This window comes from Hyaena hyaena, unplaced genomic scaffold (genome assembly GCF_003009895.1).
Source record: "Hyaena hyaena isolate Hyena2069 unplaced genomic scaffold, ASM300989v1 scaffold_550, whole genome shotgun sequence".
Classification (NCBI taxonomy): Eukaryota; Metazoa; Chordata; class Mammalia; order Carnivora; family Hyaenidae; genus Hyaena; species Hyaena hyaena.
The window spans coordinates 624273-767799 of NW_024081182.1; the positions used below are offsets into that span (position 1 = coordinate 624273).

Genomic DNA, 143527 nt, shown 5'->3' on the forward strand with positions numbered 1-143527 from the left:
GAGTGAGGACAGAGTGAACTTTTGGTTACTGAAAATTGCATGATACTAGTTATTAGCCAGGAAAGCTCATTGGTCTCACCGGTACTAAAGTACCCCATGTTAATGCTAACTTTGGGGAGCAGCAAGAAAATGATCTGGCAAAGGGACAAATAAACAGAAATGTGTAAACTACGGCAGCGTGCTTTGCTCTTCAAAGCAAGGAGTCCATCAGTTTTGAGTAATGGCGCTGGGGGTGGGGGTGGGAATCAGGCTTTCCCTAACAGGTACCCAGCTTTAAACTCCAGGCTACTCCCTAGGAAAGGTTTAGAGCCAGTGAAGGGAAGGAAAACAACAGAACAAAGGCTCCAATGGTCTGTTACAAAACTCAGTACTTTGAAAAAGATTCTGAAGATAATTAAGACACAAACTGATTATGTGAAACAATAATTTAGGCTTATATTAAAAGGTTCAGAGCTAACAATTCCATGTAAGTTTATGATGAGGTATTTACTGTATATGTTTTTTGCTGTAATGGAAATCTTAAGCGATACTCTGCCTATCTTGTAAAATAAAAGTTAAAATTTTAGGCACAAGAAAACAAGAGCCCGTAACATATGGATATGGGCATTGTAGACGCCAGCATTCAGTGTACTTGGGGTCACCCGCACAGGCTAGGCTCTACAACCTGTGATCCTCAAATCATGCACACAAACCATCGAGCCCCGTGCTCCGTGCACATACTCTACTGCCCTTTCCAGCCCGGCTCTGAAAGTGAGGTGTCCATGAGAAATGGGGACCCCAGTGCAGGAAGGGAAATGGCGTTTGGAAGACTTCAAAGACAAAATGTGCCTCTTAATTTTGATGACCTAGGGCCCTCTGCTAAGTCTCAGAACTCAGGACCAGAAGGGAACTGAAGACCTGTGGATACCCAGCACCTTAGAGACGGCTCCCCTCCCCCACCCCCCAAGTAATAGGGTGACAGCAAAATGCCCAGGAACTAAGAGGTCAAGGCCCCCAATCCACAGCAATCCCCTCCTCCTGAAGCTTAATCTTATTCACACGACAGGAATGGCTGTTCTCTCTTATATTACTACCAGGTAGCTGGACTTACATAGTCCCCTCTCTCCATGTTTCCACCATCCGTTCCCAACATCCCGATTCAAGGGTTTCTCTTCATGAGAAAAAAAAATATCAGGCCTTATTTTTAAGTCATCTACAGAACCATTTAAAAGGGTTCCTACTTCATAAGGAACACTTCTCAGTCTAAACCTCCAGGACCTGGCTCAAAAGAACGAGCCCAGGCTCATGAATGGATGACCTCTACAGTTAACTGTAAAAGCCAACACAAATAAGCTTTGAAAAATATATAAGGGCCCTCCTCCTCAATTTTTGTTCCATCAGCCTAAACGGCTAAGTAAGTTAGTTTTGGGGGGAGAGTCACCAAGCTGCTGGTCTACAGGCAAACCAGGCCTGAGCCTGGTCTTTCTGTCACCAAAGCCCTACTGAGGGGCTGGGGGACATCAGGGGTGGGTTACGGCCACCGCAGCTGCATAATATGGAGCTACTTTCAGGAAAAACCTCAACTCCAGAAAGATATATTTTAAAATCTCTGCTCCAAACCCAGGTGGATTCGGTAGGCTCAGCAGGTCCCCTTCTGAGCGACACGCAGCAGGATCCTCACTGCCAGTCTAGACGGTTCTTCATATCCCTCTGGGCTTCTGTTAGTTTCTGGATTAGATAACGCTTGTCACGACTTTCCTAAAGACGAAGATGGGTACAAGAGCTTATTCAATATATTTGGAAACATCTATCATCTTTTCAACCTAATAAATTACCTGTCAGACTCTCGGTTAAGGATCCTAACCCCTGGATGGTTGTAATGGCCTCCAAACTGGTCTGCCTTTGGCACTCCTGCCCCTCCACGGCCCCTTGTCCACAAAGTAGCCAACAATCTTGTAAAAATGTACATCAGGGGGCGCCAGGACGGCTCTGTTGGTTAAGCACCGACTTCGGCTCAGGTCACAATCTTGCGGTTTGTGGGTTCAAGCCCCACTTCAGGCTCTGTGCTGACAGCTGAAAACCTGGAGCCTGCTTCGGATTCTGTCTCCCTCTCTCTCTCTGCCCCACCTTCGTTCACATGCTCTCTCTCTCTCAAAAATAAACAAACATGAAAAAAAAATGTACTGCTACTGAACACACTTCACAGGTTTCCCATCACACTCAGAATTAAACCCAAATTTCTTAACAGAGCCGTCAGACTATGCTGTGACTCCAGCTGGGAATCCACCATCGTCCAGCCCCAGGGGTGCCCTCGCTGTCGCCTCTGCCTGCTACTCTCATCCCCAAGACCTCCCATAGCTTTCACGTCTCAGCTCCAATGTTACCGCCTCAAAGTGGGCTTGGTGGTCACCATCGACAGCAGCAGATGGCCACTCATCTTGTCTGTGTTCTCTTTATAGCAGCTACTGCTACTGGAACTTAGCATTTTCCTGTAACTATTCAGCAATATTGTCTCCCTTGGTCACCACAGTATCCCAGCACAGTGTGAGGAACAGGGAGTGATCAACAGACATGTTAAAGGACTGGATGAGCCCATGAATGAATGAAGCCAGAGAAGGCCTGGCCTGAACGCAGAGTTTGGGGAAGTGGTGGCGAGTGGGGCCACAGCATTCCACCCTCTCCCTGGGAAAAGTGCCACTTTCTGTTAGGTGTCCTGGGTAAAGGTCCCCAGCCATGACCTGCTCTTCCTTACCAGGGACAGCTGCTCTCGGAGCTGGACAACCACCCGCTTGTGTGCTCCGGCGAGGGCGATGAAATAAAACATAATGAGGCTGCAACACAAGGTGGAGAGGTCAGGAGGGAGCTTGTACCATTTGAAGCTCACTAGAAAAACAACCTGATCCATTTTTCCCAGAAAAGTTTTACTGTTGTTAGGAAAAGAAAGAAAAAAAAAAGAGGGAGGGAGGGAGGACTGAAAGGAAGAAGGAAGGAAGGAAGATGGAAGGAAGGACGGGAGAGAGGGGAAAAGAAAAGAGAAGAAATGAAATGAAAATCCTCATTTATCCTAAGCAGAGGGCAATCAGAAATGGCCCCTGAGGGGTTCTGCACTGGCAGCAGTAGCAAAGACTGATTCGTGCCATGCTTTTTAAGCTAATATTAAAATTTGTTGCTGCTCCCTCGGTACCTGCAGTATGATAGGGAGAGAGAGGGAAATGGTCCAGAAAGTCAGCTCTGTACAGAATGCACTGGCTATAGATAATCACTGTGGAACTTCCCTGGCCTCAGTTTCCTCATTTGTAAAATGGAGATAATATAGTAAAACCCAGGGACAAACAGCCTAGGATAATACTTTTTTTTTTTTTTTTTTTACAAATAGTTTATTGTCAAATTGGTTTCCATTAGGATAATACATTTTTGAATAAAAGCAATTGGCAATTGACTCCTATCTTCCATGTAGTCCCAGATCTCAAAGTGGTGGTTGAAATGATTGTCTTTGGGGTGAGGGGCAAGCGGAGTGGAGAGCGAGCCCCCAGGAAAAGAGTAGGCAACCTCATTCCATTCCATGAAGGGGAGGCGGTTTCCTGTCCAATCTCTCCGGATATGGCTCAGGAAATAAGGGCCGCTGGAATCACCTATATCAATGAAACTCTTCTAGGAGATACCACAGCCACAGGACAAGAATGGCCAGATCAGGTAACCACCATCAGATGGCATTAGCCAAACGACAGCTGGAGTAAACGCACTAGGCAGGAGTCGCTGGGATCCTCAGATTCAAAGCTGGTTGCGCAGCTCCCCCAAGCCATGCTGTTAATTTCATCAAAAGTACCATGCCTTTAACAAATACATTTTTGGAGCTCACTTCTTGCATTGGGTGGCGTTTTACTGTAAGAATATCTCATTCATGGGGTAACTGTGACGATTTCATTATAGTTAATACATGCCAGGTACAATGAGTTCTAGTTATTTGTGCTAGTTCTATAAAGCTTCCAGGAACACTGATTAGTGAATGCTGAGCCAATGGCCCTAGGGGAAATACAGGGCGAGGTTCCTTGAGTCACTGGTCACAACACTTGTCAACTGATCAATACCTTGTTTATGTTTCTTATTCCTTGAGAAAGTAAGTTATCAATACATAATCTTGCTTTTATTTAAAGATACTGTATTTGTCTTTATTGTTGATTCCTTAACTCTGAACTTAGTGTCAACAGCACCACAGCCCATGCCTGAATGAAGCTTATCTGACATACAGATTTTCTTTGTAAGGCACATCTCAGCCTCCTTGCACTTAGGAATACGAGAAGCACTTTGGCCATTTTATACAGGGAAATGAGCCACCAAAAGCACAAAATGCAAGGAACATGACACTAAATAGATCACAAAAGACATTTATAGTATGAAAGCTGAAACAAGATGGCAGGCTTATTGCCTTGTCTGACCTCAGCTGGTTACATGCATGCTATGGTCTGAATGTTTCTTTGCCCACAAAATCCATACACTGAGATCCTAATCCCAAGGTGATGGCATTAGAAGGTGGGGCTTCTGGGAGGTGATTAGGTCCCTCACAAATGGCATTAGTGCCCTGATAAAAGGGACCCCAGAGAGCTAGCTCAGCCCTTCTGCTATGTGAGGACACCAGAAGTCTGCAAGCCAGAAGAGAAAGGGCTCTCCCCTCACCATGCTGATCTGGGACTCACAGCCTCCAGAACCGTAAGAAAGAAATCTCTGTTGTTTATAAGCCACCTAGTGTATGATATTTTGTTATAGCAGCCCAGACAGACTAAGACAATGCCTTTTGGGGGACTCCAATTTTTTGCTATTCTGTGCAAGTCCACAAATGACCACGAGATTGATTGCCTCATGTACTGATTTTTGGGACTGTAAAATATTTTAGCAAGTAGGCATACTCACGATACAGAAAAAAAAAAAAAAAAACCTGAAACCTGGGAATAATGAGGGGAGACTGTAAGACTGTAATTAGAACAACAGCCACCACACAGTAAGCCCTCAATGTACATTTGTGATTAAAATTACCGTAACACACAAAATCATTCACTATGCAGCAAAGACTCTTGTCACCCTGACATATATCACCTGTCATTTACTGAGCCTTTACTAAGGGCCAGGTCCTCTGCTAAGCATTTTACATTTTTTAAAAAGTCTTTTAAAGTTTGTTTATTTTTGAGAGAGAGAGAGAGAGCGAGTGAGTGGGCAAGGGGCAGCAGAGGGAGACACAGACTCCCAAACAGGCTCCAGGCTCTGAGCTGTCAGCACAGAGCCCAAGGACATAGGGCTCGAACTCACGAACCATGAGATTATGACATGAGCTGAAGTCAGTTAACTGACTAAGCCACCCAGGCGCACCAGCATTTTACATCATTAACCACATTTCCTTCATGTCACAACCTTACAAAGTAAGTGCCATTCTCACCCCCATTTTCCAGGTGAGGAAATGGAGGCACAGAAAGAACACAGACTACTTATAAGTAGTAGAGCCAGGGTTCAAGTGCATGTGCCTAACCTGGTGCTCTTCTCTCTGCCCAGTAATGACTTCCTTTATCAAAGAGCCAGCAATTTTGTGAATAATCGGTAATATTAATAGACAATATTTATTGGGTTTTTATGTCAGGCATAGTGCTTCACCTACAGGATCCTACTGAACCCACTCAATGACCCTCGTAAAGAATCACCATTATTATGCCCATTTTAGAGATGGGAAAGTGAGGCTCCCCGAGGTTTAGTAACTTCCCAAGTGTAGCAGGTGAGCTCCCACTTCCCAGCGGACAAGGGTCCACCTGTCTCAATGGAGGGTCGTCACAAGGGTCTAAGCGGCTCTTACTCACCAGATGATCATGAAGAAAGGCACTGCAAAGGCTTCCGACGTGACTCCATGGACCAGGGACTGCAGTGAGCTGGGAAAGGTGCTCACTGTCTTGGGGACCACCTCCCAGGTGGTGTTGAAGTTGGTGAATGGCCCACAGGCTTTTGAGGAAGGGATGCTGCCGGGACAAAGACCAAGGAGCTTAGGGTGTGGCAGGCAGCACAGGCTGAGGTCGCTCCTCCACCTGGCCATGGGCTTTTGTTCCTGTGAGGAACAGCTTGATCTTATGGGCCTTCTGGAATATTCTGATCAAAAATGCTGATGCTGAAATTCCATCTAATCTGTAGACTGACTCCCAGTTTACAGGAAATTTAGCACAGAAGAGCGAGTTAAATGACACTGTAAGACAGCAATCAAATGGATCCAGAAGGTGGTGGTGATTTTGTTCACCAATCTCTTAGGTTGCAGATGAGGAAACAACTCTTCAAAGAATTAAAGATTAAAGGAGAATAAGGGGACATGGCAATGAAAAACAATGGGTAAAACTCAAAAGATACTCATGGTTTTTTTTTTTTAATTTCTTTTTTACTTTATTTTAGAGAGACAGCATGTGAGCCGGGGAGAAGGGCTGGCGGTGGGGGGAGAAAGAGAGAGAGAGAGAGAGAGAGAGAGAGAGAGAGAGAATCCTAAGCAGGCTCCACGCTCAGTGTGGAGACTCAAGTGGAGCTCTATCTCATTACCTGAGCTGAAATCAAGAGTCAGACACTCAACCAACTGAGCCACCCAGGCGCCCTAGATAAGATCCTCATTTTAAAAATAAGGCTGTAGGTGGGGCGCCTGGGTGGCTTAGTCGGTTAAGCGTCCGGCTTTCGCTTGGGTCATGACCTCGTGGTTTGTGGGTTCGAGCCCCGCGTCGGGCTCTGTGCTGACTGCCGGCTCAGAGCCTGGAGCCTGTTTCGGTCTGTGACTCCCTCTCTCTCTGACCCTCCCCTGCTCACTCTCTCTCTCTCTCTCTCCTAGAAATAAATAAAAAAACATTAAAAAAAAAAATAAGGCTGTAGGGGCACCTGGGTGGCTCAGTCAGCCGGTCATCCAGCTTCAGTTCAGGTTATGATTTTGCAGTTCATGGGTTCGACAGCTCAGAGCCTGGAGCCTGCTTCAAATTCTGTGTCTCTCTTTCTCTTTCTGCTCCTCCCCCACTCATGCTTTGTCTCTCTCTCTCTCTCAAATATAAACAAATATTTTAAAAACTTTTAAATAAAAAATAGGGACGCCTGGATGGCTCAGTCGGTTAGGCATCCAACTTCGGCTCAGGTCATGATCTCACAGTTCATGGGTTCGAGCCTCGCATCAGGCTCTGTGCTGACAGCTAACTCAGAGCCTGAAGCCTGTTTCGGACTCTGTCTCCCTCTCTCTCTGACCCTCCCCTGCTCACGCTCTCTCTCTATCTCAGAAATAAGTAAAACAGGGGCGCCTGGGTGGCTTAGTCGGTTAAGCGTCCGACTTTCGCTTAGGTCATGATCTCGCGGTTTGTGGGTTGGAGCCCCGCGTCGGGCTCTGTGCTGACTGCCAGCTCAGAGCCTGGAGCCTGTTTCAGTCTCTGTGTCTCCCTCTCTCTCTGACCCTCCCCTGCTCACGCTGTCTCTCTCTCTCTCTCCTAGAAATAAATTAAAAAAAAAAAAAACATTAAAAAAAGAAATAAATAAAACATTTTTTAAAACTTAAAAATGAATGAATGAATAAATAAATAAATAAATAAATAAATAAGGCTGGAGGACTATTTGGGGACAAATGGATAAGTCTGAAAATGGCAAGAGGAGGACAGTATTCCTTTTCTTACATGTGACGTTACTGCAGATGCATGGGAAGGAGAATGCCTTTATTTCTGGGGGCTGCACACTCAAGTATTTAGCCCGTAACTTCTGTGCACCCACAGATCTCAAAATGGGAGTGTCTGAGGTTACTATTTATGTGTGTCATGGCGCCTCTAACAATTTCAAATGGGTCATCACACCCATAAAAACGTATGCAGAGAGAGAGATAAAACAAATGTAGCAAAATGTTAACAACTGGGACATCCAGTTGATGGGTATATGAATCTCCATTATTGGTATTTTTTTTTTTTAACTCTTCTATACACTTGAAATTTTTCAAAATAAAAATTGGGGAAAAACTAAATAAAATTCAATGGAAAAAAGTCTGTAATTAAGGCCTAAAATAATAAGTTCTATGTATGAGGTTTTCCACTGCATTCCTATTTTTATGGATAAAAAAGCATGCTTGGAAGCAACCCAACTATTGTTTAAGGCAATGGATGAATAATTTATGATCCATTCATAAAAGATAATACTATTAAAAAAAACCACTGAAAGAGACATAAGGATGTGAAATGACCAGCTCCCAGACAGAAAATAGTTGGGAAACACGATTAAAAAATTGTTTCCATCATATATTCTTATGTTTTTTTTAATTTTGTGGCATATAAACAGATTACATATGTTTACATACATACATATAGAATTTTATATTTTATATATTTTATGTTATGTAAAATATATATTTATTTATTATATTAAAGATCAAAACTAAAAAACATTTTAAAAGACCGAGAGTTCTGTATGAGCTGGTATGGAAAACGGCACATCATAAAATTAAGCGAAAAAAATAAGCTGCCAAAGAGGACTAAAGCATTATTCTATATGTTGTTTTTAAAAATAAATAGTGTTCGGGGCGCCTGGGTGGCTTAGTCGGTTAAGCATCCGACTTTCGCTTAGGTCATGATCTCGCGGTTCGTGGGTTCGAGCCCCATGTCGGGCTCTGTGCTGACTGCCAGCCTAGAGCCTGGAGCCTGTTTCAGTCTGTGACTCCCTCTCTCTCTGACCCTCCCCTGCTCACGCTGTCTCTCTCTCTCCTAGAAATAAAAAAAAAAAAAAAAAATTAAAAAAAATTATAAAAAAATAAAAAAATAAAAATAAATAGTGTTCATATGAATTTCTGGAAGTATTCATAAAATGTTAATGGTGGTTACCCTGGCAGAGTGGGACTAAGAAGGGAGGATAATGGGAAATCTGTTTCTCTTTTATTTATACCCGTGTATTGTTTTTTTTTTACACATAACCTATATTACTAAAACAAAAAACAGTAAAAATATACAGTCAAATTGGTTAAAAAATAATATCTGACAGAAAATCTCAAGGATTTTAATTTAAAGATGAAGAAATGGGATTCCATGAGAATCTAAGTCAGAGAGATTGGTAAACTATAGCCCTCGGGCTAAATCTGGCCCACCATCTGTTTTCTATAAGTAAAGTTTTATTGGAATAAGTCATGACCATTAGTCTGTATATTGTCTACAGCTGTCTTCATGATGCCACAGGAAGGTTGAACAGTTGCTACCGACTCCATATGGCTCACAAAGCCTAAATATTTAGCATTCCTCTTTACCAAAAATGTTTGTTGGCCTTTGGTATAAATGGTTATGCTCTTAGGGAATATGGTCACTGGGATCTGGATCCTCAACTTCTGATCTCTAGTCTTAAGCACTTCTGCTCCTACCAAATTCTACACTTAGACTCTACATTCTTTGTGCCATGTCCGAATCATCTCCATACTTCTAGCACCGAGCCAGGTGTTTGTCACAGTGAAGGAATTCCAAAATCTTCTATGATGAAGATGTATTATTTTTGTAATAAGAAACAAAGAAATGATCCAAAAGAAGAACAGCAGAGAGGTCCTAGGAAAAGGGAGTTGGGGAGGCACCCTCTTAAAACACTGGCAACACAAGTTCTGGAAGTGGACCAAGACATTCCGGCATCCAGAGAGAGATTCCAAAACAAAGGTGGGCCTGGCTAAGCTAGGAGTGACTTACTGACTTCCGTAAGTGGAACACCATGAGTTTGGAAAGCCAATAAAGAACACAGTGGGTGCTTTAATACAAAAAAGGGACATGTCAAGAAGCAAGGAAACATTCTAGAAAACAAAGTCATATTTACCGTGCCATGCTGATCGTCAGAGGTATTATTGCCAGACACAGCCCTATCAGCAACACCAACAGGAAGAAGAAATTAGAATTGGATGCTCTGAACTGCCTTGGGGAGGGCCGGCAGGTGTAAAGAAGACTCGTCTAAGGGGAGAGAAATAAAGAGAAAAGTAAGGGTATAGCTTCCTGGAAAGTAAATGAGCACATTCATGCATTCCGGTGGGAATGAAAACTGGTACAACTTTTCTGGAGAGTAGTCAGCAATACAGATGAAAATGAAACATGTTGAGGGGCACCTGGGTGGCTTAGTCGGTTAAGCGTCCGACTTTCGCTTAGGTCACGATCTCGCAGTTCGTGGGTTCGAGCCCCGCGTCGGGCTCTGTGCTGACTGCCAGCTCAGAGCCTGGAGCCTGTTTCGGTCTGTGACTCCCTCTCTCTCTGACCCTCCCCTGCTCACGCTGTCTCTCTCTCTCTCTCCCCTAGAAATAAATAAAACATTAAAAAAAAAAAAGAAAGAAAATGAAACATGTTGAATCCAGACCTCAGCTTTGGGGAATTCATCTTGATGAGAAAATAGAATAAATGGGCCAATGTTCATGTATATGGGTATTTACTGCTATCGTTGCTGATAACAGAGAGTAATTAATTGGAAGCAACGAAGGAGCTATCAACAGGGGCCGCTTAAAGGTTAAAGCGCATCTGCACAATGCAACACTTCGAGCCGGTAGAAAGGATACAGACTTTGCATCCTGCCCAGATAGCACTGTGAAATGACAAGGGCCGATTTCAGAACTCTTTGCTGTATGATCTCATTTAAGTTTTTTAAAGACTTTATAGGACTTTAAATGTGTATTAAATGGATCCATGTTAACATACAATTCATAACATGGATTTTTCATAAGCATTTATTTTTCCTGTATATTAACAAATATTTCCATTGGGGCAAAAAAGACTTGTGGAAATATCAAGTGGAAAGGGGGTGAAAGGTATAGTCATAGGCATAAAATTTTTCCTTAATATTTTTAAAAAATACATTACGTGGAGGGAGCATCAAGTCGTTCTGACTTTAGCAGTAGCCAGAAAATCTTCTGAGTCTGACAGCAATGAGTGAGTGACACGGACCCGGTGTCCTGTTTAGGGGTGCCTGGCTGATCAAGCCTGGTGTCAGAACTCAGCCCGGTGCCCCTGACCTATTCTATTACTCCCACATATCTTTACTGGGCTACACACCAGGAAAGCACGGAGTAACCAATATTTTCTGAAAAGGGAATAAATTCCTATATGTTTTCTCACATCCATGTCTCCTTCTGTGACTTCAACCAACTGAAGTTTCCAAATGAAAGCATCAGAACATTCTTCACAGGCCAAAACATCTGGGTTGGCTCAATTTGAGGCTCTGCTTATCTAAGGATTAAATAGCTTGGGTTCTGGAGTGAAGTAAATCTGGAGTCACTTATAAGCTGTGTGACCTTGGACCAGTTACTTAACCTCTCTGAACTTCAGCTCCTGATTTATAAAATTTGATTAATGTCAGCACCTACTTCAAAAGATGTGTGGAAACATTACACGATAGCCTATGTAAAGTGTTCAGCAGGGGAGGGCACATGGTATTCTTATCATTATCATTATCATTACTGTCATTATGAATAGTAGTTGTGGTAGTAGTAGTAGTAGAGGGCACCTCTGGAGGAAGGGATGGAAGATATGCATACATATCTACATTGTTTAAATGTTTAATATTGAGCATCTATTGCTTCTATAATTAATAATAATAATAATAATAATAATAATAATAATAATAAAACAAGCTCAGTTATAAAGCCCAGATCAGTTCGTCATCTGCGGGGCAACTCTACCCATTCAGCACTTAATTCAAGCACAATGCTTACAGCCTGTGAGCCCTTCAAGGAGCTACTCAAATAACTGAGACCTGAAAATAAATGCAATACCTCCAACATCCAAACAGAAAATTATAAAACTTAAATTAATAGATGTCTTGTTAAACGTCACCAGATGTGTCACTGCCAACTGATGGATCAATTGCAACTCAACTTTTAGACGGTTACCTACAAAAAAAACGTTTAAATTACAGGAGAAGAAAAAAATCATCAGAGAGACAGAATCCAAAGCAGGATCCAGGCTCTGAGCTGTCAGCACAGAGCCCAACATGGGGTTCAAACTCATGAAATGCGAGATCATGACCTGAGCCAAAGTTGGATGCTCAACCAACTGAGCCACCCAGGTGCCCAGAGTGAAAAAAATATCTTAAGAAAACTCTCAAAATTATAAAAATGTGAAAATCCATTCAAAGTCTTTTTTTCCAGAATAAAAACATGTGTCAAATAAGGGATGTAATTTTGATATATCTGATGGGACGTGGGTGGGGCTCCAGACACACAACTGCCAAATGCCTTGCAAGGTCAAGAAACGACTGCCGAGGGGCGCCTGGGTGACTCAGTCGGTTAAGTGTCCGACTTCGGCTCAGGTCATGATCTCGTGGTTCGTGGGTTCGGGCCCCGCGTCGGGCTCTGTGCTGACTGCCAGCTCAGAGCCTGGAGCCTGTTTCAGTCTGTGACTCCCTCTCTCTCTGACCCTCCCCTGCTCACGCTGTCTCTCTCTCTCTCCTAGAAATAAATAAAACATTAAAAAAAAAAAAAAAAGAAATGATTGCCGAATGACTAGCAAGGTCAAGAATGGTCCAGAATATCAGCCCCCCATCCAACCTTTTCCTTACCTCTTTCACATAAAAGATGATAATGAATTTCAAGGTTGCAATTGCAGGGAGAAGAGGGGAGAAAAAGGCTCCAATCCAGCAAATGGTCTGCCCATAAACAATCCCCAGAACGTTATCGGGAATGGCAAATTCCTGCTGTCCCCAGCACTGAATCAGCTTCCAAGAGGAACAATAGGTCACCAGAAGCCTGGAAACAAACGGGACAGTTTCTCACCTGGATTGCTGGTACCTGCCAAGGCCACAGGACCACGTCCACCACATCAGGGCTATTTCCACACACATTTCTCAGGGAAACTGGTTAGTCATACGTCCAGAAGTTGCACAAGACCGTGAACTCTGGAATCATTAAGACCAGAGTCTGAGGCTCAGATCTACAGTTTACCAGCCGAGTAAGTTTAGATGAGGTTCATTTCCTCATGTGGAATGTAGAGGAACTGTAACACAACTTACTGCACCAGGTGGTGGTGACCATTAATGACATGGGCAGTCTGCGTGTTCTGGCTTGCCACCTGGCTCGAAAAGTAACATGTATCCACACAGAAATGGCTTATGAGAATCCTACTACCCGGCGTAACCACTACCTGAAGCTTCCCACAGAAACTTCAGGACCAGGGGCCTGTGACTAACACGTACAGCTGTTCACTGTAGATTGCCATGTGTCAGCAAAGATACTGGAAACAGGGGCACCTGGGTGGCTCAGTCAGTTAAGCCCGAACCTCAGCTCAGGTCATGATCTTTCAGTTCATGAGTTCGAGCCCTGTGTCAGGCTCTGTGCTGACAGCTCGAGCCTGGAGCCTGTTTCGGACTCTGTGTCTTCCTCTCTCTCTCTGCCCCTCCCCAACTTTGTCTCTCCCTTTCTCTCTCTCAAAAATACAATAAACATTGTTGCGCCTAGGTGGCTCAGTTGGTTGAGCATCCGACTTCAGCTCAGGTCACAATCTCACGGTTCGTCGGTTCGAGACCCCCATCGGGCTCTGTGCTGACAACTCAGAGCCTGGAGCTGCTTCGGATTCTGTGTCTCCCTCTCTCTCTGATCCTCCCATGCTCATGCTTCCTCTCTCTCTCTCTCTCTCAGAAATAAAAAACATTAAAAAAATACAATAAACATTAAAAACATTTTTTTAAATACTGGAAACAACCTAAATGCCCATCAGTAGGGGCAACATTGATAAACTATAAGCCACAGGCACAGTGGAATATTATACAGTCCTTAAAATGAACGATGAAAATTCATGTGTCCTGACTGGAAAGTTATTCATGATATTTGTGCAAGGGAGGAAAAAAAGGTAAGCTACAGACCAATGCAGATGTACTGTGATCCCTTTTAACGGGGGGAAAAGAACACTTCTAGGAAGACTGTGTGTTTACTTACAGATGTAACTATGTAAATGTGTTTTTATTTTTATTTATTTATTTTTTTTTTTTGAGAGAGAGAGAGAATGCACATGCGTGGGATGGGGCAGAGGGAGAGGGAGACAGAGAATCCCCAGAAGTCTCCATGCTATCAGCACGACACAGGGGCAATCTCACAAACAGGGGTTGATCTCACGGACCATGAGATCATGACCTGAGCCAAAATCAAGAGTTGGATGCTTAACTCACTGAGCCACCCGGGTGCCCCAGGACTCCTGGATCTGCCCCAATGGTCACCTCTGAGAAATAAGGTGGGCCTGGGGAGTTAGGGGGACAGTAACAAAAGAGAAGTCTCACTATTCTCTGGACTTCTGTATTTATTTAAATACTAAATATTTAATATTTTTAATAAGCACACATTCATGTCATATTCATTTAGGTTTTTTTTTTAGGTTTAGTTGATTTTGAAGGGCTTACTAGACTTCTGACATGCCTGAATAATTTGTACATGTGCATAAAAAAAGTAGCTAAGTAAACAGTTTTGCTTAAGGCTCAAGGAGATGCCAATAATAATATGATGATTAAAACATAATAATGGCGATCATGTGGGGCATCTGGGTGGTTCAGTCGGTTGAGCATCCGACTTTTGAGTCAGGTCATGATCTCACAGTTCATGAGTTCAAGTCCCACATCAGGCTCTGTGCTGACGGCTCAGAGCCTGGAGGCTGCTTCAGATTCTGTGGCTCCCTCTCTCTGCCCCTCCCCTGCTCATGTCTGTCTGTCTCTCTCTCAAATAAACATTAATTTTTTTTTTAATTTTTTTAAACAATGGTGATCATGTGCTAGTTAATATTTTGTTGACTGCTCAGTACTTATCTCTGCATTTTCTCATGTAATCCTCACAACAGTGCTATGAAGTGGCCAATACTACTATCCCCATTCTGCAGGTGGGAAAAGAGGTACAGAGCTTAAATAACTTGCCCAAGGTCACACGACCAGCAAGTGGCAGTGCCAGGGTGTGAACCTGGAGGGTCTCCCTTCATAGTGGCTGTGCTAATGGCCGGAAGTCCGCTCCGAGGAAGACTCCTGGAAACCAGCACCATTTCTGTTCATGCTGCCTTTCAAGGGGGCACCTGATGGGCCTGGAGGTCAATGGCCTGGAGCCAGTTAAAAGTCACTCTGTGGTTGTTGGTAATTTCTGTCCGCACTGGACTGGGGTCGGAGGGGTAGGGGGAAATAAGAGGGGTATCCCTCACACTTACTTTCTAGGAAAATCCACAAAAAGTGTCACAGCCAAGATGATGATGAGGTCGAAGATCATGAGCTTGTACATTTCCTGCCCAACTTGGGTCTCCCAACACTGGAACCAAAGAGATAAAGAGAAAATGAGGGCCCTGGAGCTCGGTTGGTAGGGCATGCACTCTGGACCTCGGGGTTGTGGGTTCGAGCCCCATATTGGGTGGAGAGGTTACTTAAAAATAAAATCGGAAAAAAAAAAAAAAGAAAGAAAGAAAGAGAAATAAAAGAGAGAGAGAGAGAGAAAAGAGGCCCAACTTGGGGCAGAGAAAGCGAGGTTCTCAGACTCCTTTCAAAGCCCTTTTCGCCCCCAGACCCTACCAGACGCCCAGCAGACGCCCCTCTGAGCTCCAGCACAGACTTTGGTTTTCAAGCCTATAGACGTGTCTGCAGCGTCAGGCTCTGCTATACAGCAGGAAAGCGGATCGACGGGGATTCAAACCCAGAGCTGAGGGCTGTTCTCTCGACCTTGAGCCTGTCACCTGAGGATGACTCACCCTGAGGACACTCCCCTCCCTGCAGCCTCACCGGGTAGAGTTTCTGGTTGTAGCCACAGAGCTCACAGGAGTAGTTCCCACAGGATGTAATCTTGGAGCCCAGGGTGAAGACCAGCACACAGATGGTGGCCAGCCGCATGAACACACACCTGCAGGGAAAGAGAGGGGCGGGGGGACGGGATGAGGAGGCCTCGGGTAGGCTGGCTCCTTGGAACTGAAGCTACGAGCGAGCGAAAAAGCTTCAAAGCAAGGGAGTTTCTTTAGAGAGTTTCTGTTCGGGATTATGAGAACGTTCTGGAAATGGATGGTAGTGCTGGTGGCACAACACTGGGAATGTACTTACTGCCACTGGATTGTACACTTAAAAATATCTCAAGGGGGAAATTTCATGCTATATATAGAACTTGCCACAATTTTTTAAATGGCAGGGGGAAATAGATAAAAAAAAGCTGGGAATTCCTGCATCCATGATGACGTGGCCACACTACAGAACATTACGCACTCCTGAAGGGGACTAATTGTATCTCCTAAGTATAAGCTTTGAGAGATGTGTGATATATTGGGAAGTGGAAACATCATGTTACAGAGCGTCACTTAAATAGGATCCTATTTCTAGGGAACAGGAGTCAGAACAGGAGTGCGGGGGCCCCTAGGCGGCTCAGTCGGCTCAGCGTCCGACTCTTGATTTCACAGCGTTTGTGAGTTCAAGCCCTGTGTCAAGCTCTGCGCTGACAGTGCGGAGCCTGCTTGGGATTCTCTGTCTCCCTCTCTCTCTGCCCCTCTCATGCACTCTCTCTTTCTCTAAAAAATAAAGACAGGAGGACAGAGTGGGCTAACTCTTTTTTTAAGTTAATGCTTTTCTATTGTTTGCTTGTAAAAAAAAAATAGAAATATGAAAAAGTTGGTGGGGAGCGAAGCCACACATCTGCTCACTCTTCTGGATACGTAGCCTGCCACCTAACATTATGTCTGTCCTGGTGAAATGTGAGGACCCAGCACCACTGGGGAAGGGCCCATAACTAAAAATGGAACCTAATGGAAAAGTCAGAATTGACACAGTTTATAGCGACTGTAGGCAACAGGATGATACAATACACCACGAAGAAACAATGAACTAAATCCACACTAGGGGATATTCTACGGGACAAATGCCCGGTGTCTCTCCCAAATCAATGGCATAAAGAAGAAAAAGGGGAATTCTTACAAGAATAAAGGAAGCTTAAGAGATAACTAAATGTAGCATATGGATCCTAGTTGGATCCTGGTTTGAAGAAAACAATCCTAGAAGGCCATTTGCAACTTCATCAGGGAACTGGCTTGATTTTATGAGGTATGATGAGAGTATGTTAAGGGAAGAAAAAAAAAGGTGAAGTAAGATTTTGGTAGAATTATCCAGTAAAAGTTGGGCAGGGGGACAGATGAAACAAGATTGGCAATATGTTGGGAATGCTTGAAACTGCGTGAGGGGCATATGGGGGGTTCATTATACCTTCTGTTTGAAATTTTCCAAAATAAAAAGTTTTGGGGGTACCCGGGTGGCTTAGTCGGTCGGGCATCTGACTTTGGTTCAGGTCATGATCTCCTGGTTCATGAGTCCAAGCCCCACGTTGGGCTCTGTGCTGACAGCTCAGAGCCTGGAGCCTGCTTCAGATTCTGTGTCTCCCCCTCTCTGCCCCTCCCCCACTCATGCACTGTCTCTCTTTCAAAAATGAATAAACATTTTTTTTAAAAAGTTTTGTTTTGGGGCACCTGGGTGGCTTAGTCAGTTAAGCATCCGACTTTTGCTTAGGTCATGATCTCGCGGTTCGTGGGTTTGAGCCCCGCGTCGGGCTCTGTGCTGACTGCCAGCTCAGAGCCTGGAGCTTATTTCAGAGTCTGTGACTCCCTCTCTCTCTGACCCTCCCCTGCTCACGCTATCTCTCTCTCTCTCCTAGAAATAAATAAAACGTTAAAAAAAATTTTTTTTAAATAAAATAAAATAAAAAGTTTTGTTTTGTTTTGTTTTTAACATGCAAATACCCTCTGAGGCATGAAACACTCTATTTTACACAGTCCCCAACTGGTCCTCTTCAGCTCATTTGCGTTAGCTCCCCAGACCCTGTGTTACAGCTGCCGTTTCTTTCTTTCTTCTAAGAAACTATTTATTAAGAATGAAGAGAGATATTTACAACAAGTTATAAGAAATCAGCTGTAGCGCATCTAGTCGGTGACTTACACTCACTGACTCACTGTACCTGGTACTCACTACACCGGAAGATGCCTTGGGCAGGTTCGTGTCCTAACCCCTGGTGACTCTCCTCCCCTCTCCTCACGAGGCCCATGCATCGGGGTAGGAGGTGGGAGCGTGGCGGAGTTAAGGCCTCTGGGAGCCAGCCATCTTTAGGAAGTCCAGGATGAACACCTTGTTGGATGGGAACTCTTCAGAGCTTTCCTACCCAACTCCTAGCTGTCCAGTAGGACTGAGCCCCAGCGGCCAACATCTCCAATAAGATACGCTTTATCCTTTCTCTCTCTCTCTCATTCCCTCTCCCCCCTGCTGGTCAACACTTGTCATTTCTAACATCTTCCGAGCAACACCGCCTCCCAGGGCTCCCACCGTATGCCCTCAGCTGTCGATATCCTAACACATGATCACAAAACATAGTACCGCTGAGTACATGCTTGAGTCAAAGAGACTTCACCGCATGGGCACACACTGATTCATTCACAGGAGCTGTCTGAAGGCTTTAGAGGATTCTTGGCTCATCAGAAGAAGGTGCCACAATTAGTCAGCAATGGGCAAGAAAGGGGGCAGGTGGTGATCTGCTTGGCATGTCTAGGCATTACCTAAGAATTGTCAGCCGGATCTCAAAGCCTGGGGAGTAATCCTCATAGTGGATGATCTTGGCAAAGATCATTGGGGTGATAAAATTGGCCAACGTGATCACAATAGAAGGCAGGTACAGTATCAGAAGGTTCTCTCCAAACACCATCTTGTCAATTTCCTGTGAAGATAACAAAGGGAAGTCATATCACAAATGAATCAACCTTGAAGGGACTGAACTGTAAGTATGTCAAGTCATCATGCTGAGCGCCATATATGCTATATGTCAGCCATATCGCAATAAAACTGGAAGAAACAAACAAACAAAAAGAACTCAACTATACATATTTAGAAAACAAGCAGAAAAAAACATATATGTCATTCAACGTGGTCCATAAACATAAGCCACTTCATTCCTTGGGTGTTCAAATAGAGGAACTGGGCTCTAGTACCACAGGAAGAAAAATTAAGTCTATTGTATTAATTAGGGTCAAGTATTGAAAAAAAATCCATGGATGGGGCGGGTACCTGGGTGGCTCAGTCAGTTAAGCATCTGATTCTTGATTTCGGCTCAGGTCATGATCTCATGGTCATGAGATCAAGCCCTGAATCAGGTTGCATGCTGAGTGTGATGCCTGCTTGGGATTCTCTCTCTCCCTCTCTCTCTAACCTTCCCCCACTCATGCTCGCTCTCTCTCTCTCTCCCTCTCTCTCTCCCCCTGTCCACCCCCCAAAATAAATAAACATTTAAAAAAAGAAAGAAAATCTGTGGAGTCTGTATTAATGGGCAATTTAAAGTATTTTCAAGGCCATAGTCATAACTGATTTGGACTAGTCAGTCCCTCCTTTCAGAATAATAGACTACTTGGTCACATAATGGCTATCTGGGATAAAACTATATTTCCTGGCCTCCCTTATAGCTAGATACAGCCATCAGGGATGTGAGTGGAAGTTTCAAGTGCAAGCACCAGGTCTTGCCCTTGAAGGAAAGGGTATGCCTTCCCTGACCCCTTCACTTCCTTCCCACTGGCTAGAATGTGGACGTGTTCAACTATCTTGTACCGTATAGAAGAGAACGCACCCTAAAGATGGCAAGGCCACAAGAGGAATGAACCTGGGCCCTCAAAGACTGATTTCATGAAGCAGAGCCAGCAGACTAACTTGGATTTTTAAAACTGCTGCTATTAAATTTTTTTTTTGTTGTTTTATTTATTTTTGAGAAAGAGACAGAGTACGAGCTGGGGAGGGGCAGAGAGAGAGAGGGAGACACAGAATGTGAAGCAGCCTCCAGGCTCTAAGCTGTCAGCACAGAGCCTGATGTGGGGCTCGAACTCACAAACTGTGAGATCATAACCTGAGCTGAGGGGCGCCTGGGTGGCTCAGTCGGATAAGTGTCTGGCTTCAGCTCAGGTCATGATCTCACGGTTTGTGGGTTCGAGCTCCATGTCAGGCTCTGTGCTGATAACTAGCTCAGAGCCTGGAGCCTGTCTTCGGATTCTGTGTTTCCCTCTCTTTCTGTCCCTCTCCTGTTTCTCTCTCTCTCTTTCAAAAATAAATAAAACATTTTTTTAAATTAAAAAAAAAATAACCTGAGCTGAAATCAGACGATTAACTGACTGAGCCACCCAGGTGGCCCTAAAAGCACTGCTATTTTAGGTAAACTGGGGCCCTACCTAGTAAGTAGTGGAACTGGCAATTAAATGTAGACAGCCAAGCCTGAATTTTGAATCATGTGGATTCCAGGAGGAATTCCAAACACTCTTTTTGGATATTTTTGTATTTTTATTAAAAGTGGAAATTGTGGGCTCCTGGGTAGCTCAGTCAGTTAAGCTTAGTCCAACTTTTTATCTCAGCTCAGATCTTGATCTCAGGGTTGTGAGTTCAAGCGCTATGTTGGGCTTCCCACTGGGCATGTAGCCTACTTTAAAAATAGATAGATAGATAGATAGATAGATAGATAGATAGATAGATAGATAGATATAGATAAATAGATAGATAGATAAAACAAAATAAAAGTGGAAATTGGTCACCTCTGATTTTCAGTTCTCTGTTATATCAGCCAAACTTATATCCACCTCAGATAATGCACTTGGCCTACAACATGTCCAGCCAGAGTAAAAATTAAAATGATTTTCACAGAGTACTCACTTTTTTCATGTGCTCTTGTGAGAATATCGTTGCTCTATAAATTGCATAAAAGCACGCGGCTAAAACGGCCAGAACAATGCAGTTCAAAAACAGTCTCAAAGAGTAAATCCGTATCGTTTCTTCTGAGGTCCTTTCTGCTATTTTCTGCCGTATTCTTTCTTCCTCCAGATCTGCCTGAGGGCCAAAGGAAACTCATCTGTGAGCACGGGGTGAAGAGATATTCAGGGGCTGAACCCGTGATTCATCGCCATACCGTATCCAGCCATCTAGAAGACCTTCTTTAAGCATTCATCTCCCCCCAGATATCTTCCCAGACCAAGCCCAACTAGTTTTCATGTCTGCTAAAGACCTATGTCAAGGTAAAGCCTCCTATTTAAGGCTACAGTTAGATATCATAATAAATGTGAAAACAGAAGCATAACCTATTCATGACATTACTTTTTTTTTTTTTTACAAATAGTTTATCGTCAAATTAGTTTCCACATAACACTCAGTGCTCATCCCCACCAAGTGTATGACATTACTTATATGTACTGTGTGCCATTCCTTTAATTTTTAAAATGTTTTATTTATTTTTTGAGAGACACAGAGAGAGGGTACATGAGTGGGGCAGAGGGAGAGAGAGAAGGACTGAGGTTCCGAAGCAGGCTCTGTGCTGACAGGCTAACAGCAAAAAGCCCAATACGGGACTTGAACTTGGGAACCGTGAGATCACGACCTCAGCTGAAGTCAGACTCTTAATCCGCTGAGCCAGCCAGATGCCTCTGTGTCATTCCTTTAAACAGATAATACATTTGATTTGATTCCTTCCATCTTACTTTATTATCCTTTTGGTATAATTATCCCTTCCTCCTTTTTTTTTTTTTTTTTTAACGTTTATTCATTTTTGAGAGAGAGACAGAGCAGTAGCAGGGGAGAGGCAGAGAGAGAGGGAGACACAGAATCCCAAGCAGGCTCTAGGCTCCAAGCCGTCAGCACAGAGCCCGACTTGGGGCTCAAACTCATGAACCATGAGATCATGACCTGAGCTGAAGTTGGAAACTTAACCCACTGAGCCACTCAGCCGCCCCTTCCTCCTTTTTTTGGTGGGTTTGGTCAAAATACTATCTGTTCCTCTTCTCCCCTTATGAATCTGGAAATTCGCTTGTACCTTTTTGTATTCTCACCACTCCACCTTATCATCACGGCATCCTGTCTTAGTTGTTTCTCCTGGTATAAGTGATGATGACAGGTTCTCATCAGGTGGAAAAACAGCAGCATGAGGTGGTGAGGGAACGAGGGAAGACACCCTCCCCTCCCACCTACCCTAGTGCCTCTTATCTCCTCCAATCCCCAGTCCATCAGCCCCACGCTTAGGAGAAGGTGGTCTCTGCAGAAAGCTCTTTTTTTTTTTTTTTTTTAAGTTTATTAATTTTGGGAGAGAGCACAAGTGGGAAAGGGGCAGAGAGAGAATCCCAAGCAGGCTCTGCACCAAAGTTGGATGCTTAACCAAGTGAGCCCCCTAGGCACCCCCTCTGTGGAAAGCTCTTGACACCGACACTGGGGAAACTTGCTGAGCATTGGAGACAGCCTGGCCCCGACCCAGCTCCTCTGCAAGCTGCACCGCCACCCCCCTCCCCACTACTTTCCAAGGCACGACTTTGGCGGTGAGGGCACACTCACCCGGAGCTCATACCGCAGGCTGCTGTGCCTGAGGTCCGCCATGCTGCGGCTGGTGATGCAGAAGTCCCAGCCGGCAAAGATCTTGTTGCAGTAACTCTGGAAGTGCTCCTCGCTCCGGATCAGGTTGATTTTGAATCCTTCCACTGACCTGACCCCAAAACACAATTCCCCCTCTTAGAAGAACAACAACATACAGGCCAGAGATTGGCTTAGTTTACAATAAAAAAAAAGGGGGGGGACACATGGCTGCACTCTCCACTCACTGTGACATTGACACATTTTGGACCCTTCTATACATGCATGGCAGCTAACCAGGTGGCTTGTTGAAAATCATTTCATCTGCCCAGTGGCTTCTCTGACAGCTGGAATCCAATCTAAACTCGTTAACACAGCCTAGAGATCCTGCACCGGGCCTTTCCGCCCGTATGGCCATTCTGCTCTAACGACCAGTGCTTTGTTTCCTTTCCAGAAACACAAAAACTTCTCCGGCCCCAGGGCCTTTGTACTTACAGACCCTCTACCCACTCCTGGGGCAGTTCTTCCCCTGCCTCCATGGCTGCTCCTTTCGCATCATTCAGGTTTCAGCTCCAATATCCCTTCCAAAGGTTCCTCGCCGCCCCATCTAAAGTTGTGACCCCCACTTCACATTAGTGTATTTTCTTCACAGCAATGACCCTAATCTGCAATCATCTTGCAGCCCCTTAACCTGACTCAATTAAAAAACATTTTAATGTTTATTTTTTTAATGTTTTTTTTAATTTTTATTTCTTTTTTTAAAAATATTTTTTATTTATTTCTAGGAGAGAGAGAGAGAGAGAGAGACAGCGTGAGCAGGGGAGGGTCAGAGAGAGAGGGAGACACAGACTCTGAAACAGGCTCCAGGCTCTGAGCTGGCAGTCAGCACAGAGCCCGACGCGGGGCTCGAACCCACGAACCGCGAGACCATGACCTAAGCGAAAGTTGGACGCTTAACCGACTAAGCCACCCAGGCGCCCCTTTAATTTTTATTTCTGAGAGAGAGAGACAGCCTGAGCAGGGGAGGGTCAGAGAGAGAGGGAGTTAACAGAATCTGAAGCAGGCTCCAGGCTCTGAGCTAGCTGTCAGCACAGAGCCCGATGCGGGGCTCGAACCCATGAACTGAGAGAACCTGAGCCGAAATCAGCACTTAACCGACTGAGCCACGCAGGCACCCCTTAATGTTTATTTTTTGAGAGAGGGAGAGAAAGAGAGTGTGAGTGAGGGAGGGGCAGAGAGAGAGGGAGACAGAGGATCTGAAGTGAGCTCTGTGCTGACAGCAGAGAGCCCAATGTGGGGCTTGAACTCACAAACTGTGAGATGGTGACCTAAGCCAAAGTCGGATGTTTAACCAAATGTGACGCCCAGGTCCCCTAACCTGACTAAATTTTAAATTCCTTGAGGGCAAGTACCCTGGCTGTTTGGTCATTTTTATATCTGGAATATAAATGGACCATAATATGACCACTATCCAATTGATAGATAAATGAACATATAAGTGACTTAAATGGTAAAATAGCCAAATATTTAGTGAGCATCTGTTTAGGTCAGATGCCACTCGGTTGCACACTTCATAATTCTAATTCATTCAAATGCCTTCCTGGAAAAAATATACCCCAGCCTTTGATGATACAAAAACATCAAATGCCACACACTGTGTAGACGAAACGGGATATTTTTAGGATTTGGTAGTGCATTGTGAATACAGCAGGAGTGTAAGAAAATTACAGTGATCAGTCATTCTGTCAAAAGGTCACAGCAAAAATTTTATATCAGAACCACTTGGGGTGCTCTTCCAAAATGTTGACTCCCAGGAAGCTTCATACCCTGAAATTTCTAATTCAGTAGATCCCACGTGGGGCCCAGAAATATGTTATTTCAGAAAGGTCCATGGGGATTCTAAGCTCCTATCCCAGTTGAAAACCTCTGATTTAGACCAAAACTACATTTGACAGATGAGAAAGCAGACACAGAGATGGGAAAAATTATTTCCCTAGATCCAGAGAGTTAGGGTAAGAACAGGGGCTAATTTGATGGTGACGACGATGGTAATTTTAATTCACTAAGTGTCTGGAAGGTGCCAGGCCCAGTACTAAGCCCTTTACCTGCCTTGTTTCAGTTAATCTTCCCACAACCATTCCGGGCCTGCACATTTCACAGGTGAAGAAAATGAGGCTCACAGATGTGAAGTGGCGTTTGAACCTTGGTCTCTGGACCCCAAAGTCCATGCTCTTTGCTGCTAATAGCACTTCCTCCTCCCGGGATAGGCTTTCCCTGTGACATTACACCCAGACCTCCCTTCAGTCTTCCCCAGGAAGTAATCAGAGCCCTGAGGTGAGGAGCAGGAGCAAGGTCTGGAGGCGGAGTCGTCACTATTTGGCTAATGAAGCTTTTTTCTTCTCCCAGGGCCTTGGAAGGAGCCAAGCACCTCCAGCAATGTGTTCATATGGTCCTTTTGTTTTTATTTTTTCAAGCTTTACACAAGACATTTTTGTGTTCTTCATCTTGCAGAGGGCCCCTCCAAACTGTCTAAACTGCGGGCCCCTAAAACTTGGATCTGTCCCTGCCATAATCAGAGAGTCCAATCAACTCACATTTTTTTTTACCATGCATCTCTCTGCTCTTGAAATGAGCCACTGCTTTTTTGTATCCGTAGGCTGCCCATTTGAGTGGGTGATGGACACACAGCACTTGATTTTCATTTCATGGGTACCAACTCAGGATGTGAGGGCCCAGCTAGGCTCTGGGGCTTTTTCCTAGTCTCCATGGAGAGCACACTCAGTACTCAACACCCCAGTCCCTTCTAGGCCTGTGATAAGGCGCCTCATAGCCCCATGGCTTACAGCACCTATGCTCTCATATAGACAGTGCAGAGGGTAAGAGAGGCACCCACCCATGACCCTGCCTGCCAACCAACATCGTTGGGGCAGAGAGAGCAAGCTGTCCATCAAAAACTTGTAGTTCCCCTATAGGATAATGTTAGTGCTAGAAAGCAGCTGCCAGCCAGGAACATTTCCCAGCCTCCCCTGCAGTTAGCTATGGTCTATGACTAATGGAATGTGAGCGATGTGCATCACCTTCAGGCTTAGCCCATAAACACCTCCCATGTGATATTCCTGCATGTTTGTTTTCCCTTCCTGCCCTTCCAACCAAATGCTGAAAATGGCTGAACTTTGGTAAACCTGAGTCCCAGAATGACTGAGGAGTCTAACCACAGTAACCTGTGTCCTTATTCAGAACTTCATGTAAGAAAGATACACAACTTCTATTGTTTGGGCTGTTGGTACTTTTTAGGACAGTTGTTTGTTAGTAATTAAAGTAATTAATATTCCTTGCTATTCATGTCTTGGGAATTGGCATCTCCCACCGAACCACTTGTCTACCAGAAAAAATGCGAGGTTCTCCTATGACCTTGACCTGTTGGCCTTAGTTGAAGGGTCGGTCAGGTTTGGGTACCTGAATGAAGCAGAGCCAATAAGTCTCTTCGAAAGGATTTCTGAACCTGTGACTTTGAGAGTCCATGTAAGGAAGCTGCCACCAGGAGAATCCGAGACGAAGGAGCCCTTGCTTTCGGTTGTTTGGAAGACATATCTATATTCTTCCCCTTCCCCTCCCTTCCTTGTTTCTCTGAGCCCATCAGTTCCCCTTTACCCCAGTTAGTCAGAGTAGGATTTCTAACACTTGCAACCCAATAAAGACCTGATTACCATCCACACCAGATCAAAGGTAAGGTTACATTATGGCGCTGGCCAATGTGTCTAATAATGATTGACTGCGGAACCCCAGGCTGCTGCTCCAGCTCCCAAAGTTTGCTTCCATTTCCTCCAGGTCTCCCCAACCTACAAGAGACTCAACGACCTTTCTTCCCAAATCCTTCTCCTGGACTCTGCTCATCCTTTGGGAAATGGCTCCCAGAGTCCATAGACCTCCAATGAACCCCAGCCATCAAGGGTAATGCAAAAACAACACAATGAAGAGATAAATTTTACCTTTTCACTATCCAAAGAAGGCTCAGGGACAGGTAGACAATTGTGCTTAACAAATAAGCTAGAGGCAGATCATAGGTGAAGTTCTGAAATTTCACCCCATCAATGGTGTAATGTCCATAAAAGAGGCAGGTGTCCTCCAAAAAACCCTGAAACAAAGCCAAGGGCATGAGGTCAGACTGGTGAATTCACTGCAGGAAACAGGAGACCAGTCTCTGCCTCAAGAAATTCACATTCCAGTGTCATTGTTCATTCCTGAATTCCCAGACACCAGAACAATCCCAGAATCATAAGGCATGTTGGGTTAGTGTTTGAGGAACAAAGCACAGATAAAACCTGAGCATTAAAAATACAGCACTGTATTATCCGAAATGAAATTAAGAAAACAATTCCATGTGCAAAAAGAATAACATACTTAGGAAGAGATTTAACAAAATAAAGAGCAAATCATACATTCTTAAGACTACAAAACATTGTTTAAGAAAATTAAAGAAGATCTAAGTAAATAGAAAACATTCCATGTTCATGGATCAAGAGATCCATAGCAATCTCCAAACTGATCTATAGTTTCAACATATCTGTATCAGAATGCCTGGTGGCTTCTTTGTAGTAATTTACCAACTAATCCCAGATTATTATATATATATATATATATATATATATATATATATATATATAGCCAAAACAATCTTGAAAAAGAATAATAAAATAGAGAGGCCCACACATATTTCAAAACATACTATAAAACAAGATTAATCAAGACACTGTCCTACTAATTTAAAAACAGACATATAGATCAATGGAATAGAATTGAGGCAAATATATCTATGGTCAATTGATATTTGATAAAGGGAAAGAACAGGTTTTTTTTCAGGAAATGGTGCTGAGACAGCTGGATGGCAAATGCAAAACAAACAAACAAACAAAAACCCAGAAGAAAGAAGGAAAGAAAGAAAGAAAGAAAGAAAGAAAGAGAAAGAAGTTGAACCCCTACCTTACCCATATATAAAAATTAACTTATGTATCAAAGACTTCCATGCAAGAGCCCAAACTAGAAAACTCTTAGAAGAAAATAGAGGAATAAAGTCTCCATGACCTTGAAATTGTTCATGAATTCTTAAGCATAACACCAAAAACCCAAGCAATTAAAGAAAAAATAAACTGGACTTCATCAAAATTAGAAACTTTTGTGCTTCAAAGGATACTATCAAGAAAGTGAAAAGACAACCCAGAGAATAGAAGCAAATACTTGTAAATCAAGTATCTGACAAGGCCCTTGTATCTAGAATACATAAAGAACTCCTGGGGTTCCTGGCTGGTTCAGTTGATGGAGCATGAGACTCTTGATCTTGGGGTTGTAAGTTCAAGTTCCACACTGGGTATAAAGATTACTTAAAAAGAAAATCTTTTTTTAAAAAAACTATTTTTTTACTTAAAAAAATTTTTTTAATGTTTATTTACTTTTGGGAGATAGAGTGCAAGCAGGGGAGGGTCAGAGAGAGAGGGAAACACGGAATCTGAAGCAGCTCCCAGGCTCTGAGCTGTCAGCACAGCGCCTAACGTGGGGCTCGAACTCACAATGTGTGGGATCATGACCTGGGCTGAAGTAGCTTAACCAACTGAGCCACCCAGGCAACCCTCCCCCCACTTTTTTTAAAATTTTTTAAAAAAAGAACTCTTTTTTTTTTAATGTTTTTATTTTATTTTATTTTATTTATTTCTAGGAGAGAGAGAGAGAGAGAGAGAGACAGCGTGAGCAGGGGAGGGTCAGAGAGAGAGGGAGTCACAGACTGAAACAGGCTCCAGGCTCTGAGCTGGCAGTCAGCACAGAGCCCGACGCGGGGCTCGAACCCACGAACTGTGAGATCATGACCCAAGCGAAAGTCGGACGCTTAACCGACCAAGCCACCCAGGCGCCCCTAAAAAAAGAACTCTTATAACTCAACAATAAAAAGAATCCAATTAAAAATGGAAGGAAGATCCAAATAGACATTTATTCAAAGAGGATACACAACGGTCAATAAGCACATGAAAAGATGCTCAACATCATTAGTCATTAGAGAAATGCAAATCAAAACCACAAAGAGATTCCACTTTCACACAAACTGGGGGGGCTATAATCAAAAAGTCAGGCAAACAGCAAGTGTTGACAAGAATGTGAAGCCATCAGAATCCTCAAACCCTGCTTTGGAAAAGTCTGGCAGTTCCTCAACAAGTTAAACACAGGGTTACCATCTGACCTAGTGATTTTACTCAGAGCGGAATCACTAGCTGTAAACAATCCAAGTGTCCATTGTGAATAGATAAACAATAAGTGGTATATCTACACAATGGAATCTTATTAATGGAATCTACACAATTGGAATCTTGTTCCAATGGAACAAAGAATGAGACTGATAGATGCCACAACATAGGTGTTTTTAAACACTCTAAGTGAAAGAAGCCCGAGACAAAAGGCCATGTATTATATGACTTCACGTATATGAAATGTCAGGAATGAGCATTTTTGTAGACAAAGTAGATTAACGGTTGCTTAAGGCTGGTTAAGATTGGTAGGTGATACTTAAAGGGTACAGCATTTCTTTTTGAGGTGATGAAAGTATTCTAAGGCTGACTGGTGATGACAGCACACTAAAAAAACATGGAATTGGACATTTTAAATCAGTGAACTGTATGATACATGAACTATCTCTCAATAAAGCTCTTACCAAAACCAAACCAAATCAAACAAACAAAAAACCCAAAGGTGCCCTATGAGAAAATACAGCACAGAAAAGTCCCAGACTACTTAGGGTAGGAATAACCAAACACCTCACTCTTCTCCTTCGACAGCAGGAAAATTGAAGGAGAGTGGGAAGGAAATATATAAAGAAGGCAGAAATAGTATACAAGGTACACAGATGTTCGTAAAGGAGGAATATGGAAGCAGTAGGGGACTGTCTAGACCATGAAAAATCCATGTTATAAAATACAAAGTAAGACCATATGAAGTAAGGTCGAGAGAAAAGTCAAGAAAGCTATGAGCCAGAAGGTCATGAGAAAGTTTGAGAAGGCTGCGAACCACCGTTAAAGGTTAGGTGGCCTCTGGAGAGAGGTGCTTTCACTTTTACTTTATAAATTCTGTATTTTTTATGATAACCATATATTCTTATATTGACTATTTCAATGCATTTTTAAATGTATTTATTTATTTTGAGAGAGTGAGCAAGTGAAGGACAGAGACAATCCAAATGGGTCTGCTTCGAGCCAAAATCAAGAGTCAGATGCTGAAGTGACTGAGCCACCCAGGTGCCCCTTAAGTAAATTTTTTATAAGAAATAAAAAATGTAGAAGCAGAAGGCTCTATCTTTAATTCTTTAATTCTTCTGAAGGCTGGGCACACAGGCCATAAAAACCTGCCCAACTACACGAAACCTGGTTTTTTGTTGCCCCAGGTTGATATCAGGGCTGTAATTCCTTCAAAATAATGTAACATTATAGGGCCAAGATCCAGTGGGACTGGAAAATGATTTCTCTGATTTGATCGTGAGCTCAACTGCTTTCAGCAAAGACAAGTCTATGTTCAATATCTCTGGCCATCTCTCCTTTTATCATATCATATCATTTTGTATGCTAAGCATTTATGATCAAGTGCATCTAAGTCTCCTATACTTTTCCTATAAGGAAAAAGATTATGGTGTGTGGAGATCTATGAAAAGAAATTTCTCTTGTGGGGTGTAATTTACAGAAATGGGGCAACAACAGTTCTGAGAACTGGAGCGACCTTGGTTATCATTAGCGACCTTGGGTTAGTCAATGAATTTCTCTCTCCCTTGCATGTTTTATATCGCTTCCATTTCTTCTTTTGCATAGTGGACATTTTAACACGCAGCTGATAACTCCTCTCAATTGCTCTGAGAAACACATAAGCACAGAGATGTAAAAACCACTTTTCAAAATCAAGTGCAATGGACAAATTCAAAGCTTTGTACACTTGGTAAAGTAGAATGTCAATGACATTGCATTTTAAGACGAGTAACTTTCAGGGGCACCTTGGTGGCTCAGTTGGTCAAGTGTCCAACTCTTGATCTCAGCCCAAGTCTTGATCTCAGGGTTGTGAGTTCAAGCCCTGAGTTGGGTTCCATGCTGGGCATGGAGCATACTTAAAAAAATAAAATAAAATGAAGACCATAACTTTCAGAGATTTTTTTATATATTTGTATTTTTTAAGCATCTAAAGGAATGGGTTTTTTGGTTTTGTTTTGTTTTAAGTAAGTTCCATGCCCCACATGGGGCTGGAACTCACGACCATGAGATCAAGAGTCACAGGCTCTATTTTGTTTCGGTTTTTTTTGTTTTTTTTTTAAATGTTTTATTTATTTCTAGGAGAGAGAGAGAGAGACAGCGTGAGCAGGGGAGGGTCAGAGAGAGAGGGAGTCACAGACTGAAACAGGCTCCAGGCTCTGAGCTGGCAGTCAGCACAGAGCCCGACGCGGGGCCCGAACCCACGAACCGCGAGATCATGACCTAAGCGAAAGTCGGACGCTTAACCGACTAAGCCACCCAGGAGCCTCTCACAGGCTCTATTTTGAACCAGCCAGGCGCCCCTCTAAAGGAGTGGTTCCTAACCAGAGGCAATTTATCCCCAGGAAGCATCTGGCAATGTCTGGAAACATTTTTGATTGTCACAACTTAGCTGCTACTGGTGTCTAGTACAGAGAGGCCAGGGACACTGCTACACTTCCTACAGTGCACAGGAAGGCCCCACAACAAAGAAGGATTGGCTCTCAAATATCATTCATGCTGAGGTTGAGAAATCCTGGTCTAGGAAGCAGAGATGGCCATTTTTCATAGCTGCAATCTTATTTCCTGAAAAAAGTAGGATAAACAAATGGAAGTGCACAAAAAAATCATTTTTTAAGAAGAAAGAAGATTTAAAAACCTTTTGGAACTACTATAGCAAGGATGAGATTGGTTTCACTTTAGAGTAGCGGGTTAACCTGGGATTAACAGACTCTGGATTTCAGGGAATGTACAAATGCGTGTGACACTCATGTCTTTGTGTGTAATTTCTGAGAGGAAGAACCATGGCTTTCATCCAGGCGGTCAAAGGCCCCAAAATGTAAGGTTTTACAATGTCTGAGAAATTAAATATATTCTATCTGGGTTTATTTTCACTGAAACTTCTCAGCATTTTGCTGTAGATCAGTACCAAGGTGACAGGGATTAAGGAAAGGCCAATGGCTACTAGTGACAAAGCCTATTTCCTGTATAATCCAGCAGCAGGTGGGTGAACATTATCCTTGCCAATGTGGTCAACTCCTGTGTTTGGCTCACCACAGACATTCAGGAACCTGAGCTTTACATTAACCTAATTTTTGGGACATCTGGGTGGCTCAGTCACTTAAGTGTCTGACTTCAGCTCAGGCCATGATCTCACAGTCTGTGGGTTTGGGCCCCACATCAGGCTCTGTGCTGACAGCTCAGAGCCTGGAGCTTGCTTCTGATTCTGTGTCTCCCTTCCTCTCTGCCCCTTCCCCGCTCATACTCTGTCTCTCTCTGTCTCAAAAATAAATAAACATTAAAAGAAATTTAAATTAACCTAGTTTCAGTATATTGAGGATCCAAATACAAAATTATGTGAAATACTTACAGTGCCAGAGAGCAAGTCTATGATATAACTATAAAAGTAAATGAGTCCAGAACTACTTATTGGATACACTGTGCACTGAACATCTGTGAAAAAACAAAAACATCAGTGGAAATAGTTTTACAGTCTCTACAACTTGTCCATCATAATTTGTGTACCTATGCATGCATATGTATATATATTTAGACATGTCGCATATAATTATGTGTGGACGTGTTTGCCAATCCGTGGGTTTCTGTCTGCAATCCAAACCTCAGTGCACCAAGTACAACACCATTTTCACCTCTCACTATTCTCCCTACACATCGGTGGCTGTGTGTCTTTTTCTATACATGTTGTATGTGGGTCTACATACATCACGTGTTTTGTCGGTATTGGTATTTTGTGCTTTGGGGTTCATGTTTGCACATGTTTTGGAACATGTGATTGACATAACTGTTATTCCATTGTAAGCACATTCAATTTTAAAAGATCTCTCCATGTGTATAAATAAACATGCAGCTTCATTAAAACAACCTATATTTACATATGTGCAAATAACCAAGAAACTACTTGAATACTAATTTGAGAGACACTACCTTATCCTTGAACAGCTAATTCACTTTCCCTGTATCAGTGAGCTTTGCTGTTGTACAAATAACTTTAAAGTCTCAGGGACTGAACATACTAAACATGTATTTTCTCATTCGTGGAGCTACAGTTTGAGCTCATTTCGCTGATTTAGGCTGAGCCAGGATGGACTCCAGTCTTATAGCTGGGCTCAGCTCTACGCCATATGACTGCATTCTGGGGCCCAGGCTGAGGCAATGGTTACCTAGGTGATGCTCTCCCCATGACTCTTCTCATAGACAAGTCAACCACATAAACCATTTCAAGCCAATATTCCTCTGGACAAAACAAGTCACATGGCCAACTGCAACACCAATGGGACAGAAAGTATTCTCTGCCCCCAGTGGGGGGCCCTACAAAGTCATAATCACAGAGGAGTGACAAATTGAGGAAAAGAGCCCAATCTACCACCCCTTCTCTGAACGTCAGTTTCCCCTTTGTTAAAAGAAGAGAGTTGACAGTCTCTTGATCTCAGCTCAGGTCTGGAACTCATGGTGGTGAGTTAAGGCCCTGCATTGGGCTCCACACTGGGTATGAAGCCTACTAAAAAAAAAGAAAAAAGAAAAAGGAGTTGAACCAGTTTCTCCAAAGCTAATTCCAGTTCTGCCATTTTACAGTTCTAACGTAAGTTAGGCACTGACTCAGCTCGCCCGACTTCTGGCACGTAGCACAGAGCAAGAGAGGAATCGATAAATGTCTGTGGAATGACAGAAACCCTCCACATTAGAATAAACAGAATGCCCAAATGATGTGACTTCAATTAAGCATTCAGTAAGGAAACACGGGTCCGGCACTTGCCATAACGTCTGGCACGTGACTGGCGGAAACTGAGTGTCACCATTATCAGAGATAAAAGTCTCAAAATACAGTTACTAAAGTACGTTGTATCATGCTTGCTAATTATTCCACTCTCCTAGCCCACAGTGCTCCTCCCAGATGCCTTGCTGAAATCAAGAGTGGCCAAGTGACTTGCTTTGGATAATGAAATGTGGCGGAAGTCACAGGAGTCATGTCCGGGCAGACGCTTTAGAAGCCAGCACGTTTGCCATGGCTCTCTTTCCCTTGGACAAAGTGACCGTCAGGGGTCCACACAGAGGCTGCTCCATCAGCCTGGGCTCCAGAGTGAAGACAACACGGAGTGAAACCACCGCCAAACAGTGATGGACACGTACTGTGAGTGAGAAAGAACCTTTGTGGTTACCAGGTGCTGAGAGTCATAGAATCATTTGTTTCTGAAGCATAGCCTAGCTCCGCCTAATACAGGCACCCACAACTTAGAATATAAAGATTCCCAGAAAAGGAAGCATGGTAGATAGGTAAAGTGTGACAAGGACATTCTCACAGCAAACTAGGTCTTAGACTCACCTGTGTCTTTGGACGGAATAAGCACAAATGTGCTATTGGTGATGTTGTATTTGGTGAGCAAGACTGGAAGCAAAACCAGCATAAAGATGATCAGAAAGATCACCAAGTTCAGCAACACCAGAAACCGCAAGAAGGAGAAATAGGACTGAATCCCAGTGCCAAACTTCCCTGGAACAAAGAAATCCAGACATCACCAATCAGGAGCACCAACCACACGCACTACCTGCGGTAGATCCAATCAGCCAGAAAGCTGGTTAGAGGAGTCTTGGTGGGGGAGGGAGGAAGAAACATTTGGTTTTTCTGCTGTTGGCTTTAAGGCTTTCCTTCTTTCACCTGTAAATCTACACTCCATCTTGACAATGGTGTGTGGTAGGATTCAATGTCTTTCCTAATTGACTCAGCACCACTTACTAAAAAGGCTACCCTTTCCCCAGTGAATTGCAGTAGGTGCTTTTGTAACTGACCGTGACTGTATGAATTCATTTCTGGATTCTCACAAACCCCTTTCTGAATGAAAACTTCCAGAAAGGCCACCACTAAATCAGAAAGGAAGCTGGGCATGGAAGCTTGACCGCCTGGATCGAATCCTTCAAATCCTGGGTCTCCCTCATCCTAGCTGAATGAAGTCGGCCAAGTATTTTAACCCATTTGAGTCATGTAAATGATAAATACCTATATGAAAGGTTCTTGTGAGGATTAACTAAGCTAATATGAATGAAATGTTTAACACAATGCCTAGTGGATGATAAAGGCTCAGTTGGGATTAGCTTTTATTATTTTGCTCCAAACATGGTTATGCTTGGATCTCAGAAAAAGTACAGCCAGATGGTTAAGTTTGCTTGTTTTTAATGTTTGTTTATTTTTGAAGGAGAGAGAGGGGAGGAGCAGACAGAGAGGAGACACAGAGTTGGAAGCAGGCTCTAGGCTCTGAGTTGTCAGCACAGGGTCCAATGTGGGACTTGAACCCGTGAGCCATGAGATCATGACCTGAGCCGAAGTCAGACTCAACCAACTGAGCCACTCAGGCACCCTTTCGATGGTTAAGTTTTAAGTGAGCCTATGAAGTCCCTTGTGATTCCACTTACCTTCTCCCAATAAAACAATTTAAAAAGGCACTTTATTGAATAAATTACCAACAGTATATTTTATAGGCCTTAAAATAGTAAAAATGACCGCATTTCTTCCACTCATTCCCTACAGACTTGACAAAATTCCCAATTTAGCAGATTTGAGGAGTTGTCTGTAAATCAACTTTCTGCTTTATGGTTATGTAACCCTAAGAGGTATTTTCTCCCTGGCTCTGCTATGTCACCCAAATGTTGAAATGTTCTTTCCTAATTTTATATTTTGGCACAATTTGCAAAAATTGCAGTTTTTTGTATACTTGCTATGGACTGAATCGTGTCTCCCTCCTACCCCCAAATTCATATGTTGAATCCCTAAGCCCTGATATGATGGTATTTCAAGGTGGAGTCTTTGGGAGATGATTAGGTTTAGATGAAGTCCAGGAGTGGGGCTCAATGATGGGATTGGTGCCCTTCCAAGAAGAGGCATCATAACTGAAGCGTGCGCGCACTCTCTCTCTCTCTCTTTCTCTCTGTCCCTTAAGAGGGCACGAAGATGAGGTCATGTAAAGACACAGTGAGAAGGCAGCCTGGTCTTGAATTTCCAGTCTCCAGACTATAAGAAAATAAATCCTGTCGCTCAGGCCACCCTGTCTATGGTATCTTGTTAGAACAACCAGAGGTGACTGCTGGAATCCTGCAGCCCAACTCTCCCCCATATGGGGAAGGAGGGATCCTCGGTATTTTCAGGGCCAGGGGCAGCTTTGGCAGTCCGGTGAAACCTAACAAACCCTATCTCAGAATAGTATTTTAAATGCTCCTAATACAAATAGACCTATGGTTATAATATTAAAAACCAAATGTGTGCTAGAATAATATAGGAGCATCTTTATTAGCACATTAAATAACAGGATCTAGTGGCAGCCTTGCAGGTTAACTGCTATGAATTCAAAGTAGTGACGAGCACAAACGGTGTTCCAAGACACGTACAGCCGGAAGGGATAGGAAAATAAATATCTGATTTTCCTGGTGACGAAGACACAGGTTCTGCTAATTCTCACTGGTCTGTAGCTCCCACTCCTCACAGAACTAAGTGCTAAATTTCTTCTACAGGTTAGAGAAACGAAGCTGTACTTTCTGGCCCTCCCCCCCCCCCCCCCCCCGGACGGGAGACTTCCACCCCCGCGAAGTCCCCGAGGGGCGCATGTGCAGAGTGTGGGGCGTGGTACCTTCTATGCTGCGAATGTCCTTCCGCCACAGCTCCAGGTGGGTTGCCATCTCGCGAGCCTTCCCTATGAACCTCTTCCAAGACTTGCTGCTATACCGTTTCCACTGGTCCCACTCAGATAAATACTTCATCTGGGTCTCCTGAATGTTCCTGCATTAAAAAAAATAGTCATGATGGGGGTGCCTGGATGGCTTAGTCTGTTAACCGTCTAACTCTTCACTTTGGCTCAGGTCATGATCTCATGGTTTGTGTGATCGAGCACTGCCTCAGTCTTAGCACTGAAGGCATGGAGCCTGCTTGGGATTCTCTCTCCCTCTCTCTGCCCCTCCCTGTGCACTCCTGCACATTCTCTCTCTCTCTCTCTCTCTCTGAATAAGTAAGTAAATGAAAGTCATGACAATGTCATCAAGCCTCAGCATCAAATAAAACTCCAGTTGACAGGATGTGGAAACCCCAGAGCCCTCATACACAGTTGGTGGAAATGTAAAATGGTGTGGCCGCTACTGAAAACAGACTGGATATTCCTCAAAATGTTAAACACAGAGTTCTGATATGACTCAGCAATTCCACTCCTAGGTGGAGGTCCCAAAAGAACGGACAACAGGGTCTCAAAGAAAAACTTGGAAATAAATGTTCATAGCAGCACTATTCACAAGAGCCAAAAGGTGGAAACAACCCAAATGTCCACCAACGGATGAATGCACAAACAAAATGAGACATATCCATACAATGAAGTAACATTCAACCATAGAAAGGAATGGCACACTGTGGCGCCTGGTGGCTCAGTTGCTTAAGCGTCTGACTCTTGGTTTCAGCGCAGGTCATAATCTTTCAGTTTGTGAGCTAGAGCCCTGCATCTGGCTCTGCATTGACTATGGTGCCTGCTTAGGAGTTTCTCTCTCCTTGTGTCTCTGTCCCTACCCTGCTAGTGCGCGCGCTCTCTCTCTCAAAAGAAATAAATATTAAAAAACTTTTTTAAAAAGGGGAGTGCCCGGGTGGCTCCGTTGGTTAAGCATCTGACTTTAGCTCGGGTGGTTCTGATCTCATGGCTTGGCTCCTAAGTCCAAGCCCCGCATCTGGCTCTCTGCTGTCCGCGCAGAGCCTGCTTCAGATCCTCTGTCCCCTGCTATCTCTACTGCTCCCCTTCTCATTCTCTCTCTCAAAAAGAAGTAAACATTTTTGAAAAAACCTAGTCTTATAAATAAAAAAATAAGGACTGGAATACTGGGGCACCTGGGTGGCTCAATTGGTTAAGCATCTGCCTCTCGATTTCAGATCAGGTCATGATCTCACAGTTGGTGAGATTAAGCCTTGCATGACAGTGCAGAGACTGATTGGGATTCTCTCTCTCCCTCTTTCTCTGCCCCTCTCCCAGGCTCATGAGCACGCATGCATGCTCGCTCTCTCTCCCTCAAAATAAACAAATAAACTTAAAAAAATAAATAAAAGGAATGGCATACTGAGACACACCACAACTTGGATCAACCTTGAAAACATGACGCTAAGTGAAAGCAGCCAGGTATTGTATGATTCCATTTATATGACATGTCCAGAATGGCAAATCTAAAGACACAGTAGATCAGTGGTTGGCAAGGGCTCGGGGGAGTGGAAACAGGGAGGAGTAACTACAGACAATGAGGCCTCAGGGGTTTGCAGAGCCACAAGAGGGAGGGAGCATGGGTCCCCGAATGACTACAAAGTTCCCCCTTGATCTGAACCCAGGACTTTTATGTGAACAAGAAATAAACTTCTAGGGGCACCTGGATGGCTCAGTCAGTTGAGCGTCCGACTTCAGCTCAGCAGCTCAGGTCATGACCTCACCGTCTGTGAGTTCGAGCCCCGCATCGGGCTCGCTGCTGTCAGTGTAGAGCCTGTTTTTGATCCTCTGTCCTCATGCCCACGCGCCTCCCCGCCACCCCCCCCCCACGCTTCTGGTGCTCTCTCAAAAATAAATAAAACATTTTTCTAAAGGAAATAAATTTCTAATACATGTGCTATTACATGTTTTGGGTAACTTTGTCCCTGCAGTGTGGCTTACCTTAAGTAATACATTTCTACTCACATGAACTCTTCAGGAAATGCATTCCATGCATCCAGCACACCCCTGCCCAAAACATGCATCAAATGCCTTCCGCATGGCTACTGAACGAACCTTAGCCTCCGCTTCTCAGAGATGTTCAGTGCATACTTCCGAATCGATTGGCTATTGAGGTTTTCGGCGATTCCTCCCTGCAGCTGGGAGCTGTGAGAGTCTGTCGGCTTCAGCAAAGTGCCACTTTGTTTTTCTCGGTTAGGAACGGTCGTCCTCTTGCGTGCAATGGACCGATAGCTTGGCAATTCTTGAAGGAAGTTCACAGGTGGAGAGGAAAAGCAACTGGAATCCAAAGAGAGGTTCTCTGAGCAAGAAAAAAGAGAATCATCATTGACTCCACTGAGCCTGGGAGCCAAAAACACAGACCTTGAGAGGAGAGTCTCAGGGGCCATACCCAAACCTAGCAGATGGTCACTAGCCTGTGCCACACACAAAACACATTTGTATCTTAATTATTCTGTTTACTAGGATGGTCCTCGGGAGGATGACACCATCATCAGCCAATGGGTTCACTTTCAGCAGATGTGTGTGCAAATATGCGGTAGCTTTTGTGGTATCGGAGTTCTAGAGTTTGGCTGCAGCCACCAGCTAAATGTGTGATCTGAGGTAGTTTTCTGAACCCTTCCACATTTGCCGAATGGGGCTGGTATAATTTGCCCCAACTATCTTCACGCGGGGTAAGCTATAATGATGCATTGGACAAAACTTTGAAAAGCATAAAGCGCTATGCAAGTGCAATGCATGGTGATAACATCAGTAGCATCGGCAATAATAATCGCATTCACAGAGCATTTCCTGTGCGCCAGGCACCGTGTGGAGAGCTTCACATGCACTCATGAATGTGGGCTGGCCTTGTGATCTGCTCAGGCCAAGAGAAGGCAGTGGAAGCGATGCTGTGCCATTCTCTAAGCCCTGCTGGCTTCTGCTGCTCTCTGGCCCCCAGCTGCTGCCTTGTGAACAAGTGCACATTAACCCGCTAGAGGATGAGACCATTGCAGTGGGGGATGATCAGCCCAGCTGAGACATCCCAGACGAGCTACACCCCACTGTCACCCAGCTGGCCACAGCTGCTCACACATCTGAGGGAGGTGCTATTACCATTCCCATTTTACAGATGAGAAAATAAAGTTGACAGGTTCCTCAACCACACGCCCAGGCCCCTCAAAGCCCTGCCTGGTTGGATCCTGCTTGTGTCTCCAGTTCCTCAGGCTCTGTGCCCTCCGACCACACATTTTTAAGGATCTTTCAGACGCTAAGATGGGCCTTGCTCCCTCCTCCTCAGAACCTTTGCATATGCTGTTCCTTCTGCCTGGAATGAACTTACCACAACTATTTATCCTATTAGCTCCTACTCAAATGTCACTTAATCAGGGAACTGCTCCTGCCCCCTGCACTATTACAGATGCCATTCCACCCCCCTCCACACACACACACACTCACACACACACTAAGTCCCTCATAGCACTGATCAGAATTTGAAAATACATACATAATATTTGCAAATAAATTTATTTGTGTGATTGGGGCGCCTGGGTGGCTTAGTCGGTTAAGCGTCCGACTTCGGCTCAGGTCATGATCTCGTGGTTCGTGGGTTCGAGCCCCGCGANATTATATGTTAACTTTACTGTTAAGGGTTTACTAAGTTTTAAATAAATAAGGACATAGATCACAACTTCCAATTAAAAAACAAAACGAGGGGCGCCTGGGTGGCTTAGTCGGTTAAGCGTCCGACTTTCGCTTAGGTCGTGATCTCGCGGTTCGTGGGTTCGAGCCCCGCGACAGGCTCTGTGCTGACTGCCAGCTCAGAGCCTGGAGCCTGTTTCAGAGTCTGTGTCTCCCTCCCTCTCTGACCCTCCCCTGCTCACGCTGTCTCTCTCTCTCTCTCCTAGAAATAAATAAAAATATTTAAAAAAAAAATTTATTTGTGTGACTATGTGAGTACATCTATCCCTTCCAGTGGACTGGAAGTTCTCAGAGGGCAGGAGCTGTGATGATGTCTTCACCACTGCACCCCAGAACCTAGCACTGTCCCTGACTCAGAGAGAAATTCAATAAATACTCATTGGATGGATGGGTGGATGAATGGATGGATGACATTCTTAATTTACCCATGCTTAGCCTAATGAGGGGGGGCACTGGAAATGGAACCAGGTCTGCCTGACTCAAAAATCTATTATTTGCTGGCACAGAAACAGACACTCAGATCAATAGAACAGAATAGAGAACCCAGAAATGGACCCACAAACATATGGCCAACTAATCTTTGACAAAACAGGAAAGAATATCCAATGGGATAAAGACAGTGTCTTTAGCAAGTGGTGCTGGGAAAACTGGACAGCGACATGCAGAAAAATGAAACTGGACCACTTTCTTATACCGTACACAAAAATAAACTCAAAATGGATGAAAGAGGGGCACCTGGGTGGCTCAGTCGGTTATGTGTCCAACTTTGGCTCAGGTCATGATCTCGTGGTTTGTAAGTTCGAGCCCTGTGTCAGGCTCTGGGCTGACAGCTAGCTCAGAACCTGAAGCCTGCTTTGGATCTGTGTCTCCCTCTCTCTCTCTGCCCCTCCTCGGCTCACATTCTGTCTCTCTCTCAAAAATAAATCGAGATTAAAATTTTTTTAAAAAAAATGGATGAAAGACCTAAATATAAGACAGGGAGCCATCAAAATCCTAGAGGAGAAAGCAGGCAAAAACCCTGTGACCTCAGCTGCAGAAACTTCTTACTCAACAGGTCTCCAGAGGCAACGTAACAAAAGCAAAAGTGAACTACTGGGACCTCATCAAAATAAAAGGCTTCTGCACAGTGAAGGAAACAATTGGCAAAACTAAAAGGCAACCGATGGAATGGAAAAAGGTATTTGCAAAAGACATATCAGATAAAGGGTTAGTATCCCAAATCTAGAAAGAACTTATCAAACTCAACACCCAAAAAACAAATAATTCAGTGAAGAAATGGGCAAAAGACATGAATAGACACTTCTCCAAAGAAAACATCCAGATGGCCAACCAACACATGAAAAAATGCTCAACATCACTCATCCTCAGCGAAATACAAATCAAAACCACACCTCACACTGGTCAGAATGGCTAACATTAACAACTCAGGTAACAACAGATGTTGGCGAGGATGCAGAGAAAGAGATCTCTTTTGCACTGCTGGTGGGAATACAAACTGGTGAAGCCACTCTGGAAAACAGTCTGGAGGTTCTTCAAAAAATTAAAAATAGAACTACCCTATGACCCAGCAATCACACTACTAGCTATTTATCCGAGGGACACAGGTATGCTGTTTTCAAGGGGCGCATGCACCCCAATGTTTATAGCAGCACTATCAACAATAGCCAAAGTATAGAAAGGGCCCAAATGTCCATCTATGAATGAATGGATAGAGAAGATGTGGTATTCAAAAAAGAATGAAATCTTGCCATTTGCAGCTACACGGATATGACTTCACTCATATGAGGACTTTAGGATACAAAACAGATGAACATAAGGGGAGGGAAGCAAATATAATATAAAAACAGGGAGGGGGACAAAACATAAGAGACTCTTAAATATGGAGAACAAACAGAGGGTTGTTGGAGGCGTTGTAGGAGGGAGGATGCGCTAAATAACTTGGATGTAAATTTAAAAAATAAATTTAAAAAAAGGAAATACAAACTTCTAGTTCTAAAGTATGTAAATCATGGAGATGAAGAGAACAACCTAGGGAATCTAGTCAATAATATTGTATTAACATTGTATGGTGACAGATGGTATAACTACATTTATATGAGCACCGTGTAATCTATCGAATTATCCACTCACTCTGGTTTTTTTTTTAATATTTTTATTTATTTCTAGGAGAGAGAGAGAGAGACAGTGTGAGCAGGGGAGGGTCAGAGAGAGGGAGATACAGACTCCGAAATAGGCTCCAGGCTCTGAGCTGGCAGTCAACACAGAGCCCGACGCGGGGCTCAAACCCACGAACCGCGATATCATGACCTAAGCGAAAGTCGGACGCTTAACCGACCAAGCCACCCAGGCGCCCCTCCGCTCACTATGTTTTAAAACGAATATAACCTTGGAGCGCCTGGGTGGCTCAGTCGGTTAAGCATCCGACTTCGGCTCAGGTCATGATCTTACAGTTCATGAGTTCCAACCTGACGTCGGGCTCTGTGCTGACAGCTCAGAGACTGGAGCCTGTCTTCGGATTCTGTATCTCCTTCTCTCTCTGACCCTCCCATTCTAACTCACACTATTTCTCTCTCTCTCTCAAAAACAAAGCAAACAAACAAAAAAACCACACAAAACAAAACACATTAAAAAATAAAAAATAAAATGTTAAAAAAATAAAATGAATATAACTTTGTATGTCAACTATACCTCAATATGAAAAAAAGTTGTTAAGATGGAGAAATTAAATTTAGAATTACACACGCACATACAAAAATCTATTATTCACTCTACCACATTAGGCTACAGCTGGAGGCCAAGTTTTGCTGTGCCCAGGCAACAGTCTAAGAAGGGAGGGCCTTCTGTCGAAGGTGAGATACCACCTTCAAGATGGGTTTTATGCCTGATGCAATTTTAGTTGTGTGAAGACCACCTTGAGAAGAGACAGGAAACAGGGAGAGGAAATAGGAAACAGCCATAATAACCTAAGCAATTACCCCTATTGGCAGCAAAACTTCTAAGGCTTAATGTTAGATGCCAAACTGCCTGGGTTTGACTCCTAGCTCTGTTGAATATTAGTGTGTGTGTCATTGGGAATAGTACTTAACCTCTCTGAACTTTACTCTCATCTCAAATTTTCATTCACCAAATATAGCTACCATGTGTCAGATCTAGAGCCAGTGATACTGCCATGAACAAAGCAAATGTCCTACTCACACGGCACTTATATTCTGAGAGGAGGACAGGGGAAGATTAGACAGTAAGTAAGTGATAAATATTCCAGGAGGTGAAAAGTACAAAAACGGAACCAGAGTGGGCTAAGGAGACAGGTGATATGCAGAAGGAAGGCACTGTTTCCCATAAGGCAGGTAGGGTATGATCTCCGCATTAAACTAGCATTGAAGCTGAGGCTGAATAGGCAGCCTGAGCCCTGTATATATTTGGGGAAGGGAATCCAAGGGCAGGGAAACAGCAAATGCAAAGGCCCCGAGGCAGGAGGCAGGGGTGTGTACCGCACGCTTGAGGAGCAGCACAGAAGCAGAAGCTGGTGTGGCTGGAGAAGAGTGAACAAACAGGCACTGAAAGGTTCTGTAGTTCTGACCTCTGATGAACCACACCAGCCCCTCTGTGGTCCCCTCCCCTTGAATCAGGACTGGATCTGTGACTTGCTTTAACCAAAGGTCACAACACAAGTGTTTCTCTGCCAGTTGCAGCCCCAATCCTTGAAGGGCCTAGAAGCTTCCACCTGGGTGCTCTTGGGACGCCGAGGCTGTCGTGTAGGAAGTTGGGATGTGCGGCTGGCACAGTCACATGGAAGGGAAGAGGCCCCAGGTGTCCGAGGAAGAGAAACGAGGAACCAGTGGACAGTGAGTACCAGAGACCCTAGCTCTGACCCCAGCTGCTGCGGCCGACCCCCAGCCCTTGGGTCACCCTCGCTTTTAGCACTGCCAGGGGCAGGAAGGAGCTATCTGGATGCTCCAGACCCAACAGACATGACACGCGGCCGAGCAAACCATCTCTTCCATGCCCTGCTGATTTCCTGATGCACAGAATCAGCAGAAACCAGAAAACGGCCTAAGCCGTCACGTTCAGAGTAGTCTGTTCGCAACAATAGGTAACTGGGACGGGGAGCATGGAAAAGTGGAGGTCAAAGACGTGGCTGGGGCCACACCGAGTCAGACTCCATGGGCCGGGTATGCCCCTCGGAGGTAACAGAAGGGAAGCCACTGAGGGCTCAGAGCTGAAGGGTGTCTCGATGTGACCACATTTTAGAGGATCACTCTGGAGGCTGCGGAGCTAAGGATGGGACCCACCGCAGAGGCCGGCTTCAGCGCATTAAAGGCGATTGCTAGGGAGAGACACTCGGCTTGGCGCCTGGCCACAGTGGGCTCCATAAAATGTACTTACAGCTATTAAGAGAAAGGAGTGCTGGGGAGGGGGAAACCAGCCAAGGCCTGGTTGTCTGAATTGGAGTCTGACGGTTCAGATTTGTAATGTTTGCCTCTCTGACGAGCACATTCAGACACAACGGCACAGCTGTCCCACTGCCGATGACACACAGACACGCGCCTGGAGCCCTGCCTGTTGCCAAGTGCAAGCCTGCAAATCTCACTCAACCTTGCATTTCCTTGCTCCAGCACACCCTGAGGAAATGACACACTTCTATTAGTAACAGCGGCTCCTAAAGCAAATGTGGGGGGTGTGGCGGGTGGTGGGGGAGGGGGCCAGGAGGCTAAAGGGTCCAAGCCCTGGCTGAAGGCCACTCCTTCTGGCCACCAACAAAGAGCTCTTAGTAATCACAAACAAAGGTCTCAGAATATGAAGCAGTACCAACCAACTGAATATTCAGCAACTGTGGGGTCAGGGACCACGGGCTGGAGCTAGAGCCTGGGTTGGCTTGTCACCCACCAGCCAGGGCACCCCAGGCAAGACAATGACTGTCTCTGAGTCACATGTTTCTCTTCTCAGGAGTCGGGTATGTAATACTACAGACCTCAGTGTGATCATGAGGATGAGGTTACAAACAACACAAGTGATATTAGCTAGGATTTGCGGAGCACTTACCTTGTGCCAGGCTATTTGAGGTACTCAGCATGCATCAACACGTTAAATACTCTGAACTACTCTTTGAATAGAATCATCCCCTTTTACAGACAAAGAAACTGAGGTTTGGAGAGGTTAAGTGCCTTGCCCACTCACACAGTAAGTTTTGGAATTAGGAATCTATCATAGGCTTGCCAAATGCTAAAGCTGTAGGCTTCATCATGAAACGATTCAATGGGCCATCGATTTGAAAGTGTTCCATGGGGCACCTGGGTGGCTCAGTCGGTTAAGCGTCTGACTTCAGTTCGGGTCTTGATCTCGCAGTTTGCGAGTGTGAGCCCAGCATCAGGCTCTCTCCTGACAGCTCGGTGCCTGGAGCCTGCTTTGGATTCTGAGTCTCCCCCTCTCTCTGTCCCTCCCCCGCTCATGCTCTGTCTCTCTCTCTGTCTCTGTGTCTCTCTCTCAAAAATAAACATTAAAAAAATTTTTAAGAAAGTGCTTCAGAAACACTAAAATATAACTTATTTAATTGTTCTTCCACGTACTCAGATTCATATTTCATAACAACAGTCCCTGGTGGAAAACTCTATTTTCAAATGGCCATTATGGAAGAGGAAAGACTTTTCAGACATTCTTGGGACGTGCTTCATCTTCAAATCAAGAAAACAAAAAATCACAAGTAACTCTTTGAACACAGGCCTCATTATGTTCAGCACTATGATCCACCTCCTCCCATTTTCATTCGACCACACGTTTGTCAGAGCATGACATCACCTGGTTTCTCACGCCAACCTGCAGCGGTAGGCGAGGGAGAAGGCGTCACTGCCCTGGCTTTTCAACAAGGGAACGGCGGCTTGCCCAAGCCGTTGCTGTCGAGACAGACTCCTGGTTTTACCTTCTTAGAAAGACAGGCTGCATCATCTCCCTTGCTTTTCTCATCCTTAGAGAGTAAGAACGTCTCATACTTATTGTCCGATGGTCTCCTGAACTGGTCCAGCTGACAATTATTGTCAGCACAGCCAATTAATTCCTGTGGTCAGTGTGTGGGCTGCCTGTTGGACACTTATTTGCATGGGAGGCAGGAGCATAGTTGAGACACTGGGGTGCCTCCATCTAGAAATGTCTAGAAACTTTTGCCCATTAGAGCTGGATTTCGACATTTAAGAGATTATTATTTAGGTGGGAGGATGACTGGGTAATTATAGAGAATGTGGAGGCAGGGACAGCCATTCAGTACTTTCTCTGTTATCTGGTATTCTTCCAGGTTAAGGGCAAAGCTAGTCTCTCTGAGACTTAGGGCAGTGTTTTGCTGAGCGACAGCCCTCCATCTGAAGGACAGACGGAATGAATGAACACGCAGAGGCAAGCACACCTGGACAGCATCCTTCGGCCCTAAGTTTCTCAGCAGCCCCTTCCACAGGCCATGAAATCCTACCCATCGGCATGAACACTGTCAGGAAGTGGGCACAGGCCAACCATGATTAAATGGCACTCAAACCACCACCGGTCTCCTTCTCATGCTTGCCAAGAATCCAGCCCAACCTTATTTGGTGCTGGGTTCACTTCAGGGTTTTTCTACCCACTCACAGAATCGTGGAAACTCCAGCCAAGAAGGGACTTTCTGGGTCATCTGGTCCAGGCCTCTCGCCAGCTGCAGGGGGAATGACTTCTGTTTGACTAACTGCATGGAGACCCTCTCCGCACGAGACTCTGAGGCAGGGACTCTGGAGGGGGGGAAGGTTTGCAGAGTGGCTACCTGCCTCACTCCTCCAACCGTATCTCCTAAGTGCCCACCCCATTGTACTCATCCCTAATTCTTTTTTAAATTATTTTAAAGTTTATTTATTTATTTTGAGAGAAAGAGTGTGCATGAGTAGGGGAGGGGCAGAAAGAGAGGTAGAGAGGGAATTTGCAGAAGGCTCCAGGCTCTGAGCTGTCAGCACAGAGCCTGACGTGGGGTTTGAACTCAAGAACCCTGAGATCATGATCTGAGCCAAGTCAGATGCTTAACTGACTGAGCCATCTAGGCACCCCTCACCCCTAACTCTATCCCCTTCACTGTTTAGTTGCACCTAGTCTCTGACTGCCTGTCTGTCCTGACTGTCTCTGACTGTCCCCCAGTAAGACTATATAACCTCCATAAAGTCAGGGACCCCATCTCTCTCCTCCATGGCCGAGTCCCCAGGGTCTAGCACAGAACCTGACACATGGTGGACGCTCAATAAACACCTGCTGATTGACTGAATGAATGAATAAAAGAATGAATGAATAAATTTGATGTTTCAGATACAGGCAATGTTGGCTCACCAACCAGACAGGCCAAAGCATGTTTTAGAACACCAGCAAAGCAGGAACACTAAAGAGTAAGGAAAAGATTTAAGAAATTTAAGCACTGAACATTATTCTTTTTTTAATGTTTTTTATTTCTGAGAGAGAGAGAGATAAAGAGAGACATAGCATGAGAAGGGGAGGGTCAGAGAGAAAGGAAGATACAGAATCTGAAGCAGGCTCCAGGCTCTGAGCTAGCTGTCAGCAAAGAGCCCGATGCAGGGCTTGAACCATGAGATCATGACCTGAACCGAAGTCAGGCGCTTGACCAACTGAGCCACTCAGGTGCCCCAAACATTATTCTTTTCTATATGGATATTTTTTTTCCACACATGAAAAAAAAAATTTTAAGGAGAAAAAATAAGCTGGCAGAAAATAATGATTGAAATGTTCACCAAATATTATATTATTCCTATTTAAAGCACTTCACACAAATGAGCCCTATTGGAAGCATGCTTTTCTATCATTTATCAAGAAATGACCAAATGGCTTGTGTACATCTGGTTTGATATTACCAATAAGGCAAGATAGACACTGATGGCAGAAATTCGAGGGCCTCCTCAACTAACGTTCTTTGACAAGGTTTTTATTTTGAATGTTAACAGGAAGTGGGACACCCAGGTAATTTATTCTCACAGTTAACCCTGACCCTCACCCTGACTCTGAACCTAAACCCAACCCTGACCCTGACCCTGACCCTTACCCAAACCCAAACCCTAACCCTAGCCTAAGGGCTCACAGTCCAGGGGACCTAGTGGAAGCTGCTATGACATCACCAAGTGCTCCAAGGCCAGGGTCTCATCACTGTCCTACTCCTGGAAAGGCCACCCACCTGCCCATCCATCCATCATTCATTCATTCCCTCAGTCATTCAAACACATTTACTGAGCAACTGCTATATGCCAGCCATAGCTGTCTCAGCACTGTTCTAAGACTGGGACATAGGCTTGAATATGACACACAAATCCCCTTCCCTTTATGGGGCTTACATTCTAGCCAGAGGAGACCAACAGTAAGCAAGTTAAGAACAATATATTTCAAGGGCAACTGGGTAGCTCACTCGGTTAAGTGTCCAACTTCGGCTCAGGTTATGAAAAAAAGAGGGGTATTTTTCAGATGCTGACTGTATGGAGAAAAATAAAGCAGGGATGGATTGGAGCAAAGCCTGCAGGAGGTGGAGGGTGAGGGGAAGAGCCACATGGCTACTGGGGAGAAGAGCATCCAAGGGAGCGAGAAGGGCAAGTGCAAAGGTCCAGAGGCAGGACCATGTCCACTCAGTTCAAGGCACAGGAGGGAGGCCAGCATGGCTGAAGGAGAGTCAGCAGAGAGGACAGTAATGAGGTAAGAGATCAGGGGAAGAAACAGGCCGGGCCACACAGGATCGGTGTGCCATGTTGAGGACTTTGGCTTTCAGTCGAGAAAGTGGGAGCCATGAGGGGTTTTGAGCAGCAGAATGACATATTCTGACTCAGATTTAACAAGATCTCTCTGGCCAGTCCTGAGGCTATTTCTGTCCACGAGCTGCACAGGTTGGCGTGGCTACATCCCATTCCAGGGCATCAAATGTCAAACTGCAGTGTCCTGCAATGACAGACATGTTCTATGTCTGCACTGTCCAGTGTGGTGACCGCTAGCCACACGCGAATGAAATGGGGCTGGTGACGGTCAGGAAATGAATTCTTAATTTTATCAGACTTCATTAAACTTATATTTGCATCGCCCCATGTGGCTGGTGGCGACCATACTGGACAATGTAGATGGGCCTCGTTCTTAGGAGTCCAGAGGCTAGTCTGAGAAGAGAGGACCCAGGGCCTTGGGAGCCTCCTCCATCTGCCAGACCTCAGAACTGCCAGGCTAGGACCTGTATGAGTCACACCACCTGGCACCACACCACCTGGGTGCGGCCTAGGGACTGGCTGGGTGCAAGGCTTTATGACCAGATGAGCAAACAGTCTTCAAGAGGAGTGACTAACTGGGTAATCAGAGCCCCACTGGGCCCTGAACCCAAGTCTCCTGGTTTTCAAGTGGGCGGAGCATCCGGTGGGCTATACGCGGAGCAACCACAGGGATTCTGTCTGTCTGAGTAGGTGACAGACATCTCGGGTAAGAGCACAGCCTCTAAAGCCCACTGCCCAGATTCAAATCCCAGGTCCACTTGCTACTTTGTTGACCATTCCATGTCTCAGTTTTCTCACCTGTAAAATGGAGATCCCACCTGGCATAACTATCCTGAGGATTAGACGGCCATTATATGCTTAGAAGAAAGGTCAGCAAACCTTACTATTTCCTTACTATTTAACACCTAGTCTCTGTCACAACTCCTCAACTCTGCCGTTGCTGCAGGAAAGCAGACATAATCCAAAAAAGAATGGGCATGACTGTGTTCTAATAAAACTTTATTTATAAAAACAGGTGGAAGGCTGGATTTGGCCCATGGGTTGTAGTTTACAGACCCTTGGCTTAGCGCAGTGTCCGGCGTATTGTGCTTATATCCGGTTATTTATTAATGAACTCAGTGAACAGGAAGATTTTATATGTGCTGGGAGGGATCTTGCTATAGATGAGCTACTCCTTCTGTGGAGTGTTTACTTTCCTTGGCCAAGATTTCTCCAAGGAAGATTTCCATCATTCCTGGAAGCAACAACAAAAATCAGCCTTTACTGAGCATTAACCGTGCACCATGATCATGCCAAACCCTTTATGTACTTCTCTCCTGTGATGTTTACAATTACTTTATCGCATGGTCCTTCTTAAGTGCTGCCTTCCTACTGCAACACAGAAATTTCAGAGGGGATCTCTGCCCAAGCTTGAGCCGAAGTCTGAACCCTGAGGGCAAAGACCTCCATGGGTCTTATTCACTTTTACATCCCTGGCGATTGGCCTGGGCCTGGCACATCTTAAACCAAATACACATTTGTCTAATAAACACAGGGACACACTGGCTCTAGATTCATAACATTAATGTCCTTCTGAATTTTTTTTAATGTTTTATTTATTTCTGAGAGAGAGAGAGAGAGAGAGAGCAGGGGAGGGTCAGAGAGAGAGGGAGACACAGAATTGGAAACAGTTTCCAGGCTCTGAGCTGGCTGTCAGCACAGAGCCTGATGTGGGGCTCGAACCCACGAACCATGAGATCATGACCTGAGCCAAAGTTGGACGCTTAACTGACTGAGCCACCCAGGTGCCCCCTTTAATGTCCTTCTGTTTCAGTACTTTGTCAAGTAACTTCCCAGAGCCTCAGTTTCCTCAGGGGTAAAATGGGCAAATAACACCTCGTGAGTTGCTGTAATTCAAGACTTGAGCCCAAAGTCACACTGCTGACCGGGGCCCAGGAACTGGCTCCTGCTCACCTGATCTTGTCCCCTCTCCTCCTGTCGGCTCCAGCCAGAAGCCTCCCCAAATACAGCAACGTCATTGTCACCTCCACCCTATGCTCTTGCTGTAAGCCCCTCTGGACGCTCTTTCTACCTGCATTTCCTATGGCTGTTTCCTTTATGCCCTTCAGCCTCTGTCCAGACGTCCACGGCTCAGAGAGACTTCTCTGACCACCTCAGCTAAGCAGGCCCTTCCTCTCTCTCATCACCTGTTCATTTCCTGCTCAGCAATCACACTTAGCTCTAACTACCCTATTTCCTCTTTACCTGTTGAGTGTCTCCCCCGCTTGACTAGAAGCTTCTTGAAAGCATGTCCCCCAGTCTGCCTCTTTCACTACTAGGTTCCAGGCCTGGTACACGGTCATGGCTCAGGGTCAGTTCCCTTCCTCTTCCTCCTCCTCCTGCTGGTAGGCGGGGGAGCCCCACTGAAGGTCTGGGGGGGTCCCACACTCACATAAAGCTCTTTAAAAAGCAACCAGATTGCAACAAAGGTTACAACATTGAGAAGTCATTTCCCCCTTTTATCCCTCTCAGTTCTTCACTTCCTGAAAAAAACAAAAACAAAAAAAGCCATCGAGGACCTTTGGGCCTCATGTGGCCTGAGTTGCTGGGCAGATCTCAGCCTCTTCAGACAGAGGGGAAAAAATAATCCAAGGTCAGACGGTTGGCTCACCAGGGAACCGCTGTGGCCTGAAGCGGTGTGTGCCGTCTCCAGCTGCATCCAGTCCTGCAGAAGACGCCCCCTCCCAGGCACCTTTCAGGGTGCCGAGTGACCCCAGGGCACATTTAAGGGTGATGAGTGACCCTGACAAATGGGCTTATCAGCTAAGGGAACAAACACTGATGGATGAACAGCTACTTATCTTCAAGCTTAATACAACCTGTTGGGCTGAAACACCCCGAAGAATTGCTTTATATAAATATCTAAGAGCGTAACTCCAGAGAGTGGAAGTACATAGTACATGAAATCAGCAAATCATATAATATTAAGGCTAGAGAAGCTCCAAATAACAATAATAATAATAATAATAATAATAATAGCAATAGCTACCATTTGAGTGCTCAGCACCTAAGTCCTCAACATGCTTTTCTCATTAAATCTTCTCAGCGGCCCTAGCAAATAGGGGTATGATTATCCCTATTTTACGGGTAAGAAAACTGGAGGTCAGAGAGGTAACAGGACTTACTCAAGGTCACACACCAGATAACTGGCCAAACTGGGATTTATATTTGGGCCAGGTACAAACTACAACTCTATTTATCTTAAAAACAAAAAAATAATAATACTGACAAAAATAGTAAAAATAATAAGCCAGGTCTCAGCTCCCCCTCACAGAAGGAGTCTAAAGGGTCTGTGTAGTTTTACCCCTTTACCTTTCCAAAAGTACCTGCTCCAAAGGCCCAGACTCAGTTCCACCCTCTGGAAAATGGGGTCAATCCAAATACAGTCACAACATCGGGGCCCTCGAGGGCCCCTCCGCAGAGTGGTGCCCCTTGAGGAGGACAGGGGAGGGGCCAGTGGCTCCAAAGCCATCACAGAAATGGCAAGCCCGGCCATGACATAATGACAATCAGGCCATCAAGAGTCACTTGGGTTCCCCAATGAACAATGGGGTAATGGTCACAGCAAATCCCACATGAGGGTTAAGAGTCCTGGAGTCTGGTCAGTCATCAAAAGGTTAAACACAGAATGATCGTATGATCCAGTAATTCCACTCCTAAGTACATACCCAAAAGAGCTGAAAACGGGTGTTCAATCAAAAACGTGTACACAAGTGCTCACAGCAACATTTTTCCTAAGAGCCAAAAGCTGGAAACAATCCAAATGTCCATTAATGGATGAACGGACAAACACACTCTGGTATAACCATACGATGGAATAATATTCAGCCATAAAACAGAATGAAGAACTGATACAGGCTATAATGTGGATAAGCCCGAAAACATTACGTATGCTTAGTAGTCAGTCACAAGTCATACACTACTGTATGATTCCATTTCTATGAAATGTCCAGACAAGGTAAATCTGTTGAGACAGAATGCAGGCTGGTGGTGGCCAGGGGTTGCGTGAAGGGGGAATCAGGGAGTGATCGCTTAATGGACACAGGGCTTCCTTTGGGGGTAGTGACAACATAACTAGATAGAGGTGATGAATGCACTAAATGCCACTGGATTGTACACTTTCAAAGAGTTGATTTCATTATGCAAATTATACCTCAACTTAAAAGTCACTGACTGGGGTACCTGGGTGGTTCCATCAGTTAAGCATCCAACTTGGGCTCAGGTCATGATCTCAGGGTTCATGAGTTGAAGCCCGGCATCAGGTTCTGTACTGACAGCTCAGATCCTGGAGCCTGCTTCAGATTCTGCGTCTCCCTCTCTCTCTGCCCCTTCCCCACTTGCACCCTGTCTCTATCAAAAATGAATAAATGTTAAAAAAAAATTAAAATTAAAAAAAAAGTCACTGAGTGGAGCGGGTGGTGCTTGGGTGGCTCAGTCGGTTAAGCAACCAACACTCAGTGTCAGCTCAGGTCAAGATATCACAGTCTGTGAGTTCAAGCCCCACATCAGGCTCTGTGCTGACAGCTTAGAACCTGCTTGGGATTCTCTCCCTCTCTCTCTGTGCCTCCCCTGCTCACATTCTCTCTCTCAAAATAAATACACTTAAAAATATAAAATAATAAGTCACTGAATTGGGGCACCCGAGCCTGCTTAAGATTCTCTCCCCTATGTCCCTCTCCTTCTTTCCCACTCTCTCCCTCTCAAAAATAAACACTGAAATAATAATAGTAATAAATAAAAAATTTAAAAACAAATAAAAGTCACTGAATGTGTTCTAGCTGAAGATGATCTCGTATGAAGTAATTATGACTGGAATATGGTAAATGTTTGGCAAAGGAGAAACACCACCAAGAGTCACTCCATTCAACAAACAGAACATGCCAGGAGCCATGGAGTGGAGGGGTTGGGCTGGGCAAAGCCTCCCAGGCGTACCTGAGAGAGAGCAGGGTCTTTGCTGCTCAGAAGAGGTGACATTCCAGCTGAGACCAGGCAGAGCAATAGTGACTGCCAGACCTGAGGAGAACACGGGAAGGGAACAATGGGTAGCTGGGGCCAGGGGACACGCAGGTGGGACAGCAGCAGGGGTCAGGAGAGGTGGCCAGGGGCTTGCTCAGAGTGGCAGTCCTGTGCCTGGGTGGCTCAGTTGGTTGAGCGTGTGACTTTGACTCAAGTCATGATCTCACAGTTCATGAGTTCGAGCCCCACATCGGGCTCTGTGCTGACAGCTCAGAGCCTGGAGCCTGCTTCAGATTCTGCGTCTCCCTCTCTCTCTCTGCCCCTCCTCCACTTGCACGCACTCTCTCTTTCTCAAAAATAAGTAAACATTTAAAAAACAATAAAACTCAAGAGAAGCAAAAATACATTTCAATGGACACTTGGACAGTATGAGGGCAGTGGGCCGTGTGGGCATGGAGCAGGGACACAGTCTAGCCCGTGAAAGGGGAGGCAGTCAGGGAAGGTTTCTGGGAGGAAGCGACACCAGACTGAAAGAGGCGGAGTATGCCTTTAAAGGAATAAGGTAATGAATGGCATCCATGGCAGAGGGAACAGAAGGGGCCTTGCAGGCTCTAGAAGCATCACAGGACCAAATCATGAAAGGTGTCCACTCAACTAATACTTCCTGAAGATGTACTATGCACGAAGCACTGTCCTAAGCATGGCGACATGATGGTGAGCCAAACAGGCCTAGCCCTTGCCCTCCCGGGGCTTATCATCTAGTAGGGAACAGAGACATTAATAACAACAGTTCATATTTACACGGTCCTGTGACAGCCACATAAGTCTCCAGGGTGGGTCCCGGTGATCCTCTCCCCCAAATACTGACATTCACACCCTTACATAGGTCCTTTCCACTGATCCATGTGACCAATAAGATATTGCAGAGATAACAGGGCGTCATCTCCAAGAGCAGATGATCAAAGACATTATGATGACTTTGCTCTCTCCAGGACCATTTGCTCCAAGGGAAACCAGATGTCATGTCGACAGGGCGCTCAAGCCAGATCCTGGGAGGTCCACATGGATTCTGGGAGGTCCACGTGGAGAGGCTTGACGCCAACAGCCGGTGTCAGTCGCCATCTGAGCCAGTCATCTTTGGAAGGGAACCTCTAGCCACAGGCAAACTTTGAGAAGATTTGCATCCTTAGCTCATACCATGAACGCAATTTCATAAGAGGCCCTGAGCCAGAACCACACAGATAGGTCATCCCCAAATTCCTGAGTTGCAGGAATTGTGAGATAAGAAGCGATTATCACTGTTCTAAGCCTCTAAGTTTGGGGATAATTTGTTAACAGCATAGATAACTAATATCAGTCCTTACTAAGTTTTTAACGTAAATTAACTTTCTTAATCCTTATACTGACCCCCGTGAAGGAGTTACTGCCATTACCTCCATTTAATACACAAGGAAACTGAGGCATCAAACATTTAAGTGCCTTGCCTGAAGATAAAACCCGTACATGGAAAATGAGGATTTGCATCTGGGAATCTAGAGTCTAGATTCTCAACCACTATGCTACAGCTGCCAGTGAGGCTTCGGGTACACTTCATTCATTCACTCATTCATTCATTCAACACCTTTTTAGCATCTACTATGTTCTGGGTGTTAGGAGAAAAAGACAAAGCCCCTGCTTTTCATAGCACGCACATTGTAGAAGGAGAGACAGCTAAGAGACAAGAAAACAATCAAACCACGTGATTTCAGAAGCTGGTAAGTGCTCTGAAGGAATAAATAAGGGAACCAGTCAAGGGAAGCGAGATGGGGACACTTCTTCAGACAACGACTCCAGAGATCTGCCTCTCTGACATGTGAGCAGAGATCTGACAGCAGGAGGAAGAGGCTGCCACAGGAAGACCAAAGAGAAATATAGTCCAGGCAAAGAGAAGAGCTGGCGCAAAGGCCCTGAGGCAGCAACAATATGTTGGAGGGATTTTCATCATTTAGAAAGATGCATATTTCCCAATCTGTAAACTAGATCCCCTTCATCTCCTGTCACTCCAGCTGTCCTTCTGTGATGCCCATACAACAAGCCACCATTTACAAAGTACAACAAAGTTACAAACATGATCCCGCTGAGCCTCCCAGTCAGAGTGGTGGCTACAAAGTGATAAAACATCATTTGTCTGAAGAACAGGGAAGACCTTTTAGTCAGAGGGGCCTGTTATGACACTCATTTAAAAATGCTTAGAGAATCTCCTTAAACACCTAGCAAAGATCGAAAATAGATGAATCTCATGCCCACTGTATGGAAAACCAGGGCTGGCATCTTAAACATGATGAATTGTGCTCAAATAAGAGGAAGACAAATGGAAACGAACTAGAAAAATACTTGAATGGCTATGATTGAACAGCTGAAGTTGAGCTGATGCCAGCACTATTAACAATGAGGTAGAAAAAAATTAGCATCCAAACGAATTTGACTTCTGTTTTCTGATTCCTGAGCAAGTTCCCAGGGTTTGAGTGTCTCTCTAGATCTCTTTCTTCCTCTTCTAGATGCGGACAACAATCCAATCAGAAGGGCCCAATGCCCAAATCTACACTCATCGTTTACTTACTGTAAATCCTTGTAACAAAACTTCTATTCTCAAATTGAAAGAGAGGAAACGCTCTTGATAAAACTCACAGCAGGGTTCAGGGCAAATGGAAGATGTAAATGCTACAGGGAAGCCCACCTAGGTGCTGGCAACTTTTCTATCTCCAATGGGTGGCAGTTGTACATATTTATATAAAAATTCGCCAAGTTTACACTTCTCTGTAAGTTTTACTTGGTGAAAAATGAAAAAGAGGGGTATCTAGGTGGCTCACTCAGTTAAGCATCTGACTCTTGATTCAGGCTCAGGTCATGATCTCATGGTTGCGAGATGGAGCCTGGTGTTGGGCTCTGCGTGCAGCCTGCTTAGTACTCTCTCTCTCTCTCTCTCTCTCTGCCCCTCCTCCTCACGCACTCTCTCTCTCATAATAAATAAACATTTGGGAGAAAAAAAAAAGGAAAAAGACCAGAACACTTGGCTGGCTACCATTTATTGTGCCTTTTTCTATGTACCAGGCACGGTGCTAGGCACTTCACATATTTTTCTCTCAACTGATCCCACCAACATCCGAGTCCCAATTTACTGCTGAAGAATCTGAGGCTCGAAGAAGGCAAGCCATCTACCAAGCATCACACAGCAATAAGCAGCCGGGGCAGAATTCGGTTCCAGGTCTGTCTCACCGTAAAGCCTGAAATGTCTGGGAGGCAGTCCTCTCCGGCCACAATGTTAAGGCTGGCGGGGCGCTCACACTCTTTTCAGTCAACAGATCAGGGATCCCCAGAGCAGTGACCGGAAGGCACCACACGGTCAGGGCTCCCATTCTGGTGCTCCTTTCGGGAGGGCATGCGCCCTCTGAATGGGATGAGGATGGCTTGCAGGAGGGACACCAGCAATGTGAGCGACCCGCTCTCCCCCAAAGCCCGCAGCGCCCGGCGCGGGCAGGTGGCGAGGGGCTGGGCCCCCGCCAGGCTCCCGGCCGCCCGCAGCCCCGTCCCCGCGGCCCTACCTGGCTGGTGCCTGCCCGGCGGGAGCGCACTGGCGCTGGACTCGCTCATGGCTGCGCCCCGCGCCCCGGAGAGGCCGTCGGAGCCCCAGCTCTGGCCGCCGCCGCCGCCGGCTCCCGGAGCCGAAATTCCAGGTTCCGGCGCGGACGTCACAGAGGCCGGGGCGGGGGGCGGGGCGCGGAGGAGGCCCTGGGCACGTGCGCCGCCCCCCAGACCCCTCGCGGCCGGGGACCTGGGGCCGGGTGCGAAGGGTCTGCGGCCGCGGCGCCCCAGGCCCCGGAAGGCTCCACCCAGAGGCCGAGTCGAGGGGCGACATGCCGAAGTCTTACTGAATTTAAAGAGGTTGCTTAGTAAAAATAACGGAGGCTCTGAACAAGTGCATCTAGTAAGTTACCATTTGGGGACAAAAACGGGAACTGAGATATTTGTACACGCTTGGAAATGCATCGTGGGGCTGGGAGGCTGAGTGAGGTGCGAGGGAGGATCTCGCCGTGTGAGTTTGTGTCACACATGTGTCACCATAGCCACGTTTCATCGCTATACATCTATTCATGTACGGTTTGAAATGAAATTAAAAGTAATTGCCAAGTATAACTAAATGTAAAATGATTACATAAACGTAATTCTATATGCACTTGTATATAGGTAGTTGCCAAATTAAATTCATAAATGAGCAAGTGTAGATAAAACTCCTGTGCAGAACTCCAAATAATTTATACAGATACTTGAAGGAGGCGGAGCCCAATTCTCCACGCTAAATGTGGGCCGCACACTGATTTCCTTCCAAAGAGTGCAGTGTGGGTGGGAGGGCGGTAACTTAACCTGGATAATACTTGACACTTTGTCAGATATTCAAGGTCAGCCCCCCGCAGTGATAAGTCACGTTGATGGCATGCACTCTTGGTATGATGTGATGAGAATCACGCCAACTGTGGGGCCTTTCTCCCCCAAACCTGTAACCATAGCCTCATCATAAGAAAACATCAGACAGTGGTGCCTGGGAGCATCAGACTCTTGATTTTTGGCTCAGGTCATGATCCCAGAGTCTCAGGATCGAGCCCCCACATGGGGCTTCATGCTGAGTGTGGAGCCTGCTTAAGATTCTGTGTCTCTGCCCCTCTCCCCTACTCTCTCTCTAAAAAAAAGAAAGAGGGGCGCCTGGGTGGCTCAGTCAGTTAAGTGTCCGACTTCGGCTCAGGTCATGACCTCATGGTTCGTGGGTTCGAGCCCCGCATCGGGCTCTGTGCTGACAGCTCAGAGCCTGGAGCCTGTTTCAGATTCTGTGTCTCCCTCTGTCTCTGACCCTCTCCTGCTCACGCTGTCTCTCTCTCTCAGAAATAAATAAAACATTAGAGAGAGAGGAAGGGAGGGAGGGAGGAAGGGAGGGAGGGAGGGAGGGAGGAAGGAAGGAAGGAAGGAAGGAAGTGCCTGGGTGTCTTAGTCAGTTAAGAGACCATGTTCAGCCCAGATCATATCTCAAGGTTCCATCAGGCTCTCTGCTGTCAGCGCATAGAGCGGATTCGATCCTCTGTCTTTGTGCCCTTTCCCTGCTTACGCATGTGCTTCCTCTCTCAAAAATAAACATTAAAAAATTTTTAATAAAAAAAACGAAAACAGCAGACAAACCCCAAACGTGGGACATTCTACAGGATATCTGATAAGTACTCCCCCAAATTGTCAAGTTCATCAAAACCAGGGGTGGAGGTCTGAGAAACTGTCAACAGCTAAGGGAGCCTAAGGAGATAGGACTGCTAAGTGGAAGTGTAGCGGGAGAAGGAGGGTAGGGGTGCGGATCCAAAAAAAAAAAAAAACTAAGCAAATCTGAATAAAGTATGGACCTTAGATAATAAAAATGTGTCAATATTGGTTCATCTATTGTAAGAAATGTATCATAGTGATGTTAAGATAGTGGTAATCAGAGGAGCTGAGGCTGGGGGGTACAGAAGTTCTTTGTGCTATTTTCTCTGTATGGAAACTCTCTGTAGTCTCTGTACTATTTTCTGTAACTTTAAAACTGTTCCAAAATAGAAAATTTATTTATTTTTTTAAAAGTAATTGCTTGGCTCAAAATAAACGCTATTTTTATTGTAGCTAAGGGTGGGGTCTCCGGGTTTCCCGTTAGAACCCAATTTCCAGTTATTCCCTGAGTGAGCTGGGCCACATGCCTCCGCCTCTCTGAGCCTCTGTTTTCACCTATAAAATGAAGATCCATTAGTAGGCCCTGGGCTGTAGTGACAAGATTGAAGTGCCTGGGGGAGCATCTGCCGATGGGGAGAGGAATCGAATCAGGATGCCAATATCACACCTGCACAAAAGAAAATCCAAACAGAGATGTAAGCGAGAAAGTAAAACCATGGAAGTACTAAAAATAATTTTTAATTACATTTTTTTAATGTGTCACCAAGGGGATAGGCTCATTGAGTTTAACCCAAACCCAGGAGCTAAAGAAGCATAAATCCAACTACATAAAAATGTAAAGTTTTGCAACACAGTGACATTTGTGCAAGTATATTCTTTGCAATGTTGTTTATATCAGCAAAAGACTGGAAGTAGCCTAAATCTCTGTATGTAGGAGGCTGGTTAAATAAATTTTGATACATATGTCCAACTATTATATAGCTCAACATGTAGACATATACAAAGTTCTGCATATAGAAGTATATAATTAAGTGACAAAAGCAAAGAGCAGAAGACATGTATTAGATAAGCTACTATTTAGGTAAAGAAAGTACATACTTGGGACACCTGAGTGGCTAAGTCCAGTAAGTGATCGACTCTTGGTTTTGGCTCAGGTCATGATCTCATGGTTTGTGAGTTATGCCCTGCATCAGGCCCTGCGCTGACAGCTGTGGAATCTGCTTGAGATTCTCTGTCTCCCTCTCTTTCTCCCCTTCCCCAACTCACTTGCTATCTCTCTCTCTCTCTCAAAATAAATAAGCATTATTTACAAAAAAGAAAGTATATGTTTGTAAATGCATATTTTATCTCCAAACAAGTTCTCGAAGGGTATTTAGTGAAAATCCTTTTTTTGTACTGCATAGACATATTACCTATACGTACTTGTTTGTATTTTTAAAAAATAAAAGCCCATGGCAGAGAAATATTGACAAATAATGGCAATTTCTATCATGACATAGTGCCTCCCTCTTCCCTTCCCCACTAGAAATTACCTTCCGCTCCCCAGTCCCAGCCTACAGATCCGGAAGGGCATGGCTGTAACGCAATGGGGTAGAGCTGCGTGGTGACCTTGGAGAAGAGGCTCAGAAGTCCAGGTGCAAATCTCCTTCCTGCTAGTCTCACGGGGCACCTGGCCCCGGCTTGGGTTTGCATCCTGGGCTAGGCGGGGCCTGAGAGTCTCCAAGGCAAGGGAGTGAGCCCAGGCTGCTGAAGGAGACTTCTTCCTCCCGGGAGAAGACTGGTTTTTTTTTTTTTAAGTTTATTTATTTTGAGGAGAGAAAGCAGAGAGAAGCAGAGACAGAGAGAGAGAGAGAATCGCAAGCGGGCTCCATGCTGACAGTGCAGAGCCTGTCGTGGGGCTCAAACTCACAATGAGATCATGACCTGAGCTGAAATCAAGACTCAGTCACTTAACAGAATGAGCCACCCATGTGTCTAGACTAATGTTACAGGAATAGAAATAGGGCAGTTCTTCAGGAAAAGATCACAGAAATCTCCTGTTTGAAGTAGGAGAGGAAGAAGCCTGTCAACTGGACAAATTCAGACAGAAGGATGGCAAGTAGGACAGAAAACAGAACAAGAAAGGAATCCTTGATTCCTTTTATTGCTTTCATTTCAAGGGGAGGCACATGTCTTGCCCCAGCGCCCCCTGTCTCCTTTCTCAGTTTAGCGCTTTGTTTTATCTATTTTCCACAGGAGAATGTGAGGAGGCTTGGTGAGGGTTCTCTTTTATTATTAGGGGAATAATGATAATAATAATAACTTCTGCTTATTGAAACATTACTTCCTATCAACCTTTCATCGTGCATGACCTCACTTAATTTTCATCATTCCTAAGATAATGGGAGCCCCTAAACCCCATTTTAAACAGAAAAAAGCCATGTTTTCCTTAAGAGGGAGGCACAGTGGAATCACTCCTGTTTCCCCGTCCCCCCAGCCCCCCACAGGTCACCTACCCAGAGCACCATGGTCTCCCCCAAGGCAAGGCCTGCCTCCTGACTGTCTCCCTGTCTTGTCCAAACATTGTCCACACAGCAGTCAAAACCAATTTCTATTTTTAAAGCATTTTTTAAAATTCTTTTTAATTTTTTATGTTTATTTTTTGTTTAATTTTTTATATGTTTATTTTTTTAGAGAGAGACAGAGAGAGACAGAGTGTGAGTGGGGGAGGGGCAGAGAGAGAGAAGGAGATACAGAATCCAAAGCAGGCTCCAGGCTCTGAGCTGTCAGCACAGAGCCTGATGCGGGGCTTGAATCCATGAACTGTGAGATCATGACTTGAGCCAAAGTTGGATGTTTAACTGACTGAGCCACCCAGGCGCCCCAAAACCAATTTCTCAAAAAAGGAGTCAATTTTGTCATTTTCCTGCTTAAACAACCCTCCCCCAATGATTTCTTCTTGCCACTTAGAATACACTCGCAAATTCCTTATTGTGTGTGGACCAGGCTTTGCAGGACCCGTCCAACCCCGTCTCCTACTATTGCCACTGTGGCTGGCCTCTTTTCTGCTTCTTGGACACATCTAGCATGTTCTTGCCTGTGGAATTCATGTTTGCTGTTTCCTTATCCTTGGAACCTGCATGTCACACTTGCCCCTGATTTTGTCCATTTCTCTCTTCCCATGGCAAAAGGTGGTGGCATCTCAACTCTAAGTTTACATAAACTCTGTGAGGACTGAGTAGAGATCTGTGAGTCATAATTACAGTCATACTGTAAGTATGTAAGTAAGTCATACTTACACTGAAACTGATGTACTTGACTTCAATCAAGAGTAAATTCCTGGCTGGGGCACCTGGGTGGCTTAGTCAGTTAAGCATCCGACTTTCGCTTAGGTCATGATCTCGCAGTTCGTGGGTTCGAGCCCCGCGTTGGGCTCTGTGCTGACTGCCAGCTCAGAGCCTGGAGCCTGTTTCAGATTCTGTGTCTCCCTCTCTCTCTGACCCTCCCCTGCTCGCCCTGACTCTCTCTCTCCTAGAAATAAATAAAACATTAAAAAAAATAAATAAAAAAAAAGAGTAAATCCCTGGCCCCATCACCCAAGTTCTTCATGTATGTTGTGTTGGTACAAACAGGGTCCCCTGTGCATTGACTGCCCTGGAAACTTCATCGCTCTGCCCCCTAATTGTCATTCCACATGTTGCCCACAACAGAAAAGCTTTGTAAACTGTAAATCCCTAAATACATATTTATATAGTAGCTTGGTTGTGTAAGACACCTATGGGGTTGCAAAATTGGACAAAGGAGAGAGAATTTTACACACCCACAGATATGTGCAAATAAAGCGTATCATTTCAATTCACTTACAGAAAAAGAATTAGCCAATGTCTTTGCTACTTCTCATTTTTAAAAATTTATTTTGAGAGAGAAAGCAAGGGAGGGGCACAGAGAGAGGGAGAGAGAGAGTCCCAAGCAGGCTCTTTGCTGTCAGTACACAGCCCATTGTGGGGCTCGATTTCATGAAGTGAGATCATGACCTGAGCCTAAGTGAAGAGTCAGATGCTTAGCTGACTGAGTCACCCAGGTACGCCTGTCTTTGCTACTTTAAATTTTCACAGATAATTTGAGCTTGCTGTTGGTTTGTTTGCCTTTTTTATTCATTTGGTTGGTTTTTCACTCATTGTTTAACTTGGTGTAGGCTAACTTGCTTTTATTTGGCAGCAATGATAACTGAGTCTGGTTGTCTTAAGGGGTAATAGGAATTTGTGGGAGGGCACGATGCTGCTGAGCCTCAGAGGAGATGGAAACAGTCACACCAAGATTTTAGCAGCAGTTTTTCTAGGTGATGACAGAAGTCTTTTTTTTTTCTTATTGCTTTTCTGTATTCACCGGCTTCTCTACAAAATTGCATTCATAATCGAGAAATGAAAGTTATTCTTTTTAAACATATTATAGGAAACCTATTCTTTATCCCTGTGTTTCCTCTTGGGTCAAACCCTTCATAGAAAAACACAAAGATGCTGGACATGTAATTTTTATCGTTGCTACAACGGGTAATAATGTAGGCCTGCAGGTTTGGCTGTGTGCTCACAAACGCTCACGAACAATTTCATCTATAGAGTCCTCAGATTTCACATTTGCAAAAAAGATAGATTAGCGTGTGGTAGGGGCCCCTCCCTAAAGAGAGAGAAAAAACAGGAGAGAAGACTTAAAGGTCACCTAGATATGTGCCCAGGTGCCTACATCCTCCATGGCCTTGTAAACTGAGACAACTTAATCAGACTGCATGTTTATGTGTGTTACCATATATGGGAGACAAAGAAATAGAAAATGCATAAAAAACTATGCCATGTGATATGGGCTGCCCAGTTCTTTGGGTACGACCCCAACTGAGTGGTGCCGGCATGAATAAAGTTGCTTCCTGGAAAGAAAAGCCTCAGTGTCACGACTCTCTGTGTGAGAATCCTGCAACCAGAGAAGTGTTCTTAACCTAAGGTGATACCCCTCCAGGGGGCACTTTGGAAATGTGGGAGGCAGCTTAGCAGTTACCATGGACAAGGGATGCTACGGACTTAATTCAAAGTGAAAGCCAGGTTGCTCCCTAGCAGTGAGCTGATGGGTTCCATCCCATGCGATAAACATCCTGTTTCCTGGGACACAAAGCGCCCACGATCCAAGCAGACATGCAAGCAGATTAAAACCCCTTCTAATGATCAGAGCCAAGAACCAAACTCCATCTGACAAATAAATACCCTGTATTTTTGTATGCCTTAAATCTGTGTTGAATTTCCCAGGAACACAGCCACTGTATACGTTGAGGAGAGTATATATCTCCTAGCCTCTAATTCTATCAAGAGTTATTCGCTATTTCAGAAAGTCAAAGCCGCTCAGGGTAATTGAGTCATCACTACTATGCTCCTGTATCGCTCCACTTTTGTAGCTGAAGCCTTTGAGATGTTTCTTCTAGAAGACATCCACTATTTCATGACTGTTATCCTCTTACAAATACTTTTGTTTTATCCTTCTTTCCTCTTAGACTTGGGTCAGTATATTGTTTGGTTTTCCACATTAGTTGTGCAGGTAGGGTTATGCCATGTTCAGGGAACACTCTGCCTGCAGAGAGCCAAGCGGCTCTCTCCCTTGCCTCTCCTTCATTTAAGCAGACTCACATGCCCCTTGTTCACCCACCTTCCTCCAGACCACCTGTTTAACACTGCCCCCCTCCGTTCCCCTATCTGCCTCAGCCCTCTGATCCTTGACTTAAATCAAGAATAAATTCTTGCTCTCGTCAACCATGTTCTTCATGTAGGTTTTTCTGGTGATGTGGGGAACAAAGGTAGAAAGAAATATAGGTAAAATTAAATTTCCTTATAACCTGCAGCCCTGTTCAGAAATACTTGAGGCTTGCAGACTATGACATTCCTCAGGGGGCTCCTGTCTTAATGCCTCACTAGAGGGAAAAATAACCTTAGCTTGACAATAGCTAGAACTCCAGGATCCTGTGAACGTTCTTTAGCATATGAAAGTCCTTTTTTTTTTTTTTATTTAAAAAATTTTTTTAGAGGCACCTGGGTGGCTCAGTTGGTTAAGTGTCCAACTTCAGTTCAGGTCATGATCACTCAGCTTGTGGGTCAAGCCCTGCGTCGGGCTCTGTGCTGACAGTTCAGAGCCTGGAGCCTGCTTCAGATTCTGTGTCTCCCTCTCTCTCTGCTCATCCCCTGATCGCACTCTGTCTCTCTGTCTCTCAAAAATAAACATTAAAAATTTTTTTTTAAATTTTTTAAAAGTTTATTTGAGAAAGTGTGGTAGGAACCCCTCCATAAGGAGAACGAAAAAAATGAAGAAGAGAGGAGAGAAGACTTCAAGGTCACCTAGATATGGGTCCAGCTGCCTACAACCCCCATGTTCTTATAAACTGAAACAACTTAATCAGACTGAATGTTTATGTGTGTTACCATATATGGGAGACAAAGAAATAGAAAATGCATAAAAAACCTTTGCCATATGATGTGGGCCGCTCAGTTCTTTTGGGTACGAACCCAACTGAGCGGTGCCGGCAGAATAAAGTTGCTTCCTGGAAAGAAAAGTCTCAGTGACACGACTCTCTGAGCGAGAATCCTGCAACAAAAGAGAGAGAGAGAGAGAGAGAGTAGGGGAGGGGCAGAGAGAGAAGAGGGAGGATCCCAGACTCCATACTGTCAGTGCAGAGCCCGATGCAGGGCTCCACCCATGAACCGTGAGATCACGACCTGAGCCAAAATAAGAGTCAGCTGCTTAACCGACTGAACCACCCAGGTGCTGCAAAAGTCTTTTTGGAAACTTCCTCTTGCCTTTACCTCACCCAACTCCCAAGTATATAATCAGTCACTCCTCACAACCCCAGGGCAGCTTTTCCTGCCCGTGGGTCCTGTCCCTGTGCTTTAATAAGACCACCATTTTGCACCAAGGAGGTCTCAAGAATTCTTTCTTAGCCATATGCTCCCAATGCCAACACTTCAAACCACTCAATTCCACAAAATGTCTATAATAACAGTCTTACTCTGCTGATGGGGTTTTGGGGGTGATGGTGGGGTAAGTGGGGTAAAATAAAAGATGGCGGGGTAAGGCAGTAAGGGAATTTAAGTTTTCATTTGCCTTTGTTTCCCACGTCACCATGGCAAGCACTCAAACCCCTTTACATCTTGATGAGGGTGAGATTAGGGGCCCAGGAAATGGGAGTCTATACATTTTTGGAGATTAGGCTATAGATAAGATTGCTTTTTTTCTTGCAGTTTACTAAGTGATCCATAAAGTGAAGGAGACTCCTGTCCTGCATGACTGTGATCTCTATCAGTCAACCATGTGCTTTCTTTCCTTTCCTCTGTCCTTGGGCAGCCAGGAGTGTCAGAGGAATATTACACATATCTCACCTTGGAGGAGGGGGGTTGCTTATAGCCTGTACTTTGCCCTCAGTTTGCCCCATGCTCCCTCATCACTGCTCTGTATGATTATTTTTCATGGCAGTCATCACATTTTTTTTTAAGAGAAGGCAGTGTTCCTTCTTTTTTTTTTATGTTTATTTATTTTTGAGAGAAAGAGACAGAGAGACAGAGCATAAACAGGGGAGGGGCAGAGAGAGAGGGAGCCGTAGACTGAAACAGGCTCCAGGCTCTGAGCTGTCAGCACAGAGCCAGACGTGGGGCTCAAACTCACGAACCGAGAGGTCATGGCCTGAGCCAGAGTTAGATGTTCAACGGACTGAGCCACCCAGGTACCCAGGCAGTCATCACATTCTAACAAAATATACATTTGACTGGGGGTGCCTGGGTGGTTCATGTTGGTTAAGGGTGTGACTTCAGCTCAGGCCATGATCTCACAGTTCATGAGTTCGAGCCCTGAGTCAGGCTCTGTGCTGACAGCTTGGAGCCTGGAGCCTGCCTTAGATTCTGTGTCTCTCTCTCTCTGCCTCTCCCTGCTTGTGCTCTGTCTCTCTCTCTCAAAACACAAACATAACAAATATATACATATATATTTGACTGTTTTATGTGTGTTTTTATATGTGTTTTATGTGTTATTGTGTGTCTCCATCACTAAAATGAAAGTCCCGCAAGGGCAGGGATCCTGGTGTGTCTGCCGTCACTGACAGATTTTCCCACATCTCAACTGTCTGGCACACAGGAGGTGCTCAACAATTCCAGCTGATTGCATAAATTGGGTTTGTGAAGTTCATTTTAAGATTATAAAAGGGGCTCCAAACTCTGAGTCAGCTCCTGATGAAATTTTCTGTAAAAATGGGAAACGTAATGGGGGAAGGAGGGAAACTCTCTCTTTCTGGTATGAATTGTTCCAGGATGTTTAAATACAATACATCTTTATTTGGAGTCATGAAAATTAATCTTAAATTAATTTTAAATTAATCTTAAAGCAAATTGTAAAATTTAGAAGTGGTCAAACACCTCTGAGGTCAGGAGAGGCTCAGCCCTTTTTGAGTTTTCCAGACTCTTGGCTGTCAGCAAAGAAAGGGCTCTAAGCAAAGGACCCCTCCCTGCTGGAGAGAGCTCAGCTGCTATTTTAAAGACCTAAGTGTTTACAGTCCATGCACGTCCACACTGGTTTGTCCCTTCCCAGGGGGCTCAGAGATCGACCAAGGGCCCATCTGGAAAACGCTTCCTTCCTGCCTCCCAGTCCCCACTTGGACTGTAGCCTTAAACCACTCCCTTGCCTTCCCACAAGGCACAGATCATCCCCCGACCCGAATGATTCCATTTTAATCCCCTCCCGCCAAGAGCTGAATCCCAACAAAGGCCATGAGTATTCCCATAGGGCTGCTCAGAAGCCTAAAACACAGCTGTTAAGAGCCAACGGGGTCCACTTGGGTGACAGGGGAGGAAAAAATGATCCCCTCGGCTTATTTTGCACACACCTCCAAGCTGCGGAGCACACGGCACATACCTCATTACATTTTTATTATAAATGCCTGGGTTCATCTGTGCCTATGAACGCGTCAGGTTGCAAAGCCTTCCTTCTCAGGAAGGACGGTTTTATTCTGTTGTTATCCTTTTTCATGTTAAAATGTTCTATTTGCAGAGAGAGGTGGCTGAGAGCACGGGCTGTGGAGCCAGACAGCCTGGGTTCCACAGCTGGCTCTGCCACTCACTAGCTGTGTGGTCTGAGGCAAGTTGCTAAACCTCTCTGTGCTCCTGTTTTCTCATCAAATGATTCTAATGGCTGTGATGAGGGAGCATAAGGCAAGCTGACACACCACAAATACCCCTCTCCCCGGGTGGGATCTGTGTGACATTCCTCAGGCACTGCTGGCTGCCCGAGAACAAAGGAAAGGAAAGGAAACAAATGGTTAACTCGTAGAGATCACAGTCATGCAGGACATGAGTCTCCCTCAGTTTACGTATGTCTTGGTAAATTACAAGAAAAAGGCAATGTTATCAACAGCCTAATCTGCAGGAACCTATAGATTCAGTGTCCCCTCCCCTCCACGGTGATGTGGGGAACAAAGAAGGAAGTGGTAGGTAAAATTAAATTTCTTTATAACTTGCAGCCCAATGACAAATACTTGAGGCAAATACAGAGTAAAACATTTCTCCAGGAACCCCCTACAGTCCTAATGGTAATGCCTTCCCAGAGAGAAAACAACCTTAGCTTGATAATAGCAAGGCCTCAAGTATCTTAAGAGTCCTCTTTACCATATCAAAGTCCCTCTGGAGGCCTCCATTCAGCCTCTACCTCCCCCAACTCCATAGTATATAACCAGTCACTCTTCACACCCCCAGGGCAGCTCTTCTGCCCCCGGGTCCTGTCCCCGTGTTTAATAAAGCCACCTTTTTTTTTACATAATAAAATCACCTTTTTTTTTTTGCACCAAAGACATCTCAAGAATTCTTTCTTGGCCATCAGCTCCGGACCCCCACCACCCCAAAACCCCATCAACATCTTCTGCCACCAACACAGGGCTGTAAGGCGGGCAGGGGTCCTGAGGGCAGCATTTACAGAGACACCCAGGGTTTTGAAGTGCAGGGTTAAGCACCTGCGAGTATCTCCCTCCTCCACCCTCCTCTTCTTCCCCCAAGCCTAGTCCCAGCCCAGCGCTTAAGATGGTTGGAACTGATGTGGCTTGAAGTAGAGAGAGTCCTGGAGGCAATGGCCAAGAAAGAATTCTCGAGATGTTTTTGGTGCAAAAAGGTGGCTTTATTAAAGCACAGGGACAGGACTCATGGGCAGAAAGAGCTACACTGAGCTTGTGAGGAGTGACTGATCATATACTTTGGAGTTGGGGGAGGTAAAGACAAAGGAAGTTTCCTAAAGGATTCCCATACGTTAAAGAAGATTTACAGGATCCTGGAGGCCAGCTAACTGTCAAGCTTTGTTTTCCCCTCTAACAAAGCATTAACTGTAAGACAGGAGTTTCTGGAGGAATGTCATATTCTGCCTGTCTCCAGTATTTGTCAATGGGCTGCAGGTTATATGGAAATTTAATTTTATTCATATCTCTTTTGCCTTTGTTCTCCACATCAGAATGACATGAGGAAATTATTTCTATAAACTACTTAGAACAGTGCCTGGTCCAGAATAATTGGTATATAAATGTTTGTTAAATACACTAAACGTTTTTCATTAAAGGTTCATATTACTAAATGCTAATATCTTTTTTTTAACCTTTATTTTTGAGAGACAGAGTGCGAGTGGGGGAGTGGCAGAGAGAGAGGGAGACACAGAATCCGAAGCAGGCTCCAGGCTCCGAGCTGTCAGCACAGAGCCCGACGTAGGGTTTGAACCCACAAGCTGCGGGATCATGACCTGAACTGAAGTCGGACACTTAACCAACTGAGCCACCCAGGCGCCTCTAAAAAATTTCTTGCCTGGTGTTGGTCATGTGAGAAAACAAAAGCAAAAACTGGTGACCCTAAGTTTGCTCCCAAAGGTTATTGGAGAAATGTTACTGTTTTGTGTGTTTCATAGTCCATCATACCAGGAGGCACATGATGTCAGACGGTCGCGCTGACATCGATTGGCGATCGATATTTGCCTTGTTGAGATGGTGAGTTTGGAAATTTTACTTCCTTGGTTGAGTTTATTCCTCGGCATTTTATTCTTTTAGGTGCAATTGCAAATGGAACAGTTTTCTTAATTTCTGGAGTTTGGGAATTTTAAAGCGCCAAGTTTGGGCCGTTTCGACTTGCTCACATTCCAGTTATGTAACCAAAACAACGTGAGTTCGATCCTCCATGAGTCACACAAGCTGCACCAGGTGGGTCGTCGCACAGGAAAACTTTATTTGCAGCAAAATAAGGACGATCACGGGAATGGCTTCCAAAGCCCTGATACCCAGAGAGAGGGTGAATGGGTGTCTTTTGTTTAGGGTTAGGATGAATATTTAGGTCGGGGATTCCCGTTCGTTGGACTAGAGGCGGGTGGAAGGGCATCGCGCATGCGCCTTAAGGAAACATGCCCAGACAAAAGTTGAAGGTATGTAAATGAGGCTCGTGCTCCGCCTTCGGTGGAGAGTTTAGTATTATAATGAGGTAAAGGTAGTGTTGGGTCATTCCGGGGGTCACTCCACAGTCCATCTGCACAGGGTCAAATGGTCTGGCCTGCGGGTCTGGTCAGGGCAGTCGCCATCACCCCTGAGGTGGTTTTGGGTTTCATTTGCCTGAGTGAAGAGGCAAGTCGGAAAAAAGCGCTTAAGGAAAAATGTGAGATAAAGGCGAGTGAGTACCTCCAGGGGGGCGTAAAGGTCAGGTCCTGGGGTTGAGCTGGTGACAGGTTTGCCTGGTGGTGAGTTAACAGGCAGAGACCACTCTGGGCGGAATTGTGTCACAAAGGAAACTTTATTTGTAGCACATTAGGAGATCACGAGGAACAATTTGCAAAGCGTAACTCCTCAGGCGGAGGTGAGTGGGTTTCTTTTATTTGGGGTTAGGGTGAAAAATCAGAAGAGGGAGGCTTGTCATTGCATGTCAAGCTGGGCGTGGGGTTGCCCAGGCATACTTAGAAAACATGCCTATGCACGTATCCTATGTGTGTTAATAAAGCATGTGTTCCTCCTGAGGTGGAGATTTTATTTTTTTTAATGTTTATTTTGAGAGAGAGAGAGAGAGAGCATGCAACCAGGGGAGGGCTAGAGAGATTATCCCAAGCAGGCTCTGTTGTTCAGCACAAAGCGTAATGCGGGGCCCAAACTCAGGAACCCGGAAATCATGACCTGAGCCAGAATCAAGAGTCAGATACTTAACTGACTGAGCCACCGAGGTGCCCCATGGGCAGAGGTTTCAACATTAGAATGAGATGGAGGTCACTGTCGGACACTCCATGGTCTATCCCCACAGGTGTGAGTCATTGGTTGAGCTCAAACTGGTCTAGGCTGGCGGGAGCTCGTCTTGTTTGCCTCTAAGATAAGGTTGGGGCCCCTGAGGGGCTCAGTCGGTTGAGCCTGGGACTTCAGCTCAGTTCATGGGTTTGAGTCCTGCATGTGGCTCTGTGTTGACAGCTCTTCTGATTCTGTGTGTGTGTGTCTCTCTCTGCCCCTCCCCTGCTCACTCTCTCTCTGTCTCTCAAAAATGAATAAATATTTAGAAAAAAAGAAAATGTCTCTTTCAGGAAGAAGGAGGGTGAGTGGGGGACTTGCTGGTGACGGTTTTAACCTCATTAACCCTGTGGGCCAGTTTCAATCCTGCAAAAACGACTCAAGAATGTGCATCAGGTCGGGGCACCTGGGTGGCTTAGTCGGTTAAGCGTCCGACTTTCGCTTAGGTCATGATCTCGCGGTTCGTGGGTTCGAGCCCCGCGTCGGGCTCTGTGCTGACTGCCAGCTCAGAGCCTGGAGCCTGTTTCAGTCTGTGACTCCCTCTCTCTCTGACCCTCCCCCTGCTCACGCTGTCTCTCGCTCTCTCTCCTAGAAATAAATAAAAATATTAAAAAAAAAAAAAGAATGTGCATCAGGTCAATCTATTTCTAAAACAGTGCTGGGAATTTTACCATTGATTTACTGTGTCTGATATGGGTAGGCTGTATTCTGGCTTGGTAGAGACCATTGGGTTTTTCATTCCCTTCCCTTAAAATCCTTATCTACTGAGGTTTTTGCGTTTCCTTGTTCCAACAGCTCCTAGGAGAAATTCTGCCCGAAGTGCTACCAGGGCAAATAGTGCTGGTGAACTGTAGATCACAGAGAGTAGCAGGGGTCTAAAACGACTTCTGCTGTGCCACAAAAGCTATATCTCACCTTTCTTTTTCTGGGGACCCCCTAACTCTTTCTGCTTACAGTTATATCTGTAAATTATATTCCTTTTGTTAATATTTATAATTTTTCTTTAGGATCCTTTCTCAGGGTCAAGATTTGGGTCAATCACATCTTCACAATTTTAAAAAAAAGTCAATTACCACAGTGATTTGCGATCATCAGCAAGAAACAAACACTATCTGTGCATTACTGAAACTTGTAAGCACATGAATAAAGAAGAGATCCAAGTCAACCACACCGATGGGACAGACCTCTTCACTTGACAAAACCTCACCTGTTAACTGGATCTATTCAGGAAGAAAGAGGCAAATCCAAATTGTGGGATGTTGAGAGGCAACTGGCCAAGTATTTTGACAATGCCAATATCTTTAGAGAAAAAAAAATGCGACAAATTAAAGGAAAAGGAGATTAAAGAAGAATCAAGAGGCATGAAACGAAAAGCCATTCATGATCCTGTGGGCCTCTCCCCAGGGCAGCTGGAGCATCCTCACAACATGGCGGCTGTTTTCTCCCAGAGCCACTGGTTCAAGACAGAGAGTGAAAGGCAGAAGTGGCAGTATCTTTTATGGCCTAGTCTTGGAAGTCACATACTATCATTTCGAAAATATCCTATTGGTTACACAGGTCAGTACTATTTAGTGTGGGAAAAGACTACACACGGGTGTGAACACCATGAGGTAAGGGTCACTGACAGCCATCTTGCAGGCTGGCTACTACAAGTACGTACCTCACAGGGTTATAGAGGGAATGAAATGCATTAATAGACGGAAAGGGGGACGCCTGGGTGGCTTAGTCGGTTAAGAGTCCGACTTTCGCTTAGGTCATGATCTCGCGGTTTGTGGGTTCGAGCCCCGCGTCCGGCTCTGTGCTAACTGCCAGCTCAGAGCCTGGAGCCTGTTTCAGTCTGTGACTCCCTCTCTCTCTGACCCTCCCCTGTTCATGCTGTCTCTCTCTCTCTCCTAGCAATAAATAAAACATTAAAAAAATAAATAGACGGAAAGGATTCCAGACCATAGTTCTTCATATGGTAGGTGCTTATAAATGTTACCTTTTGGTGTTATTGGCACACAGGGTATCAGTTTCCTTTTCAACTACATATGAGTGTCACAATTTTTAAGGCAATAATCTTTCAGTCTTAACCTAGAATGTTCCTCAGAATCACCTGTGGGATTTTTCAGTTAAATACTATTACTTTTTAGGAGTACCTAGGTGGCTCAGTCAGTCGGTTGGGAGTCTGGCTCTTTTTTTTTTTTTTTTTTTTTTGAGAGAGAGACAAAGTGTGAATGGGGGAGGGGAAGAAAGAGTGGGAGATGTAGAATTTGAAGCAGGCTCCAGGCTCTGAGCTGCCAGCACAGAGCCCTACAACGGGCTTGAACCCACGAATCATGAGATTATGACCGGAGCCAAAGTTGGTCGCTTAACTGACTGAGCCACCAACGTGCTCTGGGAGTCTGACTCATGATTTCAGGTCAGGTTATGAACTCATGGTTCCTGGGATGGAGCCCTGTGTGGGCTCTGCACTGACAGCACAGAGCTTGCTTGTGATTCTCCCTCTCCCTCTCTCAGCCCCTCCCCCTCCCTCTCTCAAAATAAATAAGTGGGGCGCCTGGGTGGCCCAGTCAGTTAAGCATTGGTCTCTTGATTTTGTCTCAGGTTGTGAACTCACGGTTCTTGGGATTGAGCTCTGAGTGGAGTGTGGAGACTGCTTGGCATTCTCTCTCTCCCTCTCTCTTTCTGCTTCTCTGATCCACCCCTGCTCACACAAGCATGTGCTCGCTCTCTCTCTCACTAAATAAATACATAATAAATAAATAAACTTTTAAATATATATTACTTTTTAAAACAATTTTAAATGGTTTTTAAATTTATGAAAATAAAACTGTTCAACTCTACAGAAATATATGTAAAATATGCTTGTTTCCAATGACACAGAAACAAGAAGAATAAAAAGTAACACCTCTCTTCATACTCTATCCTGTTTCCCTCCCTGGGAGTAGCCACTTTTAAGTTTATATGCTTCTGACCACTTTATCCTAATTTCTAGATGTATTATACTAGTGTTAAATAAATGGGATTCTAGTGTATGTATTGGTAGATGACTTAGAAATTGGTTGAATGGTTTATCTTGGGAATCAAATATATTATGTCTATGCATTTGAATGACAGGCTCCATTCCTACCCTACTCCCCAGGGAGCGACCACAGAGATTTTTTTCTAGGGGGTAGGGACATATTTTCATAATTTGCGATTCCACATAGAATCGAATAATGGAGTCATGATAGAGTTTGATCCCCAAATAGGTCGGTAGGCCTGAGTCTATTTCAATCTGTAATGCAGTGTTGGGGAAAGTCTGTGAGCTCTGGAGTCAAGACAAGTCTGGATTTGAATGTTGTTGGCTCTGATGCTTACTCGCATGGTGACTTTGGGCAAGGTTTGCTTTTCTTTGTATCAGTCTCTCTCCTGCAGTCTCCATGTTGTAAAGCCACCTCATGGAGATATTAAATGAGGTCATCTGTGATGTCAAGTGCCCGGGCTGCGTTTCTGGTCACCGCACCCTTTGGACAGACTGCGGAACTGGCCACAAGAGGGCGCAAGTGTGCAGGCGTGGTGCCTTGCTACTGTGGTTCAGCGGCCACATCATTGCAAACATCTCTGCAGTGTGTGTAAACACTGTCCTCTCCGGAGATGACAGAATGAGATTGTGTCGTGAATATAATGAGTGCTCCAGGGGGTGGCCACAGCTCTGCTCTGCCTCTGGGGAGCCTGCCTTCTGGTAGCTTTTCACAGCCCTTCTCTTCCCAGAAGCACTGAGTCAAATCCCTTTTGAGACCAAGAGCCTTAGTTTACCACCTTTAAAATAGATGGCATCATACTTTCCAGTCCCTCCCCATCAGGTTAACTGGAGCAACTTTGGGCAGAGCTGGAAACCACTCAAAAAAAGTGTTTGAATACCCATGAAATAACATGCTCATATTTTTTCAAAGTATTTTTTTTAACTCGCTAATCATGACATACCAAATCTTATCTCATTCAACTCTCAGGACAGCGTATGAGGAGGATATTATTTTTAATCCTGCCTGATGATTGAGAAAACGGGAGTCCCGGAGAGGACTAGCAACTTTCCCAATGTCACACAGCTAGGAAGTAGTAGAGGTAAGTTTCATAGTCTTGTTTGTTTGAACTCCATAGCTCATGCATCTGACCACTGCACACCTAGCGGTAACTAGCCACTGAGCATCGAACCACTGAGGTGGACTCAGAGTCAGAAGTCATGGGTGAATCATAGCTCTTTCACTGCTGAGTCATTTTGTCCTGGGCAAGTCTCAACAGTTTTTTTCTGTTTCTCCATGAAAACTGGGAAGAGTATGACTCTTCACTCCACTAACATCCCTCTCTCATGGGGTCTTGTAGGCGTCAAATGTGTCATGGGTGTGAATGTGCTTTGCAAACTGTAAAGTGAGGCACACACACGGAAGAGGCATGCTGATGAAGTTGAAGACGCTGATGATAGGAAGATGCAGTCAGGGCTGCAGGGTCCTCATTGAATTTGTGGATTGGTTTACTTTTTTTTTAAGTTTATTCATTTTGAGAGAAAGAGAGGTGTGTGTGTGTGTGTGTGTGCACGGACATGTGCAGCAGTGGGGGAGAAGTGGAGAGAGAGGGAAAGAGAGGGCTCCCTCTGTCAACACAGAGCCCGACGTGGGGCTTAAACTCACAAACTGAGATCATGACCTGAGCTGAAACCAAGAGTCGGACACTTGACTGACTGAGCCTCCCCGGCACCTCTACTTCCTTCTCCTTTCTTACTCTATTCCCATGACTGTGCTCTTTTAGTAAATACCGAGTACCTGCTACATGCCATGCTCCGTCGTGGGCACTGGGGACTCAACAATCAGACAACAGAGCAGGCCCAAGTCTCTGTCCTCGGAAAGCTTCCATTCTAGTGGAGGGAGGCAGACAGGACACACACGCACCCGTAATGTGTCAGGGGCGAGTGCTTTGGGGGAAAAACAAGCAGGAAAGGGTAGGGAGAAAACCCAGGCTAGGGACAAGGTGCAGATGGACCTGGAGAGCTGAGGAAGATCACCACGGGAGTCAGTGTGAAAGGGATGAGGAAGCGGGCTGCGTGACTTCCAGGGGGATGTTGGTTCAGGCGATGGGGCAGCGGGTGCAAGTGCCCTGGACGGCAGATGGCGCTGGAGTGCTAGAGTCTGGATCTAGAAAGGCCAGAGCGGTGGTGCTGAGTGAGCCAGCTGGGGGATCTGTGGTGGATGAAGCCAGAGCACAGGGCCTCACGGGCCACCATAGGATTTTGGCTTTTACCCTGGGGCAGGCAGGAGCCACTAGAGGATCCGTGCCTCTGCAGGATGGCTCTGACTGCTGCCTTGAGGATGGACTCGGACGCACAAGGGCACAAGCAGGAGACCACGAAGGGGCCAGTGCAGTCATCAAGAGATGATGGGCTGGACCAGGGAGATGGCAGCATAGAATCCGTCAGAGGTGGTGAGAGCCTGTACATAGAGATCAGACCACCAGGCCCTCACTGTCGTCTGCTGACAGATGTGAGAAGTAAAAATAGAAGGGCCAGTGATAGTTGCTGTAAGGTTCTGCGGTGGCTGAGCAACCACTGGGGAAAATGGACCTGTCACTTTCGGAGATGGTGATAGAAACAGGGCAGAAGAAGGAGCCTCAGGGATCAAATGTACCCTTGCTGGGTGTGGGATGCACCCTCCTTTTATGTGGAAAGATGGATCCTGGTTCTGCAGGTCACATTGTGAAAGGGTATGCTTCTCGGGACGGGAGGAATTTGTGACCAGCTGGCAGTCTATCACAGCATGTGAGGCGTTAGCACAATTGCTCCATGTAATTAAATTGCCTTTACTAAGTACTAAACAGTCCTTGCGCTGTGGCAGCCACTGTATACATGACATAACTCCTAGTAGAAGCTACCTGATTTGTCCTCGCAACAGCCCTCTATATAGGTCTCGTTACTGTCTTCATTTTACAGATAAGGGAAACTGAGGCACAGAGATTCAGTAACTTGCCCAAGATTATGAAGCTAGAAAGGATATACTAGAGCTAGAATTTAACCCGAAGTAGCCTACTTCAGAATCCCGGCACTCGATATTTACGTTAATTACATAAGTAAGTGAATTAATTTCTGGGACATGTTGGCTGTTACTGTCCTTATTGTCATTGATTCTGCTCCTGAAGCAGGGAGGTTGGAGACACCTGTGCTGTGTACGATACAGCCAGACTCAGCACGTGACCTGCTGCCCTGGGGTCTTGGCGCCGGCTGCTACCTCAGCCCCCGCTGCCCTTGCTCCTCTCCTGCCTGGATTCCCAAGTTCGCTGAGGCATCACTTCCTAATGGAAGCCTGGCCTCACACCCAGTAAAGCCCCCAATTAACTCTAAATTCTTAGGGCATTTTGTACCCCCCTTGGTTGCAGTAATTACGACTGCATTTATATCACTGAATGGTTTTTTAAGTTGTGATGAAAAAATAACATTAAATTTATCATCTTAACTCTTTTTTAAAGTTTATTTTTTAAGTTTACTTATATATTTTTGAGAGAGAGAGAGCGTGCACAAGTGGGGAAGGGACAGAGAGAGAGGGGGAGACATAGAATCTGAAGCAGACTCCAGGCTCTGAGCTGTTAGCACAGGGCCCAATGTGGGGCTCGAACCCATGGACCGTGAGATCATGACCTGAGCCTAAGTTGGACGCTTAACCGACAGAGCGACCCAGGTGCCCCTGTTTATTTATTTTGAAAGAGACAGAGAGCGTGCATGTGCGGGCACGTTAGTGGAGGCAGAGCAGAGAGAGAAAGAAAGTCCCAAGCAGGCTCCACACTGGTGCTGAGCACAACATGGGGCTCAAACTCACGTACTGTGAGATCATGACCTGAGCCGAAAGCAAGAGTCGGTCGCCCAAGCAACTGAACCACCCAGATGCCCCCCCATTTAGTGATTTTTCAGTGTACAGTTCAGTAGTATTGAGTATATCCACATTGTGCAACAGATCTCTAGAACTTTTTCATCTTGTGGAATTGAAACTCTGTACCAATGAAACATTAATTCCTTCTCTCCCTACCCCCTACCCTTTCTGCTTTCTGTTTCTATGTTTGTGACTACTTTAGATATTTCATATGAGTGGAGTGATCCACTATGCGCCCTTTTGTGACTGGCTTATTTCATTTAATGTAGGTCCCTCGAGGTTCTTGCTATTGTAGACTGTGTCAGAATTCCTTCTTTCTGAAGGTTGCATAGGACCCCACTGTATGTCTACACCACACTTAGTGTTCATTTATCTATTGATGGACGTTTGGGTCGCTTCAACCTCTTGGCTCTTGTGAATCATGGCACAAGGAACGTGGGTGTGCCATATCTCTTTGAGATCCTGCTTTGAGTTCTTTTGAATGTATACCCAGAAGTGGATTTGCTGGATCCAATGGTGGTTCTGTTTTGAATTATTTAAGGAGCTTCCACACTGTTTGCCATAATGGCTACACCAATTCACATCCGAGCAGCAGTGCACAAAGATTTCAATTTCTCTACATCCTGACCAACACTCTCTATTTTCTATGGTTTTGATTGTAGCAATCTTAATGGATACAAGGTGTTCTCTCATTGTGACTTTGATATGCATTTCTCATATGATTAATGATGCTGAGCAATCTTTCATGTACTTGTTAGCTGTCTACCTGAAGGTCTTCTTTGGAGAAGGACATTCCAGTCCTTTGCCCATTTTATTTTTTAAATTATTTATTTTTAAGTAATTTTAATGTTTATATTTGAGAGAGAGAGAGAGAGAGAGAGCGCATGCGCGCGCAAGCGGGGGAGGGGCAGAGAGACAGAGACACAATCTGAGTCAGGCTCCAGGCTCTGAGCAGTCAGCACAGAGCCTGATATGAGGCTCGAACTCACAAGCTGTAAAATCATGACCTGAGCTGAGGGTGGACACTTAACTGACTGAGCCACCTAGGCCACCCTTTTGCCCATTTTAAAATCTAGTTATCTTTGTTGTTTGTTGTTGTTGAGTTGTAGAAATTCTTTATGTATTTTGGATGTTAACTCTTTATCAGATATATAGTTTGCAAATATTTCCCCCATTCCTTAGGTTGCCTTTTCTACTCATTGCACACTTTTTTAAATAGACCTCTCTCACCCGACCTGACTGCCAGCTGTGAGGTCGCTGGCAGTAGCTGTTTTGCTTACCACTCTGTACCCCCAGCGTCTAGCTGTTGGAGGATGTCATGGAGGGGACATGACCACTAAGTGCGCCCTGGGGCTGGCCCTCGGCAGCTGCAGGCTCCTTACCACCACCCCGTCCTTGATACGACATTCTGCCCACCGTTCCCGCAGTAGGAACTTGTTTCGAGAGTGAAAACTTGAAAGAGTAAGGTGCTGTTGAAAATATCCTGACTTGATACATGACTGAACCCCATGAAGTCCTCTGTATGAACTTTTAGGGTTCTAGAAGGTGGGTGCAGAGATCTACTTGTGTTGCAGCTGCCCAAGGCAAGCCTTCTATGTAAGTTCCTTTGCTTATTAAACCTGCCACCTATCAATCTGGAGTGGTCTGCGCCTTTCTTGGGTCTTTGTTTGCCCTCTGCATGTACCTGACACTCAAATCCAAGACACTCTTGAATTTGCAAACCAATACTATTAGCACCATGCCTGGTTCATACCAGTTCTTCCCCCAAATGTTTCCTGAAGGAAACGAGGAAGGGCTGAATGAATCATAGGACAGAGAACTGGGAGAGATATTTGGGGAACATTCTATGGGTTCCTGCCCAAGACCACTGCTATCCAATAGAAGGGTAATAGGAGACACATAATTTTAAAGTTTCTAGTAGCTGTATTTTAGAAAAGGAGAAGCAGGAGAAAATAATTTTAATAATCTATTTTATTTAACAATCTCTTAAATGTTATCATTTTAACACACAATCAATTTAAAACTTCTCAATGAGTTTAAAAAGTGTGGATGTAGGGGCACCGGGGTGGCTCGGTGGGTTAAGCCTCTGACTTCCACTCAGGTCATGAGCTCACAGTTTGTGAGTTGGATACTGGCCTGGGGCTCTGTGCTGACAGCTCAGAGCCTGGAGCCTGTTTCAGATTCTTGGGTGTGCCCCTCTCCTGCTCTGTCTCTGTCTCTTAAAAATAAATAAACGTTGAAAAAAAATTTTTGTAATATGTGTGCAGTTCTTTTTTTTTTTTTTTTTTAATCTTTTGTCTTGAAAACATCAGTTTGTTGGGGCCACGATTTCGAATGCTGCAATAACCACATGTGGCCAACGTGTTGGAGATCGCAACCCTAGCCTGTGCGCCCTCCGGGTCCTCTGAGTCCTGGCGCCGGGCAGCTGGTGGGCACTCGGTAAGGTTTGCCAGATGGAAAGAAACAATGAATGCAGAACCGGGACAGTGAAAAGAGGTCTCTGATGCCAACAGGTGTACTAACCCAGCAGTTGCAGGAACCTGGCTGGGTTCCAAGAAAGCGATCGTCCCTCCTGGGCAGGAAGTTCCGCTCTGGTGCCAGGATGCGCGCAGCCTAGCTACCCGCCGCCCTAGCCAGGGTCGCCTGTGAGCCTCGGCCGAGCAGACGCGGCAGCGGCCGGAGCGCCAGGCACAGGGGACGCAAAAGCCGAAGGGAGGTGAGGCGGGCTCTCCAGTCTCGGGGCAGCTCGGGGGCTGCCTTCTCGGGTGTCCACGGAGACCCAGCGACTTGGGCGGAGCCCCCTCCCTGGTTCTGAGATGGGATCTACGGGAAGAACCAGGCACCCCAGCGGGGTGATGCCCCCAACGCGGGGCGGCAGCGGGATGGCCTGGCCGGGGATGGCAGCTGTGGCGAGGGAGCGAGGAGCGAGCATGGATAGGGCACGGGAAATGGGGAGAGAAGCACCCCGTGGAGCGAGGAAAGCCTCTGGAGAGTGCGCACAATCCGCTGCCCTGACCAGCCCGCCGCGGGGCTGCAGAAGGGAAAGAATAATCGCACCCACTTGCTGGCATCACTCAGGGGTACCCACCCCGTGAGTCTGTCACTGCCAGCCGTTGTGATTTGCAATCGCACTGTTGGAGCGCTCTGCACCATCGGACAGTTACCCTCTCTGGGCTCCCGTGTCTACCTTCGTGAAAAGGGACCCAAAATAAGACATTTCTCCTAAGGTTTCTGTGAGCCTTGTGCATGCGGGGGACCCAAGAAGCACTTCCTAAATGTTAGACGTTTGTCGCTCCCTTGGGACACTCTCCTGAGAGAGGGCCTCCTGGTTCCATTTTACCCACGAAGAGATTGGGCTCAGACAGGTTCAGTAACGTGTAGGCAGCAATTAGACAGGACTTGAATCCCAGAAGTCGAGCTCCAGAAACTGAGCATTCATGTCTCATCCAGGTCCCACTATTAGAAGGTTGAAGGGAGATGGTGGAAAGCTGCTTCTGAGACCCCTTCTTCCTATCTGTGAAATGGGTACAATAGTGTAATAGTCAATAACCTATGGGTTATTGTGAGGATTAGTTGACCTGACACACACAAGCGCGTCCCTATTAGAGTGTGCATGCCACTAGGGTAGGATCCTTTTGCTGTTTTGTCTGCAGATACATCCCCAGTGCTTGGCAACCACCAGATGCTTAGTAAACACTTGTTGAATGGATAAGAATGTTAACTTTTATTCTTACAACAATCCCTGCCAGTCCCATACTACTGATGAGACTGAGGTTCAGGGACGTTAGCTAACTTGCCAGATGTTAACATGGGTAGCTGGTAGAGGAGTCAACATTTGAACCCAGGTCTGTTGGTCATAAAGTCTGTATATTCTCAACATCCTCCTAGTAAGGAGAATGTGACAGGTTATTGCTTTTCTGGGTCTCAGTTTCCTGATCTGTAAAATGGGGACAACAATGGTAACTACCCCATATGCTTTGCTTCTGGATTACATAAACATAAAGCACTCCGAATAGTGCCTGGCACTTACTTAGCAGACACATTGGCCACAGTGAATGCTGTGTGTTGTTTCTACTACCGAGTGGAGGGGATGGTACAGCAGGAATGTTTATTTAGGGGAGGCAGGGAAGAGATAGGAGGGGAGGGGAGCAGGTGCCCAAGGAGCTTTGCTCTCTGGAGCATTCCTAAGAAGCCCTGTATACTCAGTGCAGAGGGAGGCATGTCCCCCATATCCCTGGTTTCCATCTAGTGTACACGGAGGGTGTCACCCGGAGCCTTTGAGTTCCTCTGCTTTGGTGCCTCTCCCAGTGCAGCTGATGAGGCTTTGGGAACTAGGCTTTCATGTGGCTAGGACATTTATATTGTAGTTACTCCTGCTAGAGCTGGATTCACATATTGTCTTCCAGTAATTTCTAGCTCTGGGACTTCGACAGGTTGCTTTCTAATCTTCAGTTCCCTGATCTGTAGAATGGACACAACATGTAAATATATGGTGTAGTTTCTAGAAGTGGGGAAACAGAAGGGGTTGAAAAATTTTCCTAAAGGAAAATGCTGAGGTGCTCATGTCCTTGTCTTATCAAAGGGAATTGCAGAGATACTATCCCAAGTTTGTGGAACATTCTATCATTCACAGCAGAGGTTCTCTCCTGGGGTGTGCTTTTGTGTCCCAGAGGATACCTGTCCATTCCTGGAGATATTTCTGGTTGTCCGCAGCTGGTGGGGTTGGTGGTGGGGAGTGTCCTGCTGGCATCTAATGGATGGAAGCTGGAGATGTGGCTCAACATCCTCTGATACTTCAGACAGCCCCCAAGACAGAGAACATCTGACTCCAGGTGCCAGAAATGTGGAGGAGGAGAAACCTTAGACCTCCAAGAGAATTACTGATTTGTCCTTTTGCTTTGAATTCCAGTTTGGCTCTGCTCCATGCTAATTGGCAGGCAGGATCCTGCAATCCATGTGTTCCATGAGTCACCCCAGGGATGACAGTTCTGACGGCTCACAAACCCATTGGAGGTAGAATATATTGCCCCATTTCGCAAATGAGGGCGGGGAAGATTGAGGTTCAAAAGGACAGAGTCATGGAGCCTCAGAGGGCTAGAGCTCTGGAGCCCGGATTTGATTCAAGTTAGCTCCTGTGTTCCCCGCTCGCTGCCTGGACTTTATCTCTGGAAGGGACATGCCATCACAATTATCAGGTTAACTTGTGATGTCTGACTGTCGCTCCAGGGGCTATGCCTGCAAAACAAAGTGGCCAGTGCTTGAGGGTGTATAGTGGAGTGTCCTGTGGTGGGAGAATGCTTTGTTGAGTAAATGAAAAGATAGTCTCTTTCCACTGCACCTCACTCTCTGGGATTAAAAAAAAAAATTAACCTAGTTACTTCCTTATGGTGTCCAGGAGATAAAATAACCCCTAGAAAGGACTTTGGTCTTTCTAGTGCACTGAGGCTGAAAGTGCATTATTGAGAGGGCAGGGTTGGGGTTCAGGAAGAAAGAAGTACGCAGCTTGGGCTCCGAGCTAGGGCTTCTTTGCAAATCCAGCACACGGAAGCCATGACACGGCCCCACGGGGCAAGGGCCAATCTGCGTTTTAATCTGGACCAGACCTGGTTGTTTATTGGCCAGTGAGGGAAGAGATGATACCAAGGGTGGCCTGAAACTGCCACAGGCTGGTAAATATCTGCTGTCTGGAAGCTGGGCAGCCAGGCCCAGCATTGTGACTAAGACAGCGAGTGGGGCTGTGTCTCAGGCAGAAGACGAAGGGCTTTATGGGTTAGTGTTAACAACCAAAAGAGAGAGAGAGGACCTGCTGTCTCCGCAGAGTGGAGAGGAAGCGCCAGGATGGAGGGCAGGTAAGAAAGGGTGTTTTAAAGGCAGTGTGGGGGCCACAGAAATGAGAATGTGTCAGGGGAGGAAGTAGACATAGATGCCAGGCTCAGAATAAATGCATGATAAGTTCTTATTAGAGGAAAGAAAGACTCTGGGGAAGTTAGGGGGCATATCAGCTCAGGAAGCTCTAAAGCTATCTGCCTGAATCAAAATCTCGCTCCCTCAGTCCTACTGTGCCACTGTGGGTGAGTTTTTGTATCTTTCAAGGCTCAGTTTACTTGTCTATTTTTTTTTTTTAACGTTTTTTATTTATTTCTAGGAGAGAGAGAGAGACAGCGTGAGCAGGGGAGGGTCAGAAAGAGAGGGAGACACAGAATCCGAAACAGGCTCCAGGCTCTGAGCTGGCTGTCAGCACAGAGCCCGACGCGGGGCTCGAACCCACGAACCGTGAGATCATGACCCAAGCGAAAGCCAGACGCCTAACCGACTAAGCCACCCAGGCGCCCCTCAGTTTACTTGTCTATAGAATGGGTAGTATGCTAAGAGCTCCCACTTCTTCCCCACCCCCACCCCCCTCCGGTGGATATCAGGGCTAATAAGAAAATACGGTGGGCACCTGGGTGGCTCAGTTGGTTAAGTGTCCAACTTCAGCTCAAGTCATGATCTCACGGTTTTGGGGTTCAGGCCCTGCATCAGGCTCTGTGCTGATATCTCCGAGCCTAGAGCCTGCTTTGGATTCTGTGTGTGTGTGTGTGTGTGTGTCTGTGTGTGTGTGTGTCTGTGTGTCTGTGTGTCTGTCCCTCCCCCGCTTATACTCTCTCTCTCAAAAATAAGTAAGTAAACATTAAAAAAAAGAAAAGAAAATATGGTGCACTAGAAGCCACTCAATAAATATTATCTCCAACCCCCCCTCTTCCTCTGTGCCCTTCTCTTCTTCCTCTGATGACACTGATGATGATGATCATGATCCAAGTTCAGAGAGGAACAGGTTAGAATCCCATCTGCCCTGTGTTAGCTGCGTGATGTTGGGCAAATTACTTAACTCTCTCTAGGCCTCAGTGTAATCACCATAAAGTGAGGATAATAATGCCTTCCCATAAGGTTGTTGGAGGATACAATTGCTAATGTCATGAGGGGCATAACATGGTGCCTGGCGCTCAGGTAGGTGCTCAGTAAACGGTGCTCTCTTTCTGCTGCTTGATATTGTCTGACGAGGTTCCTTCTATACTGGAGAGACAAAGAGGAACTTCGTGGAAATGGATAGCAAGGAAGTGAGGTTTATAATTGTGTTTTCCCAGGAAGGGTCCTCTCCCCAGGAGGAAGGGTCACGTTGTAGGTATAAACTTCTTTCTACAAATTCTGTGAATCACTCCATGGTTTATGTTTGCCAAGACTTCCCAGAATGGAGTGCTGGGAGATTGGATTATATTACTGCTTAGGGTTATTTCTAGCCACCTCAGGTTCAATGTTCCCAGAGATAAACCCAGGCTGATGTAATGCTAATCATTTATAGGGTCATTTCTAGAAAGAACAATCCTTATGTGTAGCAAAAGAAGTAAGGGGCTGGGCATGAGTTCCGTATTTTTACAAATGGCAGACAAACATATTCTGTTTCATATTCTGTGGCATTGGGATCGGGGTGGGTATCATTTAAAAGGAGAGCAGAAAGCCCTGTTTCTATAATTTACAAGAAAAATTGGAGGTCCAGAGGTCCAGAGTTGCAGTTCCCAATCTTTCATCTGTTAGCACCCCCACCCCCCAATAAATGAAAAATCATGGCTCTCCAAAAGAGAGAAGAGAAGTTTCTCCTGTGGCAGAGACTTGACTTATAAATTGTACCATCAGAGGGAAGTCCTTAACATGAGAAGAGGTAGATGGAAATCCCCGGAAGATAGTTTAATTTGCCCCCCAGAACTGTCATTCCTGGGGTGGCTCATGAAAGGCCTGCATTGCGGGGGTCCTGCCTGCCAGGCTCTGTGGAGTCAAGCCAAACTGGAACAAAAATACAAATCAGTAATCCTCAGCCTGTCTTTATTGAAAATGTTGATATTTTGTTTACCATGTATTTCCTACTTTTAAAAATATTGCACTAAGTTATTATTTATCTAGGTTCCTGGGATTTGGGTACTCTCCCTTCAATCTGTGTCTGGGCAAACTCTTCACTTCTTCACCCTGCTCCTAACCATGCTACAAATAGCACTGAATCTAGAAACTTCCCAAGCTTAACGTCATGCCTACCCAGCATGGGCAAAGAGATGGCTGAAGTCAAGATGTGCTCAAGATGTTGAACAAATGAGCTGAAAAAGAGAAAATTCGCTTCCCTGAAAGGAAGGGCATTTATGATACTGTATTCTACTCCTTACTGGCTGTGTTCCCTGGCCAGGTTACTGAACCTCTTTGTGCCTCAGTATCTTCCTAAGTAAACTGAGGATAGTAACAGCACCCATTGATAAGACTGAGGTAAGGAGCTAATGAGTTAATACCCGTCAGGTTCTCATAACAGTGTCTGGCACATACATATTTGTTGTTTTGTTATCATTGGTTTCTGCTTTATGCAGATCTGGGACCATAATACTTATGTTCTATTACATAATGTTTGTTTGGATAGGCATTGTAAGGACTATTATATTATAGGGATCTGAATTAGTCTGGTTAAGGACTCAGTTTCTAGGGGGGCGCCTGGGTGGCTTAGTCGGTTAAGCGTCCGACTTTCGCTTAGGTCATGATCTCGCGGTTCGTGGGTTCGAGCCCCGCATCGGGCTCTGTGCTGACTGCCGGCTCAGAGCCTGGAGTCTGTTTCATTCTGTGTTGCCCTCTCTCTCTGACCCTCCCCTGCTCACGCTGTCTGTCTCTCTCTCTCTCCTAAAAATAAATAAAACATTAAAAAAATTTAAAAAAATTATAAAAAAAAAAGAACTCAGCTTCTAGGGACACTTGTGTGGTTCAGTTGGTTAAGCATCTGACTCTTGATTTTGGCTCAGGTTATGATCTCACAGTTTGTGAATTTGAGCCCTGCGTCAGGATCTAGGTGGATAGTGCAGAACCTGTTTGGGATTCTCTCTCCCTCCCCCCTGCTCCCCTCCCTCCCCTGGTGTCTTGCTCTCAAAATAAATATATAGGGGCGCCTGGGTGGCTCAGTTGGTTAAGCGTCAACTTAGGCTCAGGTCATGATCTTGTGGTTGATGGGTTTGAGCCCTGCATTGAGCTCTGTGCTGACAGCTCAGAGCCTGGAGTCTGCTTCAGTTCTGTGTCTCCCTCTCTCTCTGCCCCTCCCCCCACTCACACTCTGTTTCTCTCCTCTCTCTCTCTGTCAAAAGTAAATGAACATTAAAAAAATTATATATATATATATACACATATATATAAACTTTAAAAAATAAAAAATAAAAAGAACTAAGCTTCTAGTCCCAGAGATGGATCCAGAAGGGGTTTCATTTTCCTCTCAAAGGAGGAGGCTTGCCACAGACCTAGAATCACAGGATGTGGATAAAGCTCAACCTGGCTTTACTGTCTCCTGCCTTTCTGAGCCCCCCGTGGTCAAGAAAGCGGTAGAGGGTACTAGCCACGGGAGACATTAAGGTTTATCATGTCCCACGACTCCTACTAGGATTCTGAGCCTACAGGGGCATCCATAGCCTGTAGGTCTCCAGGAAGTGAGGTCTTCGTTGGGTTACAGAGGAGGCTACTCCTTCTAGCAGGTGTCAGTGGGTGCACGAGACGTTATGTGTATCTTGTGTTGTCTCTGGCTCTCCCGCAGAGGGGTCCTTGCTCTGGAACAGGCTGGAGCAGTCCAGCCACGCAAGAAATCACTGAGCTGCCAAGGCGCAAGCAACCCACCACGCTTCCCCTCCTGCCTCCTTCTGCCTGCTCCTGGCAGCCTCCATGGAGCGGCTGCTCTGCCGTGATTCTTGAACATTGCTGCACAAGAGAACCTCCTGGGAAACCTGATAAAAAGGCCAATTACCAGGTCCCGCCCCAGACTCACTGAATGAAAACTTCTAGGCATGGGACCTGAGCTAACATGATTTTCCCAGGACTGGAGGGCTCCCAGGACATAGAACTTCCAGTGGGAAACCAAGAAAGTTCTTGGTAAACTGGAGCTAGTTGGCCACCTGACAATCCACAGGTGTCCATCTCCAGTAAGCTCCCAAGTGAGTCTCATGGGCTCCCCCAGCTTGATCGTCTTTGATGTGCCCTGACCAGCAAAGCCTTAACTATTGGAATTTCCTTTAGGTTTTATTCTTCCCTAGACTTGCCCTGCAAATATGGCAGCCCCGTAGCCATTTACAGCTATTTACATTAAAATTAAGAGTAAACAACATAAAAAATTTAGTTCCTCAATTGCACGAGCCACATTTTTAAATACTCAATATATATATGTAGTCATGGCTGCTGTATTGGACAGCATGGTATAGAATGATTCCATCATCATCAGAGAAAGTTCTATTGGACAGTATTGCCCTAGATGATCTTAGAATGGAGCTTCTCAACTTCACCACTATTAGCATTTTGGGTCAGATCATTCTCTGTTTTGGGGGACCGATGCTCAGCAGTATCCCTGGTTTCTACCTGCTAGATGCCCATATCACACCCCAAGTGGTGACAACAGAAAAGTCTTCCAGATGTTGTGAAATGTGTTATCTAGAGGCAAAACTGCACTGATGGAGAATCATTGCTCTAGACATATGGCTTCCACAATCACTTTCTTCTTCTTTAAAGTTTATTTATTTTTGAGAGAGAGCAAGAGCGCAAGTGGGGGATGGGTAGAGACAGGCAGTGCAGAGCCAGCCATGTGGCTTGAAACCCGAAATCGAGAGTCTGATGCTTGGGGCATCTGGATGGCTCAGTCAGTTAAGTGACCAACTCTTGATTTTGGCTCAGGTCATGGCCTCACACTTTGTGAGATTGAACCCTGAATTGGGCTCTGTGCTGTGAGTGCAGACCCTGTTTGCGATTCTCTCTCTCTTTCTCTGCCCCTCCCCCACTTGTGTGCTCATGTGCACACGCTCTCTCTCTCTGTCTCGGAAAAAAAAAAAACACACACACACACACATTAAAAAAAGTCAGATGCTTAACCGACGGAGCCATCCACATGTCCCTCCACCAACCTCTTTCTAAGAGAAGAAGATCCAACCACACACCCTGTACTTCAAACAGAGCTCTGGCACCTGACTGCACATGCCATCTTGCAATTCCCTTGCAGGGTCTGCTTTACATCTAAGGCCTGTGGCCTTCACCTACTTTGGTAACAGTCTTATATACAAGGAAGTCTTGTTACAAAATGTTATGTGCATAGAGAGGGGTGCTGGTTATAGTAAGAGTGAGACTCCTGGAAAGAATTTGAGGGGTTCTGGCGAAGTCCAGAGACTTCTCATCAAGAAAGGACTGGAGGGGGTGCCTGGATGGCTCGGTTGGTTAAGTGTCTGACTTCAGCTCAGGTCATGATCTCATGTTCATGGGTTCCAGCCCGCATTGGGCTCTTTGCTGTCAGCACAGAGTCTGCTTTGGATCCTCTGTCTCCTTCTCTCTCTGTCCCTCCCCTGCTCGTTCTCTCTCTCTCTTTCTCTCTCTCTCTCTCTCTTTCTCTCTCTCTCTCTTTCAAAAGCAAATAAACATTAGAACAATTTTTAGGGGATGCCTGGGTGGCTCAGTATGTGTCCAACTTTTGGCTCAGGTCATGATCTTGCGGTTCGTGGGTTTGAGCCCCGCGTCAGACTCTGTGCTGACAGCTCAGAGCCTGGAGTCTGCTTCGGATTCTGTGTCTCTGTGTCTGTCTGCTCCTCCCCTCTTCCTACTCTGTCTCTCTCAAAAATAAATAAATATTCGAAAAAAAATTTTTAAAGAATGGATTGTATCAAAAGAGGTATTTTAGCCAATGTAATGAGATTTGAAGGGCTTCAAAACATCCATGTAAATAAAAGAATTATCCCATTCTTGCTTTTTAAAAAATTTTCCTCTGAAGATTAATTGGTGATATGTGCCAGTTCTATCATCCCATTTCCCAAAGTATTTTAAAAAATTATATTATTGTCATCTTAATTTGGTGTTATAAAAAGCATTTGCTGTTTCTATGTTAAGTCCAGCACATCAGACCATTCTCTGGATGCATTTTTCTAGGTGATTTCCTTTGTGAGATTAAAGTTCATATTTATTTTCCAGTTTCTGACTCCTTCTTACATGTTCAGCAAGCTAGAAATCTTACCTTCTTTTTCCATGCATAAAATATAAATACCTTTCTTTCTTTTTTTTTTTTTAATGTTTTATTTATTTCTGAAAGAGAGAGACAGCCTGAGCAGGGGAGGGTCAGAGAGAGAGGGAGATATAGAATCTGAAGACAGGCTCCAGACTCTGAGCTAGCTGTCAGCACAGAGCCTGACGCGGGGTTCGAACCCATGAACCGTGAGATCATGACCTGAGCCGAAGCCGGACACTTAACCTCTGAGCCACCCAGGCACCCCAATTACCTTTCTTTAGTAATGAAATAAATATCTTAAGATGAAATAAATTCTTTTCTGAAGAGGAAATGTAAAGGACAGAAAGATGTACCCACTTAGTTCTATTTGTATTTTCCCCTCCTATTCATGGCTTTGATACTGCTCTTTTGTAAGCGCAGACCTTATTTTCTGAAGGATCCAAATGTTTGGCTGCGACTGTACCTGGGTCGAAGACGGAAACAGTCTCTGAAAAGTCTTGTGGGGCATGAACTAACATGCTTAGTGACAGGAGGCTTTTTGTTAAATGGGTGATTGAAGGTTTTACCCTCACATGCTTATAAGGTACTGTTTAAGTTGCCTTTATTTCCATGTTCTAAACGTTACACACCACGGACAAAAGACTCTAAGGCATTTGTTTGCAGTGGTGTGGATGATGACAGCCATAGCAATCATTAAGCTAACATGGCAACAAAGAAGCACTTGGAAACAAAAGAAACCTACCTCTGCTGAAATGTGCATGTGTTTATTGGAGGATGGCTTCCCACCTGGGCAGCGGTACAGGGATGGGCGGTGGCCCTCACTCTTTGTGCCGGAATTGTCTTTCCACGAACAGGTGCCTGAGAAAGGAATCAAAGCTTCCACAGCTGCACTTAGGAAAGCTTGGTTGGAACGAGATGCCTGGGACTAGACCATTTCTTCTTTTAAAATTCTTTTTCCTTCCCTTTCAGGAATTCATAGAATTACAGACTGGTATTTTGGGTGCATGAGTAGGGGATAAGGGGGTTTGAAGCAATTATATTATTGTATATCTAATGTCTATTATATCCCAGAATTTAGGCATTTGTGTCCCACCTTTATGATTTTTCCCCTTTTCTTACCATGCATATGAATATTTACCTATTCTTTTTACCTAACAGATTTATTTTAAAAGAAAACATCAGGATTATGTTGTTTTTATTTTCTGTCTTTAATGGGGGGAGGGGGAGGGAAACTGTGCCTCTATTTCCCTTTCTGCTTAAGCAATCTTCATTGATTGTTGCAAATATATAAGTAATTTTATAAGTTTATGTATTTATTTCGAGAGAGACAGAGCATGAGTGGGAGAGAAGCAGAAAGAGAAGGAGAGAGTGAATCCCAAGCAGGCTCCATGCAATCAGCATAGAGCTCAATGTGGGACTTGATCTCACAAACTGTGAGATCATGACCTGAGCCAAAATCAAGAGTCAGATGCTTAACTGATGGAGCATTCCAGGTGTCCCTCTAAATACATAAGAAGTTAAATAAGTAAATTAAAAAGTGACAAAATTGTGTATGTATGAAGTGGTCAAATGTAGTAAATGAACATGTATTCAAATCCCTGTCCCCACTTACTATCCTTGAAAACTCAGAGAAATTACCAAGTCCTTCTCAGCCTCAATTTCCTCATCTATAAAATAGGAACATGGAGAGTCCCCCTGCTGAATTGAGTGAAGATTAAAATTTTTTAATGTTTATTTATTTTTGAGAGACAGAGAGAGACAGAGCATGAATGGGGGAGGGGCAGAGAGAAAGGGAGACACAGAGTCCAAAGCAGGCTCTAGGCTCCAAGCTGTCAGCATAGAGCCTGATGCAGGGCTTGAACATGTACCACGAATGATGACCTGAGCTAAAGTCAGATGCTTAACCGACTAAGCCACCCAGGTGCCCCCACTCTTTTCTTTTTAATGACAAAATCTCTCTTTGCTTTGTATCCCTTTTTTTACCCCTATAATTTTGTCTTCACATCAGTGATTTAAAGAATTGGAAAAGCCTTTTTAGTCTCCCCATGTTAACATCAGTTTAACCCAGCCATTCTCAAACGCAAGGGTGGGGTGGTAGGAGTAGTGACTTGCCCCCAGAGCAGTTTTGGCAATGCCTGGGACACTTGTGATTGTCACAGTTGGGAGAGGTGCTACTGGCATCTAGCAGGTGGAGGCCAGCGATTCTGCTAGAATGCCCAGGACAGCCACCCAAAAATGAAGAATTTTCTAGCCCCTAATGGGAATAATGCCAAGACAGAGAAAACCTACTTTAACTGAGGCTAATCCTGCCATTTTTGTTTTTCTATCTTCACATCTTGCACTTGAGTTTTTGCAAGCTGCATTTAGTAGGACTGGGTGTAATACAGGGCTAAGGAAGAAGGATAAACTTGGGGAATATCCCTGCTTGTCTGTCTTGTCTTGGGTGACGGTGTGTGGGTGAAAAGGCAACTTACCCACAGCTGTTGGAAATTAGTGCAACTACTTGGAGACCATCACCCGTGAAATTCAAAACACTCAAGTCAAATGGATGGTGGCTCTTTGGAACTAGTTAAGAATTTCTACAGGACTCAGCACCTGGGTGGCTCAGTTGGTTAAGTGACCAACTTCAGCTTGGGTTATAATCTCACGGTTCGCGAGTTGGAGCCCCACATCGGGATCTGTGCTGACAGCTCAGAGCCTGGAGCCCGCTTTGGATTCTGTGTCTCCCCTTTCTCTCTGCCCCTCCCTTGCTCACACTTTCTGTCTCTCAGAACTGACTAAATGTTTAAAAAAAGCCTTTTTTAATAAAAAATTAAAAAATAAAGTTCTACAGGATTACTTTGGTAATTTGACTGTGGGTCTTAATATGCATGTATCTTATATCATTTATTGGAATGTACTTAACCTAGGCAATATTGATTTCATTTAGTTGAAAGGTTTACCCTATCACTTGTTGACAAAGTTCATCTCTTTAAAAAGATAAAATGTGGGGCACCTAGATGGCTTGTTCAGTTGAGCATCCAGCTCGATTTTGGCTCAGCATATGATCTCATGGTTCATGAGTTTGAGCCCTGCATAGAGTTCTGTGCTGATGGTGCAGAGCCTGCTTGGGATTCTTTCTCTCTGCCCCTCCCATGCTTGCTTGCTCTCACTCTCTCAAAACAAATAAACTTAAAAATATTTTTAGAAAAGATAAAACATACAGCTCTGGAACGCCTTGCTGACTCAGTTGGTTAAGCATCTGACTCTTGATCTCAGCTCAAGTCTTGATTTCATGGCCAGAGTTCAACCCCCGCATTGTGGGCATTGGGTCCAGCACTGTGTGTGAACTTAAAAAATAAAATGAAATAAATAAAAGGTAAAACATACAGCTGAAATTAGAATTCATGGTCTGGCTTTGCCTCTTCTGGGGTGATGTTCTGCATTTGGTGGTGGTCAGATCTGTTTTATAAGGCCCTGGCTTCTCTTTCCTTTCAGAGAATAACTGGTCTCAATCAGCAAAATTAACCTATTCTTGGTGGTTCACTTCTGCATGGCTACAATTCTAGCCTGGGGCAGGACACAGAGAAAGGAGATAAGAGAGAAGGGCCCTACATCACACGCTCTCTGCCTCTGCTATGTGTAGATCTCATACATTCTTTTCGATAGCTCCATGGTATTCCATCATGCAGATTTACCGTCACTGATTTGGACCATCCTCTCTTCGTGGTTTCTGGATTGTTTCCAGTTGTTTGTTATCACACTCAAAATTTGGCCTGACAATCCTAATGGCTCCCTGTCCCTATGATTTGAGGCCACGCTGCAGAACCAAGCTTGTAGGTGGCTTGCCTTGGCTTATGTTGCCTTAAGTCTGGAAAGGCTAAGAGGCAGCCAAGATGCAGATAAACAGGCTGAATGAGACCTCATGGAGACCGTAGGCTGTAATTCATCCTCTGAACATTCGTGGACTAGCTGAATGACAAACGCAGGATTGTTATGCTCACCCGTTCAAACTGGGAGCCTTGCAAGATCAAACAGAAAGTCTAGCGATGAACAGATTTAGAAGGCATCTACTTGTTCGGGGATGTGATTGGAAACCACTGGAACAGTAAACTGGGAAACCCTAAATGGGATGATGTCAAGGATGAAATGGATGTCAACGGGATGTCAAAAGGAGGACTTTTTGGAGCCTTTATTGGAGAGTTAGTAGAGCAATACAATTTGGAGGGGGGGAAAAGTATCTTCTTAGTGCTCTTCCGAGGCACAAAGCAAAATTACTCTTTTGAAAGGGCAGGCTGGTTGTTTCTCTAAGAGTTAACAGGAAACCATGAGTAAGGTTCTCAGAAGATTAACTCCCACTTCATTTGGCAATCAGTACAAGACTATTTCCTTATGGTTATTTCCTCCTCCTGCCTCCTTTCCAGTCTTTATCTGTGGGTTTAGCTTTTTGTTTGTTTAGAAACTTGTCTGGATGTAGGTGGTAGTGTTTAGAACACCATTTGTGCTTGAGCTGTGAAAAAGATTTGGAGTGTGTGAGTTCCTGTCAGATGATATTAGTGGAACATAGAACTGTACCCAAACTTGGGACTAATTGTTGGTTGATCACATATAAAATCTATCTATCATCTATCTAATCTATCTATCTTATATGAATATATAATATATTGTTTAACTCATAAAATTTATTTCTTGCTCATGATGAACTATTGTGGGGGGGCGCCTAGGTGGCTCAGTTGGTTAAACATCCAACTTCAGCTCAGATCATGATCTGGCAGTTTCTGGGTTTGAGCCCCCCATCTGGTTCTGTGCTGACAGCTCAGAACCTGGAGTCTCCTTCAGATTCTGCGTCTCCCTCTCTCTCTGCCCCTCCTTCACTCATGCTTTGTCTCTCTCTCTCTCTCAAAAATAAACATTAAAAAAACTTTCATTAAAAAAAAAAAACTTTCATAAGAACTATTGTGAGTTGGTGGAGATGGGCTGTGCTCTATGTAGTCATGCAGGAACCAGGCTGATGAATGGGTCCCTATGTGAAATGACACTCAGTGCTATCGCAGGAAAAATGGGGCTATTAAATGCCTTGGCTTGGAAGTGGCGTGGTTACTTTTGTTCACGACCCATGGGCTAAAAATAGCTGTATGCTGCTGCCCTTCTACAAGGGAACCGCTGATCTCATAGTGACCTGGAGAGGACTCCAACGTCTCCTTCCCCCACTTTCCCCCCTGCACCTCTGCCTGGATTCTCTAGAGCTTCTGAGCTCTTTGCTGGTGACCGTGAACCCTAGCTTTATTATGTGGTTATCTGATCCCTTTGGAAACATTCTTATGATATATTCTTTTCAGAAATTCATCCTGGGAAAGAAGTGTGGCCCTCTTGAAAAACTGGTATACTTCCTCTTTTTCACAGGTAGTAAGTATTAGGTAGCCTGTCACGATCCCCTTTTGGTCTGGGCTCACAAGAAGCTCAGAGTAAAATCTAGTTCTCTGTTAGAGTCACTGTAAGCCTAGGAATTAGGTAGAATTCTCTTCCCTGTACTCTATTAAAAAGCATTGACTATTTTCTTAGTCATGTCCTGGTTGAGTGCATTACTTTTCTTGTCCATCAACTCCCCTCTCTTTTGGAAGTTGTATGGGTGTATGTTACACATAAATACAAATAATGGTAGATAATAGCTTCTTTTCATTGCCTGCTTCCTCGGTGCTGAAGGCTCTATGGGCCTTATCTCGTTCATTCTTTCTATCAGCCTTATAAGATAGTCTTGTCAGGATTGGGTGGGTGAGGAAACAGACTCAGAGAGGTTGAGTGGCTTGCCCAATTCTGCACAGCCAGCAGATAGCAACTAAATGCAGTTATATCTGATATCAAGGACTGGGTTCCTGACCACTTTCATTTTACAGCAGTACATAGATGATTCAATCCAGATAACTTGTCCTGTCTTCACCTAACTTTTGCTTTCATTAATTCAGATTCTCTGTGATATATACATATAAGAAAATTGGAAATGTTTTTAAGCCAGAACCATTCTTTTTCTTCCTTCCCTCCCACCCCCCGCTCCCCCTACTGCTTTATAGCCTTGTGGGGAAACAGAGTTTTGTGTTTATGGCTTCTGGTTTAGGTCTTTTTCGTTTTCCTTTTTAGAATTAAGGACAAATACATTTACAGAGATGTGCACAATTCTTTTCTCTCTTTTTTTTTTTTTTTTAATATTTTTATTTATTTCTAGGAGAGAGAGAGACAGCCTGAGCAGGGGAGGGTCAGAGAGAGAGGGAGTCACAGACTCTGAAACAGGCTCCAGGCTCTGAGCTGGCAGTCAGCACAGAGCCCGACGCAGGGCTTGAACCCACGAACCGCGAGATCATGACCTAAGCGAAAGTCAGACGCTTAACCGACTAAGCCACCCAGGCGCCCCTATTTTCTCTTAAAGTTTATTTATTTACTTATTTTGAGAAAGAGAGAGTGCGAGCATGAGTAGGGGAGGAGCAGAGAGAGAATCCCAAGCAGGTTTCATACTGTTACCCTGGAGCCCGACTCAGGGCTCTAACTCACAAACCATGAGGTCATGACCTGAGCTGAAATCCAGAGTCGGACGCTTAACCAACTGAGCCACCCAGGGCCCTGAGATGTGCACAGTTGTTAAGTGTATTTGATGAATTTTCACACACACACACACACACACACACACACACACAGAGAGCCATGTAACCATCACCCAGAACAACATAGGGACATTCCAGCATCCAGAGGCCCCCTCACCTCATTTCCCATCTCCTCCCTTCCCCAGAATAATCACTATTCTGATTTCTACCATTATTTACTAGTTTGCCTGTTCCTGTACTTTGTATAAATGTCACACAGTCTGTCCTCTTTTGTGTCTGAGCCTTCTGGTCATCCTTACATTTGTGAACTACATCCATGTCTTTGTAGGTAGTGGAAGTTCAGTCTTTGTTACTTTTTTTTTTTTTAACGTTTTTATTTATTATAGGGAGACAGAGCACAATCAGGGGAGGGATGGAGAGAGGGGGAGACACAGAATCTGAATGAGGCTCTAGGTTCTGAGCTGTCAGAACAGAGCCCAATGCTGGCCTCAAACTCACAGGCTATGAGATCGTGACCTGAACCAAAGTTGGACGCTCAACTGACTGAGCCACCCAGGTGCCCCAAGTCTTTGTTACTTCTGTATAGTATTTCATTGTATGAATATACTACGCTTTATTGACTTCTCTTGCTGTTGAATGACATTTGGTTGTTTCTGATTTCTGGCATTTATGGAAAAGAAGTGGCTGTGAACACTCCCAGTGCCTTTTGGTGGACATACTCATTTCTCTTTGGTTGGTATTGTACCAATTTTCATTGTCTTGAATTTAGAAGGCATCATTTAGCTTGTTAGATTTAAGAGCTGAGGTTTTGGTAGTCAGTGGAAATCCTAGATCATAAATACATTAACTTGTGGGCTTACATATAAGCAAATGAATGGGTTCATTTTCCATGTTATGAGAAATAATTTGCATTATCACATAGCATTTAGTTTTCATTGCCCTCAGAGGTGTAAACATTTCTGTTTGCAAAACTGAACATATTAGTCAAAACTTTTCTTTTTCATTTGCAAATTACAGAAACCCAACTTAGACTAACTTAAGTCTAAAGGGAATGTAATGAGGGGCACCTGGGTGGCTCATTTGGTTAAGCATCCACCGTTGATTTCAGTTCAGGTCAGGTTCGTGAGACTGAACCCAGCCTTGGGTGCTGCTCCACGGAGCCGGCTCTCTCTCCCTCTCTGCCCCTCCCCTGCTCATGCACGTGCCCTCTCTTTTTCTCTCAAAATAAATAAATAAACTAAACAATAAAATAAAGGGAATTTAATTATGCAAGTATCCAGTGGTAATTTGCCTTCAGGCATGGCTGGATTCAGGTGCTTAACCACTGCCATCCACGTTTGATGTTTCTGCTTGTCTCTTGGTTCTTGGCTCTTCCCTGTTGACATCACTCTTAGACAGGCCTCCTCCACTGGTGACCCCTGGCAGCTTCAGTCTTAGAACTTCCTAACTCCCAATCCAGCCAAAAGAGAGAGCTTCTCTCGTCCTAACACTTCTGACAAAACTCTCAGAATTGAATCTCATTGGCTTGGATGGGGTTATGCTCCCTGACCCAATCACTGTGGCCAGAGAGAAGAGAATTCTGATTGGGTCGTATGTCCACACCTGGCCCACATAGACTGAGTGGGGGAAGGGAGGAAGAAGTATTACTCAAGGAAAAATGTTACCATGAAAGAGAGAAATGGGTGCTGGGCAGGGACAAAATAATGAACAATTGACTTTCACTATGCTGAGGGATACGAAATTGAGTTGGCGAGTGAATATTCTAAGACTGCAGGTAATGGCAAAAGGTTAATTGTTCAGCTCTGATTACCCAACAGAGTCAAATCTTTTTCATTTGTATAGAGATAAACTTGTAAACATTGGCTGAACTTTAAAAATAGTCTCACTTCCTTCTTTCAAAGACAACACTACTTATCTAATCACACTGGCTGAAACCGTGGAGCTGTTTTTGTCTTTCTGTTTCCTTACCCTTCAACGTTCCCATATCTGGTTAGTCCACAAAGCCTACTGATTTTTCCTTTAAATTTTCTCCCCTACTTATTTTCTTCTCTGTTCCTATGGACACAACACCACCGGTTACAGGCCCACATTCCATCACCCTGGCAACCTAGTGAAGTAAGAGGGCATCTTTCCCAGTTAGTCTCGTTAAGCTCCCGGAGGACGGATCTGGGCTATATGCCCAGTCCTGAACCACACCCTGTGGCCAGGGGCATGGTGGACACTGATTGGCTAAGGCTAGGTCATGTGGCTGTCCATGGAGTCAGGAATAGGGAGAGGCAGGTGCCCAGATGAAAACCAGGGCACTGGTGCCAAAAGAAGGAAAAAGGAGGAATAGGCCAGTAAAAACAACAGATATCCATCCCACTCAGAAATTAAAATCCCATTATCTCTGATTTGAAAGTATACCCTGCCTACAGATTAGAGCTGGGAGAACTCACAAAAACGCAGTTTCAAACTGGAAGGGATGACAGCAGTTGTCTTCTTACCCAAGTCCTCTAGTTACCATGAAGTGTTCTTCTTTTGTGCACTCCGACTAATTTATGCTCTGAACCCTACAACCACAAGTGCCATCAAAGTATTTAAAAAGTCCTTTGTTTCTTCTGGTCTTTTGGTTTATTGTTTTCCCCACCTCCACAACGAAGGGAATATAGTGGTTAGGATGGAAGTCTGGCCACATGTATCAGAGACCCCTCCCTCCCCCCAAAAAAAGCAGTGGTTCACACAAGATAAAAGCTTATTTCTTTTACATGAAATCCCAAGCTGATATGCTGGCACTAATCTGTGATGTCACCAGCAACCCAGGTTTCCTCCGTCTGTTGTGGGCTATGCCTGGGCTGGGTGCATGGCCCAAGATGGCACACCATCGTTTCCACATTCCAGCCTACGGAAGGTAAGAAGACTGAGAAAGGGAGCAGCACCCCTTGCCTTAGACAACACAGACCTGGGAGTTATATATACTGCTGCTGCTCACCTCCCATTGACCACTCTCATGGTCACGTCTTGGGGGTATGGGAGACTGGGACACATGGTCCTGATTCTGGGCAGCTGTGTACCCAACTGTGAAAGAAAGGAAAATAGGTAATAATGGAAGATAACCAGCAATCTCTATAGGGAAGAAAAAAAATCTGACCTTCTCCTTTTCGTTTTTCAGATAAAAAAAAAAAACCTGGCGTAACTACAAATGCGGGAACATTTTCACCCTCCAGGGTAAAGAAGCATTACCAGCATGTCTGCCTACTACAGGAACTATGGGTATGAGGAAGATCCAGATTACCCTGACTATTCAGGATCTCGGAACCGTACACGGGGGGATTTGAAAACTCAGGATTATTCAGACTCTCCAGGTGTTTTGAACAACTCAGACAACCCTCGCATCAGGAGCAGCCCATACTCTGGAGACTCCAGAACAAGTTCAGACTATCCCAGGCCTCTAGCAGAACCAGATTACCCTAGATCTTGGAGTAATCCGGATCAGCCTGGCACCAGAAGCAATCCATTCTCTACTGGCTCCAGACGAAGTACAGACTATCCTGGGTCTCTGGTAGAGCCAGATTATCCTGGATCTCAGAGTAATCCAGGCTACCCTAACACCACGAACAATCCATACTCTGCGGGCTCCAGAAGTTCGGACTATCCCACATTTCTGGCAGAGCCAGATTACACTGGATCTTGGAGTGAACCATACCATCCAGGCTCATTCAGAGAGCCAGACTACTCTAAATCCCAACAAAATTCTGACTTTGCAGGTTCCAGAAGCAGTGGAAACTATGCAGGCTCCAGAACAGATCCTGATTATCTGGGCTCTTTGGGAGAACCAGACTACCCTGGAGCTCAGGGAAACTCTAACCACACTGGCTCCAGAGATACACCCAACCATCCAGGCTCCAGAAGGAATCCAGAATTTGCCGGTTCCAGAATCAATCCATACATAGACACTCTAGGAGAGCCTGATTATCCAGGTGCTGAGAATCAACATAACTCTCCAGACATTTTTGGGGAACCAGATTATCCAAAGGCTGAGGACTATCAGACCTCTCCAGACTTTTGGGGGAAGCCTGATTACCCAGTTGCTGAGGATGGTCATGATTATGGCTTTCCTGAGACTTCAGAAATGACTAGAGCGTAAGTACAAGCATCTCCCTCCTTTGGGGTCGGGGCTGAAGGCTAGATCATCAGGCCAGTGGAACCTGGTTGGTGGTGTTTGGGTTAGGGACACATAAGATGGTTTCTGTGACCTGAAGGTTTGGTGAAATTTTCATACCTACCTGTAGCCTTCACCTGACCATGGACTTTCAGCCTGAGGTTTCAAGCCCTTACCTGAACATAATCTTTCATCACCTCTTGCTTGGATAACATCTTCTCCCTCTTTCTATCTAATCCCTACAAGATATTTAGATTCTAACTGTTTCAGCCCTGCTACTTTGCCAGTAAAGTTAGGGCTAAGACTTGACAGTTATGAACTCAAACATTTTACTCGGAATTCTAGCCATAGGAATGCATTTTAACCAAGAAAATCTTTTGAAACTCTAACTCCACAAAGTCAACTTGCTTCCTCAATTTTTTTTTTGGTTCAAGTTGTTTCAGCCACTCCTGATTTTTTCTAGTTTCATTTTTATTTTACGGTAATTATTGTCAGAATTGATCACTTTCCATGTTTACTGCAGATTTGGTGTATTGATCTTCTGCATTGGTGTTCTTTTCATCAGATTTTATGAACCATAGTTTTCCTCCATTGTTAGTATTCCTTTAAGCTCATTCTAAAAAACTAAGTCTCCTTTTTCCTGGTTCAGATTCTGTAATTTTAAATTTTGTCAAAAATCATTTTAATCTTCTGGCAATTTTTGGTCATTGACAAATTTTTTTAGGTACAGTTCTGGACATTGATAGTGTTAGTTTGGGTGACTTAGTTCTAGCAAGTCTGATTTTTTCTGGGGTAAGGTCCTGTTGCCAACAAGATGTGATTGTTTAGTCAGGTTATTTTTACTCTACAAAAATTTTTACCCTCTGACAATTTAACCAATAGAAGTCTAATTTGGTACGTACTAGTTCTACTCATTTGTTTATAAATACAACAAAAACTTATGCTTATATTTCTCTTGAGGAATAAGGACATACAATTTGGGTGTACAGCAGGATCACAATGTCTTCAGGAGGTAAATAGGACAATTAATAGAACCAGATCAAAAGGGCCTCCTTGGGGCACCTGGGTGGCTCAGTCAGTTGAGCAGCTGACTTCAGCTCAGGTCATGATCTCATGGTTTGGACTCACCGCTGTTAGTGCAGAGCCCACTTCAGATCCTCTGTCCCTCTTCTCTCTGCCCCACCCCTGCTCATGCTCTCTCCCTCAAAAATATATAAAACATTTAAAAAACAAAAACCAGGGGTGCCTGGGTGGCTCAGTCGGTTAAACATCTTACTTTGGCTCAGGTCATGATCTCATGGTTCATGGGTTCAAGCCCTGTGTTGGGCTCTGTACTGACATCTCAGAGCCTGGAGCCTGCTTTGGATTCTGTGTCTCTCTCTCTCTCTCTCTCTCTCTCTCTCTCTCTCTGCCCCTCCCTGGCTCACACTTTGTCTGTCTCAAAAATAAATAACCATAAAAAAAACCCCACAAAAACCCAAAATGGCCTCCTTGGTCTTATCCCCCACTGCCTGATTCATTATTCCAAAATAAACCTTTGATCCTTGCACTTCTTTGTTTCTCTCTTCCATGTTTTCCATAAGCTTTGGGAGACAGGCCATACTGCTTTGCTTATGAAAACTTTTAAGAAGGAGGATGCCAGCCAAAGACCAGCCTGCCTGACTTCCTCCTGTCTCCCCACCTCCACTAGGCCCTCCCCCCATCTAGTACAGTGCTTCTTGACCTGGACTGAACCTTAGAATCATTTTATTACCTGGGGAATTTTACAAATAATGCAGATGCCTGGGCCCATCCTGCAGACCTCCTGATGTCATTGTCTGGGGTGGGGCCTAGGGACTGGCATGTGCATAAAATTGAGACGATTGCTCCAGATTAATTGATTTTTATTGTCTTTCCTTTATATATTTGGCACTTCTATTTATGGTCTCACATTTTTGTTTATGCTGTTCTTCATCCTTGGAATGCCCTCCTTCTAACTCTTTATGTATGAATTTATCCTTCTAGTCCCACCTGGGATGTTTCTTTTCCATGTTAATATTCCTCCAAACTGCCAGCCAGATCTTTTCTCTTTCCTCTGAACTCCCTGGGCCTATCTTCTGGTACTCACCAGTTACTACCTATATTATAATTGCTTAGTTGTATCTAAGAAGCTCTACAGACTGGAGTGAGAGCTTCTAGAGGGTAGACACCCCATGTTTTTATCTTTGTGTTCTCACCCCCTAGACCATGCCTAATGCATGGTTGGCATTCAGTAAGCGTTTGTGGAATGAATGAACGGGTGGACGGATGATGAATGGATGACTGTCCTTACTATGCTACTAGATGAATATTGATCCATCATTTTGGGATTTCAGGGGGCTCAGCAGAACATCTTCAGTGCAACCCTCATTTCGTCATAGGGGTAATGATGGCCCCTTGGGCATCCTTGAGAGAGAGAATGATGATTACCCTGAAAGCATTGCAATGAAATCCCTGGAGGCGACAAATCCATATGGCCACTCTGTGCCTGGGGATCCTGGCAGTGGCTACGGTAAGCGGTTGTTAAGATGAAGATCATGTCCTGAGAAGAAAGTAAAATTGGTGCACTTAGGGGAGGAGTCATTAAAGAGTTCCAGGAAGAGAAGAATTGGTTTATCCCTCCTCCCTCAAACACCCATCATACAAAGGTTAAAACACTGAGGGTCTAGAGAAGACAAGCAGTATCATCACTTGTCAAAGCAGGCTGGTTAGGGGTTATGAAAAATGGGGGTGTGTACACCCTGTGTCTCCAGGAGGTGACTATATTCAGATTTGGTGCATTGGGGTTATGCAGGAATGCAGGCTTAGTATGGCTAAATCCTCAGATATTTCTTTTTTAAAAATAATTATTGATTTCTCTTTTCTTAAAATTTTTAACGTTTATTTTTGAGAGAAGGGGAGATAGAGGGAGAGAGAGAAAGTGCACATGTGAGAGTGGGGGAGGGGCAGAGAGAGAGAGAGGGAGCACCATATGAAGCAGGCTGCAGGCTTTGAGCTGTCAGCACAGAGCCCAATACGGGGCTCAAACTATGAACTGTGAGATCATGACCTGAGCTAAAGTCAGATGCTCAACCAACTGAGTCTCCCAGGTGACCCAATCCTCAGATATTTCTAAAGAAGCAAGAAATTTGTTTTTTCTTAAACATTTATTTACTTATTTTGAGAGAGATAGAGACAGTGCAGGCAGTGGAGGGGCAGAGAGAGAGAGGAAGAGAGAGAGAGAATTCCCAAGCAGGCTGGGCACTATCAGCACAGAGCCCAATATGGGCTTGATCTGACGAACCATGAGATCATGACATGAACATAAACCAAGAGTCAGACACTTAACCGACTGAGCAACCCGAGCACCCCAAGAAATCTGGGTCTTTGGGGCGCCTGGGTGGCTTAGTCGGTTAAGTGTCTGACTTTCGCTTAGGTCATGATCTCGTCGTTCATGGGTTCTAGCCCTGCGTCGGGCTCTGTGCTGACTGCCAGCTCAGAGCCTGGAGCCTGTTTCAGAGTCTGTGACTCCTTCTCTCTCTGACCCTCTCCTGCTCACGCTCTCTCTCTCTCTCTCCTAGAAATAAATAAAACATTTAAAAAAATTAAAAAAAAAAGAAATCTGGGTCTTTATGTGAAACATCCCAATTTTTACATTCTCAAAAAAAATTAAAACACTGAGCTGGGCAAACAAAATCACTTGTGGGCTAGATTCAGTTTATGTGGCTTCCAGGGGCCAGCGTTAGTTTAGCACATCCTACAAGTGCTCAGACAGTCAGCACTTGAGTATTCAGAGCCTACTGGGGGGCAAAGGGAGGGTGAGGCAGCTCTCTCCTCAAGTTATTTAGAGCGTAAGTGGGTGGGTGACACCAGCATGTCAAGACTACACACACACACACACACACACACACACACACACACACAATTAGCAAGGAGACTATTCATATGCCAACAGTCATCAATCATGTTGTCCTCAGAATCTGCTATGAGTAAAGGTTTAGCTCTGGGAAGCAAAGGAAATTCTAAACTTCTTATCTTCCAGGAGGAATAGGGACTTGCTGTCTGGTGAAAGAAGCAAGTTCATGACATGAGAGTCAATATTATAGAAACTTAGAGCCTGTGGGGGCCAGAATAGGGAAAGAGTGTCCATCCAAGAACAGAACGAGGGGCCCAAGTGCTGGTGGGTGCAGATGGCGGATTGCTTACACCTGAGAGGGTAGATGGGGAAGTGTTTGAAGCAGGCAGAGAGGAGGGGATGGGATGCACTGTCATGCACTGGTGAAAAACACTGACTATTACATATTTGCATAGAAAACATTCATTTTGGCTATTCCAAACCTTTATGCCATGCATTCTCAATGGGTTGGGGGGACAATATAAATCCCAAAGGGGTAAAATTTATTCTTGAAAGGCCAGAAGTGTCTTCTTCTTTTTATGTATAAAGCACCGATACATATATATAAGCAGATACACAGTATACCTGTAGTATTAAAATTTCATGGGGCAGGGTACTGGGGGGGAAAAATGTCTAAAAAGACTCTTTAGGGAGTCTTAGGGGGCCAATAATGAAAAAGACTGAGAAACACAGTCCTGACCCAAAGCAAGTGGAGTTAATAATGCCGAGCAGATTTTGAATGTTTCCTATGCCTTGAAGACTCTGCGAAGCACTTTACTTTCGTTGTCTTGTTTAAATCTGAACGATGAAATTTCACATAGCCACTACTGCTCTCCCTATTTATAGGTGGGAAAATGAGTGAAGATGGGAAAACTGAGGCTCAGAGGCTCAATGACCAAGATCACTGAGTTGCTAAGTTGAAGGAGCCAGTCTCTCTGACCCAAAACCTGACTCTTACTTATCCCATATTACTACTGGTTAATATCAAGGCAAATGCAAATAGATTCCTGACTACTCATGTTAAAAAAAAAAAAAAGAAGAAGAAGAAGTAGTCACATGTGATTTCTTTTTCTGAACTCCTTTGTAGGACCACGACTGTAGCCCTTGGCAATCATCTGCCCTTACTATGCCATCTTGATAGACTATCTATTCCTTCAGAACCCATCTTCATCTATGTGTTATTTAAGGCTCTAGGTGATTTTCCTAGTGTCACAGTGCCTGGCCATAGTAGGTGCTTAAGTAGTGCTAACTGAATTAATAGCAGCAGTAACGGTAAGGGATGTATCAGTTAGCTATTGCCACAGTAATGCTGCATAACAAGCAGTTGCAAAAAACCAATGTTGTATAATAAGGAAACACATTTCTTGCTCACACAACTGTAGGTTTGCTTGGAGTTTGATTGAACTAAGCTAGGTATGGCTGTGCTTGACTCCAGGCCATGGATTCTGTATCTAGAGCCTGGTGTCCTTCTTGAACCAGGAAGCCACCTGGGGGCACTGTTGTCCCGTGTTACAAGCTGGAAGTGCTCAAAGTGACAAGCAAAAACAACACAACATCTCTAAGGTTTCAGTTGGTTGGAACTGACACATGGTCACTTCTGCCATGTTCCACTGATAAAATTCACATGACTAAGCCCAGCTTCAATGGAGTTGTCCAGGGGGTGGTGGTATAATATTTGCTGAACAACAATTGATCTACTACAACAGTTGATGTGTGTGTGTGTATGTGTATGTATATATCTCTACTACAACAGTTGATATGTGTGTGTGTGTGTATATATATGTATATATATACACAATTGATCTAAAACAGTTGATGTGTGTGTGTGTGTGTGTGTGTGTGTGTGTATAGTTTGCTATGTCTCAGGATTACTTTAAGCATATTACATGTGTTAACTGATTCAATTCCCTCAACAATGCTATGTGAAGGGCTCATCATTATTCCTGTTTTAGAGACCATGATATTGAAGCTCAGAGAGGTTAGGTAACATGCCTGAGGGTATCAACTGGTAACAAAGCTGGGAATTGATCCCCAGGAGGAAGTTCAGAACTGAAATGTAAATTTGTGCATAGTTCTCATCAAAATGTGTTCCATTTTCTCTATTGAGGAGTTCAGCTTTTAATGTTTACTGTGGGTTAAGGGGCACCTGGGTGGCTCAGTCAGTAAAGCATTTGACTTTGGCTCAGATCATGATCACATGGTTCGTGGGTTCAAGCCCTGCGTTGGGCTCTGTGCTGACAGCTAGCTCAGAACCTGGAGCCTGCTTCAGATTCTGTATCTCCCTCTCTCTTTGACCCTCCCCTACTCATGCTGTCTCTCTCTCTCTCTTAGAAATAAATAAAACATTTAAAAAAATGTTTACTGTAGGTTGAATAAAAATATCCTGAAAGATTACACTGTTGTGTAGATGCTGAGAGTAGACTCTATCCCTAGGAAAATCATGCCATAGGGACACCTGGGTGGCTTAGTCAGTTAAGGGTCTACCTCTTGATTTTGGCTCAGGTCATGGTCTCACAATTTGTGGGTTCCAGCCCTGCTGTCAGCGCAGAGCCTGCTTGGATTCTCTCTCTCGTCCTCTCTCTCTGCCCCTCCTCTTACTCAGTCTCTCTTTCAAAATAAGCAAATAACATTAAAAAAAAGAAAGTCATGTCATATTTCAAATCTATTCATGCATCATTATAAAATGCTAGAAATAGAAAAAACTTCTGTGATTATCTAGACCAGTTTTTTGTTTGTTTCATTTTTGGGTCTTATTTTTCCTTAGAGCAGTTTCAGGTTCACAGTAAAATTGAGGGGAATGTACAGAGATTTCCCATACAACTCCTTTCCCCACATGCATAGCCTCCCCCATTATCAACATTTGCCACCAGAGTGGTAATTGATGAACCTACAAAGAACATCATTATCTCCTCGAGTCCATAGTTTATATCAGAGTTCACTCTTGGTGCTATAAATTCTATGAGTCATGTACAGAATTACTGAATCACTATATTGTACACCCTAATCTAATATATATGAGTTTGGACAAATGTATAATGACCTGTGTCACCATTACGGTATCATGCAGAATAATTTCAGTGCTCTAAATACCCTCTGCTCTGTCCATTTATCCTAACCCCCTAGACAAGTATTTTTTAAACTCTTGAGTTGTAAGCCATTAACAAGTTGTAAGTTAATCCTGAAAAATGAAGTGAAAAATAATGAACTAGAATGAGAATATACTAGAGAGCCTTTTATGTAGTCCAGCAAAGTATTGTTTAGTGAAACTTCTTTTTCAGTTATATGTGTGTAGGTTTGTCCTGGATCTTAGTATAATAAGTTTTAAAAAATTTTATCAGGTTTAAAATTTTAATTCCACTATAGTTAACATACAGTGTTATATTAAATTTGGTTGTACAATATAGTAATTCAGTAATTCTGTATATGACTCAGTGCTCATTGTGATAGGTGTACTCTTAATCCCTATCACCTGTTTCACCTGTTTCACCTGTTCCCCCTTCCTCCTCACCCCTGCCTCTGGCAACTATCAGTTTGTTCTGTATAGTTAAGAGCCTCTTTTTTGGTTTGTCTCTCTCCCTCTCTTATTTTCCTTTGCTCATTTGTTTTCTTTCTTAACTTCATTCTACATATAAGTAGAACCATATAGTATTTGTCTTTCTCTGACCGACTCCTTTTGCTTGCTCTAGATCCATCCATGTTGTTGCAGATGGCAAGATTTCATTCATTTTTTTGCAGCTGAGTAATATTCCATTGTAACAATTATTTTTAGCCATGGCTTGTACTTAAATGAGAACCACTGATTGAACCTATTTGTATGACAGCATTGCTTCCACATTTATGTCCTATTTTCTACCCAAACACTCAATCTGTTAGGTCTGTTAGGACCTCAAGGTCAAGGTTGAGATCTTACTGACCATCATGTGCTCAGTAATGCCTGGTGTGGTGGGATTAATTGGTGATATCTCCTGCCCCTTCATTCCAGTGGACCCTGCTTCTGTGGGTGAAAGGAACCCCTACCCAGCTTATAGAAACCCACCATTGTCTGGATGTGACTGGCACAAGTCACCCCAAGGTAAGGCTTACATGAATAGTAGCCAAAAAAAATCAACCTTAGAGACAAATGTATTCAAGGCAATACAGACATCGCTATTTCCTTTTGGCCACTGGTGTGGTAACTGATGCAGTACTTGCTTAATTTGCTATAATGGGGTTTCCTTTATATATGCAGACTTTTGTCTCTCCTGGAGATCAAGGTGCTTTCATCAGATCTCTTCTGGTTTCATGTGACAGAAACCCAACTCACATGGGCCCAAAGTGAATGTACTGGCTCATGTGGTGGGAAGGACAGGAAAGAAACAAAGAACTGAAGGTAGAATTACCTTCCACGACCCAGTATAGAGGTTGGCATATAGTAAATGCTCAGAGCTGTTTGTCAAATTAATTTGTGAATGAGTTACAGGAACAAGGGCCTCTGAGTCTGCATTGATCCCAATTTTTCTGAATAATCCTATAATTATTTATGATTCTAGAGTGTAGGAGCAGTCGGACTGGAGAATGACAGAATGTTGTGAAATCAATTAGGAAGCTCTCTAAGGATCACTGTGTGCAGTGATGAAGGTCTGATCATAGGCAGAGAGCAAGAAATTAAAAGGAAGCAAAAGAGAGAGGCCAGGGAATGCTAAAACCTGGAGGTAAATCTGTGAACAACAAGAAGTAAACTGACCAATGGGATCCTCTGTACAATAATGTGAATTGAGGAGCCTCATAACCTAAAACCATGTCTCACCTTCTGGCACCCTAGCCTTTATGACAGCTTTTAGCCTCCTTCTTTAAGAGTCTTCTCAAGGAGGTGTATATCTTCAAGGGTTAGGGACTGCTACTTGGGAGGGAAACCATGGAGGTATAAATGATCACACTCTCCATTTGGTTCCCACTCACGCAGAAAATGGCTTTAACTACTGAGGAAAAAGAATAGCTTTTAACTTCACTGGCCTGCTCTGTCTAGCCAGTCTGAGGTTGGGGCCTCTAGTAAAAGAAGAGTCCCAGAAGGCAGAGAGAATTAAAGAAATAGAAAACCCAAAAATGAATCTGGTTTTCATTATTTTGCTTTGCATTGGTTTGGATTCTCAAACCACGTACAATTAGTTGGTGTACAGCCTCCTGATAAAACATCACTTTGATGGGTTACGCTTTGCACCTAGGAAGGACCCAGCACATGGTAGGTACTCATAAATGTTTATTTATTTATAAATGAATAAATGATACATCAGCATCTTGTTACAGGAAGGGGCCAGGCCGAAGTGATTAAGAGGCCCTGCTTTGGGTCTAGATGGACCTGGGTTTGACCTTCAGCTCTGGTACTTGCTGGTTTTGTAAACTTAGGCAAATTGCATCTTTGGGTCTCAGTTTTCTTAGCTATAAAATGGGGTTTATCGTTGTATATACTGCATAGGGTGATTATGAAAATTAAATTATATACTCTTTAAAGTACTGGGCCTGCAGTAATGGCAGATATTTTTACTATTAATTATCATTGGTGGGGAGAAGGAATAGAGTTTCAGTCCAATCCTGCCATTTAATGAAAGCATGATGAGGGGCACCTGGGTGGCTTAGTCGGTTAAGCGTCCGACTTTCGCTTAGGGCATGATCTTGCGGTTCGTGGGTTCGAGCCCCGCGTTGGGCTCTGTGCTGACTGCCAGCTCAGAGCCTGGAGCCTGTTTCAGTCTGTGACTCCCTCTCTCTCTGACCCTCCCCTGCTCACACTGTCTCTCTCTCTCTCTCCTAGAAATAAATAAAAACATTAAAAAAAAAAAAAAAAAGAAAGCATGATGAGAAGGGCAGTTGTGGCGGGGAGTGTCAACTCATTTCTGTGCACCTCAGTTTCCCCAACTATTAAAGTACTTGGCCGAGGTGATTTCTGAATCAGGTCTATTGGGTAGAAATTGTGTTCAGGTGCCTTGTACTGAAATAGGATGGCTTAGCAATTTATGTTTCTCATGTAACAAGAAGTGTGGAGGGAAGGGGTTCCCGGTTTGTATGGCAGTCTGCCAGGTTGCCCTCAAGGACTGTGTTTCTTCCATAGCTTCTTTCTCAACCATCCTTCTCGGGTGAGTGTTTGTCCTTTTGTTTTCAAAATGGTGGCCCTCTGGTGAGGAAGACGGAGAAATGGTGAAGGGTAAAAAGTGAAACTAGGCAGACTGTTACCTTTTGAAAAGCATTCCTGGAAGCTTTATGTCTCATTGGCCAGAAGGGGATTGTAGGTCTATCTTTAACCACAAACGAAGTGAGAAGAATTTTAACTGAGTACAGTGCCTACACAGGAAAGGTGGCTTCTGGGGGTATGAGAAAAATGGAGAGCGGATATGGGGAGGCAGACAAATAGCAGGGCTGGCTACCCAAGGGAGTTAAGAGATAATAATTATATTACTATAGAATTTTTTTTTTTTGAGAGAGAGAGAGAGAGAGAGAGAGAGAGAATCCCAAGCAGGCTCCATGCTCAGCACAGAGCCCCACACAAGGCTTGATCCCACAACCTGAGCCGAAATCAAAAGTCAGACACTCAATGACTGAGCCACCCAGGTGCCCCAATAATTGTATTACTATAAACCTGTCTGGATTTATATAGGTATATAAAATTATAAACATAAAATATATGTTTTAGGCCAGGGGCACCAAATTAAAGAAGGAAAATCTTGCCCTTTGATTATGAGTCATTTAGAAGAATCTCTGCCTTCTGTTTCTAGAACCCTATTGTCTTTAATGAAGGATTCTGTTTCCTTACCTAGCTACCAATTTCTTACTTAGCTACCAAGACAGAAGTCTCTGCAGAAAAACATACCTCTTCATGAAGAGAGCTCCCTGGTGCAGATGTAGGGAGTTATGTTTATGATTTGTGTAGGACTGGCTTTGGCAATCTCATCCTTGTTTTTTAACAAGTGTGAATGGGGCATCTCTCTGTGACCGTCATCCTTTTTCCTGGTGGCTCATGACACTGCCAGTGTGACTGCTCTATGAGGTCTTTGGAAGGCCACTCCGGTGGAGAACAAGCCTTGGAGGAGGCAAGAGATGCTGTCTGATGACCAACTGAATGAAATCATCATTGAGGCTGAGAATGTTCCATATGGGGTTGTTCCGGAAAAGACACTGGTGAACCCAACCTTCAGTATGGTCTCATCCATTTCTGACATTGATGTGACAGACTCTCAGAGTTTCAACAACCCAAATGACAAAAAGAGCAAGCAGTTGTTGAGGTTTTCCACATCTTTGAATGAATCGTTTCCTCGGACCCTTCATCGTAGCCCAGGAAGTGTGGGCATAGACACTTCACATGAAAACATTCAAGGTGGTGAGACACTGGGAGGAAAGGAGTTAGGAAGGGCTCAAGGAAGGCCTTCAAGTTGTCCATGAGGTTTTTAAATTTTAAGACATCAAATAGGTTGAAGTTTGGTAGATGACCTAACGGATGGATCCAGGAAGGGGCACTTTGGAGCACCTAACACCTAAAAAGGAGTTTACCATGACCAACCTCACTTTCCTTTTTATTGTTTTTTTTTTTAATGTTTGTTTTTGAGAGAGAGTACAAGTTGGGGAGGGGCAGAGGTGGGGGGCAGAAGATCTGAAGCTGGCTCCATGCAGCCAGCAACAAGCCCAATATGAGGCTAGGACTCAAGAACTGCAAGACCATGACCTGAGCTGAAGTCAGATGTTCAACTGACTGAGCCATTCAGGCACCCCCCAAGCTCACTTTCTGTGCCTGGTAGTCTGCCGAGCACTTCCTTTGTTTCCATCAAATTTAGTTTTACTTACTCCCCACGCTTTGAGGCTGGCACATTTGTTGCTTCCATTTACTCGATGAGATTAAATGACCTGGCAGACCCAGGGCCCAAATGCAGGTCTGTCTGGTTTCCAAGCCTGATGCCTCAACCGCTGTCCTGCTTTGGTCCAGTTCCTCCCCATCCTGGATTTGGCAACATAGGATGGCCCTTATTGCCAAGTCCGCCATGACACCAGGTCTTAGCCGACACTACTCCCCTGCCTTTCTGTTCCTGAGGCCAAACAGTGGTTTCTTGGCTGCTGTTTCTGTTTCATCTCCTAATTCTCCAGGCATAAAGTCTAGCCACTCTCAGTGATTGCTAAGACGGAAAAAAAATCCATTCACACTAAAGCATTTTGTGGGCTTAGCCCCTTTATTGAAGATTGGGGTGTCTCCCCTCATGCTGCTGCCTTCCACATCTCTGTGTTCTTCTCCTCCTCCTCGTCCTTTCTTCCCTCTGTCTAGCCCCACTTCACTCTCAGGAGAGACATATTCCTTGTCTTCAGCAGAGTGAGTTGGTGGCCCTCTTTTGGAGATTTCCTTTTCACACCAACTAGGTCAATTATGGAGTTTCAGCTCCATAACCAGGGAGCCAGCCCACTCCCTCTGTAGTTACCCCAGTCATTAGGCCCCCAACTGGCTTCCTCATCATTACAAGATGGTGACAGCAGCTCACATGTGGCCACACAACAACATCCAGAGGAAAAGGATCTGTATTTTTCTTGTTTTCTTTTCTTTTTTGAGAAGGAAGAAGCCTTTTCCAAGACACTCCTCAACAGACCACCCATCACAGAACATTGGCCAGCATCTTGTTACATGCTCATGCCTAAATCAGTCATCTGCGAGAATGAACTTGGACTCAAGGGACTCATACCCTATGCCTGAAGATGGGTCCCACCTGCAGAAGCTGAGGGCCTTGGGAAAGAGGGAGTAGATTTCCCCCCAAAAATCAGTACTCTATTAAAAAGGAGAGATGATGTGGGGCGCCTGGGTGGCTTAGTCGGTTAAGCGTCCGACTTTCACTTAGGTCATGATCTCGCGGTTCGTGGGTTCGAGCCCCGCGTCGGGCTCTGTGCTGACTGCCAGCTCAGAGCCTGGAGCCTGCTTCAGTCTGTGACTCCCTCTCTCTCTGACCCTCCGCTGCTCACGCTGTTTCTCTCTCTCCTAGAAATAAATAAAAATATTAAAAAAAAATAAAATAAATAAATAAAATAAAAAGGAGAGATGAGTAGGGAAGATGATCAACAGTATCTGTTGATACTGAGAAGATGGGAGAGTCATTCCAGGGGGCAGAAGAGCATATATGACAACACTCAAGAAATGTAATGAAGACGGGGCACCTGGGTGACTCAGTCTATTAAGTGTCTGACTCTGGCTCGGGTCATGATCTCATGTTCCATAAATTCGAGCCCTGCATTGAGCTCTGTGCTGACAGCTTGGAGCCTGGAGCCTGCTTCTCATTCTGTGTGTGTGTCTCTCTCTCTGCCCCTCCCCCTGCTTGTGCTCTCTTTCTCTCTCAAAAATGAATAAACATTAAAAAAAAAAGGAATTGTAAAGAAGATGCCTGGGCCTAGAGTATGGGGGTCAAGAGAAAATGGTGCCAGCAATCAAGTGAGGGAGGACAGTGACCCTGACCAGATGTGCAGGGGCTTGTTGGCTTCAATGCATATTTCTTCTCAAAGAAAAAAAGGAAAATATCAAATGTTGCACGCAAACATTATCATTTGCTTTGCGTTGAGAAATACACCAGGTTGCCCTCTTGTTTTCATTTGTGGCCTTTGGGATCACTGAGCCCCTATATCCTTCTTTCCTTGTGTTCTTGTAAAAACATGCTCTAAGTTCAGTGCTGTCTTTTAAAATGTTGATATTCTGTGAAAGAAACAGACTGAAACTCCATTTGTTTTCCTCCACAGGACAAAAGTTAATCGCATCTTTGACACCAATGACCTCTAGAGACAGAATTAAAGCCATCAAGAATCAGCCAAGAACCATGGAAGAGAAAAGGAACCTTAAGTATGGACCCAAAGCTTTTCTTCTTCCCAAATTTCATGTGAACCTCAGTCTTCTACTTTTGCACCATCTTAGAAAGATAAGAAATAAATGCAAGGGAAAAGGACAATCTTGCTACAGAAGAATTTCAAATAATCTGCATAGACACTCCTCTGTCCTCTCTTAGTGATGTGCTTTCAAAGGGTTGAGTATGGAAAGCAAGGGAGAGTAACTTTCCAGTGATGAGGTCAAGTTTACACTCCCCTTCGGCCAGGTGGTCAAGATTAGCATCGCCAGAGATAGATGGTCAGAAGAGCACATTCCTTCTGTGGTACTCTCTCCTAAAGACAGTAACCTCAGTGTCACCAGAGAAAAAATCAGGCAACCCCCTGACTGAGGGACATTTTACAAAATACCTGACCAGCACTCCTCAAAATTGTCAAGGTCATTAAAAATAAGGGAAGTCTGGGGTGCCCAGGTGGCTCAGTCAATTAAGCATCTGACTCTAGATTTCGACTCAGGTCATGATTTTATGGTTTGTGAATTCGAGCCCTTGCATCAGGCTCCACACTGTGTGGAGCCTGCTTGAGAGTCTCTCTCTCTGCCTTTCCCTATCTCTCTCTCAAAGTAAATAAGTAAACAAACAAAAAAAAATCTGAAAAATTGTCAGAGACTAGGGAACCCTTTTTTTTCATTTTTAAAATGTTTTAATTTTTTTATTTCAGAGAGAGTGAGTGCGAGTGTGAGTGTGAGTGGGGGAGGGGCAGAAGGAGAGAGAGAATCCTATGACCCTGGGATCATGACCTGAGTTGAAGTCAAGCAGACTAGAGGATTCTAAAGAGACATGACAACTAAATTAAATGTGGTATGGGATCCTGAAATAAAACACAGCATTCATGGAAGATTGAGTGAAATCAGGATAGTGTGGGGTTTTAGGTAATTGTAATATGCTAACTAACATTGGTTTCTAGTTTTGACAAACTACAATGGAAATATAAGATGTTAATAGGAGAAAATGGTGAGTCATGTATAGGAGTTTTCTTTACTGTTTTTTCAACGTTTCTGTAAATCTTGAATTACTCTAAAATTCAAAGTTTACACAAAAAAAAAGAAGAAGAAGGACTCAAAAGCTTTCTAAGGCCAAGAATTTAAAAAAAAAAAAAAAGAGTGAAAGAGTGAGGACTATTTTCAGCCTCAGACTACTTTACATTTACTGTTCTTCAGCCTTTTTCTTTTTTTCTTTTAAATGTTTATTTATTTTTGAGAGAGAGAAAGAGTACATGAGCCAGGGAGGGGCAGAGAGAGAGGGAGACAGAGGATCTGAAGCAGGCTCTGCACTGTCAGCACAGAGCCCAATGTGGTGCTCAAACTCAAACCATGAGATTATGACCGAGCTGATGTCAGATGCTTAACCAACTGAGCACCCAGGCGCCCCACAGCCTTTTTCTTTTGCAATTTGTCATCTTGGCAGAAAATAATAGAGTGGTTGCAACAATTGCTAATAAATAAATCAATAATGCAGTTGTTCTGGGTTTGCAAAGATAACTTGTCAAGTCTGACAACAGAGATGGATTTGTCAACAAGAAGCTTACACATGAGAAACAGGAAATCAGGCCAAATCAAGGTAGAGGAAACTGCCAGACAGGACAGGAAACTTTAGCTGGAGTGATACAGGCTGCCTCGCCCAAGCAGGAGGCCATGTGGGCCAAGCTGTGGAAGATGGAGATGTGGGGATAGGCATTTGGGTGGACAAAGAAAACCAGGAAAGGCCCAGAGCAAAGTAGCTGCGATGAATTCATGGAAAGGTAAAGATGCCAACTGTGGCTGGATCCTTCTAAAAACACTCTTCTATTTCTCATGTTTTTATTTTATTTTTGAGAGAGAGAGTGTGCATGTGTGCACACAGAAGCAGGGGAGGGGCAGAGAGAGAGGGAGACTGAGGATCCAAAGGAGGCTCTGCATTGACAGCAGAGAGCCCACATGGTGCTTGAACTCCCCAGCCTCGAGGTCATGACCTGAGCCCAAGTCAGATGCTTAACTGACTGAGCCACCCAGGCACCCCTACACTCTTCCCTTTCAGACTCTGCATGGCCGCCTCTGTCATGGAACAAGGAGCTTGTGAGGGCCCCAAAGACTTTAAAACAGGATTTTTCAACGTCAGTGTGCACAGTATTGGGGGCTGGATCATTTTCTGTTGTGGGGGATTGTCCAGTTTATTATAGGGGGTTTAGCACATGCCTGGGCTCTACCTAGTAGATGTCAGTAGCAAACCTCTCTCCCTTACAGTTCTGACAACTACAAATGTCTCCAGACATTGAGAAATTGTTCCTTGGGGGACAAAATCTCCCTAGGTGGAGAACCACTCAAGGGTGGTGACTTATAGGAACCTTCCCCCTCCCCCTGCAACAATTATTACTCATACCCTCCTCCCTTCCCCCTCCTCTTTCCATTCTATCCATCCTGGCCTCCTTGGGGGACTCATGTTGGCTGTTCCCTATACCATGGAGTAATCCCTTATCCATACAACTAACTCCTCCCCTCCTTCAAGACTTTGCTCAAATGTCCTGCTCTTTCAAATTATAACACAATCCCCATCCCAGCATTTCCCATCTCCTTACCTTGCTCTGTTTTCCTTTTTCTTTCCCGTTGTACAAATCACTTTGATTTATTGTTTATTGTCTTCCTCTTCCAACTAGGATGTCTGCTCCATGAGGCAGGGAAATCATTCTCTTTATCTCACTACTCAGCTCATGCCTAGCACACCACAGACATTCAGTAATTATTTGGGGAATGAAACGATTACAGCATTTGTATCTCTCCCTTTCTTCTGGAATTCCCCACAGGAAGATGGTTGACAAAGAGAAAAGTAAGCAATCCAGCCGTATCCTTGAACTCAACTGCTGTGCTCAGTGTCTGAACTCCATTTCACGGGTAAGAGGTCTTTATTTCAGTCAACAAAATGGGCATGCTACAAAGATAAAAACAGGGAGGTTGCAGAGTGGGATGAAAAGTATCCAAGGGGAAGAGGAATCAAACTTCGGGGCTGTTTTATTGAAAACCATAGAAATTGGGTCAGTCTAGGTGCAGAGAAACCAGATGGGCATGCAGAGGTCTAAGAGGTTGCTGAGTTATTTAGACAGTATAGCTATTGTGAGTGTCACTTTTTAAAAAATTAAAAAAAAATTTTTTAATATATTTTATTTTGAGAGACAGAGACAGAGTGTGAGCTGGGGAAGGGCAGAGAGAGAGGGAGACACAGAATCAGAAGCAGTCTCCGGGCTCTGAGCTGTCAGCACAGAGCCTGACGCAGGGCTCAAACCCACAGCCTGTGAGATCGTGACCTTTGCCAAAGTCGGACACTCAACCCACTGAGCCACCCAGGCGCCACTGTGAGTGTCACTTTCAACAGCAAACCTGGGGAGGTAATAATAGTACTCACCTGGAAGAGTGGTCTAGCAGATTAAATGAGATAACATTTGCAAACACGCTTAGCGCGTGTCTGGCATATTGTAATGCTCTAGAAACAGTGGCCATTTTTGCTATTACGAGACCTGCTCCGTAGGTGTTTGTTGAGTGAATGTCTACCACATGCGCTGTGCTCCTACCCCAGGCGTACCGGAGGTCTAAGAACAGCCTGTCAGAACTGCTCAGTTACATCAGTCTGTGGCACAAGACGTTCAAGGTCATCGGAGGCAAGTTTGGAACCAGTGTCCTCTCCTATTTTAACTTTCTGAGGTGGCTTTTGAAGTTCAACATTTTCTCGTTCATTGTGACCTTCAGCTTCATCATCATCCCTCAGTTTACTGTACTTGAAAAGAACACCCTCCAATTTACTGGATTGGAATTTTTCACTGGGGCGGTAAGTTCTCCCTTTCCCCCCACCTGGAAACCCACCACCTCAGAAACCCCCAGGCACCCCAATCCACAGTATTCTTTTTATTTTTTATTTTATATTTTTCTTTTTCTTTTTTTTTTTCACAGTATTCTTTTGAACAGCAACCATAATTTATTTACCCATCTCCCTATTGAGACTTAGAGCCCCTGCCTTGTGAGTTTACCTTCTAGAAGAGATTTCTGCCATTGGGATTCTGTAGACCAGAGACTGACAAACTATAGCTGGGGCCACATCTGGCCTGCCTCCTATTTTTGTACAGCCAATGAACTAAGATTGATTTCTACATTTTTAAATGGTTGAAAAAAATCAAAACAGGGATAACATTTTGTGAAACATGAAAATTATTGTGAAATTCAAATGTGTGTCCATAAATAAAGTCCTTTTAGAACACAGTCACATCCATTCGTTTAGGTGTCTGTGATGCCTTCCTGCTACCGTGGCCAAGTGGAGTTGTTGCTATAGCTACCAAGCCAGATATTTCCTACCTAGCTCTTCACAGAGAAAAATTGCTGACTCTTGAAGTACAATGTTGAAAATCAGGTTCTTCTACTTATCTTTTAAAATTTCCTTTTCTTTTAAAAATTCTTCCTTGGGGGGCGCCTGGGTGGCTTAGTTGGTTAAGCATCTGACTTTCGCTCACGTCATGATCTCGCGGTTTGTGGGTTCGAGCCCTGCGTCGGGCTCTGTGCTGACTGCCAGCTCAGAGCCTGGAGCCTGTTTCAGAGTCTGTGACTCCCTCTCTCTCTGACCCTTTTCTGCTCACGCTGTCTCTCTCTCTCTCTCCTAGAAATAAATAAAACACTAAAAAAATAAAAATAAAATAAAAATAAAAATTCTTCCTTGGGATAAGTGTATTAAAGGAGAATTATTATGTAAATTTCTTTTTCATTTTTCTCCTCATTGTGATATATATATTTAATTTAATTAATTTATTTTTTAGGGGCACCTGCGTGGCTCAGTCGGTTAAGTGTCCAACGTCGGTTCAGGTCATGATCTCATAGTTTGTGAGTTCGAGCTTCATGTCGAGCTCTGTGCTGACAGTTTAGAGCCTGGAACCTGCTTCGGATTCTGTGTCTCCCTCTCTCTCTGATCCTCCCCTGCTCACACCATCTCTCTCTCTCTCTCTCTCAAAAATAAAAATAAACGTTAACATTTTTTTAAATTTATTTTTTAAAGTTTATTTATTTTGAGATAGAGCACAAGCATGTGAGGAACAGAGAGAGAGAGGGGGAGAGAGAGAGAATCCCAAGCAGGCTCCACACTGTCAACACAGAGCTAGACAAGAGGCTTGAAACCCTAAACCATGAGATTGTGACCTGAGCTGAGATGAAGAGTTGGATGCTTAACTAACTGGGCCCCCCAGGTGCCCTGATACATATTTTTTATATTTGTATATATATAACATTTTGTTATGAAAATGTTCAAATGTACAGGAAATAAAGAGTAGTACATGAACACTCATATGCCCACTATGTAGGTTTCTAAATTGTTAACATTTTGCCACATTGTTTTATCTTATTATTTTTTGGAAGCATTTTGCAGTAAATTACAGATATTAGGATATTTTACTCCAAATCTCTTCAACATGCATCTTTGCAAAATAAGGACACTTTCTGCAGTTATCACACCTAGCAAAATTAAAAATTAATATCTTCTAAAATCCAGACCATATTCAAATCTTCCTGGTTGTTCCCCAAATGTCTTTCCTAGCCTGCTTCTTCAGACCAGGATCCAATTAAGCCCACACTTTGTCTTCAGTTGCTTTTTCTCTGAATTCTCAATTAATCTAGAATGATCTCTATCTCCAGACACAGCCTCCTTTTTTCTTGACATTGGCCTGTTGTAGAAATTGCAGGCCAGTTGTCATACAGACCCCAATGTCCTGCCTCTGGAATCATTTGATTGTTTCTTTATGGTCTCTCTGACTTGTTCCTCTCACCCCTATTTCCTGTAAATTGCAACTTAGACCTAAGGGCTTGATTTCTTTCGTATCGAACATGTTTGACCATAATACTTAACAGATGACTGGCTGTCCTGGTTTTAGTCATGCTTTGCTTGGTCCCTGGGTTCAGGTGGTGACAGCTGGGTCCCTCTATTGTAAGGAGGGTTCGAGAGTCCTTGCCCAACTCGAAGAGCCTAGTAGTAAAACGTCTACATTCTCAGTGACCTTGGGTGACATTTCCCTGCAAGCAAAATGTCAAAACTGACTGATGCAAGTTTCTTGCCGATAGAAAAGGTGAAGTGTGCTGACCATAGTCTTGTTTTCTCCAGAGACCCACCTGACCTGGGCTTTATTGTCCCTTTCAGGGTTATTTTCGGGACACAGTGATGTATTACGGCTTTTACACGAATTCTACGATCCAACACGGGAGCAGCGGAGCATCCTACAACATGCAGCTGGCCTACATCTTCACAGTCGGAGCGTGTCTGATCATCTGTTTTTTCAGTTTGCTATTCAGGTAGGGAGTGTCTGCCTTCCTCAATCCTAAGCTCCTTTTGGATTTAGGTAAAATTCAAGAGAGTCAAAAGTTCCCCAGGAAGCAATTTCTCTGCAGTTTTGACTTTCTATTGCTGTCTGATCATTCCTGTTTTATAACACGAACTCTAAGTTTGGATAAAGAAGGGAGGTTTTTGTGTGCTTTCAAGGAAATTGGTCAGTCTGAAAATAGAGATGGAGTGACCCAACTAGGTATATGGAAGGAAAGGCATGGATGGAAAACTGTCCCTTTGACAGATGTTCAACCTTTGTATTCGTTTACTAGGTTTTCCATAACAATGTGCCACAGACTGGGTGGCCCAAACAACAGAAATGTATTTTCTCAAGTTCTGGAGGCTAGAAGTGTAAGATCAAGGTCCTGGCAGGGTTGGTTTCTTCCAAGGCCTCCCTCCGGGGCTTATAGATGCCTGCCTTCTCACTGTGTCCTAGTAGGGCCTTCCCTCGGTGCATGTCTGAGTCCTAATCTCCTCTTCTTGTGGAGATTCCAGGCATATTGCCTGAGGGCCCACCTCGCTGCCCTCATTTTAACTTAATTACCTCTGTAAAGATCCTATTTCCAACTACCATTGCTTTCTGAAGGTTAGGGGGTTAAGGGTTGGGGTCTCAGCATATGAGTTTTTAGCGTATATAGTTCAGCCTATAACAACCTCACTGCCAGCACAATAATTCAAAGTAATATGAGATTTCGTTTTGTCCTATCAAACTAGGAAACAAATTTTGGAAAGATATTTCCTAAGCATTTTTTACATGCCAGGCTCAGTGCTGAGTGCTTCCTGGGCTGATTTCACTGAGTCCTGCTGACGTCTCCATGCTATTAGCACCTGCCTTTATCAAGTGCTTATTGTTCTGACCGCTACATTGACTTGTGGTTGGCTGAACAATTCCCCCGGCCTCCCAAAGATGTCCATGGCCTAATCCCCAGAACCCGTGAATATCTTACGTTAAATGGCAAAAGGGACTTTGTGGATGTGACTGAGATAAGGATCTTAAAATGGACCAGTTAATCATAAGCGTCCTTATAAGTGAGAGGAGGGAAGGCCAAAGTCAGAGAGAATGGAAGACGCGGCTCTCCTGGCTTCAAAGACTGGAAGGACCATCAGCCAAGGAATGCGGGCAGCCTCTAGAAGCTGGAAAAGGCAGGGAAACAGATTTCCCCCTAAAGTATCTGGAAGCAACACAGCTCTGCTGACATCTTGATTTTAGAAACATTTCCTGATTTCTGACTTCCAGGAAGAGAATAAATAAGGATGTGTTGTTTTAAACCACCTAAGGTTGGGACAGTTTGGTACAGCAGCTAGAGGAAACTAATACAACTCTCATAAAGGCTCTGTGCATGGATACTATTATTATCCCCATTATATAGATGTGGAAACTGAGGCTTATAGCAGTTGAAAGAACAAAGATCCCCCAGCTGGAAATCCAGGATTATAAGCCAGACCTATGAGATCCTGAAGCCAGTGCTCTTAACCATTATGTTGTGATTGCACTGTCCCAGTAGAACCTGGGGCTGAGTGTTCCATGTCACCTGTCACTGTTAATGGTAGGACTCCCCTTTGCTTCATTCCTGCACTCCCCAGTGCCTGTTTCAATAATGCTTGAGTATTTTGGTTTCTGCCTTCCCTAGCATGGCCAGGTATTTCCGGAACAACTTCATTAACCCCCACATCTACTCCAGAGGGATCACTAAACTTATTTTCTGCTGGGACTTCACCATCACTCATGAAAAAGCTGTTAAGCTGAAACAGAAGAATCTCAGCACTGAGATAAGGGTAAGGCAAGCTTGCTTTTCACAACACCTTCCCACAGCTGAGTTCCTTCAGTATGTCTGTAACTTTTCTTTCTTTTTTTTTTTTAATTAAAAAAATGTTTATTATTTATGAAAGAGAGAGCACACATGTGAGCTGGGGAGGGACAGACAGAGAGGGAGACACAGAATCTGTAGCAGGCTCCAGGCTCTGAGCTGTCGGCACAGAGCTTGATGCGAAGCTCGAATCCATAAACCATAAGAACATGACCTGAGTCAAAATTGGATGCTTAACCGACTGAGCCACCCAGGGGCCCTATATCTAGAGACATTTTGATTGTCACAGTTAGGGGGAGGATGCTACTGGACGTTGCTAAACATCCTGAAGTGCACAGGACAGTTGTCACAATACGGAATTACTGGCTGAAAATGCTAAAAATGCTGAGGTTGAGAAACCCTGGTTTATAGAAAAAAACTTACTGAAAAGAAAGAAAAAGGAGAGAGAGAGAGAAAACCACAAACAAAAATACCCACCCGCAGACTCTTAAATACAGAGGACAAACTGGATGCTGCTAGAGGGGACATGGGTGGAAGGATGGGTGAAATCAGGGGGAAAAAAGAGGGAGAAGAATTTGTAAGCAAAGAGGCTTTGACAGAAGGTTTGAAGACGTTAACTTCCTTGGTGTAGATTCCCAGCCTTATGCTTCCAACAAGAGTTCAATGACCTCGCAGTGCTCTCCTCAAGAGCACAGTCCCAATCTGTTGGTCTCTGTTTCTCTAAGATGGAAAAGTTGATTGACTCGGTGACGGGGGTTCTTGGTCCACTTGAGATTTCCCCATGGGTCTCTCATAATCCGCATCCATCATGCCCCTGTCTCTCTCCTGTGCATCTGGGGTGGGTTGTGTCCCAGAGTGGTAGATATTCCCCTGCACAGTCTTTGCTAACAGGTGATAGGGTACCGAGGGCCAACCTGACTTCCCTGTGTTTATAGGAAAACCTGTCAGAAATCCGTCAGGAGAATGTCAAGTTAACGCTCAATCAGCAGCTGATCCATGTGTCGGCCCACTTGGCAGCCTGGGTCATCTCTACCGGAGTGGCCGTTGCCTGCTGCACAGCTGTTTATTACCTGGCCGAGAACAACTCAGAGGTAACCAGAGGGGCAGGGGCGGCGGGGGCCAGGGCACAAAACCAGATGAAGGGTGAGATCCTGGAGGGGAGGGAGGTGTGGAGCTGCTCCTGGAACCAGACTCCGTGGCGGGCAGCCTGGCATCGGCTGGAAGCTTGTGAAAAAAAATGCAGAATCTTGGGTCCCTGCCTTGGCTCACGGCCTCAGAATCCTGACATCATCCCCTGGTGATGTGTATGCACACCTCAGAGTGAGAAGCTCTGGGCTCGTGGAGAGATGAGAACTTTGGGCCGCAGACCTGGGATTAAGTTTTGCTTTCTTCCTTTATTATTATATCCCTAACACCTCCCACTGCCCCTGGCACTGAGTAGACGCTCCAAGTGTTGTGATCTGATGGACTTTGATGAGCCAGTTAACCTTGCTGAGCCCTGGACTCCTCACTTGCAAAACAGGAACGATCGTACCTGGCTTTGCAGGTGTGTGGTCAGGACTAGAGAACAGTTATGTGAAGAGTCTACTCGTGCCCAGTATCGTGACTAATAAAGGAATGTTAGCTTGTTTTTTTAAACATTTTTTATTTTTATTTTTTTTGCAAATGATATAAACTCTGAGGCTAATTAGCCGGGGAGTCTGGGCAAAGTACTGTTTTTCTGTAAGTTTCAGGTTTTTCCCTGAGAAAGTGGAGCTGATTGTAGTCAGTTTGCCAACCTCTAGAATTGTGGTATGGGTTGGTCAGATTATTTCACTTTCTTCTTTTTTTGTTTTTAAATTTTTTGTTTGTTTTTTATTTATTTTTGAGACAGAGAGAGACAGAGCATGAGTGGGGGAGGGGCAGAGAGAGAGGAAGATACAGAATCTGAAACAGGCTCCAGGCTCTGAGCTGTCAGCACAGAACCCGATGCGGGGCTCAAACCCATGAACTGTGAGATCATGACCTAAGCTGAAGTCAGATGCCTAACCGACTGAGCCACCCAGGCACCCCTATTTCACTTTCTTTAATCACTTCCTATTACCCTCAATATAAATTTATCCTCCATGACACGATTGACAGAACTTGTATGATTGGACCCCTGCCCACATCTCTAGCTGCAACACGCCACAACTACCCATTTCCTACACTAGCAACACTAAATGGTGTGTCTACAGTTCCCTGAACACACCATGCTTTTCCTTATATCTGGGTGGGAAAACATGTAGTTCATACTCTACCCCACCTGCCCTAATGTCCTTATCTGGCAAACTCCTCTCCCTCCTCCAGACCTCAGCGTGGTGCCATTTCCTCAGCAAATTTTCTCTCACCCCCACCACCCTCACTAGACTGTGTTGGGCGCTCCTGACTCTTCAGGCTTTCCCTGTGCTCTTGTCATGTGTAATATTGAAAATACCTGTCTATGCATCTGTGTCTTCAAAAGGTAGTAGCCAGGCTCCGGGCCCAATATCTGGTACATAGTAGGTGCACAACCAAATGGATGAAAAAGTAAAGGAGAAGCCAGCAAGAAAATGGGTGTGGGATTACATAAAACTAGGCTTGCCATTAAGCATATTAGGGTGCCCTCAAAGAGGGGAAATTAAGTCTCGGTGCTTAAGGGCCAGGCACTGCCTGCCTAGGGTGGAAACTGACCAAGCAGCTGTGGGAGTGAAGAAGCCTCCTGAGATGTTCTTCATCTGGAAGGGTGAAGTGAAGGGGGGCAGCTAAGGAGGCGAGGAGGCAGAGGTGGAGCCTGTTGTCTAGACATCTGCTCTGTGCAAGCGGGAGCCACCCTTTGTACAGCTCTAGGGGTCACATGCATTGGCAACTGTAGTCTCCTGTGAATGCCGTCTCGCCTGTGTTGTTGAGGGACCAGACCTGGCCTTATTTGGTTTTGTTTAATTCTTTTATTTTTATTTATTTATTTATTTATTTATTTTAATGTTTGTTTATTTATGAGAGAGCACAAGCAGGGGAGGGGCAGAGAGAAGGGGACAGAGGATCTGAAGCAGACTCTGTGCTGACAGGCTGACAGCAACGAGCCCAACGTGGGGCTCGAGCTCACAAACACGAGATCATGACCTGAGCTGAAGTCCAATGCTCAAACGACTGAGCCACCCAGGCACCCCAATTCTTTTATTTATTTAATTTTTTACTTATGGCATCAACTGAGAGACAGAGAGAGAATGTGTGCTTACATGTACATGAACAGGGGATGGGCAGAAAGAAAGGGAGAGAGAATCCCAGGCAGTCTCCTCACTGTCAGTGCAGACTCCGACTCGGAGCTTGATCTTGATCTCCTGAAGCATGAGATCATGACCTGAACCAAAATCAAGAGTTGGAAGCTTAATCGACTGAGCCACCCAGATGCCTCTCATTTAATTCTTGCAATGACTCTAGGGGTTACATGGGAATCTCCCCATTACACAGACAGGAAAAGAGGCTCAGAGAAGCTATGTATCTGGCTTCAGACCTTACAGCTTACAAGCATGGGGGAAGGGACAACATTTGAACCCACGTTACCCTGGCTACAAAAACACTTACAAAGGTGCAGGTGGGGCTTCTGAAACTACCCAGAGATAAAGGGAGGCAGGGTCAGGCCTAGGAGTAAGGGACGGGGCAGTGTGAGACAGAAGACAAATCCACCAGAATCCCTCACTCCAAGGATGCCTGAGAGAGGGTGGCCTCCACCCCACTCGACACCAAACACCAGGGTGTTGCATCTGCATGAAGTATGAGGTGCTTCTCTGGACCTCATACAAAGATGTGCCATGGGCTCTTAGAGGCTCCCTTTCCCCGAATTCAGCACCCAAGGAAAGCCTGGTGAAAATGAACAAGGCCACACAGGATAAAGGCTCTATCCCCTTATCCTGTAGCTTCAGCAGATTCAAGCTTTTGCTCCAGCAGCCGGGAAGTACATTCTCATTGCCGCAGACCTCTTGCTAAGGACAGTACAGTCACAGAATGGCTGTTTTGAGTTCAGGCCCCTGAATCAGACGGACCTGGTTCCAATCTGCCACTTCCTAGCTGGGTGGCCCTGGGCAAGCATGTTTGCCTCTCCGAGCCTCTTCCATTTGCCAGTCAGTCTATTAATACCCACCTGCTGGGCTGTGGCGAGGATTAAACGCGATCATGTGGGTAATGGGCACAGGCTAAGTGCTCAATAACTGGTAGCTTAATAGTTAACCCCAGAGGAGCTACCACTGGGGATTCCCCATCATGGGGGGTCTTCTGCGTGAGGCAGAGAGGAGTTCTGAGCACACTTGGCATCTCGATTCTCTCCCTGCATCCCTTGCAGTTCCTGAAGAACCACCAGAACCCTGGAGCTGTGCTGTTACTGCCTTTCCTTGTGTCCTGCATCAACCTGGCAGTGCCACGCCTCTACTCCATGTTCAGGCTGGTGGAGCGGTATGAGACACCGAGGCGTGAAGTCTACATCCTCCTCATCCGGTAGGTGTGTCTGCCACACCCACCACCTGCCTCCATTTCCCTAGAGGGAAGTGAGGTGGGAGCTCAAGTACCAAAGTTCTGTTTTCTAGAAAGGATTTCAAGAATAAAGTGTGTTTGTCTGGGGTGGGTTAATAAAATCCAAAATGCTCTCAGATGTACAATTAAGTACATCATAACCTTTTGCTCAGAGTAATGGCTTACCTTTCCCAATTGCTATTGGCCTGAGGATTTTCATGGTTTTTCTCAGTTATGAGATGTACAGATGTGCATGTTGTATACTGCAGAAGGGTGACTGGCTGGTGAGTTGTGTAGGGACTGGAATTCATCTGGTGTTTGCATTAGTTAAGCTGTGAGCCTTGTTAGCCATTGCCTCAGCTGGGAGAAAGAGGTACATTAAAAAAAATTTTTTTTTAATGTTTATTTATTTTTGAGAGAGAGACAAAGACAGAGCACCAGTGGGGAGGGGCAGAGGGAGAGAGAGACACACAGAATAGGAAGCAGGCTCCAGGCTCTGAGCTGTCAGCACAGAACCTGACACAGGGCTTGAACTCGTGAACTGCAAGATCATGACCTGAGCTGAAGTTAGACGCTTAACCGACTGAGCCACCCACGTGCCCCAAAAGGTGCATCTTTGTCATTCAGACACACACATAGAGGAAGAGGGAGTGCTTTTGGCAATTCGTTGACTGGGAGAGGGTAACTTTTTGTGCTAGAGGTGACCCCAAGGTTTCAATAAAGCATAAAATGACCCAAATTTTGTCCTTCTTGCTCCTTCCTGGCTAGTTCCCTGGCCAGTTCCTGGTTATGGTGGTGTTTATGACAACAGATCTGTGCAATGCAGACTGAGTTTCTTTACTGATCAGTGCCAGAGCCCTTGCCTTCATGGCCTCAGAGATCTGCCTCCTGGCCAGCTGTCCAACCTCATTTGGAGAATTTGGATGGAGAGATAGTTAGCCATGTATGCTGGGTGGGCCATTCTGAACCAATCACTTTGCTCTCTGTATTTTTCTGATCACTAAAGAGGTTAACTGTCTTTTAATATACATCAACCCTTTGTACTGCTTCAACAAAATATTCAAAATCTTGTCTGCATGAGGAGAAAATGGGAAATCTCAGAAATACACAGTTCTTTTCTATCTGAGATGAGATATTTTTCAGCTTAGAAGAGTGTGTTTTCAAGTTTAACCCAGAGCTACGCTGCAATAAAGGTCTACTAACACGTTCATCCAGTAGACAGTGAGGGTCTACTGCAGGCTGGGCACTGGGCAAGAGATTGAGCATCTGGCACTAAAAAAGACAGATCTCGTCTCCTTCCCCTGTGGAACTTCAGAGTCTAACACAATGGTTCTCAACCTTCAGCATACATCAGAATTATCTGAAGGGGTTTCTTGATCCTGTCCCCAGGGTTTCTGATTCAGTAGGTCTAGGGTGAGGCCTGAAATGTTATCTTTCTAGCAAGTTTACAGACGAGGCTGATGTTGCTGGCTTGGAGGACACACTTTGAGAACCCCTGGTCTAGTGGCACACAGTTTGTGATGCACCAGAGCTGAAGCCCTATTAAAACCAGCAGGTACTGACTTTGGCAAAGTGACCAGGTTTAAGAGATGGTCCTCAGTTTCTGTCTTTGTCATGCCCCTCACAAGTGTGCCCTTGGACAAGTTGTTTCATTTCTGAGCTTCAGTTTCCTCATCAATAAGATAGACATAAAAATACTATCTACCTGATGACAGAATTGTAGAGATTAAGAATGGCAAAGTGTAAAGATTAAGGTGATTCAGTGAAATTCTTAGCACAGTGTAGTGTCCAGGTCAGCACCCAATCAAAAGTTTGTACATTTACTATTATTACAATGAGAAGTGAAATTGGATAGTTTGGAGATGCACTGAAAGAGGGTATACCAGTTGAAATATCAGTTAGGTTATGCTGCAGTAACAAACATCCCCTATCACCCTAATCTCAGTGGCTTGGAACACAAAGATTTCGTTCTTGCTCATACTGTGTGTCCATGGTGGCTGGCAGGTGGTTTCAGTCATGTCATTCGTGCAGGGATCCAGGCTGAGAGCTGCAACCATCTCCAATGTTTCTGATGGCCATTCCAGAGGGAAAACAGTGAGTTCCAGGGAGTCTCACTGGCATTTCAGTGCCCCAGCCTTGAGTGACACACATCAGTTCTGCTAACAAATCGCTAGCCAGAACTAGCCATAATGGCCCCAGTCAAACCACACAGGAGCAGAAATTTTAGTCCTACCATGTGACTAAAAGGAATTATTAGCAAACAGTCTAATGTCTGTCATGGAAGATAATGATAGTTGTTTTCTCTTCTGTTATTTAGAAACATCTTTCTGAAAATATCAATCATTGGAATTCTTTGCTACTATTGGCTCAACGTTGTGGCCCAGGCTGGTGAAGAGGTGAGATTTCTGAGCTGTTTTGCCTTGAGTTAGTTTCTTAACCTTTGAATACCAGGGAGGAAGTGAGTTTCTGTTTTTCAGAGTTTCTACTCATGATCTTAGAGTGGAAATCTTGTTATTCTTCCTTCCTTCATTCCTTCCTTCCTTCCTTCCTTCCTTCCTTCCTTCCTTCCTTCCTTCCTTCCATCCATCCATCCATCCATCCATCCATCCATCCATCCATCTATCCATCTATCCATCTATCCATCCATCCACTCATCCTGCCCATCCATCCATCCCATTCGTCCACTCATCCTGCCCGCCCATCCATCCATCCGTCCATCCATCCATCCATCCACTCATCCTGCCCATCCATCCATCCATCCATCCTTGAGCTGTGTACTCAAACCATCACTCTCCTTGTTCAACCAAATCTAAAAGCTAAAAGTCCATCAGCTCATTGCACTGACTTTCTGCGGAGGTAATTGACACCAGTTTCATGAACTGACTAATTCAGCCTTCCAGTTTATGCCAGCCTGCTAAACCTGTAGCCCACTTTCTTAGTCAAGCAGATATTAATGGGTTTTCATAAGGTTAATAAGCCAAGAGTGAAGGCATGGATGCCTTCTGCTAACCCTGGCTGATAAATGGGATCTAGAAGGCATAGGATGGGAATGAAAAGTTTTAAGATGAGAGATAGTGAGAAGGGAAAGTTTGGGGTACATGTGAAGGTCAAGCCTTAATGGGGGAAGACATCACAGAAAGGGAATAAACACCCTTGAAAACAAAATCAACAAACTAATGGTGCGTTTCTGCCCAGAGTGGGCCCTGCTTTTCTGGACGTACAAGGACACAGTCAAACTGGCCACCAACCATGTCCTAATGAGTGCAGGGTGCCAGGAACAGATGGCCACTGAGCAGACGCAACAGCTTCTTCCCACATCCTGATTCTTGTTTACCTTCCAGTGTTGGGAAACTCTCATTGGCCAGGAAATCTACCGACTCCTTCTGATGGATTTTGTGTTCTCTTTAGCTGATTCCTTCCTGGGGGAATTCCTGAGGAGGTAAATATTTATCAGCCTTGAGTCATTAGTACCTGATGTTGGAACCAGAGCCAGAGTCTTGGCTGGGCAGGAAGTATGGGTATCCTTTATACTTAATATAGTTAGTATATAAGCGTCCCTTATATACTTAAAGTATGCACTGTTACAAGTCTGCCTGTTGCTCTTGGGAGGTTGCTTTCTTCTTCTGAATTAACCAAAATTTCACTTAGTTCTGATAGTCCTGTTTCCAAGTTCATTCGGTTCAGCTAACCCTTTACAAACTTCTCTTGAGAAAAAAGAAATTACTGGATGTGAAACCCAGAAAGTGAAAGTCTTTGAGAGCTTTCCACCATAGATCATTTTAATTCTAGTGTATATTGTTCCAGATGTTTCTGTGCACATACTGCTTTGTGTGTGGGACTGTATTATATAATTTCAAAGATAAAAATTGGGTCACGTTGAAAATCATTGTGGAATTCGTTCTTATTAATCTTACCACGATTCTATGGCATCTTTCCAGGATGGTACCTATAGATTTATCTCATGAGCCATTTAATTGAATTTGATTCATGTGCTAATTGTTATTTTAGACACGAGGTATACAGAATTGAGGCAGTGTTATCATTGGCCCATATATAGTCCTCTTCTATTGATTTATTCACTTATTTGTTAATAATATGATGAGCATCTCATTCCTTACAGACACGTACATATTTCTGTGAGCTGCCCCGGTGTTAAGATGGCATAACACAATAATGGTCCTTTCCTCAGTGGGTAGGTTGTGTGCCCCATTTCCACACTCATTCTGCCCAAACTCACTTTTATTACAGCCTCTGTCCAAGATCCAGACGTAAAGGTTAGGAGGTTTTTTGTTTTGTTTTTGTGTTTTTGATGGCATTTTTTTATTAGCATCCTCTCTGTATGAAGAATTCAAAGTGGCCCCGAGTTTCCTCGGGATAAATGGAGATCTTGGTTTCCTCATATGGATTTAGAAATTAGGGAAACACTATTAATCCGATAGCAGTAACCAAACATGGAAAAATTTTCAGTTTATTGGGGTTTGGAGGTGCTAAGTTACCTTGTCCCTGAAAAAAAGGATTAACAAGCAAAGAATGAGAATAGGTAGGATAATATTAATAATGGTCTCAAATAATGTCTATTGTTAACTTATAATTCACTGTCTATTTAAATAATATGGGGGATAACTTAAATACTGGTCTCTAGAATTTAAAAAAATTTCTTTTATGTTTTATTTATTTCTGAGAGAGAGAGACAGCGTGAGCAGGGGAGGGTTAGAGAGAGAGGGAGACACAGAATCTGAAATAGGCTCCAGGCTCTGAGCTGTCAGCCCAGGGCCCGACGTGGGACTCAAACCCATGAACCGTGAGATCATGACCTGAGCTGAAGTCAGACGCTTAACTGACTGAGCTACCCAGGCGCCCCTAGAATTTTTTTAAAAATCTTTATTTTGAGAAAGAGAGAGAGAGCACATGTGCAAGTGGGGAAGGGGCAGGGAGAGAGGGAGAGAGAGAATCCCAAGCAGGCTCCGCACTGTCAGCACAGACCCCAACACCAGACTCTTACTCACGAACTGTGAGATCACCACTTAAGCTGAAATCAAGAGTTGAATGCTCAACAAACTGAGGCTCCTGGGCACCCCTGAAATATTTTAAAACCACTTCAGCATCTCTATTTGAATGTATTGTGTTAGTTTTCCCTCAATTCCTTCAATTCTTTCTTCAAAAATACACTTATACTTGGAACTTTTCAAAACTTTGCAAGAACTTATGACTTTATTCCAAACTGATGATGCTCTATTTTGTTGATTATGGGGAATATTTTGAAGGAGAAGGTTGATGGCTTGGGTACTAAACTTAGTGATGTTTTCACAGACTCATTGGAATGCAGTTTCCAACGAGCCTTGGTTTACAGGAGTTTGACATCGCCAGGAATGTCCTAGAACTGATCTATGCACAAACTCTGGTGTGGTAAGTTTTGAGAATCTTCAGACTGACTCAGAAATATTTTATAAGTGGGGATATTGTGGCTGTTTGTTACCCTTACGAGCACCTTTTAAAAACTGTAGTAGGAAGAGGGGGCGCCTGGGTGGCTCAGTCGGTTGGGTGTCTGACTTCAGCTCAGGTCATGTTCTCATGGTTCATGAGTTCAAGCCCTGCGTCAGGCTCTGTGCTGACAGCTCAGAGCCTGGAGCCTGCTTCCAATTCTGTGTCTCCCTCTCTCTCTGCTCCTCACCTGCTCACACTCTGTCTCTCTCTCTGTCTCAAAAATAAATAAACATTAAAAAAAATTTTTTTAATTGTGGTAGGAGCAAGTCTAATATTGTATTTATCATCTTAACCATTTCTAAATGTACAGTTCAATAGTGTTGAATATGTTCACATAGCTGTGCCACAGATCTCCAGAACTCTTTTCATCTTGCAAAACTGAAACTCCATACCCATTAAACAAGAACTTCCCATTTTACCCTCTTCCAGTCCCAGGCAACCAGCATTCTATTTTCTGTGTTTAGGAGTTTGACTGCTCTAGATACTTTATGTAAGTGGAATCATACAGAATTTGTCTTTTTGTGACTGGCTTATTTCACTTAGCATAATGTTCTTCAGGTTCAAATGTATTGTAGCATTTATCAGCAATTCCTTCCTTTTTAAGGTTGAATAATATTCTACTGTATGGATATACTACATGGTTATCCATTCACCCATGGGTGGACATTTGGGTTGCTTCTCCCTGTCGCTTATTGTGAATCATGCTGCTATGATTCTGGGTGTGCAAATATCTCTCTGAGACCCTGCTTTCAATTCTTTTTTTTTTTTCATGTTTATTTTTTAGAGAGGGAAACAGAGGCAGAGTGCTAGTGGGAGCAGGGTAGAGAGAAGGGGAGACACAGAATCCAAACCCGATGTGGGGCTCAAACTTGTAAACCACGAGATCATGACCCGAGCCAAAGTCAGACGCTTAACCAATTAAGCCGCCCGGGTGCCCCCTCAGTTCTTTTGGACATATACCCAGGAGTCGAATTGCTGAATCATACTTATGAGCACTCTTAAGTTTTTTGTTTTTTAATAAATGATGTGCAGAAATCAGCTGATGTAATAACAATACGGCTCCATTTATTGAGTGCTTACCTTGGCCAGGTTTCTGAGCCCTAGAAACCAAGCCCTCATTGTTGACCATTGATGAAGGTTCCAAAGGGAAATGTTAGCAGGGGGAAAAGTTACAATCAGATAGGGCCATTATTACTTCTGGGCCTTTACGGTTTGTGTTAATAAATTGTAAATAAGCACGATTGAAAAGACCTGTATCTTTTCCTTTCTCCATGGAAATTATAGATTTAATTCCCTTGTGGGTTTTAGGAGAATATTGCCTTTGATGATGAGCTTTAAGAGAAGATAACAGAGTGACAGGAAGGGAGTGTATGTTAGGGACAATGGTAAAGATGAGTTGAGGTAAGTGTTTTCCAAACTTGAGCCTTTTGCACACTAGCCTACCTGTTTTTTGGCTTATCTACATATCAATTGTACTAGTTTTTACTTAATATTATCTTTTATATAGTTTGCCTCTTTTTTTTTTTAACTTAAATACATTTTTATTTATTTATTTATTTTAATGTTTATTTTTGAGAGAGAAATGTAGAGATGAGAAGAGAGAGAGAGAGAGAGAGAGAGAGAATCCCAAGCAGGCTCTATGCTGTCAGCATGGAGCCCAGTGTGGGACTCAAACCCATAAACCTTGCGATCATGACCTGAGCTGAAACTGAGAGTCAGACACTTAACTGTCTGAGCCAGCCAGGTGTCCCTACATACATTTTTTTTTTTTTTTCCCTACATACATTTTTAAAGGACTCTTTGAGGCGCCTGGTTGCTCAGTTGGTAAAGCATCTGACTTCGGCTCAGGTCATGATCTCGCCATTCCCGAACTGGAGCTCCGCATCAGGCTCTGTGCTGACAGCTCAGAGCTTGGAGCCTGCTTCAGATTCTGTGTCTCCTTCTTTCTCTGCCCCTCCCCTGTTCATGCTGTTCCTCTCTCTCTCAAAAATAAACGCTAAAAAAAAAAATATTTTTTTAAAGGACTCTTTAATTTACAACCAGAAATGGATAATCAGCATCATTGGAGAGAAACGGCAAGTAACTTAAAAAATAAAACAAAACTGGGGCACCTGGCTGGCTCAGTTGGTAGAGCATCTGACTCTTGATCTCTCTTAATCTTGGAGTCGTGATTTTGAGCCCCATCTTGGGTGTAGAGATTACTTCAAGAAAAATGTTGGTCACTTTAAAAAAATACAATAAGGGGTATCTGGTTGGCTCAGTGGGTTGAGCCCGTGACTCTTGGTTTCAGCTCAGGTCATGATCTCACTGTTCTGTGGTTCTGACCCCCAAGTTGGGCTTTTGGCTCATAGCATCTCTGGAGCCTGCTTGGGATTCTCTCTCTTTCCCTGTCTCTCTCTGTCCCTCCCCCACTCACGCTGTCTCTGTGTCTCTCAAAATAAATAAATAAACTTAAAAAAATTAGAAAAATAAAAAATAAAATAAAATAAAACCAAGCCAATCACCAACAGTCATTAAATTCTAACTGGATGCTCCTGTCTGCCAAGGCTCTCAGTTTAAAGCTTACTGCCCCCCTCCCACCTTTCTTTTGGGAAAAAGGGAGGTTGGCAAGTATTAGGGCCACCAAAGTGAGATTTTCTTCTCTCAACACTCAGCAGCATTGGGGAAGATTGAGAGGGAATGCCCTTCCCATTTCTAACTCAGTGCAGTTTAATGCCTGTCCTCGCAGGACCTCAGACCTTCCTGAATGCCGTGTAGGAAGGAGGGGACATATCCCACATCTGGACACCTAGGTTAGGGCTTGCTGAAGGCCATTTGGTGGTGTGTGGGTGGTGCTTTCTGCAAAATGTCTTTTCCAAAGCTGGGAAGGGAGCTGCTGAGGATGCCGGGTGTGGTGGGAAGTTCCCGGTCGGCAGTGAGAGAGCACGGCTCCCTCTGAATTAGTGCTAGGGATGCCCTGACAAACGCCACAGACTGGGTGGCTTAGATGAAGAAGTTTATTTTCTCACAGTTATGGAGACTACAGGTCCAAGATCAAGGTGTTCGTAGTTGGTTTCTTCCAGACCTCTGTCCTCGGCCTGTGGGATGGCACCTTCTCCAGCCTCTTCACATGGTCCCTCTGTGTGTACCTGTCTAATCTCTTCTTTTAAGGATACCAGTTAGATTGCATTAGGTTCCACCCTAGGGACCTTCTTTTACCTTAATTACCTCTTTAAAGGCGCCTTCTCTAAATAGTCACATTCCAAGGTACTAGGGGGTTAGTATTTCAACATATGCATTCTGGAGAAGCACAGTTCAGCCCGGAACACTCTCTTTCCCTTCCCACCACACCCATACCTGCCCTCATCCCCCCCACCCCCAACTCTCATTCTTCATGTCTCCTGTGACTTTTGACACTCATCCTTTCTCCCTCATAGGATTGGAACCTTCTTCTGCCCTCTGCTGCCCTTTATCCAAATGATTACTCTTTTCATCATGTTTTACGTCAAAAACGTGAGTCAGCCTGAAGGTGGAGCTAGTTAGCTTCTCTCAGTCTTATGTGGCCCAGTGGCGGTTGGAACTGAGTGGGGGCTGGTGGGGAGTGGTCCCGGGAAAGGTTATCAGGAAGCCAGTGCCTGGCTGGGGTCCCTCCAGCCTGCCCCTCTGGCCACAGATGGGAGCTGGCTGCTTCTCTCTTTTCAGATCAGCCTGATGATGAATTTCCAGCCTCCAAGCAAAGCCTGGCGAGCCTCACAGATGATGACCTTCTTCATCTTCTTGCTCTTTTTCCCATCCTTCACTGGGGTCCTGTGCACCCTGTCCATCACCATCTGGAGGTAGGAAACTGCGGCTTTGTGGTAAGGTCTTAGAGATGTGGTGGGTGAGTGTTTTAAAGTGTAGGTTTTGCGACTCCTGGGTGGTTAAGTCGGTAGAGCATCAGACTCTTGATCTCAGGGTTATGAGTTCAAGCCCCACGTTGGGTGTATAGCCTACTTTAAAGTAAATAAATAAAATGTAGGGTTTTTTTTTTTATTTATTTTTATTTATTTTTTTAATGTTTATTTATTTTTGAGAGAGAGACAGCACAAACAGGGGAGGGGCAAAGAGAGAGGGGGACACAAAATCTGAAACCGGCTCCAGGCTCTGAGCTGTCAGCAGAGAGCCTGATGTGGGGCTTGAACTCACAAACCATGAGATCATGACCTGAGCCAAAGTCGAACGCTTAACTGATGGAGCCACCCAGTCCCCCCTATAGGTTTTATTATTATTAAGGCTTGGTGAGGCCAACAGATCAGGAGATGAATCTCATTGGAACGATGGTTTGTTATATACTCAGATCCCAGTAGAAGTGGGGGTGGGAGTGGGGATGCACACCATAGGGAGCCACATGAGGAAATTCCAGGATTGGTCAGGACACAGAGAGAGTAAGGAGAAAATGTGGGCAAGAGCCTTTATTGTGGTTTTCCTGGGAAGGAAAGGGTGAGAGGATAGGCAGGTTTACGATTGGCTTGTTTGAACAATTTCAGTGGGTTTGAGCTATATAGGGGCTGTCTGGATTTATCTGGTTACCTGGCCCTGTGGGGGGCAGGGCAGGGGGAGACTGATCCTGAGTGTGAAAGCCTGATGGAGGAGGTGGTAGGTGGGATGTGGGCTCTGGATTGGTTGGTTTGCATGTGAAAGACATACTAAGTAGGGTAGCTCCTGGGAGGGGCCCTCTGTCCAGGGTCTGTAAGGTCCCAGATGTCAAACATCAGAGTAAGAAGACATGCTTAGTGCAGTATTTACCCCAAGTCTCCTTGGTAACCAGCAGACACAACAACCCAAGCAGGGAACATGTTTCGGTTTGGTCACCACCCATCAGGTGATGCTAGGATTTCCTCACTTCCTGGAGGCTAGCAGTCTCCCAGCATGGGGATTGAACTTCCACTAAATGAACCACAATGACATGTCTGGGCTGGTTCCCTTCTAGCTCTCCAACCTCACCCCTCTTTGGCTCTATCTTCCTTCATCCTCATGACTCTTGCTCCGTTCCTGGCACCCTGTGAGCCTCTCCCAACACAAGGCGGAGTCCTGTATGTATGTCCCCACTCCCTCTGCCTGGTGGCCTTCTGTCCTCTGCTCTGAATCTCAGCTCAGAAGTCATCCTCAAGATCTAACCTTCATGACCATGCTTGCCTACTGTCTTTTCCACTTGTCTGTCTCGGGGCAGTTTCTTTTCTTCATTCCATTGTTCACAGTCAGAAATGCCTTCACTTGAAGGCATTAATTATTAGCTCATTAGTTGTCCATTTTTCTTACTAAAATATAAACCCAGGAGGACAGAGACCATGTCTGTCTTGTTTGCTATGGAATCCCCAGGGTTTAGTATCTAGCATAGCACCTAGAACAGGTGAAATAAACTTTTATAGGAAGAAAGAAAGGAAAGAAAGAAAGAAAGAAAGAAAGAAAGAAAGAAAGAAAGAAAGGAAGGAAGGAAGGAAGGAAGGAAGGAAGGAAGGAAGGAAGGAAGGAAGGAAGGAAGGAAAAANAGAAAGAAAGAAAGAAAGAAAGAAAGAAAGAAAGGAAGGAAGGAAGGAAGGAAGGAAGGAAGGAAGGAAGGAAGGAAGGAAGGAAGGAAGGAAAAAGGAAGAAAGAAAGAAAAAAGGAAGAAAGGGGGAAAAAAAGAGTTGATTTTTTTAAGTTTATTTATTTTGATAGAGAGAGAGCAAGTGGGGGAAGGGCAGAGAGAGAGAGAGAGAGAATCCCAGGCAGACTGTCAGTACAGAGCCTGATGTGGGACTCGAACTCATGAACCATAACATCATGACCTGAGTCAAAGTTGGACGCTTAACCAGCGACTCAGGCACCCCAGGAGTTGATTTTTAGGATGCAGATGGAAGTGGAACCATCAGGAACTCAAGTGGGTTCAGGGCTGACTACTCTGTTTTATGGTGTTTTTGCTTCTCTCTTTTTTCTCTCTTCCTAATCAGTTCCTAGCTCCCCTCTAGTTTCTGCTAATTCATAACATCTGACTACACATGGCCATCATTGCCACAACCTCAGCTTCCATAGATTGCAGGGTCCCTTCTTCATGTCTTAGTTCAAGTTCCCAAGAAAAAGAATCTGATCACCCAGTTCATTTCTTCAAGCTGGGATACCACAGAGTTTACTGCCGCCCTTTGGATTGGCTCCCATTAGCTCAGGTGATAGAACCCCGTCTGGGAGCTGATCCTCGGAGTGGCGGTCACATGTACAAAACCTACCTGCTGAGGCCGTGAGGGAGAGGGCTTCCTTGGGAGGGAGGGTAAGAGTACAGCAGGCAGACATTGCTGGTTTCGGGTCCAGACTCCAGAAAGGACGGTCTGATTCTAGAACAAGCTATACCTGAGATTTGTGCTACGGATGTTTTTCTGTCCCTCGTTTTACCAGATTGAAACCTTCAGCTGATTGTGGCCCGTTTCGAGGTCTGCCCTTCTTCATTCACTCCATCTACAGTTGGATTGATATCCTGAGTAAAAGGCCCAGCTACCTGTGGGTTGTTTGGATCTACCGGAACCTCATCGGGAGCGTGCACTTCTTTTTCATCCTCACACTCATTGTGTTGTAAGTGGAGCGCTTTGGGAAACTGGTGGGGGAGAACATGTCGTTAACAGGCTGTGAGGATAGTCTGGGGACTGCTTGCCAGGAAAACAAAGGGCTACGGTGTGGCTCAGTGGCCTGGATGCTCCTGACTTTGCCCTTGAATTTTTAAAAAAGTCACTCACTATCATCTTGTCTCAGGTTTTTTTGTTTTTGTTTTTTGTGAGGGTTTTTTTTTTTTTTGCCTGTTTTACGAAGAAAGCAATACCTGCTGTGTCCCCTGTTAAGAAACAACATGAAAACAAAATGAAAATTTGGATTTGAGAATGCTTAGGAAAATTATGTGTGTGATTCTTTCTGAGATTGTCATTATGTTCAAATGGGTCGGGCATTGTTCATATGCAGGATAGCAGTCTTCCATTTTCAAATAAAAACAATTGATTTCTGGTCTTGCCACTACCAGGGGTGGGTGCCAGATATCAGGAGGGGACTCCATGGTACTCTTTGGCTTTCTGTCTTTTACTCCTCTACACCTTAAAAGATGCCGGAGTCATATATGTGACTCTAATTTTAATGAGCTATGTGAATTGCTACATCAAGAATTTAAAGCATTCAGGGGCGCCCGGGTGGCTTAGTCGGTTAAGCGTCCGGCTTTCACTCAGGTCATGATCTCGCGGTTCGTGGGTTCGAGCCCCGCGTCGGGCTCGGTGCTGACTGCCAGCTCAGAGCCTGGAGCCTCTTTCAGAGTCTGTGACTCCCTCTCTCTCTGACCCTCCCCTGCTCATGCTGTCTGTCTCTCTCTCTCTCTCCTAAAAATAAATAAAAACATTAAAAAAAAAATTAAAAAAAAAAAAAGAATTTAAAGCATTCAGATCTACAGGTTTCACAATGGGGTGGAAATGTGGTTCTTGGTAAGCTCAGCTTCAAGTTGGATGTGCTGGGTATACTGCAACAGGAATGGAAATTACCATTCACTTTTCTTTTTTTTCTTTTTTTAAAATGTTTATTTTTGAGGGAGAGAGTATGGTGGGGGAGGGGCAGAGAGAGGAAGACACAGATCAGAAGCAGGCTCCAGGTTGTCAGCACAGAGCCCATCAGGGGGCTCAAACTCAGGAGTTGCAAGATCATGACCCGAGCTGAAGTTGGATGCTTAACCAAATGAGCCATCTAGGCCCCCTACCACTGACTTTTCTAGGTGGACATAATCATGAGTTGACGATCCATGTACCATGGACAACACCGGGTTCAGAAACAGTGGTTATTACCATCACTGCAAAGGATTACATTTTGAAACTTAAAGATGGGGTATAGTAGTCTCCATGCCCAACACGGGGCTTGAACTTAAGATCCTGAGATCAAGATGTGAGCTGACATCAAGAGTCAGAGGCTTGACTGACTGAGCCACCCAGGTGCCCCTAAATCATCCTATATTATTTTATTTTTATTTTTAAAATTTTTAAAAAATGTTTTATTTATTTCTGAGAGAGAGAGACAGTGTGAGCAGGAGAGGGTCAGAGAGAGAGGGAGACACAGAATCTGAAATAGGCTCCAGGGTCTGAGCTAGCTGTCAGCACAGAGCCTGATGCGGGGCTTGAGCCCATGAACCATGAGATCATGACCTGAGCTGAAGTCAGACGCTTAACTGACTGAGCCATCCAGGTGCCCCTAAAATCATCCTATTTTAAAAAGATACTTTGAGTTACATATTAACCCACTGGGCTCATCTTTTTTTCCTTTTATGAAGTTTTTGATTCCAAGCCTTTTTTATCCAATTTAACTGATGTAGTTTCTGGAAGTGAGTATATTCCATATGAGAATTTATGTCATATTCATTCTGTATTCCTTTTTAAAAAAATTTTTTAAATGTTTTTATTTATTTGTGTGTGAGAGAGAGAGATAGCAGGGGAGGGTCAGAGAGAGAGGGAGACACAAAATCTGAAGCAGGCTCCAGGCTCCGAGCTAGCTGTCAGCACAGAGCCCGAAGCAGGGCTCAAACCCATGAACTGCGAGATCATGACCTGAGCTGAAGTCGGACGCTTAATTAACTGAGCCACCCAGGCACCCCTCATTCTGTATTCCTATGAGAATTTATTTTGTAAACTTAAATACATGGGAGATTGATTTAGAAGTCTGTGATATAGTTATATTACAACAAAGTTTTATTTTACATTTATATTTGGTAATACTTGAATGCTTCTTAATCATCATCTGTTCCTGGAATTTAATTTTTGAAAACAAGTCTGGACTTGATTATACCACCAATGGAGTGCTCCATATTAAAAGAGAGAAAAACTAGGGGCGCCCGGGTGGCTCAGTCGTTTTAATGTCTGGCTTCTGATTTCAGCTCTGGCTTCTGATTTCAGCTCATGTCATGATCCCAGGGTTGTGGGATGGGACTCGCGTTGGGCTCGGCGCTGACAGTGTAGAGCCTGCTTGGGATTCTCTCTTCCTCTCTCTCTGCCCCTTCTCTGCTCTCATGTTCTCTCTCAAAATAAATAAACATTAAAAAAAGAAAAAAATTAAAACAAAACAATCAATTTGTGACTTCTTGTGAAAAAAGAGATCTGCTCGGCCTGGGTTCCTTTTCCTGCATGAATAGTTCATTGACGAATGTCAGGCCCTCTCTAGAAGCCTGGCCCTGGTGGCATTGGCGATTGCTAAGTTCTCACAGAGAGAACACAGCTCAGAAGCACACACTAGTGGAATCAGTTGATATTGCTTATGGAGCAACTTTTCGGTTTTACAGATGGAAGTGGTGAGACAGAGATGGGCTGACTTGCACAGACAGGCTCCAGGCTGCACAGCCTGTGAGTGACAGAGGGGCTGGAACCTGGGTCTCCTCGCTCCCGGCCGTGCCCTCCCTTCCCTATGCTGGGTTGTCACTGGCCTATTTAAAATGCTGAGCTCACCTGGTGCCTTGTTCCATCAAACTTCTAATTCACTGGGGAGTTTGTTGGCAACTCGGAATCTCAGGCCCTACCCCAGACCTACAGAATCCCAGAACCTGCATGTTGACAGACTCCCAGGAAATTTATATCAAATTGCAGTTTGAATGGCACTGTCCAGATTCACAAACTCTGGCTGCACATGAGAATCATGTATACTTTTAAAAAATACTGTTGGGACACTTGAGTGGCTTAGTCGGTTGAGCATCTGACTCTTGATGTTGGCTCAGGTCATGATCTCATGGTTTGTGGGTTAGAGCCCTACGATGGGCTCTGCGCTGACAGCTCAGAGCCTGGTCGAGATTCTCTCTCTGCCTCTCTCTCTCTCTGCCCCTCCCCCAAGCTCTCTCTCTCTCAAAATAAATAAACATAAAAAAAAAAAATACTGTTGTCTGGCTCCATGCCCAGAGGTGCTCAGTTAATCTGAGGAGAGGCCATGAAATGAGTCTTTCTTCCTTCTTTCACGTGATGTCACGTGCTGCCAGGTTACTCAGATGTATTGAGCCTGTGATTCATCCAGACACAAGTTTTCAGGAAAACTATTGGGAGAAAATCCACTTGCAAGAGAATATCTCAGTTCCTTTCAGACCAGTTGGAATTTGGGGCCTACAAAATATCGGCAAAAGTGTTTGTCATTTTTTCTTTTCTTCTCTTCCAGAATCATCACCTACCTTTACTGGCAGATCACAGAGGGAAGGAAGGTTATGATCCGATTGCTCCATGAACAGATTATCAATGTGAGTCCTGTTAGCACCTGTTACTCTCCTCCCACTTTTCTTTTTTCTTTCTTTTTTTTTTTTTAATTTTTAATGTTTTATTTATTTCTGAGAGAGAGACAGCGTGAGCAGGGGAGGTTCAGGGAGAGAAGGAGACACAGAATCTGAAGCAGGCTCCAGGCTCCGAGCTGGCTGTCAGCACAGAGCCCCACGTGGGGCTCGAACCCATGAATCTTGAGATCATGACCTGAGCCAAAGTCGGACGCTTAACCGACTGAGCCACCCAGGCGCCCCTACTCCCACTTTTCTGAAAACAATTTAAAATGCACACTTGCAGATATACTCCCAAATAGAATAGTACAATGAACTTACACCTGCCCACCACCCAGCACCAACTACCATCAACATTTGTATACTCTTGGGGGCACCTGGGTGGCTCGGTCGGTTGAGAGTCTGACTTGGTTTCAGTTCAGGTCATGATCTCAGTTTGAGAGATCGAGCCCCTAGTTGGGCTTGGAGCTGACAGCACAGAGCCTGCTTGGGATTCTCTCTCTCCCTCTCTCTCTGCCCCTATACTGTCGGTCCCTCTTTAGAAGCCTGGCTCTGATGGTGTTGGCCATTGCTAAGTCCTCAAAGCACAGCTCAGAAGCACATTCTCTCTCTCTCTCTCTCTTTCTC

General features: G+C 44.6%; 2 protein-coding genes and 2 long non-coding RNA genes across 7 annotated transcripts in view; 3 read left to right on the top strand and 1 right to left on the bottom strand.

Annotated features, from left to right (window-relative positions):
- Positions 1 to 220: 220 nt before the first annotated feature.
- On the bottom strand, positions 221 to 57362 carry TMC7 (transmembrane channel like 7). 3 transcript variants are annotated; one of them, XM_039255901.1, is made up of 16 exons: positions 57264 to 57362; positions 38318 to 38561; positions 36167 to 36315; positions 33874 to 34041; positions 31903 to 31985; positions 26274 to 26419; positions 22270 to 22417; positions 20608 to 20781; positions 18483 to 18640; positions 15688 to 15805; positions 15126 to 15223; positions 12511 to 12697; positions 9790 to 9920; positions 5820 to 5975; positions 2732 to 2810; positions 221 to 1737 (listed from the first exon to the last, which is right to left on the bottom strand). In XM_039255901.1, exons 1-16 carry the CDS (start codon positions 57310 to 57312, stop codon positions 1657 to 1659), a joined length of 2169 nt encoding a protein of 722 aa, XP_039111832.1. In that variant the 5' UTR covers positions 57313 to 57362; the 3' UTR covers positions 221 to 1656. The 3 variants fall into 3 exon arrangements, with proteins under 3 accessions (XP_039111832.1, XP_039111833.1, XP_039111834.1); XM_039255902.1 differs by lacking the exon at positions 2732 to 2810; XM_039255903.1 differs by lacking the exons at positions 31903 to 31985; positions 36167 to 36315; positions 38318 to 38561; positions 57264 to 57362 and having other exon boundaries at positions 33874 to 33920.
- Positions 57363 to 69973: 12611 nt separating this feature from the next.
- LOC120247847 lies at positions 69974 to 72228 on the top strand. Its single transcript, XR_005532423.1, has 2 exons — positions 69974 to 70117; positions 72181 to 72228. It is a non-coding gene; the product is annotated as an uncharacterized LOC120247847 (long non-coding RNA).
- Positions 72229 to 72262: 34 nt separating this feature from the next.
- Positions 72263 to 79678, top strand: LOC120247848. Its single transcript, XR_005532424.1, has 3 exons — positions 72263 to 72730; positions 73070 to 73133; positions 79580 to 79678. It is a non-coding gene; the product is annotated as an uncharacterized LOC120247848 (long non-coding RNA).
- A 20166-nt stretch (positions 79679 to 99844) lies between these two features.
- TMC5 (transmembrane channel like 5) overlaps positions 99845 to 143527 on the top strand; it is a 50640-nt gene continuing 6957 nt past the window's right edge. Inside the window, exons 1-17 of one of the 2 annotated variants that reach the window (XM_039255872.1) lie at positions 99845 to 100758; positions 103132 to 103307; positions 108652 to 108741; positions 114396 to 114495; positions 117315 to 117402; positions 118082 to 118330; positions 120674 to 120825; positions 122488 to 122632; positions 123600 to 123755; positions 127001 to 127152; positions 129485 to 129563; positions 130509 to 130606; positions 132478 to 132573; positions 136068 to 136143; positions 136333 to 136466; positions 139039 to 139212; positions 142792 to 142870. In XM_039255872.1, coding sequence (XP_039111803.1) covers positions 99863 to 100758; positions 103132 to 103307; positions 108652 to 108741; positions 114396 to 114495; positions 117315 to 117402; positions 118082 to 118330; positions 120674 to 120825; positions 122488 to 122632; positions 123600 to 123755; positions 127001 to 127152; positions 129485 to 129563; positions 130509 to 130606; positions 132478 to 132573; positions 136068 to 136143; positions 136333 to 136466; positions 139039 to 139212; positions 142792 to 142870 — 2940 coding nt within the window. In that variant the 5' untranslated portion in view covers positions 99845 to 99862. Of the gene's footprint in view, positions 100759 to 103131; positions 103308 to 108651; positions 108742 to 111495; positions 112012 to 114395; positions 114496 to 117314; positions 117403 to 118081; positions 118331 to 120673; positions 120826 to 122487; positions 122633 to 123599; positions 123756 to 127000; positions 127153 to 129484; positions 129564 to 130508; positions 130607 to 132477; positions 132574 to 136067; positions 136144 to 136332; positions 136467 to 139038; positions 139213 to 142791; positions 142871 to 143527 lie in introns of those variants that run through there. The other variant, XM_039255873.1, reaches the window with a different exon arrangement.

Coding starts and splice junctions, on each gene's coding strand:
- TMC7 (XM_039255901.1), bottom strand. CDS start 57,312: ATGAGCGAGTCCAGCGCCAGTGCGCTCCCGCCGGGCAGGCACCAGCCA. Junction 36,316..38,317: donor TCTGAGAAGCGGAGGCTAAG/GTTCGTTCAGTA, acceptor TTTTTAATGCAG/GAACATTCAGGAGACCCAGA. Junction 9,921..12,510: donor TCATCTTTTATGTGAAAGAG/GTAAGGAAAAGG, acceptor CTCTCCCCTTAG/ACGAGTCTTCTTTACACCTG.